Here is a 144179-nt window from a genome sequence, read left to right on the forward strand (position 1 = left end):
CTTACATAAAGATATGAATAGCTGATTATTTGACCCATGATCTCCCAGGAAATTTATTTCTTTTTTATTTTCTATCAAGCCGACCAAGACTTGTGATATTTCTTCTTTTTGTTTGTTAATTTCCGTTTCATGTTTTCGTCCGAGAGATAAAAATCTTGCAGTGAATGCACGTTCCAAATCGTCAATTTGTTTCAATAATCTTGATTTCACTGCTTGGATCTGCTTTTGTATTGCCAGTCCTGAATTATTTAGTAACTTTAAGTTTGACTGTCTGTTATCGTTTAAATCATTCAAAGTCGTAACAAGATGTGTTATGTCTTCCATAACATCGTTGTACAGTGCAGACTTTTTAACATCTTTCGAGGCCAGTTCCATTGGAAGTACGTTCTGACAAACCCTGTGTTCATTAGAAATACAGGCTCTACAACATACGATCTCATGATCTGTGCAGTAATAATCCAAAAGCATTTCTGAATGGACGTTGCAGTTTTTCTTCGCAGATATAAGTATATTTGATCCAATGGACGACAGATCGATAACATGGTGAAATTTGAATGCTTTGAATCGGCAATGCGATTCCCCACAGTCTGTAGCAAGCCTCTCTTTACAGTCGGAGCAATACGTCGTTGCTGTTAAAACTTCTGGAAAAAATAAGTTGACTAAATTATACTTCAAAATAAACGATTTTTTCTAGATTTTCTATATTTAAGCAAGTTTCTGTATAAGCAGTGTTAAGGTAAACCAAATCCTTCATGCACATTTTTGTAAATATAATTTTGTTCATTTAAGAAATGAAAACTTAATTGCCTTTTTAAAAGAAAAATAGCTAACTTTCTATTAATCCAATTAGTTTGATGAGTATGTAAATTTTTTTAGCGAAAGTGTTATAACTCCCTTGGCCTGGGTTGGCAAATTATAACCCCGGGCGGGAAAACCTGGGTGGCAAAACCCGGGTTTTCCCGGGCTTTGCAATACTCCAAGAAACAGGTAATACTGGGCAATACTGGGTTATATGATTTTTCAAGCTTATTATTACACAAAATAGTATAAACTTATTGTAGTTTAATAGTATTAATGCTAAATATATACATTTTATACAGATAACAATTGAGAATCATTCCTGAAGATTGAAAATTCAATTTCTTCATTTTCTCCACTAATTCTATATAGACAGAATTCAAGTTTTGCACATTTCAGGATACCTTGTTAACAACCAAGCTTTGTTTTAACAATACAATTTGAAACTTTGGAAAAATGCATTTTATTGCAGTGTTTAAGTATATTGTAAATTTTAAGTGTTATACAATAACATTGCTGAATAAACACCCTAAGGGGAAAGGCCATGAACACTTATAGAAATCAAAAGGCTGATTATTGTTATATAAACAAATCTGTGTTATAATCTGTATAATTACTTATTAATTAGTGATAACATATGCCAAAACTTAGTAAACATTTTTGGTGATGAACAAAAAATGTGAAAAAGTAATGACTTTATGTTCCTTACATATAATTTGGTTATATTTATTAAAAAAAACATTCTTCGACTTTAAGACAAGACTCTGACCAATTTAGACAAAATTCATTATGAAAAGCTTTTCACATATGTCTTATGTGTCTTCGTGTACTCTTGTTTCAGAGTTGCCGGACCATTAATATTTTCTCAGATTAATACACTTTATATTAAGGTAAAAAAAATAAAACATGTGTTTCCGCTAACGTGCTGAAAAAAATAGGGTAGGTAGGTAAGCAATGTTATTTTATTTTACAAACATTTTTTAGCTAGTTACTACTAGGGAATCAGTCTGACTTTGCAAAATGGCATAAAAAGTGTAAGGTTAGGCACTAACAATTAGGGTAGGTAGGGTTAGCGGAAACACATTTATTATTTTGTTTGGCCTAAGAGTCTAAAACAAGTGAACTTATAGATTAAAATACTTTATCTTGTTTTTATAAAAATCTTAATGTATTGTATTTGTGATTAATCCTCTTTAAAATTCAGGCCAGTATTTCATATTACCTAGTATTGCCCAGTATTACCAAGTAAAACCCAGTAAAACCCGGGTTTTCCCAGTATTTCCCAATGGGCTGGGCAATACTCATAAAACCCGGGTGTATGCCAACCCTGCCCTTGGCAAACCACTTTACTACCAATCACATCAAATGACAATCGCCTGTTGTTAAGTGGTTGTCGTTTGTTTGTGTGGTTCATAGGTGATGATAATGGAAGTGTTTGACGACCTTGACTGGCTATACAACCCTCGCACGGTGGGCTCGGTGCCCGAAGGCGTTTAGCGAGCATTTTAAATGTTTTTGTTCTTAAGTTGGAACAAGGCGGCCATTTTTGGTTTTGCTGGATTCATTTGGTTTTTTACTATTGTTGTTTGGTTGGTTTGCATTCTACTTCCTTCACAACGGCTGCTTTCAGGGCCAGGTTGGTCAGCTGTGCAGCCCGCTAACCACGATGATGAAGTACTGGTCGATGAGTCTCGGACATAGTATTTACGATGACAGGAAGCATTATCAGGACCAAAGTCGTGAGACAGTGAAATGGCGGTCCATTATCTAACACCTAGGATACAGACCCTCGGACGTCAGTCGGCATAACACTCCCCCATCCATAATGGGTTTTGGAGTGTATGCTGACGCGGGTGTTTACATAGACAACAATGTAGACTGTACAGCGTTGGATTGGTTTCTGTCATCGAAAGTAGTAAGTCGATGATCCATCTATCAGTAAACCAACATCGTAGATAACGGGTAAAGATGAGCTGACCCAGCACGTCCTTTCACTTGTAATGACTGAGACTTGACTGTGATGATATGAATAGATGTTTCTCGTTATCGTTTTTTATATAGATTAGACGGTTGGGTTTCCTGTTCGAATTATTTTACACTTACCTAGCCATTCTGGGGCCCTTTATAGCTTGCTGTTTGGTGTGAGCCAAGGCTCTGTGTTGAAGGCCGCACTTTTACCTATATTGTTTACTTTGTATACGTTGTGACTAGGATGGAGAGTTGTCTCATTGGCACTCATACCACATCTTTTTTTTTCATAATTATCCTGCTCGAAACCCAAATTCCATCTCTTCATTGATGAGCAAGGCATTTAGACTTAAGGAAAGGCTATGCATAACTTATAAGTAATTGCGTCATATCAAAATGATATAAAATAAATGCAAAATACCTTTAAAACGAATGCGCGCAAACGTAATATGAAATCAATCTCTTGTATGGACTGTAAATATAGCGGGTGTTCTATTCACAATCGTAACAACTTTGACTGAAATTGTGATTAAATCATGGAAAGGTTTGAATGCTTACAAGGTTTTTTTGCAAAAAATACTTTCACAATCATCACAAAATCTTTCACAATCAGATATATCAAATTCATATATATTTTTCAATTGTTACAAACGAGATTAAATGTTAGTTATGTAAGCGCGTCACTGTTTTTGATATCCTGTGGTGTCTATAGTTGATGGAATATGTTCGTTGTTGTTCTGCGGTTTGCATATTGTTTGTTTGTATTTTTTTCTGTGATGAATGTTCATGCGTGTGTTTGTGCTGTATTTCTGTCACGTTGTGTTGTCAATTTAGCGTTATTTTTCAACATTGTAATAAAGCGGGAGATTTGGCTAGCCATTAAACCAGGTTCAACCAACTATTTTTTCTTAAAATGTACCAAGTCAGGAATATGGCAGTTGTTATCAAATAGTTCGTTTCTATGTGTGTTAGCGTTTGTTTTTGTTGCACTTCAGTGTTCCTGTTGTTCCTTTGTTTTCCTCTTATGGTTGATGTGTTTCCTTCGGTTTTAGTTTGTAACCCCGATTTGTTTTTTCTCAAAAGAAGGGCGAAAGATACCAAAGGGACATTCAAACTCATAAATCGAGAATAAACTGACAACGCCATAGCTAAAAAAGAAAATGACAAACAGACAAACAATAGTACACAAAACACAACGTGATCTCCGGAAGGGTAAGCGGATCCTGCTCCACATTTGGCACCCGTCGTGTTGTTCATGTTAGTACAAACCCGATTTATGACTTTTACACCGGTATACTACTGTTGCCTTTATTAAATAATTTTGTCAATATAACAGAACTTAAATCAACAATCATACAAGTAGGGGATTTACCTAGCTATAAAATCAGGTTTAACCAACCATTTCTTTCGGAAAATGTCTGTACCAAGACAGGAATATGGCAGTTGTTTTTCACTTGTTCAGATTATGGAAAGCGTTTTATTTTGTAGTTTTTTATCGACTTCCCCTATTTGAAATTGCCTTGGAGTTCAGCGCTTTTTTGTTATGCTTTTTGTTCATAAAGCTAATGAAAATGATTCTAAAAGCATTTGAAGTAGAAATATAGAATGACCTTGCTCAGAGAATGATAATTTTGTCATATATGGAAATATTCATAATGGTTAATATTTACTGTATCGTTGAAATATTTATGAGCAATTTGCCATCCGTAGTTCTGTAAATACTGAGATTTTTTTAACTTTTTTTCTCAAATGCTAATCATTATTTGAGCCATTTTGACAGACATATTCCTTTATCTGCTTTTTCGCTTTATGAAAATATAACGGATTTTGGCGTAGATTTGGAAGTTGAATTGTATTCAAATCCCAGATCTTTCACTGTTCGATCGCAATACTTGACCACAAGTACTTATTCTTTCATGATAATTATTCTCGATATACAAAATGCCAGTTTGAATAAGATCTGGCCACTTTAGCGCAAAAATGTCATTTTACTTTCAGAACAAACATGTTTAAATCGACATTTTCTTGTCGACATTTTATTGCTGAAAAGAGTTTCCTTCATTTCTTTATTCTTTAATTTTTCATACCAATCTTATCTATTCTTTATTCCTTTTGCTCAATATTTTCTATTCTTCATGTTTAAGAACGCCATTGTTCTCTAGTCTTGTGTTTTTTTCTCTTTATTTTCTATTTTTTGTGCACTTTTTTGTGCACCTTTTTTCTCATTATCCTGATTATTCTCTATTCAGTAATCCCAATTCAGAACTTTTCAATAGGACTATTGTTTACATAAGTATGTGTAAAATTAAATATGAGCAATATTTGATAACATAGAATTACAAACTCAAATGAACATTTTCATATTGAAAACCTGTACCAACATATCTATTTAGTTACGGTTGTTGCTTGAAGTATCTTAATACTAATGTACAATATCAAAATGCTCCTAAAATAAGGGCTAAAGCAACTAAATCAACCGAAATATGACCAACATATACTTTTGGTGAGATTCCTGTTTGTCTTCATTAAAAGGTGTTAAATGTTTCAGAAGCTTTTGAAGTTAATACTTTTTAGAATTTTAGGTCTTTTAAATTACATTTTACCGCACAAAGTTGAAATAAAAATGAGGCGAAAGATACCAAAGGGATATTCAAACTTAGAAGTCGAAAATATGATGACAATGCCTTGGCAAAACGCAAAAAACGATCAAAAGACATATATCTTTTCTTTTATATGAATATGGTCTCCACCTACTTTCTACTTCATTCCAGAACGTTGCATCTGTCCTTTCAATTTATATGTTCCTGTACATAGGAGTTTTGTCGTCGTCTCGATTTTATGAATAATAAATTCGGTGAATTCATCGTTATCTTGCTTCATTTTACAAATTGCCTACTGTTAATCCATTGAAAACAAGAGAACACCCATTTCTTAGAAGTTAGTAATTACCTATTGTTCGAAGAAGGTAAAAGCATATACCCTACAACAAGCGATATAGACCATTTAAACAATTCGCACTTTCCATACACTGACTTAAGTTACATATATAAGTTAGATAAAGAAGAAGGAAAGTAAAACATATCCATTCCAATCCAAAATAAATTTATCATACAAAAACTGTTATATGTAATAGTTAAACAGTTTTGCAAATTGAACAATATTTTTTTTAAATAATTCACTTTCGATTTAAACAATGTGAACCTCAAGCACATCGTCAGCAATAAAAGAACAACAAAAATAACTTATAACCCGTAGCTTGTTGTTTAAGATCAAATCAGTCTATTTGCTATGAACGTTTATTGAAGAAAAACTATGTAAAACCTCCCTAAGGTGGGATAAAGGTTCAATGTATGACATTTTGATTTAGCATGTGATACAATGTGTCCTAGTTAGATTTCAAACGACAACACATAGATAAAAATTAAATCAATTAAACAAAAGATTTCAGGTTATAAAATATATCTGTTAAACATATTCGCATGTTATATTGAAAGTACGAGACTTTTAAATAACATGAATAAATCAAATTGCTTATTATTAATTAGAGTTTAATTTGATATATAAAACAAAGTTTGCACAGTATTATCGAGTTATTGAAATAGATAATCAATGCTGACTGCTGGTGTTTTTTCCCTTTAGATTTATTTAGATTTATGTACATAGAAAGGTGCCAAACCGAAATTAAATAAGTAGCGTTCCAAGTCGCACTTAGCCGTAAATTAAATACGAATTGTTTTTAAAACGATATATTACCTAGAAGGAAGATAGATCAGTAAACTCAAAATAATTTTATCCCACTATATATATTTATATTCAGTCAGTTGGTTTGTTGTCTGTCAGATCTATGTCGTTTTAGGGATAGAGGTTGAAAATTAGGTGTTGGTGTTGGTGGAAAATCTTTGATAAGTTCTGTTCAGTCTTTTTACATCTGTTTCAGATTCGAGACATTTAATACCTATCTAATGTTGAAGAATGTTTGTAATGCCTTTTTGATGTCATTGGATATTGTGTCTTTGGTGTACTGTTTTGAAGTTTACTCCTGATATCCTTATATTCTTGAATTCTTCACCTCTTGCTGCTGAAGTAAAACAAAAGACATTTTCATGTCAATATGAGGTCACTATGTCAACTATTCTATTGTCACTCATTATGATAGCATTAAAGCGTAATGATAGGGCTATTTAAGTTGGTGACCGAAAATAGTAATGCAAAGATAAAGCCTAAACAAACAACGACAACTAAGGTTCAACTCCCTTAGACATATTCAATCGTAAATTTGGCAATTCTTTTAAGGTCCTATTTGGTGATTTTGCTCCTCACGTATCAGAACATACTTGAATTTCAACTTTTTCATTTGAAAGTCCGTGTGTGGGTATGTCCAGAGACGCACTTAATTTAAAGCGTGCTTTTGAAATTGATATTTTGAAGATTTAGCAACACGAAATCAAACTGTAAATGTACTCCGATCTTCTATCAAAGAGTAAGCTTTTTTTATTTATTTGTTCACCAAATCGTGTTGCTCGTGTCGAGTACAAATTGCCATATGCTCGGTCGCACTTGGCGATACTGAGTACAAAACATTCATGGAAAAGAGGACATGGATATTGCAGCGACATTTTCTGTGAAACCTACGTACACAGCCAAAATATATTCACGTGAATTTCACCTGGAAATTTTCCCGTATAACTCACAAGATTTGAAATTTTGTGAACAGAATGTTGCTGTGTATACTCTATATATTTTTTTTCTAGATTATATAATCTTAAATGAGCTGAAATCTTAAAACATTTGAGAGTGAAACTGCGAAACAAGAACATTAAACAATAAAAAATGTAGTGTATGAATCAAATAAAGCAAACAATCGATTCAACACTTATAAAGAGATTTCTTCTATTCAGTCTTTAATTTACCTAAAATAATCATTCTATGATTTGTAAGTTAAGCGCTCGTCATAAAAAAAATCCACAGGTGTAAACTGCAGGTACAATACTTTATGTTTCCTATATTTGATATAAGTAATAAAATGATATTTTGAGCCATGTCAATTTTATGTTACCTTGGTTATATCACGTTTCCTCATAATCAGGGTTCACTTAGGGATTGAAAACAATATAAAAATCCGGGTCAAAAGAAAAGAAACTTTTTTGTGTTAATCATGAACTCTTGAAAAGCTAAAAAAAAAAAACCTTACCCTTCCCAAGTGTTTCAGCTTCATAGAAAAAGAAAGCTATATCTATTCTACGCTGACCTAATATTGTGTGTTTATAGTATGTTGTCTAATAAATACATTGATTACTTACTAATTATTTAAACAAAAAGGCTGTTTTCAAATTGTTTAATTATTGCATAATCATAACTCTATACTATCATTCCAGGCATATATAGTTCTTGTCATTTTTTAAATGTTTAATAAGCGATATATAATGAGCAATACCTCATCAAAATTTGGGTTAATTTGATATAGTATGCAATACCTGTTTGGGAAATTTTGTTCATTAAAATGAAGGAAAGTTTGATATCTGATTCAAAGGTTAACACACGCAGTGCCCGAGGACAACGTTCATATCATCACAAGGCAGAATAGTTATTCAATTATATAACGAAGTATAAAGGTGAATAAAGTATTATATTTTAGTGATGTACCTTGCCTTATTCATAGTGATTTTTTTTTAAACAATGTGAAATTAATTTATTCTAAACTGGGTTTACCGAGGGAAATCTTATGTTTAGTTGTACCGTTGGTAAGAGGACGTTAGGGCATGAAGGGGTACCTTCAGTTGTTTCCATCTAATAACTTATGAACAGTTCTTCCAATGATAATCAAATTTGAATATTGTGTTTCTAATCAAGTTTAACAATATTAAAATAAGAAGATGTGGTATGATTGCCAATGAAACTCTCCACAAGAGACCAAATGACACAGACATTAAGACCTAAAGTGGACCATACGGCCTCCAACATTGAGCAAAGCCCAAACCGCGTAGTCAGCTATAATAGTCCCCGAAATGACAGATGTACACTATTCAAACGAGAAAAACTAACGGCCTGATTTGTAGAAAATAATGAAAAAAAACAAATATGATATACAGCAACAATCTACAACCAATGAATTACAGGCTCCTCATTTGGGACAGGCACATACATAGTGTTGAGGGGTTTAACACGTCACCAGGCACCCAACCCTCTCTATAACCTTGGACAGTGGTTAAACAGTACAACATATATAAAAACTATAAAATTCAATTGAAACGGGCTTAACTCATCAGATAGATACAAAGCAAAAACAAGTAACAAAAACACAGACGTGGCAAGGTACTTATACATCCCCACAACAAAAAGACACTAAGTACAGATCTTAGAGTACTAGCAGTTACTGACAGCTAGTTCAAAGCTAATTAAAACTAATGAAAACAAATCATGCAACTTAGATCAATTATTACACATTCAACCTCCGATAGATTTACTGTGAAGACGTCATGAACAGTCAGAGAAAAGCAATGGTTGTTTTCCCAATAAAGAAAACTCAATTCGCAGTCGTTTTGCCAGTGTAATACTTGTTGTTTGTATGTTGTTATTTTTTTTTTTTTTTTAATTCTTTTTGTTGATTATTTTTTGTTTGATTGTGTGTGCTAATTGTGTTTTTTTTCCACTATTATTCTCAATCTTTATATTCGGTTTTGCATATTTCTTTTTTGTTTTTTTTTACTTACCCTTTTTTGCTCAGCATATCTTTCTACATTTTTTCTATCTTCTTTGTAATTTGTTATAGATATTCAGAGCTGGTAACCTAGTTTATATAAAGTCAAAAATCAAATTAAGATTTACATGAAAACTTCAAACATCGATTTGGATTTGCTAGATCATGACGATTTGAGTTTTTATATATATTTTCATTTCCCACCCCATCTTCAAACATAACATCATGCCAGACGACTTTACAATTTATCAATTTTAAACTATTTGGTATTATTTCTTCTTTAATTCAAATGAGAAGCTGCAATGTTACAGAAAAAAAACCCAGAAGCTATGCACTAATTATATATTTAAGTAACACAATAGTATACAAATCCAATTACAAGTGTTCATGTTGTTTCAAAAAACATTTACTTGCATTCGTATACATATACGGACTTGCAATCGTTATTGATAACAAACAGTTTTGTGAAGTCATTGTTAAAACATATTTCATACGGACGTGTAATGTCTTTGTCTTTGTTCAGCATCTCTATACAGTTTTTTTTCCAGCTGATGATAGTTTATGTATGTTGTCGGTTATGTAACCTGTGTACGCTGTGTATCAAGTGTTACTCCTGTACTAAAAACGTCCTTACTGTATACAGGTGTCCCATCTAATTTGACACAAAGGAGATTACCTAGACATCTAATAATCAATTGACCATGAATATCATCGTATGTCATAAAGTAAATATAATCATATCCGTTGAATTCGTTTTAAAATTTTCCCTCTCATGTCTAATGTTTTGATGTACCACCTTATCCACCAACGTTAGTTTTGTCACGTCTAGCAATGATACCGACATGTAAATCCGACGTTTACTTTGTCGCTCTTTGTCATCGTTAAGGTGTTTGTATACTGATTGGGAGGTACTGTAACCACAGCACTGTGTATACCAGGTATCAAAGCTATACCATAAAGTCGAGAGGAAAATGTAACCTCTGTCTCATTATCGTTACATTCGCTGTACACATACAGTTTTGGATCTAATAACCAATCATTAGTGGGGAGTATCAAAGTATCATTTGTGATTGATTCAGCTTGAAGATCGGATGTCACGCCAGTTTTACGTTTTAATTCTGTACCCATCTTACACCCAACAATGCGTTTGGTTGGTTCTGCCTTTATCTGAGCCTGTATAAATTTCCTTGGTTTGTATTGAACTTGACATGGTTGAATATACACTAACCGTGACCCGAGAAACTAAATGTTTACCACTTCCTTTTCATCAAAGGTAATATCGATTTCCTGTGTGTTGTAGTTGTGTGTGTTATTTTTTTACACAATTATTCTATATTTTTTTATTTATTTTTGTGTATTTAATTTTTCACTTTGCATATTTAGCTCTAAATATCTTTCTATATTTTTGCTTATTTCTATTTTCTTTGCAGATTGTTAAAATTAGTAAGAGCTGCTTACTAGGTTCTGATTTAACTAAATATAGTATTTTACATCTTTTAAAATCAACTTCAGATTTATATGTGCAATGTCAAACAACGAATTTCATTGGCCAGACCTAAACGATCCGTGGCGTGTATTTCTAGAAGTCTTTGAGCTCGTGAGTTTTGTGAGTTTTAATATTAATGTCAATATTGTAGAAGACATACAGAAATGAATACCATAACCTGTATAACAAATGAAAATTTCACTATCGGTATATGATTATTCAGATCACTTCAACATTATTATTATTATATTTTAGAGCTGATTAATAGAAGGCACGATTACAAACTATGTTACAATATATTAGTTTGTTTCATTTCATTATGGATTTCAAATATTTTCAATTTCGAACCTTCGGTCTTTAATTTCACACAACTTTTAAATGACAAATACTGAAAGGCATTGCTAATTGTCCTTCTTCACTTCATATAAAATAGAAAATTGCACTGCAAAAACTAAAACTATGCACTTTTGTATATATCAAAGTAAAATATTGATATACAAATCCCATTTCAAGTATTTATGTTAATTACAAGTATATTTACTTGCATTTGTATACAGATACGGACTTGCAACCGTTATTGATAACAAACAGTTTTGTGAAGTCATTGTTAAAACACATTCCAAACGGATGGTTAATGCCATTGTCTTCGTTCAGCATTTCTTCACAGTGTTTTCCATCTGATGCCAGTCTCTGTATGTTGCTTGTAAGGTTACCCCCGAAATAAATGTTCCCCTGTCGATCAAATGTTACACCTGCTGTTCCTGAAACATCCATTCTATGTATAAGTGTTCCATCTAATTTAATACAAAATAGTTTGCCAGAACATCTAACTATCAATTGTTCATGAATATCATTGTATGCCATAAAGAAGATATCATCAGAGGTTTGTTGAATTGTTTTTAAAATTGTCCCTTTTGTGTCTAATGTTTTGATAGTACCACCGAAACTACCAACGTAAATTCTCTCACGTCCAGCAGTGATACCATAACACAGAAATCCAACGTTAACTTTGTCGCCCTTTGTCATCGTTGTGGTGTTTATAAATTGTATAGAGTTATCGTAAGGTAGAGTAACAACAGCTCTGTCGGTACCGGGTATCACAGCAGCACCACAAGGTATAGTGGAAAATGTTATATCTGTCTCATAATCTTTACAGTCTCTGTAGACATACATTTTCGGTTCTGAGTACGAATCATTAATGAGGAGTAGTTTATTATCATTTGTGATTGATACAGCTCGAAGATCATATTTCACCCCAGGTTTTAGTTTTACTTCCGTATCCTTCTCAAATTCAGCAATGCGTTTCATTGGTTCTGCATTTATCTGGGCCTGTTGAAATTTCCTTGGTTTGTATTGAACTTGACATGGTTGAGTATACTCTAACAGTGACCCTAGAGACTCAAAATTTACCACTTTCTTTTCATCAAAGGTAATATTGATTTCTTGTGAATCGGATATCATCTGCTGAATCTTTGTCTCGGCGGAATGAATATTTGTTACTTGTTGAAGTAAGAATATAAAGACCTGATTATTTGATCCATGATCTCTCAAGAAATCCATTTCATTTTTATTTTCTTTTACATTGACCAAGACTTGTAATATGTCTTGTTTTTGTTTGTTGATTTCCATTTCATGTTTTATTTGGAGAGAAGAGAAACTGGTGGTAAGTTCACGCTCCAGCTCGTCAATTTGTTTCAACAATTTGGATTTTACTGCTCGCATCTGCTTAGTTATTACTGATTTAGATTTCTCTAATGATTGTAAGTTTGACTGTCTGTTATCGTTTAAAGCATTCAATGTTGTAATATAATGCGTTATGTCTTCCATAACATCGTTAAACAGTGCAGACTTTTTAACATTTTTCGAGGCAAGTTCCAATGGAATTACATTCTGACAAACCCTGTGTTCATTAGAAATACAGGCTTTACAGCATACGATCTCATGGTCTGTGCAGTAATAATCCAAAAGCATTTCTGAATGGACGTTGCAGCTTTTCTTTGCAGACGTAAGAATATTGGATCCGATGGACGACAGGTCGATAACATGGTGAGATTTGAATGCTTTGGATCGGCAATGTGATTCCCCACAGTCTGTACAAAGCCTTTCTTCACAATCGGAGCAATACTTTGTTGCTGTTAATGACTTATTAGCTTCAGAGCAAGGATCACAGAAACTAGCAGATGCCATAGGAAAACTTCTGAAACAAAATAAATTATGTGGTTTTTTTATACTTCAAGCAAAAGATTTTTCAAGATTTTCTGTATTTAAGCAAGTTTTTCAGAGCAGTTTTAGCAGTGATGTTTGAGTATATTCCAATGCGACAACAACTAAACTAGACAAAACCACAAAATACATTGAGAGTTTAATTTCTAGGGGAACTTTGTTTTTGTCTCGATATTATGAAAATTTAGAAACAAAACATCTTCCAAAAAGATAATAAATGTAAGTGTCGTCTGTTGATAAAAAAAGGTACATAGTAAAATACCAATGTATATGAGGTTATTGTTGTTTTCACAAGAACAAAAAAGGAAGAAAATCGATGAGAGACATTCTTTGACTAGTGAACTTGACCAGAGACATATTCTAATAACTTGATCGTTTTCCAATTAATGCTTATTGTAAGGAATACACAGATGATGCACCCGCTTGTATATAATGTAATAAAGGGACATATCTCAAGAACGGTAAAAGTGACGCTACCAAAATTCAAATTTGATCTGTGTGTTGTGGTAATAAGCATTGTGTATAACATTCCTAACAATTGGTTGAGGCAAACTAAAGTAGGAGAACGGAAACCAATTTTCTAACGCAAGGAGATACGGATGGGAATACACACGGAAAAGGGTAAAACTTAATCCCCCTGTTTGAAATAGTAACGGTGGTCAAGTTTCGCATCAGATCGTGCAAAATGTTATTTGTATATTTTGATATGAAACTGGATTAATGAGCTCATTGTTTTATGCAAAAATAAAACACATGAACCCATTGTTGTGTTATATTGTTTGCTTGGGTTTATTTCTGATATTTGGTTGTTTTTTTATATTTTTAAAGCATTATCTGACATACAAAAAAATGGAATTTCAATGCTATAATAAATCTCATCAAAGTCACCAGGCCTATAATTTCATACACCAGACACGTCTGTCGTCTACATAAAACTCATCAGTGACGCGGGAATCAAAACAGTTGGAAGACCAAATCAATGCAACACAACAAACATTTCATATAAATTACTACAATCACCCTTTGTTTGATAAAAGTAAAACATTTACTCTACAACAAGCGATATTGACGGTTGAAACGATTCGCACTTTCCTAACAGTGATTTTTTTCTTCCGTTTTAGTTACATAAAGAAGAAACAGAAAAAGATACAAGTTTTTTTTTTTAAACAGAGAATTTTAATGTTACAGAAACACAATGAAGAAAGGATTGTTAAATTATTTACTTACGGTTTTAACCGTATCAACCAAAGTTTGTATATCTCTTCGTAAGGAAAAACCTTTGCAAAACTAAGAAAACATACCTGATGGATTTAAGTAAGATCAACAATAAACTACGACTGTTCTACTGTTTAACTTGCAATGCTGGTTCTTGAAGACAAAACTACGCAAACACCTTCTTGATCATGTCAATATATGGAAGGTAATGTTTTGATGCATGACCATTGTAAACACTACGCGGCGCTGTTATCCGCCTTGTTACTCTTCCTGGTTAAAAATAAATCACACAAATTTAATATTTCATGCAGAACGAGTTTCCAATATCAAAACTAAGTGTTTATGGCTAGAGTTTTATATAAGAAAAATACCAAATAATTACAATAGATCATCATGCCGGCTGCAGGGGACATTTTCTTCGATTTTATGATTAAAGGATTAATTGACACAGAAAGGCGTCAAAGCAAACAATCACTTAAATATCTTTCTAATGCATAAAAAAAACAATAACATGATTTTATTGATCTATTAAAGAGGTATATTGTATATTCACTTTACGATATATGTTATTCATTTTTAATTAATACGCAATGATGAACAATTACAGCCGTAGGTCGGAGACAGAAAAACAACAAAATAGCCTATATTAAAAGAAGCCTACCAACCGTACACAAGATATCATCAGAGGTTTGTTGAATTGTTTTTAAAATTGTCCCTTTTGTGTCTAATGTTTTGATAGTACCACCGAAACTACCAACGTAAATACTCTCACGTCCAGCAGTGATACCATAACACAGAAATCCAACGTTAACTTTGTCGCCCTTTGTCATCGTTGTGGTGTTTATAAATTGTATAGAGTTATCGTAAGGTAGAGTAACAACAGCTCTGTCGGTACCGGGTATCACAGCAGCACCACAAGGTATAGTGGAAAATGTTATATCTGTCTCATAATCTTTACAGTCTCTGTAGACATACATTTTCGGTTCTGAGTACGAATCATTAATGAGGAGTAGTTTATTATCATTTGTGATTGATACAGCTCGAAGATCATATTTCACCCCAGGTTTTAGTTTTACTTCCGTATCCTTCTCAAATTCAGCAATGCGTTTCATTGGTTCTGCATTTATCTGGGCCTGTTGAAATTTCCTTGGTTTGTATTGAACTTGACATGGTTGAGTATACTCTAACAGTGACCCTAGAGACTCAAAATTTACCACTTTCTTTTCATCAAAGGTAATATTGATTTCTTGTGAATCGGATATCATCTGTTGAATCTTTGTCTCGGCGGAATGAATATTTGTTACTTGTTGAAGCAAGAATATAAAGACCTGATTATTTGATCCATGATCTCTCAAGAAATCCATTTCATTTTTATTTTCTTTTACATTGACCAAGACTTGTAATATGTCTTGTTTTTGTTTGTTGATTTCCATTTCATGTTTTATTTGGAGAGAAGAGAAACTGGTGGTAAGTTCACGTTCCAGCTCGTCAATTTGTTTCAACAATTTGGATTTTACTGCTCGAATCTGCTTAGTTATTACTGATTTAGATTTCTCTAATGATTGTAAGTTTGACTGTCTGTTATCGTTTAAAGCATTCAATGTTGTAATATAATGCGTTATGTCTTCCATAACATCGTTAAACAGTGCAGACTTTTTAACATTTTTCGAGGCAAGTTCCAATGGAATTACATTCTGACAAACCCTGTGTTCATTAGAAATACAGGCTTTACAGCATACGATCTCATGGTCTGTGCAGTAATAATCCAAAAGCATTTCGGAATGGACGTTGCAGCTTTTCTTTGCAGACGTAAGAATATTGGATCAGATGGACGACAGGTCGATAATATGGTGAGATTTGAATGCTTTGGATCGGCAATGTGATTCCCCACAGTCTGTACAAAGCCTTTCTTCACAATCGGAGCAATACTTTGTTGCTGTTAATGACTTATTAGCTTCAGAGCAAGGATCACAGAAACTAGCAGATGCCATAGGAAAACTTCTGAAATAAAATAAATTATGTGGTTTTTTTATACTTCAAGCAAAAGATTTTTCAAGATTTTCTGTATTTAAGCAAGTTTTTCTGAGCAGTTTTAGCAGTGATGTTTGAGTATATTCCAATGCGACAACAACTAAACTAGACAAAACCACAAAATACATTGAGAGTTTAATTTCTAGGGGAACTTTATTGTTGTCTCGATATTATGAAAATTTAGAAACAAAACATCTTCCAAAAAGATAATAAATGTAAGTGTCGTCTGTTGATAAAAAAAAAGGTACATAGTAAAATACCAATGTATATGAGGTTATTGTTGTTTTCACCAGGAACATAAAAGGAAGAAAATCGATGAGAGACATTCTTTGACTAGTGAACTTGACCAGAGACATATTCTAATAATTTGATCGTTTTCCAATTAATGCTTATTGTAAGGAATACACAGATGATGCACCCGCTTGTATATAATGTAATAAAGGGACATATCTCAAGAACGGTAAAAGTGACGCTACCAAAATTCAAATTTGATCTGTGTGTTGTGGTAATAAGCATTGTGTATAACATTCCTAACAATTGGTTGAGGCAAACTAAAGTAAGAGAACGGAAACCAATTTTCTAACGCAAGGAGATACGGATGGGAATACACACGGAAAAGGGTAAAACTTAATCCCCCCGTTTGAAATAGTAACGGTGGTCAAGTTTCGCATCAGATCGTGCAAAATGTTATTTGTATATTTTGATATGAAACTGGATTAATGAGCTCATTGTTTTATGCAAAAATAAAACACATGAACCCATTGTTGTGTTATATTGTTTGCTTGGGTTTTTTTTTGATATTTGGTTGTTTTTTATATTTTTAAAGCATTATCTGACATACAAAAAAATGGAATTTCAATGCTATAATAAATCTCATCAAAGTCACCAGGCCTATAATTTCATACACCAGACACGTGTGTCGTCTACATAAGACTCATCAGTGACGCGGGAATCAAAACAGTTGGAAGACCAAATCAATGCAACACAACAAACATTTCATATAAATTACTACAATCACCCTTTGTTTGATAAAAGTAAAACATTTACTCTATAACAAGCGATATTGACGGTTTAAACGATTCGCACTTTCCTAACAGTGATTTTTTACTTCCGTTTTAGTTACATAAAGAAGAAACAGAAAAAGATATATAAGTTTTTTTTTAAACAGAGAATTTTAATGTTACAGAAACACAATGAAGAAAGGATTGTTAAATTATTTACTTACGGTTTTAACCGTATCAACCAAAGTTTGTATATCTCTTCGTAAGGAAAAACCTTTGCAAAACTAAGAAAACATACCTGATGGATTTAAGTAAGATCAACAATAAACTACGACTGTTCTACTGTTTAACTTGCAATGCTGGTTCTTGAAGACAAAACTACGCAAACACCTTCTTGATCATGTCAATATATGGAAGGTAATGTTTTGATGCATGACCATTGTAAACACTACGCGGCGCTGTTATCCGCCTTGTTACTCTTCCTGGTTAAAAATAAATCACACAAATTTAATATTTCATGCAGAACGAGTTTCCAATATCAAAACTAAGTGTTTATGGCTAGAGTTTTATATAAGAAAAATACCAAATAATTACAATAGATCATCATGCCGGCTGCAGGGGACATTTTCTTCGATTTTATGATTAAAGGATTAATTGACACAGAAAGGCGTCAAAGCAAACAATCACTTAAATATCTTTCTAATGCATAAAAAAAACAATAACATGATTTTATTGATCTATTAAAGAGGTATATTGTATATTCACTTTACGATATATGTTATTCATTTTTAATTAATACGCAATGATGAACAATTACAGCCGTAGGTCGGAGACAGAAAAACAACAAAATAGCCTATATTAAAAGAAGCCTACCAACCGTACACTTAACATGCTTAAATAATTAAGAAAACTGAAAATTTAACGACACGAAATAATACCAAAAACCGCAGCTTTTGATATGTAAACAAAAAAAAGACCTTACTACACTTTCAGTCAAATGTTTTATTGAATTCAGATCTTCCTTTTTCTTTTTGTTCTTATCTTTTTTTACCATGTGTTGATTGGAGTTCTTTGATAATTTCTATTTATTTATTCACAGCCGTTGCAGACTCGGGACGGTATAAAGCTCAACATAGTGTACACAGATACCTGTATAATGAAGGAGACGTATAAAGGCAACAATGGTATACCGCTGTTAAAAAGTCATAAATCGATTGAGAGAAAACAAATCCGGGTTCCAAACTAAAACCAAGGGACACACGTCAACAATGAGAGGAAAACAACGGAACAACAGAAACACTGATGTGCAAAAAAAAAAACAAGCGCCAACATACATAGAAACGGACTATTTGATAACTGCCATATTCCTGACTTGGTACAGGACATTTTAAGAAAAAATAGTGGATTGAACCTGGTTTAATGGCTAGCCAAACCTCCCGTTTATATAATTCCCCTCTTGATGTCTTTTGGCTGTTTGTAACGTTTGGTAACTGAAGCTGATGTATTCTGAGTCCTGATTTCATTTTAATCTTATATAACTCGATTCTTGCGTCTTAATGAAGACTAAACGTTTGCATGCTCCTGTATGTTCTTTTGATTTCACCATGTACAAAAATTGTATATTTACATTTATCATTTCGGGGCCTCTTATAGCTGACTATGCGGTATGGGTTTTACTCATTGTTGAAGGCCATACGATGACCTATAGATGTTAAAGTCTTTGTCATCTGGTCTCTTGTGGAGAGTTGTCTCATTGGAAATCATACCACATCTTCATATCAGGTCGAAACCATACTGTTGTTGTTTGTCTATCTTCGACTGAATACACCAGTCATAGCCAATATAAAAAGAACAATAAAAATCCAATAAGCCGTCCACCTAGAATAATGATAAAAATGAAAATCTAACGATACGTTATTCCCTAAAAAACGCGAATGAACACAGGTACTCCAGAAGAGTAGGCAGTTTGATGATATTAGTGATAACCTGAGATAAAGATATTTTATTTTCTTATTCGTGACCTCAAAAGTATTTATGAACAAAAACTAAAACTCATATTTATGGGAAACAACTCGCATAGACGAGTGCAGCAAAGTTTTTTTCCAACAAATACAACTGTCCTCAATCCCTTTGCCAGCACATTAAGCCGCTGCACCATACATGTCTTTCAAACATATATACAAATAAAAATAATGAAATAGGATTCGTTTATATCATAAAACAATATTTACATAATGCTCTTTCAAGATCTGCAGTAAAAACGTAAAGCGTTTACAATAATTAGAAATTAATACAAAAAATTTTCACAGGGGGGGGGGGGGGGGGGAAACTCTACTGCACTAAGACTGAGCTTCGAATGGTCAAACTCTGAAGATGTATTTTCAAAGTAAACTTTTACCGCGAATTGACCAGTCCGTGCTATCATATAAAGAAACTTTAAACTCTTAACTTTGTTAAAGTCACTTAATGTTATGCTTAAATAATTTAGATATTATTGTAAACATGAACACATGTTCCCAATATAACAAAAACCCCATGTGCTATTGATAGTTAATAAATACATTTATTTTCTTATTTGTGACCTCAAACGCAAATAAAGTATATATAAACAAAGACTAAAACACAAATCTATGGGAAACAGCTCGTCTAGACCAGTGCAGCAACGTTTCGAACAAAACAAAGGATGGTCCAAAAAAGGACATATATTGGTTGATATTAAACACAAAGATTTTTTGTAACTGACAACCTTTCTTCTAAATTTTCTTTTACATAGCCATCTTTTGCACCATCATTTTTCCATCTACCGTGGTTTTTTTTGAAAATTCGATCTTCAATTTTTGATGCAGCAGCTGCTATAGCTCCATCAGATCTCAAACTATGAAGACTTAATCGATCTTGTCTAAACCTAACTTATGAAGATCGGACAATAAAATGTCTCTGGCGGAAGTATAAAAATGTTTTCCTGATTTACGAAGTACATAACTGCTGTAACTTTTGAAATAGCTTAAACCTCAGAATATATATTCTCTACTGGAAGAAATATTTGCCAAGCTTGAATACCTGTGTAACAAATTGACCGCACAAGTGATGTTATTAGTCTTAGAATGAGAACATCGTTACCCTCTCTGTACAGATCTGTTTTACTGTTTTCGAGAAAAAGTTTCACAGATGAGTCATAAAAAGTTATGTTATTCCTTTTCAAATTTGACAATTCTGAAAAACGTAAAAAGCCAGAAAAACACAATAAGCACATACATGCTATTCCCAAATCTTTTAAAGAAGGCTTTTCATTGCCATATAACAATACAATATGTTTCAAAATTTCCGGAGTAATGGGCCCTTTTTTGTTTACAGTATGACCTATTAGTCTTAAAGCACCTTCTTTGACAAATAAAACTAAATCTGATTTACACGGATCAGGTAACCCTGCAAGACGGTGAGCCCAACTTATAGCGTAAATATTTCATTAATCTTGCTATGTGACTTAGCAGATTCAGTTAAATCTATTAAATACAAGGAAACACGAGTGTCAGAACTCGGGAAAAAGGAAATTCCATTAAATACACACCATTTAGTCCAAGCTTCAAAAGCATATTTGTAGTTTTAGTTGAATTCTCTGATCTTGACGAAAGGCAAAACTGTGGCAACTTAGCTGACAACTGTGAAAGGTGGTTGTTGAAAGAATTCTTTGGTAATGCTTCCCATCTACCAGTATGAAAAATAGCTGAAAAACCTTAAAACTGTAAATACATATTAAAATGAGAACACTGATTTATGAAGATAATCAATAAGCCATGTTTACTATATTCTATATAGGACCATGCTTTTCTTAACCATGCCAGCAACTGGCTATGTCAGATTAATCAATAAGCTTATAAAATTAACTAACAATCTTCAAGCCATGTCAACCATACTTTTATAGGACCATGCTTTTCCCTGAACTTGACGACAACCAACCATGTCAGAATACACAATGAATACACAAATAATTGTAAACAATATAAAAGCAATGTCTTCTATAATACTATAGGACCATGCTCTTCTGAGACCATACCAATAACCTGATCATCATAACAAAAAACTATTTGTCATAAAATATAACAACATCAAGCTTCCATTCTAATTGTCAACAATGACGAATTAAAACATTCCGATCCGAAAATAAATTTTTCGTTCGAACTGTGCATAAAAAAGCCTTCGGTTTGTTGAAATTCTAAAACATCAACGACATAATCTTGATATATCATATTTTTAATGTAAGGCCAAAACACTGCAGATGTCCATTTAGGGACAAACAATGTACTGATTGCCTGGCAAGCTATCACATGTTTGAAAACTCTTAAAACAAAATAAATTGGAGGAACAAGCCAATTGTTCCCTTGAGACCAGTCTTGTGTAAAAGCGTCGATAGCTTCAGCAGCAGTATTCCAAAACAAGGAATTGTAACGAGGTAGCTTAGAATTTAGATGACTGACAAAGCGATCGATTGTATATGGACCCAAATTTCTTCTATAGAATTGAAAAATTCTAAGGTGACACCCCAATCTTCATGATGAACTATTTTGCTACCATAATCGGCCAAAGTGTTTTCAGAATGAGTAATCCCGTGCACATGGATTGATATACCTTGAGAACAAACGGAAAATATAGAATTTGCTAAATTTTGTAACTCTAATTTAATGCTTCCGGATTTAACAATTCCCACACAATTTTGGTTATCTGTAACCATTTCAATGTTCTCCCTTTGAAAACATTTTTAAAAGAAATCAGGGACTGCGCAATTGCTTTCATTTCTCTCCAAGTAGCGCTCAGTTGCATTTCTAAACGATTCCACATTTGATGAAAAATCTTACTATTAACCACTACAGTATAAGCACCGCAAGTAAAATTACTTGCATCTGAATGCACCATTACCGTAGATATGCTATAAAAATCGAGCTGTTTTACATTAACTCTCTCAATTTTATTAAGCAAAAACAGTAACTCCTCCTTAACTTGGACTGATATTTCCATATTCAATACTGTATATCCCATGATACCCTACTTTCATTACAAATGTAACTATATCTAGTTTAAGTCTAAAAGTATTGCCACTTACAGGAGACATAGATATGATTTTTCCCACTACCTGGGCTAATCGTCTGGCTGACAATGTGTTAAAATTAAACAAGGCATCCGACAAGGAACATACCAAATCATTAATATGCCTGTCAGGTATACCATAACACAAAATAAATGCAAGTGAAATCCAAATGATTCCGAGTCATTGTAGCTCCTGAACAGGAGTGAAAATAGATTTTTTCTCGTTTATTAGAAAACCGGCTGACAAAAGGCTTTTAATAACGAATATAGCATCTTTATTACATCTTCCAAAAGTAGGAGCCATGCCAAAACCATCGTCCAGATATAAAACTTTCTTTATAGAATTTCTTCTCCAGTACTTAACCATCTCACGTAGACATTTTAAAAAAAATAAAAGGAACTGTTGATAAACCAAAAGGTAAGACAGTGAAACAGAAATACTGTTGTTTCCAGGAGAACCATAAAAAGGTGTGCTGTTGGGGACAAATATCAACAATATTGACTTAAAATCAAATTTATACAGCGAGTAACCATTCGCAAAATATTGAATTGCAATTTTCCAGTCTTCAAATTTGAACTAGTCTTTCCTGACAATTTGATTCAAAATACTGAGATATAATATTAACCTCGGCTTTGAAGATGAATTTAGCGCTACGATCAAAGGATTCACGATGAAAGGCTTAAAAGGGACTAGCTTATATCCCCCAGTATCTAATAAATCAGAAATAGCTTCATCAACAAATTTCTCATTCATAAAGGCAGATTTGTTGTTCTTACAGTGCATCTGTTTAGGTGTTTCTAAAAACGGTATAATGTAACCTGCTTGAGAGTTGTGCTGAAATGTCTAGATTTTGTTAAGTGGACAGTTCTTGCGCCAATGTCCAAACTGTTTACACTGGTGACACATGTCATACTGGGCCGGCTCAAGCCACCCGTAGCCTGCACGAAAGGGTTGTGGAGATTGAGAATAACGACTGTAAGGCTGCGAATAACCAGAATTCAGCTTGTCTAGCAATTTGGGTAGCTTGTTGTTATTGTTGTACGGAGAAAGGCGAGGTTTGGTCCTCTCTTTAATTGACATAACTGCATGACTTTCGGCTTGTCTTATCTTCTTTTCATCGTCAGAGTTTTCAGCAATGGTATTTGTCTCATATTCACGTAGTCCAGCCCCCTGCAGAGCTATCGGCAATCCTTGTTGACTTATTCCTAGCTTTTAGTTTAGTTATAAGCTCAGACACAATACTGTTAGTGGGAGAATATAAAGAGGGGCCCTTCTTTTGAATGTTTAGAAGCCCATTCAGAATTTCATCGTTGAAATGATATTGAATATTGTTCCCTTCTTTCTTGAATACCGACTTCTTTAATTTTTCGATATAATTTTTTGCTCAGAAGCCAAATCAGATTTTAAGTCTTCAAGTTAATAGTCTAGATAGTCACGAAACAAATGAAATGCATCTGCGATATCAGTCTAGGAGCAGGGGGCTGTGACTCACCTCTATCATGTGCATTTGTTGCGGTGTGGTCAGTATCACTTATATCAGACAAAGCTTAACATTAAGCGAACTTTACTGCACTAAAACCGAGCTTCGAATGGTCAAACTTTGAAAATGTTTTCTCAATGTAAACTTTTACTGCGAATGACCAGTCCGTGCTATCATATAAAGAAACTTTGTTAAGGTGACTCATTTTTATGCTAAAATAATTTAAGTATTATTGTAAACATGAACACATGTTCCCAATATAACAACAAACTCATGCGCTATTAATAGTTAATAAATACATTAATCTGCACGGTCGGGATGGCTTTTAACCCGAACTTCTACGTCGTTCGTATCAAGTATTGTTACCCGAGCCGTGCAGATTAAAACATATATCAATATTAACTAAAACAATCACTGTTAATCTTTTTCGAAATTGATCATATTATCAACCCTTCTTTTAATTTAATAAAAGGACATAAGCTTTTAATTTACCAAAAGACATTTTCCAGAGCAAAATTTTGAAAATATTTATTTTCATTTTCCGTATTTACTGATACTGATAAAAATACTTAGTTGTTTTTATAGTTAACATTCAGATTCAGTCTTAGATTAAACGGTTTCTCAGTCATCAATAACTTTTCCAAACCTTTTTGGAATTTAACGTCAGTTGGGCAAACATTTTTCATGATCAAAAGACATTATCCAGAGCAAAAATAATTCAACATTTTGATTCATTTTTTGCATTTTACTGATTAAAAGACTAGCAGATAGTTATAGTATGTGGTTAAAATTTGTCACAAATGAATTACTTGTCGAACCTTCATAGTATCTAATGACATTTTTGCAGAAGCTTTTTAATGATTTAGAGATAACGTAAGAAGCAAAATTTAGAAATAATATTGTTTTCCTTTTTCAGTATTTGTCTGATAGATGGACTCAGTAAAAGTGCAGTAAACATTTACAATCAGTAGGGGGCTAATTCTATTCTACATGATAACCTTTATGGATTGTTATAAGACTTTGACAGAAGCTAATATTCAAACGTTGCCTAGTGTTGGGTCACCGGGCCATCTTTTTCAAAACTCTGGATCCGCATCGGTACATGAGAAACAAGACAGGTGCCACACGTGAAGAAGGACCTGCTCGCCCTTCCGAGGCACCTGACATAACCCCTGGTTTCTGGTGGGGTTTATTTTGCTCAGTCTTTAGTTTTAAATGTTGACCTTTGTATTCTCTTGTTTGTCTTTTGGTCGTTTTTGTTTTTTGACTTAGAATTGTAAGTTTGTTATTGTTTTCGACTAATGAGAGTGATAGACACTTTGGTATTTTTGTACTCTCTTTCTTCACCATACAAATGTCAACCTTTGATTAAATTACTGGGTTAGTTTGTATTGTTTACTTTCTTTTAATCGTCAATATCACAACATTTCACACAACGTTTAAGGTGGCTCACCCCAATAAGGACCCCCGGTAGATTTTTTTTATTTTCACATAGTTTGTAGATCTTTTTATGCCGAATCCAAAAATGCAAAGAAAAAATAGGTCACCAGGCTCGTTTTTCCCTCAAATGGAAGCGAAATGTGCGATTTTGACCCTATTTCGAAACATTTCAATCCTATCAACAATAACGGCTATATCAAATTCAAAGACTTTTAGAAAAAAGTCATTATGATTATTATGTGAAAAAACATTACAATTTCAAATTGACATATTTGTTTGTTTTTATAGTGATTTAAATGTTTATAGCGATTAAGATTATAGCACAACGTTGACTGCTGTACCCCTATTTTTTACATTTTAACCTATTATAAAATTGAGAATGGGGAATGTCTTTTTGTAATGTTCACACATTGTTGTCAATATAATGGATTTGTTTACGACTGTCATACAAGTGAGAGGTTTGGCTAGCTATATAACCATGTTTAATCTACCATTTTCTACATAAGAAAATGCCAGTGCCAAGTCAGGAATATAACAGTCGTTATCCATTCGTTTGATGTGTTTGAGCTTTTGATTTTGCCATTTGATTCGGGACTTTCCATTTAGAATTTTCCTCGGAGTTCGGTTTTTTAGTTATTTTACTTTTTAGTAGGTTCTGTGTTATTTTGTAACCCGGTTTTGTGTTCGCTTAATCGATTTATGACTATTGAACAGCGGTAAACTACTGTTGTCTTAATTTAACTAAACATAGTATCGTACTTCTTTAATCAACTTCAGATTTGTATTTTAATTTCGAGCAACGAATTTTAGCGACCAGATCAAGTCGATCCGTAAAATATATTTCTAGAAATCTTTGAATCGTGAGTGTTGTGAGTTTATATAATAATTTCAATATGTAGAAAACATACAAAATGAATACTATATTCTGTATAACTAGTACTGCAGTGAAAAGACTTTTGATTTTGGTTTATGATTATTCAGATTACTTCAAAATGATTATTCAATTTTAGAGCTGATTAATGAAGGGCACGATTACAAAATTTGTTACAATATGTTAGTTTCTTTCATTTGGCATTATAAATTTCAAATATTTTCAATTTATCACCTTCGGTCTTCAATATCACACCATTTCACACAACGTATAAATGACAAATAATGAACGGCAATGCTAATTGTCCTTCTTTACTTCAAATAAAAATAGAAAATTACACAGCAAAAACTAAAAACTATGCACTTTTGTATATATATAAGTAGCATATTGATATACAAATCCAAATTCAAGTATTTATGTCGTTTTACAAGTGTATTTATTTGCATTTGTATACATATACGGACGTGTAACAGTTATTAATAACAAATAGTTTTGTGAAGTCATTTTTAAAACACATTCCATTAGGGCCGCTAATGCCATTGTTTTTGTTCAGAATTTCTTCACAGTTTTTTCCATCTGATGAAATTCTCTGTATGTTGTTGGTTGTAAAACCACCGAAATAAATGTTCCCCTGACGATCGCGTGTTACACCTGCTACTCCTGCTGAAAAGTCTTTACTGTATACAAGTGTTCCATCTAATTTGATACAAATGAGTTTGTCAGGACATCTAACAATCAATTGATCATAAATATCATCGTATGCCATAAAGTAAATATCATCAGATCCTTGTTGAATTGTTTTTAGAATTGTCCCATTGGTGTCTAATGTTTTGATAGTACCACCTCCACCACCAACGTAAACCCTGTCTCGTCCAGCAGTGATACCATAACACATAAATCCAACGTTATATGTGTCGCCCTTTGTCATCGTTGTTGTGTTTGTAAATTGAATAATCTTTTCGTAAGGTAGTGTAACAACAGCTCTGTCGGTACCGGGTATCACAATAACATAAAAAGGTGGAAAGGAAAATGTTATCTCTGTCTCATAATCTTTACAGTCTCTATAAACATAGAGTTTCGGATCGGATGAAGAAAAATTACTGAGGAGTAGACTATTATCATTTGTGATTGATTCAGCCAAAATAGTATTTTTCACATCTGTAAGATTACATTCAATGCCAGTTTTAAGTTTTAAATTCTGTATACTTTTCAAACCCAATAATGTATTTCGTTGATTCAGCCTTTATCTGTGCCTGTTGAAATTTCTTTGGTCTGTATTGAACCTGACACGGTTTAGAATTCTCTAAGAGTGTCCCGAACAACCCAATCTTGACATCCTTCTTGTCGTCAAAGGTTATATCGATTTCTTGTGAATCGGATACCATCTGCTGAATTTTAGCCTCGGTACTATGAATATTTGACACTTGCTGACGTAAGGATATAAATAGCTGATTATTTGATCCATGATCTCTCAAGAAATCCATTTCGTTTTTATTTTCTATTACACTGACCAAGACTTGTGATATTTCTTGCTTTTGTTTCTTGATTTCCATTTCATGTTTACGATGGAGAGATGAGAAACTGGTAGTAAGTTGACGCTCCAACTCGTCAATTTGTTTCAACAATTTGAGTTTCACTGCTTGGATCTGCTTAGTTAATGTTGATTTAGATTTCTCTATTGATTGTAAGTTTAACTGTCTGTTATCGTTTAAAGCATTCAATGTTGTAATAAGATGAGTTATGTCTTCCATAACATCGTTAAACAGTACAGACTGTTTAACATCTTTCGAGGCAAGCTCCAATGGAAGTACGTTCTGACAAACCCTGTGTTTATTAGAAATACATGCTCTACAGCATACGATCTCATGATCTGTGCAGTAATACTCCAAAAGCATTTGTAAATGGATGTTGCAGTTTTTCTTCGCAGAAATCAGAATATTTGATCCGATGGACGACAGGTCGATAACATGGTGAGATTTGAATGCTTTGGATCGACAATGTGATTCCCCACAGTCGGAACAATACTTTGTTGCTGTCAATGACTTATTAGCCTCAGAGCAAGGATCACAGAAACTAGCTGATGCCATAGGAAAACTTCTGGAAAAAAATAAGTTGTGTGTTTTTATTATACTCCAAATCAAAAGATTTGTTTCTAGATTTTCTGTATTTAAGTAAGTTTCTCTGAGCAGTATAAGCAGTTAAGGTTTAAACAAATCTTGCATGCGATTTTCTACATTATATTTTGATCATTTTACAATTGAAAACAAATGTTAACTTTAAGGATTTGGCTATTGTAAGGTACGTTTTGGTAATATAGCTCTTCAACTGTTTCAGTTCTTGTACATCCTTGGCTCTCAAATATTCTGCTTTGGGCGTTCCTGGTGAAGGTAAGTTCAGAAAAGCGCTTCGGACGCATTAAATTTATAACGTGTTGTTTTCATATTTTACGAAACTGGGTCGATAACTCTGGTGGTGGACAATAAGTCCACGAGGGTATCATCAGCTCAGTAGCCAGTACTTCAGTACTGACATGATTTATAACAAACATTTCTAAAATTGTCCGTTTATACAATTTTAAATTATAAAGAAACTGAGGTTTCAACTCCCTCAGGCAAAGTTGAACTTTCGAGGGATTTGGCTATTTTTTGTGTACTTTTTGGTGATATAGCTCTTCAACTGTTTCGGTTCTTATACATCCGTGGCTTTCAAATATTCGGCTTTGAGCTTTCCTGATGAAGGTAAATCCAGAAAAGGGCTTCGGACGAATTAAATTTATATCGTGTTGTTTTCATTTTTCAATTAATCCATAGAACTTTTAAAAACTAAATATTTGCCAAAAAGATAATTCTTGTTAGTGTCGCCTGTTATAAAAAAAACATAGTAAAAATACCAATGTGCATGCGGTAATGGCTGTTTTCATCTGGAACAGAAAAGGGGGAAATCAATGAGAGCCATTATTTGAGTAGAGCAATTGACCATAAAAGTATTATAATAATTTGATCGGTTTTCAATTTTTGGTAGTTGTAATAAATACACAGCTGCTCTTCGGTATATAAAAAAAAACATTATCGTGAAAAATTAATTACAGTGGTCAAGTGTCGCAATCGGATCGTGAAAGAAATTGTATCGTATCGAGAAAACATAAATAAACAATTCAACGTGTAAAGGTTTAAAATAAATAAATGGGGAATGTGTCCATGGGACACAGATGATGCCCCCTCTTGCATATAACGTTATAAATGGACCTAACTTAAGAACGGTAAAAGTGACGCTACCTAAATTTGCACTTGGTCTGAGTTTTGTGGTAATAAGCGTTGCGTATTCGTTTAATAACATTTGGTTGAGGCAAACTTAAGTAAGAGACTGGAAACGAAACATTTAGCAATTCTTTCATTTGTAAAGGGGCATAACTCTAGAACGGTAAAAGTGACGCCACCAAGATTCACACTTGATCAGTTTTTTTAGGTGATAAGCATTGTGTATAAGATTCATAATATTTGGTTGAGGCTAACTTAAGTTAGAGAACGGAAACGAAAAATTCAGCATTTGTTTTCCATTTGTAAAGGGGCATGACTCTAGAAAGAAAAAAATGACGCTACCCAAATTCAAACTTGATCTGTGTTTTGTGGCAATAAGTTTCATAACATTTAATTGAGGCAAACTAAAGTTAGACAACGGAAACCAATTTCGGGAAGTACGGACGGACGTTCGGACGTAGAGACGGACAAGGGTAAATCTTAATACCCCTCCGCTACGCCAGATATTTGGATTCTACTGATTTTAAAACAAAACTGATACAATGATAACTATACATCAACAATAATACAAGCCACTTGTAGAAAAATAAGTATCGTTCTATCTATAAACCTAGATGTATTGACGAATGCTCAAAGCGAGATGGGTTCTAGGAATATTCATTTTTTTTTTTTTGGCGTAAGGGTTGTTACATCCGTTGCAAGCCACCTTACTACCAATCATTTTGAATGTCCATTGCATGTACTTGATATACCTTACAATGCCCAATCAAATTATGAAATTACCAATTTAAGCACCACGAGTGGCGTGGGAACGGGAGCGCGCATTTTGGGAAACAAATATGAATATATAGAGAGCAAATTCAAATATGTCGAAAAATTTTCAAGTATTCAGCACGTACGGACAAATCCAAAGATTTGTGTTTTACTCTTGAGATAGAATATTCATGATTTTGGCGTTTTATGTTTTATATCACTAGTATTTATGTTTGATTGCTTACTGCTTGTTTTGTTTGTGTATAATCAAACTGACTTATCCGGCTTGAAACCAATATTCCATCTCCTCATTGGTGAGTAAGGTCTATAGACTAACGGATTGGGTATGCATTAGAATACAGTGTGTCATATCAAAATATTATATATATAAGTAAATGAAATATACCGGTATTTACCTGTAAAATGAGTGTGCACAAAAACTTATAGTAATATAAAATCCATCCTGATATAAAAAAAAATTGCAATCTGTTCCCAAGCGTAACAAGTATGACTGGGATTGTGATTTAATTATTGAAAGTTTTGAATTCTTTCAACAAATTATTCAAAATTAGCAATAAGCGGTACCAAATCTTTCAAAACCAGAATTATCAAATTTACATAAATGTTCCAATTTTGCAGACTTTGTGATTAAGCTACTAAAATGTAATTTTAAAGGCCATTTGAAAAATTAAAAAAGAACGATTTTGTTCAGAAAATGGTAATTTTATGATGTATATTATGGAAAAGAAATCGAAAGATACCAGAGGGACATTCAAACTCATAAGTCGAAAATAACTGACAACTCCATGGCTAAAAAAGAAAAAGACAAACAGACAATCAATAGTACACAAAACACAACGTTACATAGAAAACTAAAGACTGAGCAACACGAACCTCACTTAAAACTGGGGGTGATCTCCGGAAGGGTAAGCAGATCCTGCTCCACATGTGGCACCCGTGTGTTGCTCATGTTAGTACAATTAGTCTAATTCGGTAGGTCGCATTCCTGAAAAAGGGGACGGGATTATAGTTACGACATTAGGAACATATCCGCTATCATCTGTGAAACGGATATTCCATAACGGTCAACCAAATCGTGATGGCGTCTGTCAAATTTACGAAGGAATGATTTCAACGTCACCATTTGGAACTCTTGGTTTAATAGCTTCCTTGTGAGCAGCAACCCTCTATCAAGGAAATCATGATAGGAAATAGAAGTCCGGGAATATCGCATTAATTGGGAGATATATACTTCGTATTCAGGCGCTGCTGGAATGTTGCTACATATATAGAAAAGGCAAGTTCACAATTGAGGAAATATCAATGTTGCTTTGCATTGACTTTGTCGTTTGCAATATGCTGATGAACAATCTGCAATTCATAATTTGTAATACTATCTAAACTTTTTTCAGATATATATTTATTGTTTTGCCTTTTTCCTCCTTTTGATATAGATTCTAAAGTTGAATACCAGATCTTTCACTATCCAATCGCAATGATTGACCACCGAAACTTATGCTTTCACGATCATTCCTCTCGATTTACCAAACGACAACCGTGGGAAAATGAATAAGATAATGTTGTATAATCGCTTTAGTGCAGAAATGTCGTTTCATTGTCAAAACAAACATGTTCAGATAGACGTTTTTCATCTTATATGGCTGCTGTTTACATACCATAGGTTAATTTGGTAAACTAAAATATTAAACACGCATCAAGATTTTCATAAATGACATCCTGTAACAAAATACTTATTTGGTTATGGTTATTGCTGAATTCTTAATATCAATGGCAATATACCAACATGTTGATTCAAAGATGCGTTTAGGAACTATATTAACCAAAATGGTATTGGTTTATTATGACATGATACTGGAATAATACGCTCATTGTCAATTGACTAATACACAATAAACAAGAATTCCATTGTTGTGTTATGTTGTTAGTTTTTTTTTTCATTACTTGCAATATCTGAGTTAGTTTAAGGCATATTAAAAACTCAACAAAGATACCAGGGATATAATTTGTACAACATGCAAATACGCGTTTCGTATACATAAGACTCACTAGTAACTTCATATTATGGAACGCCACAGCTGCCTTATGATGACGATAATCATATCATTAAGGGTTGAGATATAACAAAAAGCAAATTTTTTATGCTATTACGACATTTGACTATACTACTGTGTCAATTTGCTATATCACTAAGATAAATGTATATACAATAAAGACGTGTTGATATAACATGGAGCTACCTTTTTATACTATTCTGCCATTTTATTTTGTCATGAAGACATTCTTTTATACTATGAAGACATCTTGATATAACATGGAGCTACCTTTTCATACTATTCTGTCATTTTAATTGGGTCAATATCCCTAATGCGCCTCGAAATGAGGAACTCAAAAGTTGTGTGTAAACAAAAAATCTCTGTGTAGTGATATTGGACATGTTTCTATTTTTACAAATGACTGAGCTTAACCATTTGTGGTGATTAGGAAAGTAGAGGAACATAGAATAAATGTGTAAAAACTATGGAGCTATTAATGTGTTCAAAGTATTAAATTTTCAAAGAACTTATTGTGTTAAAAAAGGGATTTTTTACCACGAGGAGCCGCATCATGAAAGGATGTTCGGGGTATGCTAATTTACGGAAAAAGTAATCTCACTTCGTACCCCGAAAATTTAACCACAGATGTGAAAATGTCACAGCTTCGAAACGAGCTATCATACATATCCAAGTTTACGATATGAACTGAGCTACAGGAAAAAACGTTACCATTACCGCCTATGGAAAAACAATTAAAGATATTGACCCAATTATGCTATTAAGCGATATTGCTATATCATAAAGATACATTTTAAACTACATCTTAATATAACAATAAGCAACTTTTTCATACTATTTTGTCATCTAACTATACTATTTTAAAGTTACTATCGTATTACGATAAATTTGTTTACTATACAATCATCTCGATATAACAGGGAGCAACTTGTTCATACTATTCTGTACTATTACTATCGTATGAAGACATTTTTCGATATTATTAATTTGTATATTTTGACTAATTTGATTCGTTCAGGAATAGTCACAGGTTAAACTATATTTTCAAAGGTCGATTAAAAACGGAGATAGAAAGTGATATTGCATGGTTATTTTTAGAAGATCTAGAACCCGATATTCTTTGTGACGTCATTTAATGAATTTCATGATATTGTTAAAAGATTTTAAAAAGTGTATATTTATGATCGATTATTTAAATAAACATCTTCAAATACATAAGATGTACACAGAAAAACATAAAAAGTAATTCTTAATATGTTGTTATTGTCAAAGAGACAATATGATATCTATAGCGTTACAACAAAATTAGATGATAGAAAAAGAGAATATAATGCACTGACGATTTTGATACAAATATGGTCGGAAATTAATGATATAACAATTTAAGTCTTTGTATGAGGTCGTTACAGGATATATCGACCCAAAGAAGTATATCGACCTCGGACTCAGTCCATATACTTTTTTCAGGTCAATATATCCTTGTATCGACCTCATACAACGGCTATAATTGTATAATATCAAGACACCACAAGGTGTCATTTATATACCAGTAGACTATTTGATTACACTACAAGACCATTTCATCGTACTATCCTATCAGAAGACAATTGTATAGATAACGGCGAAAATATTATATTTCATATTTTTTAATTATTTTTTTTTATTCTGTGTTTTCTAAAATTCCAGTATGGCCACATCAAGCTAATTTGTAGATGATTATCCACCTGTTTTAAGCAAGTGGGGCGGGTGGGAAAATTCTTTTATTTTTTTTAATTCTTACCAATCTGTAGGAAATTTTCATATTTTTTAATACAAATTTAAAAAATCAAGAAAGTGTTCATGGGATACAGATTTCCCCGCTTCCACATAAGTTCTAAAGGGCATAACTCTTGAACGGTAACAGTAACAATACCCAAATTCAAACTTTGTCTGTATACTGTGTTAATAAGCATTGTGTATAAGTTTTAAATAATCGGCCACGGCAAACTAAAATTAGAGCACGGAAACCACAAACACATTGAAAATTTCAAAGTTTAAAGGGCATAACTCATAAGCTTCAAAGCTCATAAAGATACAAAACCCAAATTCGAAATTCATCTGTGTATATTGTGGTTAAAAGCATTGTGTATAATCATTCAGCCAAGCCAATCTAAAGTTAGAGCACGGAAACCAATTTCGTGACGTATGTACGGACGGACGGACGGACGTACGGACGGATGGACAGGGTTAACACTTAATTCCCTCTTCGCCTAGCGGCGGGGGCATACAAATAATATTTTCTCTAAACAAATTTGGACTGTTGCCGAATAACTTTAAGTTGTTCTCAGTTCTGTGTGGTGATGGTCTCAAGGTCTCTATACTTTTGGTGAAATTTTAACCTTTCATTTTAGTTGGATTGACATTATTCATTACAAAAGGGGGGGTTCACGCTGCGCTGTATCTTGATAATACCTTGCTTGATTAACTTAAAACTTCACACTGTTGTTTTTAATGATAGTCTAATGCTCTGTATAATTTTGTTAAATTTTGATTGTTCCTTCCAGAGTTTTTCTTATAAAAAAGGGGAGGCAATTTTTTACATGTCACACTTGTGTCTTGAGATTGTCTTGCTTTAAATCAAAATTTATATTAATTGACATTTATTAATTAATGGGGAAAATGTTATTTATCAAATTTAAGCAGTTGATAAGAATAATGAAAGTGTTTTATCAATATCTTATGTTCCTGTAAGCCTTTGAATAAAATTTGGTTCAAGATGTGTATTGATATCAGAGTTGATCCCCACACTTTTAGAACTGCTATTATTCTCATTTTTTCATAGGCAAATAAGGGTATTGATACAATACCAGTATGATAGACAACTGTCATTATTTTCAAACAATTACACCCAAAGGTGTAAGTATTAATTGATTTCAATTGCACTCAACTGCAGTTGTAATTGACTACAGTTAATATATCATAACAATTGATAATCATACTGGAATTGAGGTCAGGAATTTTTGTATTCAATTTTTTACAACTCTAATTGAATAAAATTATTCTGTTATTTTTTGTGTGAAAGCTGACTGATTAATAAGATGTGGGGTTTTATTTTCAAAGAAGAGACTAAAAATAGAATATGTATAAACATGCAATCAGATTTTATTTCACTTGTAAAATCAGTGTCATAATCAACTGACATAAGTTAATAATTAAGGTCTATTTAAGTTACAATTATCAGTAATTTGGTTGAAACAATAAACAAAATCGATATGAAACTTATACACAATACTTATAACCACAATATACAGATCAAGTTCGAATTTGGGTATTGTTACTGTTACCGTTCACAATTTATGCCCCTTTAGAACTTATGGGGAGCGGGGGCATCTGAATCCAATGAACACTTTCTTCAATTTTTTTAATATGTATTTTGGAGAAATAATGTAAATTTCCTAGAGAATTTTAAGAATTAATAAAATGCTTCGCAGAGCGCAGCCTGATTTGACCCCAGAGGTCGAACCATGAACAGTTGGGGCAAGTTTGGACACAATATTAAAGCTTGATACTGTCGGAACTTGGATTGTGATCAAATTTTGACATAATATAGGTTTCTGACACAAAATAAATGTGGTCGAAGATCTTAAAAATTTGAAATGTGACATTTAATTTACCTAGTATGGTCTGATATCCAAATTCTAACAACATGGTTAGATTCAGCATATAAAAAAACACCAAACATTTAATTTTAGTTGAAATCAAACAAAAGTTAAATTTTTTACCCTTCAAACCTTAATATGAACTAATTTGAAAACAGGGCCCAAAATCAAAAATCTAAATGCACAATAAGATTCAGCATATCATAGACCCGCAATGATTCAGTTTTTGATGAAATCAAACAAACTTTAATTTTGGACCCTTTGGACCTCAATCTAGACCAATTTAAAAATGGGGCCCAATATCCAAAATAGTATAACAAGGTTAGAACCCCCAAAAATTAAAGAAAATTAATCCCATTGAAATTGGTTAAAAGTTTTTTTTTATTTATTTTCAATTGAAGATTTCTTGCTATTGCGCAATACTGTGCTATTCCGCAATACTGTGCTATTGCGCAATACTGTGCTGTTGCATAATACTTAGTTAATCTGTTATATGTAATAATTTACACACCCTGTTTGGTGTGTATCTCCTGCCATACCAGTATTTGTTTCTTTTATATATAAATCAGAAATAATCAATGTAAAAATGGAAATTTTTGGAAAAAAAAAAAAAAAAAATATTTTTAAAAATCCCCAAATAAATGTCCCCCCCAAAAAAAATTTGAAACTTTGAGAAATCTTGAAGAAACAAAATATGAACCCCCAAAAAAATTGAAAAAAAAAATCCCCCAAACTTTTTGAACCCCCCCCCCCCCCCCCCCCCCCTCCCCCCCGCAAACTCAATCACAGCCTTCCCTTTGTGATATGGAACCTTGTGGTACAATTTCAGAGAGATCCATACACTTACACACAATTTATTGTCCGGTAACTACAAAGTGCTTCTTTTTGGCCCATAATTCCTTAACTGTTGGTACCATAACCCCCAAAATCAATCCCAACCTTCCTTTTGTGGTATTGAACCTTCTTTCATAGAGATCCATTCATTTTAACTAAAGTTTTTGTCCGGAAACCAAATGTTTCTTCGGACGACGACGACGAAAACGGCATGATAGTATTTTACGAACGCAAATTTTTTGCGGTCGCATAAAAATTAATAGAATTTTCCCACCCGCCCCACTTGCTTAAAACAGGCGGATGATCATCTTAAAATTAACTTGATGTGGGCATACTGGAAATAACTAAAAAAAACAGAATAAAAAAAATAATTGAAAAATATGAAATATAGTATCTTCGCCGCGATTTATAGAATTGTCTTCTGAAAGTACGATGAAATGGTCTTGTAGTGTAATCAAATAGTCTACTGGTAAATAAATGACACCTCGTGTTATAAGAAATTGGTAGCTAGATATTGATATGTCTTCATAAGATATTATATGACAGAATAGTATGGTAAAATGACAAAATAATATGAAAAGGTAGCTCCATGTTATATCAAGATGTCTTCGTAGAATAAAAGAATGTCTTCATGACAATGTAAAATGACAGAAGAGTATGAAAAGGTAGCTCCATGTTATATAAAAACGTCTTTATAGTATATAAATGTATCTTAGTGATATAGCAAATTGACAGAGTAGTATCGTCAAATGTCGTAGTAGTATAGGAAATTTGCTTTTTGTTATATCTCAACCCTTAATGATATGATTATCGTCACTATAAGGCAGCTGTGGCGTTCTATATTGAAACTCAAATCAAAACAGTTAAGAGGTCAAATCAAATTCGAAACATTAAAAACCGTGTATTTGCAAAAGTTTTGCCAATATGGATATGGCAATCTATAACTTAAACGCTTGAAACTAATAATTGAAAAATCATGCACAGAAAAATGCATATCAACCCCTTCCACATAAGAAACAGATTCTTATTATCGTTTTGTGACGATAGAATTCATATGAAGATTGGAAATATCAAATACCTAGCTTCCAGGCATCCACGTATAAAAAGGTTCGAGTTAATTCTTATTAAGGGTATACGATACAGTTACAGGGAAGGTAATGACGTTGCCAACGTAAAATGTTATTTTTCGCGACGTCAAACTGTGATCTATCAGGAAAAGATGCATTTTCGACAGATTTTTATCATTCAAACTGATTTAACTTGAAAACGAGTTCATGGACTCCTAGTTTTAAAATGACACTAGGTTTGAATACGTATGAAAATTATTTGTTCCAATTTTTATGAAAAAGTCAACGATGAATTTTTTTTAGATTAGATAAATATACAGCAAAAAAATGCCGTTTTTTCTAAAATCCTAAAACTTTGATAAAATTTCAATATTTCCAAAGAATTGTTATACTCATATAGAGCATACTCATGTAAAGAAGATTTTCCAAATGTTTTTACAAAAATTCGCTTGTGTTTATCTTTTGAAACAAAAAAGTTAGGTATGTCTATCCAAAGGATAAAAATGTCCAAAAAACCGAAATTTTGAGTAAATGTCTAAAATTTCGACCCCAATTATCTCTTAACGTGGCACATGAAGGTATATCTTTTATTACATATTTGAATGGCTTATGTGAAAAATAGCTTGCATGCAAATTTTCGTCAAAAATTCATCGTGGGATCGAAACTGTATCTTATGCCCTTAAGATGATGTTATGGAATAGTTCCCTCAATGACTATTTGATTATAGTATTGTGTGAACAAATTAGATGTAAGTAAGCATCAATGATAAAACAAGTCAACGACAAATACAACCAAATACATCTGGAGGGCAAAATACTGTCTTCTAAAGGAAACAGATGTCTATATAAAATGTCAAGATATAGTTTTTATTAGGTGTGAATAAATTTAACAGAAATAATCAAAGATATCCATTTAGACCCAAATTCTCAAAATTATGAAAAAACTACAGGCGAGGTTCTTGGCTTGTGTTCATTAAAAGGTTTTCTAATGTGTAATGAATATAGTAAAATAATGCAGATTTACTCTTTTTTATAAACATAATGACGGTGGTATAGTATGATTATGGCCCAACTGTTTATATCAAAGTGCCTTTTAAACTAAAATAACCAATTGATATCAATTTTCAGGACTTCATATCATTCATTCAAATATAATTTTACCACGCAAAATAAAGGTAGTTAATCTAAAAAAACTAATACAACACAACAAACATTTTTTATAAGTTACTACAATTACCCTTTGTATGATCAGTAAAACATTTACCCTACAACAAGCACTATTGACCGTTCAAACGATTCTCGCTTTCCTTACAGTAATTTTTATTTACATATTAGTTACATAAACATGATAAAGAAGAAACTGAGAAAGAAATGAATGAATCCATTTGAAACAAAATTTAACTTATTACAAAACAGTAGCTTAACAGTAACGCAATAGAGAAAATATTGTTGAAATTCTTTACTTTCGGTTTTAATAATATCAACCTAATCATAGTTCATCCTCCTTGGTCATGACAAATACACAACTGCAAAAGCAACAAATAAAACTTACCTGTTGGATTTAGTTAGATCAACAGATTAAGAATAAACTACTACTGGTCTGCTGTTTAACTCGCAATACTGGTTCTTGAAGACAAAACTACGTAAACACCTACTTAATATAAGGATGATAAAGTTTGATGTATAACGTTTTTAAACACTACACGGCGCTGTTATCCGCTAAGTGTAACTTCCTGGTAACACCCGTCGGTTAAAAATAAATCAAACAAATTTGATATTTCATTCGTTACAGCAAACATTCAAATTAATATCTTTGCAATGCTGAAAAAATCAACACCATGATTTTTTTGATCTATTAAAGAGGAATATTGTATATTCACTTTACGATGTTGTTTATTCACTTTTCATTTATACGCAATGATGGGCAATTCTTCGGGGGGGGGGGGGGGGGGGGGGGGGGCACTTACTATGTAATGAGTGGTAGGGATGACCCGCTGGAATAGGTCACTATTTCATGCACCATGATATAAGAAAAGGATGAGAAATTCAGATTGAATATATCATTAGGTTGATATTATCACTTGGTTGATTATATCTTAAGTATCTGAAACTAATCAGATGTCAGTATTTATTTTTGATGCGGTTAAACCACAGTCGTAATTGTCAAACCAATTAATCTCTATTTATCTTCCAATGTGGTATATCCACTGATGCTAGTTATAGATGCTATAAATCCGATTATTTCGACATTTGCACCTAATTAACATTCAAAGGTTTGTATGAAACATGAAAACAATTATTAAAAGAAATCCCATAGTGTCAGCGTCCTTAAAGAGGAAATGGCAATTTAACTTTTTATCAGTTTTTCATTTATATAAAACTTAAAGAATTACTCTCTGTGGTGCTACTATCTGGCTATAGAAAAATATATCTAAAGGTCTGGTTTTTTTTTTTGTTAATTGATATATGACAGGGTATATATTTTTGATAAACAGAATATATGAAAAGGGTGGAGTACTTGATGTTTCAGCTGCTCACCCCTACCAAAGAAAGATTGAAGTGCTCATCCTCCCCCCTTTCGAGGGGCAATTAAAGCCGTATAGGTTTAAAACAACAACATATAGCCTATATTTGAAAAAAAAACAAATAAAAAGCCTACAAACCATCCACTTAGAGAAGTAAGGAAACTGAAACTTAACGACACAAAATAATACCAAAAACCGAGAGTGAACGTAGCCGGTGTTGATATGTAAAAAACGAAATAGTTAAATCACACTACTCTTTCAGTCTGTGGGTTTTTTGTATGTCAGATCTTCCTTTTTTCTTTTTGTTATTGGGTTTTTTCAACATGTGCTGATTGGAGTTCTTTAGTAATTTCTAGTTATTTATTCACAACCTTTGCAGACTAGGAACGATGTAAAGCTGGTCATATTGTACAGATACCTGTCTAATGTTGGAGAATCATAAATTGCACTCTGGATGTCTCTTGTCTGTTTGTACTGTTTGGTAACTGAAGCTGATGTATGCTCCTGATTTCATTTTATTCTTACATAATTCAATTCTTACTGCTAAATGAAGACTACACGTGTGCATGCTACTGTATGTTCTTTTAATGTCACAATGTTGTATATTCATTTTTCATTGATACGTAATGATGGACTATTAGGTCGAAAAGGTACTGTTGTTGTTTATCTATCTTTGACCTTATACTCCAGTTATAGCCAAAACTAAAAAAAAACAATAAAATCCAACAATCATTGTTCCATAAAATTGCTGGTTTGATAAAAAGAATATTCTTTCAATCTTCATTAGCTTATTTGCGATAACATTTCTTGGATTGTAGCATAAAATAAAATTTCATGTTTACAAAGGGAAGTGCAGCGGTATAATACACGTAATTTGATTGGATGACTAATCAGATTCTACTATAGATATGATCTCAGCGGCTGTCTGTGAATAAAGTGTAGTAGTCAGCCGAGAACCAGCTTATAAAACATCTTGATTCGAAAGATGTCCGTAAGCGGGAATTTTCCAGAAATTACGTCAGGAGACGCCACATCTAAATTATCGTATCAAATTGGAGACGCGGGAAATTCTAGTGTACGTTGATCACCAAGAATAGTTTGTGACACATGAAAAAACTCAGTCTATGTCATCCATGCACTAGTTAATACCAATTTCAGACATCAATTTATTATGAATTTTTTAAGAAGGTTGGTTATATCGTTGGTGTTTACTCTATATTTTACCTTTAGAGTTTTGCAGAATCCTTACTTGCATGAAATTATATAAATTCAAATTCAAATTTATTGCCATGTAAACTTTAAACAATAAGTTTGCGACAAAGTACAAATCAAGTATTTATTAGCTGAAAATTCACATATATATACGTGTACACAATCATTTAATCACAGTAAATAGTACAGAGTCTCCTGTTTCCTCAGTTCTAATAACTTTTTGATGTAGGACCCCAATTTATTTACTTGTGATGGTGTTGATGGATTTTACATATATAACTCATTGTAGAAAAAAAAATTACAATATCCTGCCAATATCTTCTATTTAAAAACCCGTAAAAATTGTAAGAAATAGAATGTCAATAAACTAGTTGAATACAGTGACTCTTTATTTCCTAAAAATAGTGACAAAGAGATATTTTGTACAGTGTCAATTTCATATTGCGCCACTCTTTCTTACAAGACAGTAGGGTTTCATTTAGGGATGGAAAATAAGTAACCATTTTAATGGCTATGAATATAGTCACTATAGCTGCAGTATAAAACAATATCTGATTAATGTAATAAGGATATGAACTCTTTTTTTGGTTTTCAACACGAAACTGTAAAAATGCTCAGAAAACCTCGCCTTTCCACGGTTTCTCAGATTCACACAATTTTAGAATTTTGCATTTTCTGACGTTGATCAAACATTGTATATTTATGATACAATGTCTTGTAAATAAGTTGAATTTTGATTAGTAATTTAAACAAACCGGTATTTTCAAATTGATGAATTATAGAATAATAATAATTTACTATCGTACATAACTTTGAACGTTCAAATTCTGTTTGAAAATTTTAAAAAACTTGACAACAGAGGGGAAAAAACAACAGTCGTTCATCAAATTATAAGGAAGAATATAACGAAAAATTATATCCTCATATTTAAGTAATATCTGCATTTGTAAATAGTCAAAAATGTTTAAGAAATCATGTAACATTTGCTATATTTTGCTTTTATTTCTCTTTTATTGGATATTTGAGATTTCTACAAAAACGCTAAATAAGATTTATTTCAATTTAGGTTCATCATAGGTTTGTACATCATAGATTTGAAATAGCCATGCATACATCTACAATTATTTATAGTTACTTCCCAAAAATCTGTCACAAAAGATACAACCAAACAAATTGAGTGTCTTTATTGAAATAAAAAAGCAATAAATACCAAAATATTCAGTATAAATTATGACCTTATTCATGTTATTGTTCAAAATTAACAAAAGTCAGGATGAAAAAGTCCGATTTTACAATAATCCACCGAGAAATGAAAATCAAACGTTTGTAGTATAATTGTATTCAATAAATATAATCCAGCTTCAAAATGTTCATTTGTATTCAATTAAATACTGACAAATCCAAGCATTTCATTTTAAAAGCAGACTAACTGGAATTTCCAGGTGTCAATATGCAACTTACGTGATTATCATTCTCGTATATACATTAACATGAGCACAAAGAATGACGTTCAAGATTATTTATATCTTAATCTTAACAGTTCTTTCAACAAATGTGAATACGATTTTATCTTTTCAATTTACTGTAGTAAAATTGTTAACTATTCAACCAACTAACAAACTGGCAATGTTCCAAAATCATTCAATGTATATACCACAACGGTATGTATATAACAGTAAATATAACTTGTCATTAATTTGGTTTAGTAAGAAATTTATAAATATTTTACAAATCATATGTAATGTGCAAACTGATCTTGTTGGCATTCATACTACATCTCACAATTTTTAAATGTAAATAAAACCAAATCACATTTATCGTATATAACCCTGTGATTTTGAGTGTATTAGTCCAACTTATCTAATATCAATTGATGTAACATTAATTATGTCGTTGAATACAATATGAAGACAAGTACAAGAAATATTAAAATACAAAAAGCGGCACACTTTGAACAAAAATTGTCTTCAACTCTACCGTTCTCAATATATCCATTTGATGTTGATTCTGTTTTTCAATCGATATTTGTGTTGAATACTTTGGCAATCCGGGATAATATTCATCGGAGTGTTCGGTATCAGAATAGTCTGATAAGGTTGAAGAAGATCGAACTGGTTGCACAGCATACATGATATTATAGTCTGATGATCCAGAATTATGCAAATGCGTGCGACTATAGTTTTCATATTGATCTATAGATCTTTCTGTACTGAGCTGACGCCAGACAAATCCGCCAGCATAACCTCGTATATGCACGATTGATCCCCCATTACATGTGGTAAACTTATTTGAATTTATACCGGAAGTTTCGTTCACTGGAATTGAATTCAATATCCGTACTTCTTCCGCTTTTCGGAATACCCAGAGCCTTCGATTATCTTGTGTGAACCACTTGTCATTCCACCAAAACACGCTGATTGTAGGAATACTTGTAACTGTGGCTGATCCATTTATAAGTTCGTCTAATGTGTCTCCAATATACACATTTCTATGTCTTGTTGATTGTCCAAATGTACTTGCAATTGAATCCTGAGAATAAAATATTTCTGTTGGCCTTAGATACATATTCACTACTATGCAAAGTTAGTTTCACTATAGAAATACGATTTTCAGAAAATACACATTATGTTATTCTATTCTTAATCACCAAGAAAGTATCCCAAAGTGCAAATTACGTAATGAACATTAACACGTTTGATATTAGAACAATCGAATTAGTACGGATAACAAAACTGAAAATCAGTTCAAATCCTTGTATTAAATATAAACAAAGATTTCTTAAAAGTATAAATCACAGATACTTGTTAATTATAACGAATTGATTTAGATTGGTTCGATCGGCATTTCTTGATTCATCTTTAATTATAACGCTCAGAGTTAAAACGTTCCGAAGGACATTGTTGTATTTTGGAAAATTTGAAGAAAATAATCCGAGAGTAATTTAACACTGAATTGCCTAACTATAACTTTCAGATTATGAAAGTGCTGTACCTTTGCTTTTGGTTTTTGTTATCTACGTGTAGTGATGTTACGTCATGAACTAATTATAATACCGCATATTCCTTTGTTGCTTTAATCACAATCAGTAAGTATCTGATGTTCAAAACACCCGAAACTTTTCAGCTTAATTATTCAAAAGTTATTAAAGATATATATATATAAAGTTTCGAGATTTTTGAAACAGCTGACAAGTCTCTATACGTTCCCTTCCAGTTTCGATTTTTCGCATATTTTATTAAATTTGGAAGTTTTAGCTAACAATTTCATAACAGATTTTCTCAACAACACGATTAAAAAATATTAAAGTTGTGCATATTCAGATATTCCACACTGTGATTAACTTCTTTTTATTGATGAGTTTTTACAAACACTGTGTCGATGCCAATGTTGGTGGACGTTTTGTCTCTAGAGTTTTCAGCAACCCAGTAGTCAGGCAGGAAATATCATTGATAAGTTCATTTTCTGTAAATTTACTGTTCATAAAATGTTGAATATTCGAAAAAAAAAATGAGTTTTTTTTTAACCCTAAGTCGTAGATTTCCTGGCACGTAGTTAGCACAAAATTTTTAATTTTCGGTTTTAAATGCTCTTTAACTTCGTATTTGATTCGGACGTCAAAATATTTTCATTCGAGCGACACTGACGAGTATTCTGTAAACAGACCGTGTGTCTAGCGTACGAAGTTTTAAGCCAAGTATCTTTTATAAGCTTTTAAATCACATCCTGTTTTTTACAGTGGTGTTGTTTATAGAGCACGAAAACTTAGTTACAATCTGTTTAAATTTAGTGGTCTTTTGAATATACGTATTCTTTAAGTTTATCACCGTAGTACAATCTATAGATGTCTGTTTATTGGTTCTAGCATCAAATGTGATTTTTGATAAATTGAAACCTAGTTAATTATGTATTGCTTTACAGTTATGAATATTTATGATCCTACATACTGTTTACTTATATTTGATCGTTGCACAAGATCAGACTGTTTATGACGTCTTCATACTAAAACTGTAATTGTGTACTGATTGATACTTTAGTATAGGAGAACATTATTTAGTAGATGTACTAAGTAGTTTTTGGTACTTCGTGTCTATTTTAGTTTTGTGTTTCGTATCAGTCTATTGAGTTAATCCATTTGTTACTGTTTTTTAAAGTAAGTTCTTATTTTGTGGTGTTACACCACTGATCCATGTAAAGGAGGTTGAACGCTCATAAATATGTTTCACCTAGCTACATTCTTTTTTTACCCGGCCCAAATCAGGGGCCTGTAATTCAGTGGTTGTCGTTTGTATATGTCTGTCATATTTGTTTTTCGTTATTTGTTTTGACATAAATCAGAAAATTAGTTTTCCTCGTTTGAATTGCTTCTTGTTTTTATATGTCGATTCTTTTTAAAGCTAACTATACGGTATGGTCATTGTTCAAGGACTTAAGCTGAACTATAATTGTTTACATCAATGTCCTTCGGAGACCTCTGGTGGATAGTTGTCTCATTGGCAATCATATAACATCACCTTATTTTCATATAGTTCTATTATAGTATCCTCGATCGATCCAGCCACCATTCACCAACCAACCATACACGCTAAATAAACATTAACTACGTCTCTTTATTTTTATATTACTCTAGTTGACCTTAGATGGATTTGGCTATTTTTTAGGTACTGTTTGGTCATACAGCTCTTCAACTATTTCGGTTCTTATACATCCTTGGCTTTCAAATATTCGGCTTTTAGCGTTCCTGATGAAGGTAATCCGAAAGCGGTTCAGACGCATGAAATTTATAACGTGTTGTTTTCATTTTTACAGCACTGGGACGATACCCCTGCTCGTGGACTATCAGTCCCCGAGGGTATCATGATTTATAACAAACCTTTCTAAAATTGTCCGTAAATAAATTAAGAAATTATAAAGAAACTTAGGCTTCAACTCCCTCAGGCAAAGTTGAATTTAGATGGATTTTGGCTTTTTTATGTCGTTTTTTGGTCGTACAGTTCTTGAACTGTTTCGGTTCTTATACGTCCTTGGCTTTCAAATATTTGGCTTTGAGCGTTTCTGATGAAGGTAAATCCAGAAAAGTGCTTCGGACGCATGCAATTTATTACGTGTTGTTTTTATTTTTTACAGTACTTGGTCGATACCTCTGCTGGTGGACTATCAGTCCCCGAGGGTATCATCAGGTCAGTACGGTATTGACATGATTTATAACAAACTTTTCTAAAATTGTCCGTAAATAAATTTAGAAAGTATAAAGAAAATAAGGTTTAATCTCGCTTAGGCAAAGTTGACCTTAGGTGGATTTGGGCTTTTTTATTTAATTTTTGGTCAGACAGCTCTTCAATTGTTTCGGTTCTTATATATTCTAGGCTTTCAAATATTTGGCTTTGAGCGTTCCTGATGAAAGTTAAGTCAGAAAACCGCTTCGGACGATGAGATTTATAACGTGTTGTTTTTATTTACAATAAAATCCACGAATGATGCTTTTATGTTATCTTCATGTATCGAAACAACTATGTAATCACGAACTCAATGTTAAGATTCACAGGTTTCTTTTTTTCTGTTAGATAAAATATTTCTGTGGTCTTTAACTTAAATACAAACATAAATCTACTATTTGTAACACATAACATTGATGAATAGATTGAATGCTTGCTATTATACTTAGCACATTTTTCACTTTGATTGATTGTTGCATATACATATTTCATTTATTTTTGGCAAAGGTTTAATTTTTGCCCTATAACATTTTTTTTCAAACAAAGTAAGGGATACTTTATTGGGTTAAGTTAAAATTGAGAATGGAAATGGAAATGGGGAATGTGTCAAAGGGACAACAACAGCCGAAGGTCACCAATGGGTCTTCAACACAGGGAGAAAATCTTGCATCCGGAGACGGGCTTCAGCTGGTCCCTAAATAAAATGTTGATATTTAGAACAAGAAATTTATTAAAGAAAATGTCAAAACACTTCAAAACTAATTTTGAATGAACACCACCGTCATGGGTATAACCGTTTAAATTTGACTGTTTGTTACACAGACATTTCTCTTGAATAACATGGTGATCCAGAATAAGATTGATCGGAACAAGAAGATTCTGATAATGAAAACGACGAACAACTTGTTTGCGCCGAAAACATATAATGTGGTGATCCTGAATAATGTTTTGTTTCGGGGAAGTTGGACAAATTTGAGCAAATTAAGGATTGACTATTATAGTTTTTGTATTGATTTCCAGATCTCCCTTTACTGAGCCGATGCCAATTTAATCCACCGGGATCATTACGTCGTACACGTACACTTGATCCACAATTCATCGTTGTAAATTTGATTGGATTCACTTCAGGATTTTTATCCACTAAAATTTCATCTACTATTCCAAGTTCTGTCGCTTTTCGGAAAACTCAGAGACGGCGTTTCTCCTTTGTGAAACACTTGCCATTTCGCATAAACGCCTATTCTAGCACTTCTACTGACAGTTGATTATCCATTGATAAGATTATCTCATGTTTCTCCAATATACATGTTACTATGGCTTGTTGACCATCCAAATCAATTTGGAATCGAATATTGAGTTTAAATCTTTTTTGATGGCCTTAAATTCATGTTTGCGACTATGCAAAGTTAGTTTCCTTTTTTTGAAATATGATTTATGAAGATATCTTATTGTATATATAGTCTATAGCCGTAATACCTTTCTAAAGTACATATTACATTACAAAAGGTCGATATTTCAAAAAGCTAACTAGTGCAGTTAAAACATTGTTGTGACGTCATTCTATTGTTGTACCCGTTCTTTATTTCAGTGATTGGACTATCATTTACCTGTAAGAAACCATTATGTTACCTTCAACTGTCCAATATGTGTAAGAATAACCCTTCTCTTCCTTAAAATATTGGACACCTGAAGGTAGCATAATTGATCCTTACAGGTAAATTATATTTCAAGAACTGAAAAAAATCAATCAATTCCCACAATTTTTTTCTTCATGTGAAAAAAAAAAAAAAAATACAACGAAAGAACAAATGATAATTACATAATTTTTTTTTTATTAAAGTCACCTTCCAATACATTAATTTTGTCACTCATCAAGACGGTTTCTTGAGAGATAAAAATCACTTTCAAATTGATTTTAACACTGCCAACACTTATTTCACAGCCATTTTTCCATGTTTTGGGTTGTATCCTTTAGCACCAATTTGGTTGATAATGCTAGTGGTAAGTTTTGTCTTTGTTGCTTTTAGGTATTTCTTTTTCCAAAAGATGTATCCTCGTCCGTCTTTGAGTATCAAAATCGACCTCTGGTGTTGCTCTTTTTCTTCCTAACATCATTTTCAGCTACAATTAAAATGAAAAAAAAAATGAAATAATGCTTCTAAAGCTTGATAGATCATCGTTCATCTGAAGTAAATGGACAAAATAGCTAATCAAGAATTTGATTAACAACCCAAACCTCACCCTGTGTACAAAGTGCAAATCGAGAACTTGCTTCCTGAACTAGGGGACTACAATAGTTTTTATAATTTGCAGGTGTCGGCGTTGATTTACAAGTTGTTTTTTTTTTTTAATCTGATATTATTGCTTGAATAGGAATATAATGCAACACTTCGCTTATCAACGACGATGAATATGGGAAGCAGAATAAAGGAACACGTTACCGCAGGTTATCTGTTAAACAAATCAATAATGTGTCCGATTCGCACTTTGTTCGTAGTGATCGTTTTTGTTTTGTTTTTTTTTATTGAACCGATGTGCTCTCTTGAAATTAAATTAACGTAGGTGCTAGATTTAATCAAATGTTTGTTAAATAAGTTTTAGACAGCTTGTGATTGTTTTATATAAATTTGAACATAAAACCCTTTTCTGCATTGAATTGATTGAAAAAGGGGGTTTATTAAAAGTGTTTTACCATATATAACATCAAAATACGAATTCAATTGTTTCTTTCCAATGTACTTTCCAAACAGTTTCAGACACTTCACTTTAGTTGAGATCTCAGAGGTAAAATTGATTGAGGGCAACTATTATACATTAAGCACAGAACAAAGATATGTACACCTGCAATGCTTTGTTTCGAAAGAAAATAAGAAAGCGTTTTTTGCAAAGGGAAAACGAGAGACAAAATTATGTTTCGGTAACATGTAAAAAAACAACAAGGGACATCAATACGCAAATAAACGAAAAGAGTGACACGACCTTGAAAAAAAAACAACGAGGAAGATAAGAGTAGGCCTGCGTCATACTGTCATACGGCAAATTGTGAATATACATATTTTTTCAGTATAGTAGGTGAATAGGTCTGATCGATTTATTGATCTCCGGACATTTCATGGCGATGAATTTAGATATTATAACTATATTAATTGATTTTTACAAATAAAAGATATACTATCTGGATCATAATTCTCTTGAAATTCATTGAAATAATATAAGATGGTTAAAACAATTCCGATGAACAAACAAAGAATTTGAATTGATTGCATGTTGTTATCTCTTCATTTGTGCTCATTAATTATATGTTATAGTGTTATATTTGAAATAAAATCGACTGCGGTGCACTCGATATGGTTGAACCTTTTTCTTCAACGTGAACCTGATTATCTTCGCATGTTTTTTTTCTTTTTTTCTCATTCACCTAATAAGAAATAAAACCCCAGAAGAAATAAGGAAATAATAGGAGAGGATTACATTTTAAAATATATATATATAACTTGCCATTATTAGCTGCTATAACTATATTATCTTTGTAATCCACACTGAAATCGAATATATTTGAATACACATTTGATTTTAATCCAAATTTTGAAACAACACAATCACTAATTACGACATCATTTTCTTCGTTGTTTGCATTAAGATTATACTTTCATCGTCTTTGTCCATTTTGAGACACCAAACGCATGTAAAGGTATTCTCGGAAAATATATAAAGTCGTCCTAGCGCATGCAAAAATCATGATACGCATACGATGTGTCTTCGTGTACATGGAGCAATACATGTTGTTTACCTTCAACTGTACTATTGTTTAACTTGAGCTACTGTTTAAAGAGGCCAATATGTAGGATAATGTAAATGAAGTTTATTCACAAAAAAATTAACACACTTGATGAAAATAAATCTTAACAAAAGTTTGTATTTGTTTGCTTTTTTCACCTTTTTTTGACGTGTTAAACAATGTTTTAAGTAAGTTATAAGCCTTTAACAGTCCATTCTGTAAAATATTGGACAGAATGGACTGTTATCGGCTTATATCCTTTACTTATTAAATTAAAAAGGAACAAATATGTAATTCAAATCATTGTATTTTAGGAATATGACAGGTTTTTTTTCCATTCGTTTGATGTATTTGAGCTTCTTATTTTACCATTTAATAAAGGACTTTCCGTTTTGAATTTTTCTCTGAGTTCGGTATTTTTGTTATTTTACTTCATTTTAGTATACAAACATGGTATGACATAATATAAAACATATTTCCGCGAGAATGAATCGAAATAAAATATAGCGAATTTGCTGCACTCAATGGGCATTAACTTTCCAATTGTGTTTTCATTAGGAAACATAAAAAAAGAAAAATAAAAAAAAATTCATTTGGAGAAATGTTTTCGAAAGGATTCTAACACTAAAGAGGGAGGAAAAACCAAACTCTTTAATCAACCAAACACATTTTATAAACAGACTTTTCGACAACTAAAGTTTGATACCTATTTTTATATTGTTAGATATATTTCTAGACCTGATGTATATGTAATCCTCAAATCCGTGTACGGCCTCAAATCTATGTCCTATTCTCAAATATGTGTCCAATCGTAACGTCATTCGCAAATCTATGTCTGTTGAAAAGTACGGCCTTAAATGTATGTTTAGTAGTTACAACATACGAAAATCTATGTCCTTGTAAAAAGTTTGGACTCAAATCTATGTCCTCTAACTAAAATAGCCGCATTTTAATCATCTGTCAAAATGTGTCCTCAATCCTTGTGCTTTAAAGCTTATTAACGAGTATCTAGTAATGTCATAAACCTGCAGGCAAAGACGGTCAGGAGATTAAAAGGATAGTTTCCCAACAAGGATTTTACACACCTTATCCCCTTTGCAGACGATTTCCTTTTGGGTGTTTCCAAAAACGGGACTTTACTACACTTTCTGGGCACCTAAATTCTCCCAATTTTGTAAACAATGTCAGTAATTGTTATTCGTTTCTAGTTTAAATGTAACACTGTCCTTCTTTTTCAACGTTGCTTTTTTTATTTCCGTGTTTTTAACAAATCTATTTCCTCGCAGATGTTTTGATAATTATGACGTCGGCACATATGACAGCGCATACCTTGGTGAAAAGGACACAGATTTCAGAAAAGAAAGGACATAGCTACTGTATAGGGCGTCTATGACGCAATATAAAATAGGACACAAATTTCAGAAAAGAAAGCACATAGATTTGGGACGTCTATGGCGCAATATAAAATAGGACACAGATTAGAGGAAAGGACATAGATTTGAAGCGGCACATAGCTTTGAGGCCAGACATAGATTTGAGACTAACATATATTAGAGGTATCTGGGAGGTCCGATTGAAAGATCGAAATCGAAGCAAAGTGCTAAAATTTAAATCAAAATTGTCAAAGACTGAAAAGATGGTCTTCATATAAGTAAAATGAAATGTAAGCTAAACGTCAATGGAACAACAACGACACAAATTAACCAGATATACAGGAAAAGATATCAAACTGCCGCCAGCAATGAGTTGACATACGGACAAAAAAGGGATCAACGAACAGTAGACAAAGGAATTAATAGCTTAGTCAAAATCATGCCCTGGAAGAGTAAGTGCATCCTGTCGACACCAAACATGAACTAGCAGTGTTGAATGTCTATCTAAGACTAAAAATACTTTAAAAAAGAAACTGATAACATTTAATAATATGATTCAGAGTTAATAAAAGTGAAAATCTTACTGTCAAGGTGTTTACCTTCGTTATTTACATTTAGTTCTGAATATGTTTTATTAAACAAGATATCCTCAAAATTAAAGTTGTAAAAATAAAGGGACGAACAGCAAACGAATTATAGTTTCAATAGCAAAACGGTAAGAGCGCCTACAGCTGCAACACCAAGCAAGACACGCCATGTCCTCGATTCGTCTTTTTTCCTATCGTCTCTGTTGAGGTCATAATCTGGGCTACTTTTCCTTTCTTGATTTGAGGGATCCTTGATATAAGTTGATAATCTAGAATAAGACTGTTGGGGTTTATCGGAATTGGTTACCAATCCTGAATAAGGACGATTTACTTTCGTATAAGAACTTGGTGAACTTTTTGTAGATGTATTTGTGAGCCTTGGAACATTTTTTTCACTCATATTCATTCGGCTTAAAGTATGAGTATTGTTTTGAAATTGGTTTCTAACCCGTTCCATACTAAGACGACGCCATGTCTGTCCACCCGGGTTATTTCTCCTTACGCGTACACTTAATCCACCATTTGTTGTAGTTAGTTTAGATGAAACTATACACAAGTTTTGATAAACTGGAATAGAACGTAATATTCCAAGTTCTTCCGCCTTTCGGAACACCCACAACCTGCGATTGTCTGTAGTGAACAATTTATTATTGTGCATAAACACACTAATGTTTGGTATATTGTTTACCTTTATTGTTCCTTCTATAAGATCATCTAATGTTTCACCGATGTATTTATCCGAATGAACTGTTGACTTTCCAAATGTATTTGAAATGGAATCCTGACTATAATGAATATTGGAAGGCTGCAGGTACAAGCACATTTCTGTTCAACTTATGGTAATAAAAACTTGTACTTTCACTTTCGATAAACGATTTCCAAAAATTGCAATAACATATATCTAAAAATATATACACGATAGATCAATATTCTGATTGTTTCACTTTTATTTATAGAAAATTTCTGTAAATAATAAACGTAACAATATTTTTCTAAACATACCAGACTTATAATCTATTCATTTTTGTTTGTTTCGGTTAACAATGGTTTTTAAAAAAAGCTATTACATATCCTTCCTTGTCAACCGGATTCACGATGATAAAGGACCGACAAGTTGATAATTTTATATTCTTGGCGGAAAAAGGGGGGTTTTCCGCATGTTTTGCTAAATATTTATCTTTATCAATTGTAATTATTTTTGCTATTTAAAATATATAAAAAGATTCAAGTCCTTCCATTTTGTGGACTCAATCCACTCAGAATATTCCATTTTTGCAAAATTTCACTGAAATATCAAGAAATTAAAAAAAAAGACATACTAGGTCAAAGGTGCATGTTTCCCTAAATAATGAACAGAATGATTTTAAAATTTGACAAAATGTATTTTATGTCACACTTTTTAATAAAAAAAAAACATAACGGAAATCAATGTCTTCAGGCTTCTATCTGAACAAATCATTTATTTAATAAGGACTATATAGGAGTAACACACATTTATGTAAGATAAAGGAGTATAGGCTATAATGGCCTAAAATGGTCCCAGATTTACAAAATAATGAAAAGTTTAACCAAGCAGATTTTTCTCCATAAATTATTAGAATATGAGACAATGATTTAAAAAAATCTGTTTTTATCTAACAAAAATATGTTTAATGACGTCACAATGGTAAGTGCAAATGACGTCATAATCGGGAAAATAAGCAAAAATACAGAAATCGGGATGGTTTTCCTACATTATTACCACCGCACCAGGCTTGCACCAATTTGATTTTTTACAGTTTTACAGGCTCATACATTTCAAATTTCAGATAAAAAATTCTGTTTGGTGCAAGGTTGGTGCGATTGTTTATTTTATATTTTTTCATAGCCAAGCAGAGCAATAAAAAGCTGAAATTTGCCTTATAAATTAGACCTGTTCTTCTGACAAAGTTTAATTTATACATTCTTATGCCTATATGAATTTTACTTTTTCGCTTATGAATCAGTACCATGTATTTCCATTATAATTTTCGTAAGTATACCTAGTTTAACATTTAAAAATTCCAAAAGCAATGAACTACATATTTTTAGGGAGTCAACGATAACTTTGAAATTTTTCAAATACGAAATTTGAGATAGATATACAATTTAACAAAATCTGCCATTTCATTTCTTATGTTTCTGGTAATCTCAATTCAAAATTTGGTGTTCGAAATTGGACAATCTTCTCTGGTATTCTGGTATAAGGGTCGGATCCATGATTTATGAAAAGGGGGGGGGGGTTGTATTTCATTCCAGAAAACAAAATACACCGAAAAAAGATTTAAAAGATTTTTTTTTTATAATTGGTGAGAAACATGATAATTATTTTGAAAATGATGCCGCCATTATTCGAATTTGATATGTCTTTGAGTAATGGTGGTAATAATTATTGAGTACAAGTTTCCTAACATTTGATTAGGGCAAAGTAAAGAGAATGGAAACCGCAAAATTGCTGTTTTTCCACTTATAAAGGGACATTACTCCAGAACAGTGTGAGTGACGCCACCCAAATTCTAACTTGATCTGTGTTTGGTCGTAAAACGGATTGTGTATAAGTTTCAGAACAATTTGGTTGACGTACCAATGGACAAGGGTAAACTGTAATAAATCTGCGACACTTTTCACCAAAAAAACTTGAGTAAAAAGAATCGTAAGTCATACCTTGCAGTATAACTTACGATCAATTTTAATCGTAAGATTTTTTGTGAAAAGAGCCTCTGGGTCCGATCGCCCAATATCATGTTTGCTCTCATTCACTTTCGCTCCCTTTCATGTTCCCAACACACACGTTCGCACCCTGGGTCTGTTCACACCCTACACGTCTGCACCCTTTTTAAAGGTTATGTTTTGAATATTTTTTAAGCATGCTTTAGTAAGTGTATTCCTACAAAATAAAGATAATAAGTGTTTTTATTGTCTAAAAATAAATAAAGTGACATTCTAAAAATGTAAACAGGTATTGTTTTGTGAATTATTTTGACATAATGAATAATGAATATTGTCATGATGATCAAAGGCCGAATCATAAGTCTCTAAGACTTGTAAAAGAAAGGCGGAAGATACCAAACGAATATCAAACTAGTCACAATGACAACAACGAATAAAAACAAATAATATATATAAAGAATAGAGAAAAATTTAAGGAAAACAGATATAAAGGACCCAACATCCAGACCCTCTACCATGTTTGGCGTTGTTGTATATCATACTTGTCCAAATACACACGAGAATAAGGAGTCAAGCTGTTAAAAACAATAAACTTTCATGTTTTCTATTAAGAATCTTCATTGTTTATACACTAACCAAGCTAACTACTTGTATTTCACTTTACACCACTAGTTATAACAGCTATCATGATTTTAAAACACATATCAATAATACCAAATAAGATTCATAGATACAATTAAGAGTAATCATAAATGATTAACTTTTAATACTTAACCATCATATCACCCAAAAAATTATTTCATCAAAAGAAATTCATGAATTTTTATTCATGAAAATATAAAATTTTGATATATATATATATCTGAAAATACAAATATACATTTAATAATTCAACCTGTATTTGAATAAAAATAGGATGCTAACGAACCTAGGGGGCGAACGTGTGGGCTGCGAACGTATAAGGTACAAATGTGTTTTGGGACCGAACGGACGGGAAACCAACCGCAATGGCCCCTCCACCACGGCGGTCGGTCTCACTAATTGGCGACAAGAAAATGAAGAATAGCGACAAGAAGAAAACTAAGCGACTAGAAGACAAATTTAGCAACAAGACAGTTTATATACTATCAAAACAATAAATTAATAGAAAAAGTCAATTAGTTACAGCTGATTATTTGTTGTTTAATAAAGTTTCAATTCTTGTTTTATTAAGTAGCACTACAGTTTTGTAATTAGTGAAAAAAAAATTACATTATTTTTAATTTAAAATAAGTACTCACAGAATAATTTGTGTCGCAGAATAAAATTATGGTCCTTTTGAGTCTGAAATAAATAAAGATAAGATTATCTTATAATTTGGTTTGAATTTTTATATGTCAAACTTGCTGACTCTACATAAGTACTGTAATGCAAATACACTTATATTAAAAAAACATCCTTTAATGCATGTTTATATATTTATTTATTTTGAATAATTAATATTACGATTTCTTAGCGATAAATTAGTCTTCTTGTCGCTAAATTATTCTTCGCTAATTAGTAAGACCCCACAGCGGGGGGAACACTTAAAGGGACTCCACTAGCACTAGAGACAATCTGTTTATATCATCAATACCCGGTATAATTAAAAGACTATACAAGGTGAAAAATTGTAATAACAAGCAATTTCACCGAAAGGGCAATGGTAAATTTTTTTACTCCACAGATGATCTCTAGAAGTGCATTTCGTTACCATATTCTCTTGGAGAATTACTATTGTTTGTCTGTAGTTTTGTTTGTTGATATTTCAGCATTGATATAATTATATCCTTGACATTTTCCTTGGAGTTTGTTACTTTTTACAATGTACATCTTGAATTATCTTTTTGTTGCAACATACTAAAAGTTAAACATGTAAAATAGAAAACAAATTGCTGTTGCTATGGGCAAAGTTTGAAGGATGAAATTACAATGATTTTGCCAAGAAATGTGCATTACATTGTGTTAAATTTAAACAGTGTATAAATGTAAAATATACTATAAAATTGAGAATCGAAATGGGGAATATGTCAAAGAGACAACAACCCGACCAAAGAGCAGACAACAGCCGAAGGCCACCAATGGGTCTTCAATGCAGCGAGAAATTCCCGCACCCCCTAAATAAAATTGTCTACTAGTTCAGTGAAAATAGACGTCACACTGAACTCCAAAACATATAAAATAACTAAAATTAAAAAACATACAAGACTAACAAAGGCCAGAGGCTCCTGACTTGTGACAGGCGCAAAAATGCGGCGGGGTTAAACATGTTTTGTGAGATCTCAACCCTCCTCCTATACCTCTAGCCAATGTAGAATAAAGAAACACATAGCAATACGCACAGTAAAAATTCAATTTAAAAGAAGTCCGAGTCCGATGTCAGACTAGGTAACAAAAGAAACTAAGCAAAATGACAATGATACATAAATGAACAAAGGACTACTAGCAGTTACAGACATGCCAGCTCCAGACCTCAATTTAACTGATTGAAAGATTATGTCTTCATCATATGAAAATCAAGTACAATCCCTCCCGTTAGGGGTTTAGTAGATTACCATCATAAAATATATGAGAAGAACATAACCCGTATCATGCCAACAACTGGTTTTAGAATAAATGTGTTTATTTCCGATGCAAAGACCCTATGAGTGAATCAATATTAATACATAAATATGCAATCCTTAATGACTTGACAACAGTATCGTAACTATATCCTTTCCGAATAGGTCTGTTTAAAGGTTTGGTTAGATTTTGAGGTGAATGCCGACATTTTTGTGTGACTGCATGTTAAACAGGTTTGATTTCAAATATAAATAGATTTAAGCTGTATATTTAGCATATTTAATGAGTTTATCTCCACCATTTTACTAGTTCCTAGTCAACAGAATATACGAGATGGACCCAAAATGCCACCATTTTCAGAGTGTCTGTGGTATAGAGTTACAACATGACAAATTTAATGAAATTTGGAGGTGGTGCCAAAAATGGCCCTCATCGCGCCTTGTCCTATGAGTAGACAGTTTCCATTCAATTATTCCAAACAATGAAAAAAGAAACTTATATAATATATGTGCGTGTGGCGGAGGTGTTCTTGTGCATGAAAAAACATGCAAATAAATTGCATTTCTATATTAATGTTTATAAAATTTAGTTAAAATTCAAAAAATCGTTGATATACATCCGGAATTGGAGCCATGATTCTTAGCCATCCAAAAAAGTTGTATTTCCTTTCAATACCCCTACTCCATCGGATTTGTAATATCGACATATTTACGTATAACATTCATACAGCCATAATTGTAAGCCATTTTAAATGGTGTTATAAGCCTGGTATCGTTGATGAGTTTTTACCTGGGGAAAAAAATTGTTCTTTTCTGCCATGTCCTTTGTCAAATCACATTTAACCTTTTAATTTCGAAATCATCAATAAAAAGAAAACTATGTACCATTGTGTATACAAAAGTTCGACAAGTACAAGAAATATAATGATAAAAAAATCCGACCGAGGCATACTTCCAACCCACATTTTCTCGAACACTTCGGTCCTCGGCATATTCATTTAATCTTTGTCTTGAATAATTTTGCGATCCAGAATAAGATTGATAGGATCGTTTAACATTGGAATAGTCCGGTAGTGTAGAAGAAGGTTGTCTAATTTGAGTAGAATATGATTACTCTTCTGGTCTAGAATTATAAATTGTTGTTCCAGGGTCGTTATAGTTCAAACTCGTGAGGTTCAAGGATTGACTCAGTTGACGCCAAACTGATCCACCAGTAATACTTTGTACACGCACACTTGATCCCCCGTTGTATGTTGTGAACTTACTTGAATCAACCCCAGAAGTTTCATATACTGGAATTGAATTTAATATTCCAAGTTCTTCTGCTGTTCGGAATACCCAGAGTCTAAGATTGTCATGTGTAAACCACTTGCCGTTCAACCAAAACACGCTGATTCTAGGAATACTTGTAACTTTGGCTGATTGATTTATAAGTCCATCTAATGTGTCTCCAACATACATGTTACTGTGTCTTGTGGCTCTTCCAAATGTATAAGAAATTGATTCCTGGGTGTAATATATTTCCGATGGCCTCAAATACTTATAAAGGACTATTTAAAGTTCAAACGAAAAATACATTATGCAATCCGATACCCGGAATCTCTTACCAATGTACATATTACATTACAAACTGTCTTTATTTGAAAATCTAATCAGTGCGGTTAATTCAAAATCTAATTTGCAGTTCAAATCCTTGTACTTGTATTTAAACATAAACATGGTATGACATATATAGGAGAGAATAAACAAAATTGAACATATCGAATTTGCTGCACCCGATTGACAGTTCTAGATTTGCTTTCATGAAAAAAGCTTACATCCCAATTAATTTTTTGATTTGAGTGTCACTTTTGTAGACGAAACACGCGTCTGGCTTAGAAATATAAAGCCTGGTATCTTTGATGAGTGATTTTTCTCACTCGATCTCGTTATGAAACCTTTAATTAGCATAAGAGATATTCCCAAAACTTCAATAAGAACCTAGTGTCTGACAATAAAAAAAAAACTATTATGATTCAAACAACAAAAGGGCAAGAGTAACAACAACTGCAACACCAAGCAACACAAGCCATGTACTCGATTCTTCCTCGCTGTTATGATTACTTTTGTATCCATAATCTGAACTTGTTTTCCTTTTTTCAAATAAAGGATCGTTAAAATAATTTGATGGACTAGAATACGATTGTTTGGAATTCTCGAAATTGTTTGCAAATTCTGAATAAGGACGAATATCATTCAAAGACATAAAATAATTGTATGAACCATCGTCATATTTATGTCTAAAAATATTGTGTTCCCGCATATCACATGTGTCAGTCGACCTGTTTGAAAAATGAGATTCAGTATAGTTTTGATACGGGTTTGTATACCCTTCCCCACTTAGACGACGCCATGTCTGTCCACCTGGGTTATTTCTCCTTACGCGGACAGTTAATCCATCATCTGTTGTAGTTAATTTAGTTAAATCTATACATAGATTTAGAGAAACTGGAATAGAACGTAATATTCCAAGTTCTTCTGCTTTTCGGAACACCCACAATCTGCGATTGTCTGTAGTGAACCATTTGTTATTGTGTATAAATACACTAATGTTTGGTATATTGTTAACCTTTACTGTTCCATTTATAAGATCATCTAATGTTTCACCGATATATTTATCCGAATGAACTGTTGACTTTCCAAATGTATTCGAAATGGAATCCTGACTATAATGAATATCGGAAGGCTTCAGACACAGTAGTTTGCCCATTGCTGTTCAATATCTGGTAAAAACAACTTGTACTGCTCGTGTTGATCTTTCATACACTTTCGAAATACGATTTCTAATAATCCAATCTCAGAGATGTCGTGACCTTGAATAAAAAGTTTTTGGATATTTACTTGGCTAATTATTAAGTAAAAAATAATGATGCACCTTTTTGATATTCATATTGTCCAACAGATGGACCAATAAAAATTCGAATAAGCAATTAGTTATCGTCCATTTGATCCCCAGGATCTGAAGAGCGTTTGCTGAAGACCGCGTTTGATTCTGGAATTTAAACTTTAGGGATTTTAACTGATCCTCCTAAGGGCTAAGGTTTTGTGTCTCAAGTAAAGCAAGAAAAAACGATTGCCATTAACATTGCAACTACAAATTAATTTGAAAAACGGAAGAAAAAATAAAAAAAAAAACTCATTGATAAACACTCAGGGTCTACTTCAAAAATAATACAAGATGGTCTTGGGTTATAGTTCTAGCTGCAGAAGAAAATGCATTAAAAATTTTGTATTTATTGTACAGTTTTCCCCTTTATTTGTCTTTGTGCTATGATGCTATTCGCACGCAAACGGTTTTTACAGTTTTGTTTCCACTTTGTGTACCGTTATATTTATATTTTACTTTATTTGTAATTTATCGCGAAAGATTATAGTACCGTATGTATATAGTAACTATATATAGTATATACTATCAACTACAAAAACTTTTTTTTTATGCCTCTTTGTCAAATTCACTATCAAATGCAACAAATACAACAACTCTTTTGTTGTCGTCTTTGTTAGATTTATTTATATGTTTGTTTGAATGATTTGGTCTGTTGTGTTGTATGTCTGTGATGTATGTTGACACAGTTGTAGCTGCCAGGCCCCAATTATTGTCACATTAACCTATTTTGCCTGTTTGGGTTGTTTACATAATTTTGTCAACATAACGGAACTATAAACAACTGTCATACAAGAGGAAATTTTAGTTTGCTAAAAAAGTATTTAGGAATATAACAGTTGTTTTTGACTCATTCCGATGTTGGATAACGTTTGATTTTGTCAGTTTTTATGGACTTCCCCTTTTTTAATTTACCTTGAAGTTCAGTATTTTTGCTACCATTTTTTAAGAAAGAAGTAAAATAACAAAATTACCGAACTTCATCGGAAATTCAAAACGGAAAGTCCTTAATTAAAGTGCAAAACAAAAAACACATCAAACAAATGGAAAACAACTGTCATAAACCTGACTTGGTACAGGCATTTCCTTATGTAGAAAATGGTGAATTAAACCTGGTTTTATAGCTATCTAAACCTCTCACATGTATGACAGTCGCATATAATTCCATTATATTGACATCAACTCGTGAGCAAAACAAACAGACATAATAGGGGAAAATGTCAAAAATTGGGGTACAGCAGTCAACATTGTAATATAATCTTAATCACTATAAAAACAAATAACTATTTCAACAAAGAAAACCATATTGGAATATAGGCACTCTATAGACAAAGTACATATTAAGCAAAAATGAAAGACAAGAATACAAAATTGACCATAGCACAATAACACAATGGGAGGTCGTATAAGTTCAAAGCCACACCAAAAGTATATTATCAAATATGGACTAAACAGTAAAGGTTAAAAATGTACAAGGACAAATAAAAGGACCACTATAACACGTTATTAAGATGATAAACAATGTCAGTTCCTAGAATCTATACTTCAAGACCATCATGTATTATTTGTGAAGTTGATACGGAATATACATCAACAAGGACTTGGTATCTTCCAATGAACTTTTTTTTAAAAAGGACGAGACGTTCTTTGACATAACCTTGCATGGCTCATCAACTTTCTGTTAAGACACTGGTGACGTTTTATAAAGTCTGAGTAGCAGTTGCAAGATCTTCAATACCGAATGAGTTGGGAAATGTATATCCCATATGCAGGTGAAGTTGGTATATTGCTGCTAAGGTGGGGGAAATTTATAATTTCGAAATTTAAATCGTCTCGTTTGTCATAGATTCTGGTCCTGAGATGACCTCTTATGTCAAATTGGAGGCATAAGTCTAAAAATGAGGCAGAGGAAGCCGTGTCTGTTGTTTCTTTAATTTCTAGTTCTGGATGATATATTAATGGAACCCAATCAGAACATTTTGGATTGTTAATGGAAAGAACATCATCAATGTATCTGAATGGGAAATTGAATGATCTAGCTTCTTTAATTTTCTTGTTTTTGACAAGTGTCTGAAGGAACTCCAACTCATATGAAAATAAGAAGAGGTCGCCAAGGTGAGGCCAACAGTTCGTTCCCATTGGAAAAAGTTCAACAAGTATGTTGTCAATAAGAAACTACAGCATACTGATCAATTGGTCTTCTGTGTAGCATGTTTTACCTTTTTGTTCACTATTAACAAAATATGCCGTATGGTATCCCAAATCAATAAATTTATAGCGTATGCTACCATTTTTATATTGAAAAGCATTATGGATTATTTGTTCTAAACGATTTTTCAATTCCTCATGGGGAATTGTGGTATACAGGGTTGAAAAATCAAAAGCTTTGAAAGAATTAATTTCAGAGAAAGATCGAGATTTAAAATTATCAAGAAGTTCTCTAGAGTTTTTGGAATCCACATATGGTTAATACCACTACGCGAGTAAACAGTTCATGGTATTTCTGAAGACCCTCTTTTACTGCTGACATAATTTTTGTCAATCTAAAGGACAAATCCTTCGTAGAACATGCAGATGAGCCGGCAATGTTTGTACGGAATTTTGTGAAGCTTAGGTATCAAATACAAACTAGGTAAGTTCTCAGATTTGCTGTTCAATGTTAACACGAGGTTCATTTTAGATTTTTGTAGCACGGAATGTTGTAGACTGTGGATTCTAGGTTTTTTTCGCGGGAACTAGTTGTCGTGAATTGCGGAAATCTTGCATTTTCGTGGATATTTGTTTCGTGGTTCTAAATGCATGCATTGATATAAAAAATTTGTAGTTCTTTGAACATTTAAATTCGTGGTTCCCCTGTACCTACGAAATCCACGAAAATTGATATCCAACGAATAATAATGAACAGTATTCATTCATTTATCTATTTTATGAGAAGGGTTACTTACTCTAAATGAAAGTAAATATCATTTTGAGGCGATGTGTATTCTATGTGCAAGTAAATATCCCTGAAGGTGTGTTTATATATAAAGGTGCATAAAAGAAAGGAACGGGTATATATTTAATTGTGCACGTGTATCACTGAAAAATAAACACACCGTATTTATTGTTTTATGTGTATGTCATATAGTTCATTAACGTTTATCCGTTATAGCTCGTGAAAAATAATGCATTGCATTATATTAAATTGTTGTTGGTTGGCAATGAGTTACCACACTATTTGATTACAATATTAGTTATCATTTGAGTAATTTGAAATTGTGTTTCAGTGTGTTGATGATAGATACGAACGTAAATGAATATAATGTTTAAGGTTTTTTTATATATTTTTTTAATATATAGTTGACAACTATGTCTTTTCCTACAGAACTTATACATCATGCCAAAATGGCTTCATGCAAAATTGTATTTAAATCTATATTTATAGGGGTCTGGATGGAGTTTACAGAATAGAGAATGGCATATATCGATAATAAATAGCAAACAAATTAAAGAGTAGAGAATAATGTGGTGCAAAAGTATAAAGAATGATTGTGTGAAATAAAAGAATTAGGTAATACAGTACTGATTACAGAAATGAATGACGTACAGAATAGATAAATCATATGTAACAAAAAACGTCAATGGTAAAATCATTTTCACGGGAAATTGAGCGTTATTTTAAAAAACGATAAAGAAAATGCATTAAAAATCAAAGGATACAGAAATTAAGGATCCCATCTGGACCCTTATATAAAGATTCAATAAGAATACAGGTACAAAATACAAACAAAAAAATTTGAAAAAGACTCGAAACTGCCTTTTTTTTGTAACAATAAATTAATGAAACACATTAAACTAGGAAAAAAGTCCGACCAGCGTTTTCCCAATTGGATTTTTACAGTGAAGTCAAATACTTTTTGAAAAATTATATTGAAAGTATTTGAAAGTATTTAAAAATCTACCATCTCTAACACAAAATATGGCCAATTTTATATTTTATGGTGTTCTTTGATTCAGTTTGACAGTTATTTACTATTTACCTTCTTACTATGTCATACATGAAGCATGAAGAAAGAAATTCTGAGGTGAATTGGAAATATTTTGAGATTGTACACTGTCTACACTAGGTACTTAAGCAACGAAAATCAAATGTTTGTAATTGTAGTCTAGGAACGTATAATATTATTACCTTCATGGTTGATATATGTTGTCCGGGTTTTACCTGCCAGAGACAATGATACATTAAACACCCAAGACAAGAAGGCCCCAGCAGCGTACTTTTCGAAAAATTGGTGTCCAAATATTTTAATATATCTTTATTTGAGAATGCACGAAACGAGAGGATGGGTCTTTAATTGGCATTACGATTCCCTCAAGTTTATCTCGATCAATTGTTTTACACTTATTCTACAGCACTTAGGAATCTGAAACTGACTTCTTTACTCTGAGTCAGAATAATAAGTCTGGGAACAGAAATATGTCTCCCGTTAAGTTTGATTACCTCATGAGAAAGAGTTCCATATCATGGCATTCCCCCAGAATAAACTGTAATATGTTCATTTAGAATGGTGGGAGTGTCATATGGATCTATTGCCCAAAGTTTTATAAAGACAGAAAAATATCTGTCGAATTTAGGATTGTGTTTGTTTGGCATGTTTTTGATGTCTTTTCTACTCATTTTGCAGATGTCAAAATGTCCATGAAACACTGGTCTTGTCTGAACCTCAAAGTCAACACAAAAATTCAATCATGTGAAATTAAATTTGTTAGAAAAAAGTTCTTGAAAATGTAATTTTGTAAAGTGATAGCAAAAGAGACAGCAGATCTCTGATATAGCTTCTATTTATAATTTATTAAATATTGATTATATTTTGAGCAAAATATTCATATAATATAGCAAACAACTTACCTGATTGTTGTTTGGTTTTATCGAATATGCCGAATCAAAATAGAAACATACAGCTTTGCACTTAAGATAAGAATTTCAAGGACGCAAAACGTATAAATATCTCAAAATAGTCATAATCTAAGCGTACAAATGCAACGCATCAAACTGTGCAAATTAAAACATGATACAATGGACGCTTAGTTATTTCAAAATATAATCAATCTAAAAGATAACATCAAAAAGTCTGATATACAAACTGTTCTAAAAACAGATGAAAATTTACCTCTCGTTGCCAAACATCTTTTGTAATAACAACATGAGCAAATTATGTAATGTTTATCAGTAACGATAACAAAAAAATTACGACCATTTTCATTGACTATCTCAAAGATATGACTTTTTTCAATTCTTTTTCTTTGTTTGAGTGTGATTTGGTAGTTATTATTTTATTTTCGTCTTAAATGGTCAGAAAAAATGGCTAACATCTCGAAAATAAATCGAGTACAGATAAACCTGTGCAGCATATCCTGATGATTTCAGCCATGAAGACATTTTAATTGTCTTGTTCTGCTGTTCATTTCTGCTAATGACAGTTTCTCATTATTTAATTTATTTTCTTCCAAAAGAAAAAACACAAATATATGCGTCAAAAATCACCATGCAATGGCATTGACTGCTAAAACTTATAACTATTTTGGTAATGTTGACTTATTTGAAGATTTTGTTCTGTTGATAGTTTTTGGTATTTTCAGTTTCTGCAACGACAAAAAAAAACCCACACACACAAATGGATAAAAATACTCATTCAAGGGCAATTACTACTATCTGCATGCGAATCAATATTACTTTATCTTAACAGTTTATTTCTATGTTATATAGTTTAAACAAAAACACACTGATGACGAGTGAAAATCGTCATTCAAGATCAACTCTTAGAAGGAGCAGCCAGACTATTTCACAAAAAACCAACACAGATATTGGTTAAAACCGATATTCAAGTGCAATAACTCCTATAATGAGTAGACTGACAATTTCGGCCATATTTATGCTTTGTAGACCTATACTTATCATATTTACTATGGTTTCCACAAATAATATAAATATGGGTACTTGAAATTCGTCATTCAAGGGCAATATAAGAAGACTGACAATTTCGGCGATGTTGACCTATTGATAGATCTTAAATTGTCTTTCAGTTTTGTCATTTACACTTAAAATTGCAGAAAATTGGTTAAAGAGTCATTTAATGGAATAACATCTATAAGAAGTCGTCTGACAGTTTTACTTACACAGGACAGTAGGTAGATCTTGACGTTCATAAATTGCAGCCATGTCAGATTTTCTCTGTCTTTAACGATTTACAGTCAAACACAAAACTTGAGTTTTATTCTAATGTTCTATTTATACCATTGGTGGCCATGTTAATTGGCAGGCGGGATCATCTGCCACATTTTATAAAACATGATACCCCAAGATAATTGTCGTCAAGTTTGGTTCCAATTGGGCCAGTTGTTTCAGAGGAGAAGATTTTTGTAAAAGTTAACGGATGACGACTAGGGACGACAAATAACGTATGTCAAGTGATGAGAAAAGATTATTTGATTCTTTGGGCCTGGTGAGCTAAAAAGGGAGATATCAAAGCACGAGGATTTTTTAAAGAATCCTAGCAGATAGTTGTTTGAAGGAAAATTGTTCCAATCTGAAGAATTGGAGTTGTTCCTCTATGTAAAGCACAAAACGTTTGACTTGAAGAGTATTGAGATTGTAGAAATTAACTTTTGGTCTATAGTATACGTCATGAAATGATCGAAGTCATCTTTTCGCAAAAACAAATCTTTTTTCACACAAGCATGAAATGAAGGACATAAAACACTTGTATGTTGCTGAATGGCATAATATAAACAATGAAATAAAATAAACCTCTGTTGCCTCTCTTTATCTATAGGTCCATTATAAGATATTATACAGATTAATATATCTAGTTGCAATTTTTATTGTTTGGTACAACAGTATGTTTGAAGAGTTTCTATAATTTGACAAGATTGATTTAGCAGATAATCTTGTTAATCACATACAAAAAACTTAACCTCATCTATAAATGAGAAGATATTTACAGAAAATTTGGTCTTTCACAAAAAACATTAATTGATTGATGGTCGAAAGGAGTCAAACACACCTCAGTGTTGACCGGCTGATGATATAGCAGATGAAATTCTCAGACAAATCGGCCATCAAGGTCCCTTTAACAACTAATAGTGTAGTTTATACTAGACAGGTGAATAAATTTATATGTATTTTTGTTATATTTTCATAATGTATTTTTTTCTCATTGACATTTTCAACATATTTCCCATCATCTCCTTATTCTCTGACATATAAAACTAACATGTGGTATGTTTGGACATTTAACCCTCAAACTTTTAATAATACTCATCAGAAAAATACATGTCTTTCTATGTTGTTATGTTACACTATTGTTTCAGAAAAAGGGTGAAGGTTTGGTACCATTAAAACGTTTAAACCCGCTGCATTTGTTTGCACCTGTCCTAAGTCAGGAATCTGATGTTCAGTAGTTGTCGTTTGTTGATGTGGATCATAAGTGTTTCTCATTTCTTGTTTTTTATATAGATTAGACCGTTGGTTTTCCCATTTGAATGGTTTTACACTTGTAATTTTTGGGGCCCTTTATAGCTTGCTGTTTGGTGTGAGCCAAGGCTCCCTGTTGAAGACCGTACTTTGACCTATAATGGTTTACATTTATAAATTTTGATTTGGATGGAGAGTTGTCTCATTGGCACTCATACCACATCTTCTTATATCTATATATGGTATGATGTTCACCATCTTTGCCAACCATGTTGACCTTGATGGCTATATATAGTAACCATAACGTTAACTCACAAATTTATTATATTTTGTCAAAGTATAATAACAGAAAAAGCTTGTTCATACTTTATTGAAAACAATAAAATCACACAATATTTTGATCAAACATATCATTATAAGGGAGATAATCATAATTTTCTCTGTGGCGAGAGCAAATTCATCATATTAATTCAGTGTCATTTTACTTTTGACTCAAGGCTCAATTTTGACTTGTCTGTTTTGTGACTGTTCTTTAGATTGTGACTGATACAGATACAAAGTCATCTATATTAATTTGTAAACATGTTGAACAAAATATCATTGCCTCTGAAAATGACATTGCCACTGTATGTATAAAGTTATATTTTTACACAAAATTAAAAAGGATGAACACTTTTTTCTGACCTCATTATCTTAAATGTTTATAAACATAAACTGGTCATCTTTACACTGTTTACAATATAAAATTGACATTTTTTTTTCAGTAAAACATATGAATACAGACAATATTTTACAACAAATCCATACTGTTCCATTTTTTTTTTTTAGAATTATCCAATTAACATAATATAATTTGTTAATCTATCCTGAAATTTATACAATACAATATGCAATTAATCCTGAATTTAATACAAAATCCTATCTCCAATTAATCAATATCATGATCTGTTAATAACTTGAATAAAATAGTCATAGAATAATAAATTATAACTGATAAACAATGCTATGTATCACTCAAACCTATCAACAACTATCAAAGAAATATATAAAAACAAACATGGGTTTGGCAGAAGTAATAAACTTTATCAACCAACATGCAAAAAATCTAAATGGATCAAATCCTTAGCACCTGAATGTTGATGTTAAAATAAATACCCCATTTCCCACAAAATTATATTCAAAGTGTCCTATTCCTATTATAAATTTTCTATGGAAAAGCTTATTAAGAATCTAGCATTGATGGAACCTCATTCACAACCAATTAAGTTGATGTACATAATATATATATAATGTACACAAAATCTAATGTGGATAAAGATTTTTCCCACCCATCTACACTAGGCAGTGCATCCATGTCCACTCCATAGCATTGGCAGTCTGGACAAGCTAAAAATTCCTTCCACCCAATGTCCCCTACTACTATATATGGAAGAAATAATTACTACTAAAGTTGTAGTGTTACCTTAAGGTATTCAATTCACTGACTTATTTGATTCTGAGAATTAATTCTAGGTTCAGGAACATTTTCATTTTTATTAAATTTTTATTGACTTCAATTTTACAACCTTAACATTAATGTGCAATAGTAAATACCCCCACCCCAACCCCCAAAGATCCCCTTTATTTCTTGTTAAAACAACATCAAAATAAATCTGTTAATGAAGTATAAAAAGCAAACTTTCTGAAAATTGGAAATGTCAACTGCCATTGTCAAATACATTAAAGCAAAATCATGAAATAATTTTAACAAATTGTCCTGAAAAAAGGGCAATTCTATTTCAATTTAATTTTTTTAAATTACTTCAGTAAATAAAAGGGTGAATTGAAAGTAAGTTTAAAATCCACAATATTGGTTTGAATACATACTATATCTTAAAGGTTTTTAATTAAAATTCAAACTAAACTGATCATGTGTTAAAAAACACTTAAAACTGGTATGAATTTAGGGTGCAAAAATCTGAGGAAATTTAATCGAATAAAACATAAGTCCTTTCATTGCTAGACTCTTAATATTCAGCAACATCAATGATTGGAATATGTACTTATTATCAATGAGATTAGTAATCACAAATAAATGTTTTGCAATCCAAAGGTTTATTGGTAAATTCATTGTTCGTAAGTCATTGGTAAGATACCATTTTTTCAATAGGACATTTAACCATTCAAAATGTTTTGAAATTTAAGCCTAAATGCAATAAATTCTGAAATACCAAATTTTCCTATGTTTATAAGTTATAATTATAAGTTATGTAATTCATATGTATATATTTCCCTAATCTTACTGCTAGCTGTTGATTAAATTGCTGTAAATTCAGAAAATATTGCTATTATTTATAATTGTGATTTTTTTTAAGAATAGACATAAGTGTGAGCTGAATCATTGCAGTGTCCGAAGAATCTTCATATACTTATCTGTATCAGATATGAAAATATGAGTCCTTATTGCGATACTCATCCAGTCGCATTATTCGCATTAATAAAAACATCGCAATTATTTCTGAATTTACAGCCCTAACTGGTATAACAACTTCTTGATTAATTGATTCCATATTAAAAATATCTAAATTCCTTGACTACGTAAAAGCTTTCCTTTGATCTTTGAATAATAGCAAGAATAGGGATAATTCAAATAATGTCCTTTACTTAATGTATTTAACCTTCTTTTACCTAAAAATAGTAACATACTCCATTTTTTCCCCTTTAAAAATGAAACTACAATAACTTTAATTTCTCCATCATAATCTCAAATTCACATTACTCTAGCAAATTCTAATTATGCAAGCATATAAATAAGGAGAAAAAATAACAGTATTTGAATAAAAATTACATTAATCAATAAAAAAAACAATAGAGGAAAATAATCCATTAATTGAGGAGATGCCATAATAATGCTGCAACTAAAACATAATAAAACAATACATAAGTCAGGATTCACACAAACAACATACATGAAATTCAACCACACGAATAACTGAGAAATATTTCTGATGAGAGAAACTGATGAATATTTATCTAATGAAAGTAACTGATGAATATTTATCTGATGAAAGTAACTGATGAATATTTATGTATTTAGTGTGAATAATTGATGAAAATTCAAATGGTGATACAATTTTTAAATTATGTAAATAGAAATGATACTTCAATGTTAATTATTGGGTAATTAACTCTGTAATTTTCCCTTTACATCTATATATAAACATGATGAAAGTAATGATTAATGACTTATAATGATAAAAATTCAGCTTCATTGTCAATTATCTAAAATAATCAACTCAGTGACAAATTTTAAGTACATTTTAATACAAATTTATAAAAAAAATCATTAAAAGATTATGATAAAATTGAGAATGATAAAATGTTTTAAAAATCTATGGTAAATAGGTGATTTTTGTTTTGTTTTCACGCATACACACACATATATATATAGATATATATATATAGGAGAGACATGCTGCTATTTATAGCACTATATCAACAAAATAATTAGGGATATTTCATCTTAAATGAATGTGGGAGGGTAAGAAGGGATTTTCAAAATACCCAATAACTGACATGCTTTCTTTGATTAATCTAAAATATCAATATAATCATACATCATATGAAAATTCGACTACAAATGACCCATGACCCCATGTCCAAAAATAGAACTTATATATTCCTACCCTCTCATATTCATTTTAATAAAATAGCCCTCACATGCCTTTGTATGAATCCTGCACATAAACATATTTATAACATTTTGCATATAAATGCAACAACACAAATGAACAAGTTAACCACAAAATTGCATTGTTTTAACATGAGGTTTTATTTCATCCTGTTCTTATTTCGTCATTGATCATTTACCGACCATCAGAAAAAAGACAGGTTGATCAGATCTGAGAGCTGTCGTCATATCAGGGAGTGACCTCATTATTAAATCCGTGATCAGACAGGTGAGTGATCCCTAGCTCAGAAAGTCATAAAATCCAATCAAATTCACAGAAAAATTCATAATATCCAATAAAGAAAGTAATAAAAATTTCAAGTCAAGTTCACAAGTATCATATTGTCACAATCATGCTGAAAAATGCAGGTTTTTAGACCATGCTATTATACTAAATGAAACATGAGAGCAGTTATAACACAAACACATTTTCTAACTTTTGTAAGCAATGCTTTGTGAATATTCTCTAAATAAGCTTTAACAGGAAAATAATAAGCAACTCTTTTAAAAAATAAAATATAGCCAAATATCCTCCAAAGATTTACGTAAGCCCATAATTTGTCTAATAAACAGTTACTCCAAGATGCAACAAGGAACCAGCATCAGAGAAAAACTCACTAAACGATACCACTATTCTTTGCAAAGTTCATAATTTGCTACTGGATATCTCAAAAACAATTTGGACAAAAAATCAAAATAAGGGGTGCATTATGGCATTGTATGGTAAAGATGCTGAAAAATTTGAACAAGGAGTTTAGGAGAAGCGGTTGTAATATAGTGTAAAGATAGGATTACACCATGTTCATGTAATCCAAAAGTAAGTGCCAAAATTAATCAGATTAAAAATAAATTAGGAATTGTATAAGTACATCATCTCACTAGGATTCTTTGAAAGTTTCACAAAATTCTGTCAAGCTGTTCAGGAGCAGTTGCAGAAACAAAAGTAGGCAGAAGGATGATTGAAGGAATGAACAGACAGAGGTCCCATCACTATATACTTCCCGCTTTTACAACAGAAGGTATAATAATATTATGCATCTAATGCACTTTGACACTTGATAATGAACTTGACTTGACACCATACAATAATCCAATACAAATATCTTCCATAACATATCCTTAACAGACTATAACATATATATCCCTTTAAATATATTCTATTGTAAAACTTCTATTGGCAAGAAAACAAATGTAAATTGAGAAAGTTGCATCTTAATTTAACTCATGGCTTTCTAGAGTTTTGTGCAACTTTCTACAATCTCACGGCAAAATTAAATACCTCTGAAAACTTCTCAATTTACATAAAACTATTGCGTTCATCTTTTTCAGAATAATGGCACTGAATTGTAAAAATTGTAAATCATTTCTTTCTTTGCGTAGTATTTGCTACTGCTTTTTACAGTTATTAAATTAAACTAGATAAAAAATATACAACAGAACACATCAAAAGGTAAAATGGTCATGGTGTTATTTAGAGAAAAACACAGATAAACAAGTGACCTTCATGATAAAAATATTTTTGTACCCTTTTTTATTTGCAGAAAGTAGCTAAAAAGATGAGCATTTTACCCTGTAAAATGTTTTTACTGAATAAAATTTGCATTGTTAAAAAAGTTACATAATCTGATCAAATTGTAAACTTTGAAAATTTGTATTAGGTCTGTTCCAGATTTATACACAGAGGGAGTGGATGGGAGGCACTCAAATTTATAAACTGTGTGTGATTGGCTGCATTTTTTTTTTTTTAACTTTGCTAGATTATAAGAATATAAGTAAAATGAAAAATTTATATTATGGGTGGTTGAAGTCTTAATCTGGAACAGCACTTAATGTATTAAAATAGGAAACAATGCATGAATACAATTATTGTCTATTAAATTGTTTAAATGTTGACAAGATAGAATGTATTATACAAATAAAACCGGTTGATTTTTGACTAGAGTGCAATAAATTTCTGGCAGTAAGGCCTAAAAAAATTTATGTATGTTTACTGTCACATGCTGAAAAAAATAGGGTCAGTAGGTCAGCAAAATGTTTTTGTTATTTGATCAGCAAACTCAAAAACAGCCTTATCTGGTTCCTGAATCTGGAACCCATATGAAATCTGTTGAATTTACCTATATTTCCAATTAGCATCCATTTGTAAAAAGTTGTCTTTGTCTGTCAGATATGTTTTTACTTGTTTACACAATACTTGTTGACAATTTCAGCATAAATTTGAACACAAAAAAACTTTGCTGTCAAGAATACAGGTGAAAATATTATTTGCCCAATTTTCAGTGAAGAAAAAAGTTACTTTAAGTTCTAAAAAGTTAGGGTCAGTTGGTGAACTGTAAACACACACATATTTTTTTTATTTAATTCAATTTTACAAAAATGATCTACAATTTATAAATCTGACAGATAATCTACTATAAAAAATTCAATGACGGAAATAATTTGGCAGTAAAAGAAGTACAAAAAAAATTTACGCTGTGACAACATAGAGCACCTTGTATACTAGCTAGCACACAATACTGTTAAACCAAAACCAACAACGTGTTAAGCTGTACCAAACTAATTTCCCATTCTTAGAATTTCGGCACGAATAAATGAAAACATTATTTCCCATTTAATATAATTGTACATCATATGAAATTTATGTTTGTGCCTTTTCCTTATTCGAGGAGGTAGTTTAATTCAACCAAATATTTTCTTCTTTTAAAAAGTTTCAATAAAAAACTGGCAGCTTACTCTTATAATTTGTTTGTAATAAAACAAGGAAGATCATATTTTAAATTTGCTATATAGATTTTAAAATATGCTTTCCAGAAAAAATTAAAAGTAAAAAGTCATCTTAACTCTTACGAACTGTTTATTTGCCAAAAAAAAGAAAGAACTTGTTATCAATTTGGTACATCATAAACAAACACACACTATAGCAATATTCATCTTCATGAATCTTAAGGAATTTAAAGTAATTCACTTGTCAATAGGCTACTTCAAACATGCATCACTAATTATGTAGAGGAGCAATTCCTTGCTCTACAATTCATCATATTATTTCATGTTCTCGATCACTGTCACCTCGGTGATCATGCTACACTGAAGTACCCAATTATATCAAGCGCACAACTGACTCGAGCGTAGGACTGAATGCACTAAATGTAAAAAAGACGATTTCTAGCACTATGATATGTTCCTTTTCTTTAGTGCTGATTTGATGACCTCATGAATGAACTTTGATGACAGGATGACCCCCATAGGACATGTGATGACCCGACTATAATGGTAAATAGGGTTATACTTCCTCGATCTTTCCTCCCCAGTTCAGTTTATATTTTTTATGTCGCCACTTGACAATAGTGTTTCTATGAGATTGTAATGTCAGAAATAGAGCTAATGTCTCTCTCATCAGCCAAGCTACCACAAATTCAAATTTTGAAAACGGTAAAGGTCCATTCTGAAAAAGTAGAAAAGAATCTATTAAATCTATTTGTATATTTTCCTTATCTATACAGTCATACATGTTGAAATTCTTTGAGACGTCTATGTTTATAATACAATCTTATGTTGTAAACATATACTTCATTAATTCAGAATAGCCTTACAAAATGTTTGTAATCTTTGTTATTTTGTTTTTCTTTTGTGCCTTGTTGCCCACCTTTACTAGTAGGTGGTCCTTGTGTTTTTGAGTATGTACGTCTGTCTGTCTGTCTCTCTGTCCATCATCCATCATAAAGGTAGTATACCATTTAGTGGTGGTTAAATCATCTTCAAACTTGGTATACACATATTCATAATGATGTGGACTTTTGAAATTGTATGGCAATTTAGAGTTTTGACCACAATTTCAATGTTAATTTAACAGAAATATTGTGCAAGCAGGACGACACAAGTTCTTGCTAATAATGTTTGTTTTATTTGTTATGTTGTTGATTATTTTTGTTTGCTTGTGTTAATGAGCATGGAGGAAATATTTTTTCTGTCAAATATTTAATGAAGCTTTGTTGGTTCTTTTTTTTTTTTAATTTATAAATATTGAAACTTAATATATCACTATGCAGATAATTGAATACAGAATAATTGACCATTTGTAATGTAAGATTCTTAATAGCATATTTATATATGATATGTAGATCTTACCCCAAATCAATATACAGTTATCAAATGTAAATGCATTTTAATATAGGATGTCATTAAAAAGGAGGGTAATTTTTATATAAAATCTCACAAAATTATGACCCATCACCATATACCCAATAAAAGGAAGTTATCTCCCCCCCTCCCCAAGCCCCAACCCCCGTGGTTATAATACATACCTCTACTATTCTCAACAGTGTATAATCTAACAAGAACCATAATAAAATATGCATTAAAAACACGCCCATCGAACTAATTCCAAATAAGTACTCAATAGCCCACGAGGCACAAGCACCCATCAGCATACATTCTGATAACGGCTCTAAAATAATCAGATGTGGCAAGAGAGCAATCCTTAATTGAGACCACCTGGAATAAACAAAACAGAAAAATTTAAATCTTTCTTACTGACTGTGTGAACATATAATTAAGGAGTGGTTTAAGCTTGTATATAACATTAGAGTAAACTATATATTAGTTACAGGAAATCTAAAGAAATTGTAAAGCCTACTCCTTTACATTCATAATACTTTTAGGTATGTTTCTTCAACAGCATGCTCTTCACAAATGCATATTCATTAAGTTTAAACTGTTTCCCTGCAGTATTCAAGATAATGGTGTACCAGTTTTATTATGCATCTGACCAGTTTTTAATAAATCAAGTTTCTTCAATTTCTAACCAAAATCAGTTAATCACTGAATAGTTTGGGCTCTATAATTGTTATTTAACTGGTCAAAATATGTGTTGCTAAACTTTTTTTAACTCAGTATATATATAATGAGACGTAAACAAACCTGATTATCCTTTTATGGAAGGTGCCAACTGATGAATAGCCACTATTTTGTTGAGCTGTTGATGTACACAGTACTGATTTGTAACCACTACAAAATATAATCGTAGGTTGTTTATTAACTAAGGAATTCTACACATATATATGCAGAGAAAAGACAGGTAACATAAATAAGTCATAAATATAACAAATAACATTTCTTAACAAGGTTACCCAACCCCACCCAAAAAAATAATAATAAACAAGATTGCTACGCCATAGCAGTAAAACCTGTTCGACATTTAATATCTGATTTGAGTGTTTTTTCTACATACTGTAAATTCAGAATAAATAATGGACAAATACATCAGTTTCAGGAACTGCTGCAAGCAAAAAATAAAGCTGTCAAATGTAAAATGTTAGTTTATATTTTTGTGAGAACCTTACCACTGCATTTTTCATAATAATAAAAAATCTTGCAAAAGTTTCTGAATTTACAGTAAATATGTATATTTATAAAGTGTGTTGGTTATAAAAACTTTTCTTTTCTCTTTTTCCTACGCATTTTATCTTATAAATAAAGTTATGTCATCAAATTTACTCCACAGGTAGAAAAGCTGAAAAAGCCTTGAATTACAACCTGTTTCTCAGCCACCTACAGATATAATCTATCTGTATTGACATGATAGAGGGTCTGGAATTGGGATTACAGAATAGAGAATAATGGGCAACAAGTGCAGAATAACCAGCAAAAAAAAAATACAATATAGAGGATGGGGTGTTAAATCATAAAGAATAGAAAATAATGGACAAAATAAAAAAAAAGAGGAAAAAATAGTCTAAAAAATTAATGAATAAAGGAATGAAGGACCTCCCATCCAGACCTTCATGATAGATGGTAATATATTACCTATTTATTAATGATACATTAAAGGAACAAGCTGTTTCCTCTACATTAATTATATTAATTTTTTTTTTCAATTGCATATTTTTTATAACAAATTGAGCTTCACAAAAAACACCTATTATTTCATTGATCAATTGTCAGTTGTCAATAAATGTCACAGATGTAAATGTCAACAACAACAACAACATAAACTTACACTTGTTATGAATATGAACAACTTGTTATGACCATGAACAACTTGTTATGACCATGAACAACTCATGATCATGCATTAATAATTGTTAACACAAAGAATTGATAAGAGCTTTCCAATTAAGGTGGTACATAACACTACAGTGAGATAACTCTGTAAAAATCAGCTGAACGTTTTAATCACATTCTATTGTTAAGGAAAAATTAAGCTTCTCAATGATCAAAATTAGTGTTTGTCAAACTGCTATATATCCAATGAAATTTTTCCAATGAAGTGTGTGGTTCAAGTTTTTTTTAATTTTTATATATTTGTCAAAGGGTCAAAGTAAATATTTTGTCAACATTTTATAAAAATTAAACGAGCCAAATTAATTTTAGTCAAGGTGTTTGGTACCACCTTAAATTTGATAGAAGAAGCTTCTCAATTCACCCCACAAACAATTTACTTTCTTTAAGCAATTTGCATAAATTGAACAAACATATAACCATTAATGGCACATAACCCATGACCCATTTACCTTTGTTCTCTTACCATTTCATTTTATGCCACTACTTATAATCGAAATATGCTACAGTTTTACAACTATTGTGAATTCATTATCATTCAGTGGATACCAGTTTTTGTGGGTATAGGTGAACCACAAGTTTATATGCTTGTATGCAGACTTTGGTAAAACCACGAAATCAAATATCCGTGAAAATGAAAGTTTTTCTCAATCCACGTCAACTGGCATCCACAAATATAAATGAATCCACAGTAATAAAGCTATCTGTGACTCTTTTAACTACTTACGCTTGTGTAATAGTGCGATTAAGAACATAATCTTCAGAGAGATATTGTCCCAAGGGAGCTAACCCACCAGCTTTGTCAACAGGTTCTCTACGAAATAAACATGACATTCCAGTGCAGGCGTTTATCCCTGTAGCAAAACCACCCAGTGTACTTCTGGCATTGAAAGTCGCAAAGTAAACCTGAAAATATAAACCTGATGGTTAATAACAATGGATAACAAGAATGTGTCCATAGTACAGGATGCCCCACTCGCACTATCATTTTCTATGTTCAGTGGACCATGAAATTAGGCTAAAAACTCAAATTTGGCATTAAAATTGGAAAGATCATATCATAGGAAACATGTGTACTAAAGTTCAAGTTGATTGGACTTCAACTTCATCAAAAACTACCTTGACCAAAAACTTTAACCTGAAGCAGGCACTATCATTTTCTATGTTCAGTGGACCGTGAAATTGGGGTCAAAACTCTAATTTGGCATTAAAATTAGAAATATCATATCATAGGGAACATGTGTACTAAGTTTCAAGTTGATTGGACTTCAACTTCAAAAACTACCATGACCAAAAACTTTAACCAAAACTTTAACCTGAAGCGGGACAGACGGACGAAAGAACGAACGGACGCACAGACCAAAAAACATAATGCCCCAAAGTTGGGCATAAAAAATCAATAATCTGAATTAGATTCACTTTTAAATATTGTATTGTAAGACAGTTTAAAAAATCTGCATCAAAAACCTCATATCCAGCATCATTTAGCATATCAGAGAACAGGTTTCTGCAAATGTTGTCACCCTGCAGAATATCAAATTGATGAACTTTAATCTATCTAAGACTGGTTTGCAAAGGTCAATTGCATGTATTTCAAAACCATTCAAGTGATCTGGTACCCTAGCTACTTAAGGTGATACTGTTTACCACAATGTAAAGTTCTATTAGAATGACTTAATATGAACTATTCTTCCTTTCAGAAGGGTAAAAGTACCAGTTTTGAAAAAGTTATTTCATATATATGTATAAATATACTAATAGTCTTCTGGTTTGAATTGTTTTACAATTGTCATTTCTGGACCTTTTATATCTTACTATGCAGTATGGGTTTTGCTCTTGTTGAAGGCTTGATGGTGACCTATAAATGCTTTCTTCTACGTCAGTTGGTCTCTAGTGGAGTGTTGCTCATTGGCAGTCATACCACAGCTCTTATTTTCATATAAATATAAAAACTTGAAAACAAAACTACAAACTTATTTTTATAATAGTCTAACTCTGATGCAGTTACAGGATTTAAAGTTATATATGCTTCTCAATCTGAATTTTTGCATGTGTTGAGAACATACAGAGAATTGTCAAGTAAATCTAAACTAAGTCTCGCATACATGTATTGATTTTTTTAATGACATAAGGATTTCCATAAATCAAAAAAAAACATGATTTACAATTTTAAACAAGCTGATGATTAAGAATTTGAAAATATATATTTCTACATGTTCTATTGTATTTACTATTAACATTACAAACCTTTTCATAAACACTGGCAAATCCAAGTTTTGGACGATTTTCAAAGAACGGCATCTGCACCACCATTCCAACATCTGGTTTCATACAGGAAACCATTTCCATTAAAGTATTTTCGTTCACTGAAAAAACAAATAATTCATGATACTGATGGTTCCTACATACTTAACATGCAATATTGGTTTTTATAATTATAGCAACGAAATATTTCATACAGATCGTAACCTGGTAACCAAAAGATAGTGTGCACTAATATATTATATTGCACTAGTGTCAAGAAAGCTTCAATTTGGTGCACAAAAATGTGTTTTAATTAGTTGTTCAAGCTTTGCATTATACAATAAAAGGGTTATTGCATGGATATTGGAGAATATGCATTGCACTAAAGGTTGCACTTCTGTAAAATATAGACAATGCAATTTCCCATAGGAACTCCTTTTATGGCTAAAACTGTGCCACTTTTACTATGAAGTTTTGTAAAAAATTATATCCTAGAATGGAAGTTCATATGCACTACTATTTTTTTCAAAGGTCAAAATATAGGGCTGTGCAGCATATTTTCAACATTTATATGCCTCAAACTTCTAAGAGTTTAAACTTATACTAAAATTTTGAACTACCCTTCCCCATGCTCCCTTCACTTTGGGTCTTCCTCAGAATTCAATTTACCCGCTATTACTGTGTATTTATACTGGTAACATTCCCAAGTTATGTCTCTACGAGATGAAACATAGAGATCATATCCGGGAACCAGTAGGTAAACGAAACAAAATTTCTTTGAGTATTATATATCTCCCCAAAAGAGGCTTGGTTAGTGAAACAGCTGTATTTACAAAGTGCAACCTAAAAGCTTGTGCAATTAAAGAACCTTAGTGAGCACGCTCACATACCCCACGTCCCCACATTGTCATTGGAGAAATTAAATAAGTGTAACAAAAAAATATTGTATAAGAAAAAATATTGAATAATAATTTCCTGTCAATATGCACATCTACATAGTATGTCCTTCTTATCTACAAAATTTCATGAAATTCTGTTGTGTGGTTTCAGAAGAGTGGAGATGACAAACTGTTGCAGAAGTACATTGAAGCAAATAAGTTCAAAGGGGCGTAACTCCTAGAAAAAAAATGAATCGTAATTTCCTGTCGATATGCACATCTACGTAGTATGTTCTTATTATCTACAAAGTTTCATGAAATTCTGCTGTGTGGTTTCAGAGGAGTTGAGATGACAAACTGTTGAAGTTGTACCTTAAAGCAAATAAGTTCAAAGGGGTGTAACTCCTAGAAAAAAAATTGAATCGTAATTTCCTGTCGACATGCACATCTACATAGTATGTCCTTATTATCTTAAAAGGTTTCATGAAATTCTGTTGTGTAGTTTCAGAGGAGTTGCGATGACAAACTGTTGCAGTAGTACATTAAAGTAAATAAGTTCAAAGGGGCGCAACTCCTAGAAATAAAAATTGAATCGTAATTTCCTGTCTACATGCACATCTACATAGTATGTCCTTATTATCTAAAAAGGTTTCATGAAATTCTGTTGTGTGGTTTCAGAGGAGTTGCGATGACAAACTGTTGCAGTAGTACATTGAAGCAAATAAGTTCAAAGGGGCGTAACTCCTAGAAATAAAAATTGAATCGTAATTTCCTGTCGATATGCACAACTACATAATATGTCCTTTTTATCTAAAAAGGTTTCGTGAAATTCTGTTGCGTGGTTTGAGAGGAGTTGCGATGACAAGAAACAGGAATGACGGACTGAGGGTCAAAAACATTATACCCTCCGCAACTCGTTGCGTGGGGTATAATAATAAAATCGACTACAAAATGTATGGGCAATATTCACAAATATTCAAACAATAACCCTATATCATATCATTTTGGCATGTAAGAAGAAAAGTTACATGTAGAGTGTTTAGATCAGAGGAGGTATTGTATGAGCCATTATTTGGCCCTGGAATTACAAAAAGAGTAAAATTCTTTTATCATTTTAAACCTACGTTAGTTTATCAATAAAACCACCGGCAAAAGTGATTTATTTACAGCATACTGTGGATTCATTATTATTCGTAAGATATCATTTTTTGTGGATTTTATGGACATAGGTCAACCGTGAATTTAAATGTTCAACGAGGTACAAATTATCCTTATACATGTTATACTTGTATGAAGATTTTGTCAAAACCACGATATCAAGTATCCACGAAAAATACAATTTTTCCTCAATCCACAAAAATCAATGAATCCACAGCATTGTAAGAACTGTAAATGAGGACATTTTTACCTTGGCTTTATTTTCATTTATTTCACAAAATTATCCCCTGCTAAATACTTTAATACAAATTAAACAATACCAATGTGAAGTTGCACGAATTAAAGCATAAATTTAAACACTGCAAGAATGGAAAAAATATTGAAGTTAATTGTATGCAGCTTTAACTTACAGATTGAGTATAATTAACAATATCTGATTTGACATAAATTCAAGTATAATTTTAATGTATCTTAAGTGTATGTTCCAACTCAGTACCAGACCTGCTAAGTTTCCTACTTTGTGGGGGATATCTCCCATGAGAGGTGTTGACCTGACCCTTATAAAACTCAATTATTTAGACTAAATACTTTTAAAAAGGAATTTTGAGGAGTTAAAAATACATTACAGAACATGTATACTCATTCAAAACCACAGATGTTCTAATTAAATATATTAATGACATGTATAGGTATGCACTACGTCCTCTTGTGCTTAAAATCCCCCATGGGATTTTGAAAAGTTAGGCAGGTATGCAGTATACCAATCATCAGATAAACTTACTTTTAATACAACTGTCTGAGATCAATAGATTTTCATTCTTGGCTGCTTCATATGCTTTGATCATGTTATTTATTTTTCCATTTGGACAAATATACTTTATTCCTGAAATAAACAAAAATGTTTAGAATGAGTATAAGAGACTAATGAAGACCAATTGATAAAGCTTCCGTCGCCATATGATAAAAGCACTAACATGCTATGTGTAGTACAACACAAATATCTTTCTAAATTAGGCCTTGAAAAAAAATATGTGTTTACTGTACTCTGAAATACCCTAATTTTTATAGAGAGCTCACTCTAACATTTTTCCCTAAAAATTGGGAAAATTATATTTTTACCAGTATTGTTCTTGATAGAAATGTTCTTTTTGTACAACCACTAGCTAAATGCTGCTAAAACAACTTTGACAAATGGCAACTAACCTGATATATATCATGTATATAGGCAAATGGAAACACTATACTGGATCTGATTTCAGAAACAGATTATTTATTTTCATATGATGTGTTTCTGAACATAAAACAAGTTCAGTGTCAACTGTATAATTAGACAACACATATTGGCAGCATGGATTAATAGGCAAGTATTATATCTATGTATGCACACACAGAAATAGAAAAAACAAATATATATGTCAAGTATTTGTATTAGTAAAAACACAGTCACAAATCTACTTAGTTATATATACAATTTCCATACTATGATTATAAGTAAAATGTACATGTATTTTTGTAAGAATAATATCGAACAGAACTTCAGAAGAGAGGTAACAATGATCATTATATCTTATATTGTCAATTATTCCATTCCGGGGGCCGAGTGGTCTAAGTAGTCAGAACCCCTGTTTCACCAGCCTGTCAATTCTGAGGTTGTGAGTTCCAATCCCATCAAGGTTGGTGCTTTCGACTCCAATCTTAATTGACTAGTACTAGTATTGTCAGTTTTCTTACTGAAGGGTGGTTGTTCTCTGGGGGCACTACAATTTTCTCAACCAATAAAAACTGACCACCACGAAATAGATCAATAGTGCTAAAGTGACTTTATAAACATCAATCAATCAATCAATCAATCAATCTATTCGATTCTTACCTCACAAGGACTAAATGTACCAAATTATACTACAGGGCAAAAATTAAATGCTGTCAGCCCAAAACTCACTGAAATTTTTTTTCACTAAAATTTTCGCATACCTGATTGCGGACAATAATGGTAAAATTCTCCAAGTTTTAAATTTATTCCTTTCAATATCAATAATTTTTTAACATAATTCTTTATTCTCCAGATTTGGTTTTCAAGGCTACCGGTATCTTGAAAACCAATGATATCAGCACATACACTAATGAATATTTACAACACAAGATACATGTTACAACACAATAACTGAATAAAGCATTTAAGATTTTAATTACAATTCTATGATATAAAGAATAGAATCTGAGTGATGTTAAGTTTATCTAAAAGTGCAACAATTTTCTTCACTGCAAAATGTTCTATATTTATTCCACTGCTCAAAGAGGTTCTACATTTATTCCACTGCTCAAAGAGGGGTGGTAGGAGTGGGTGTCATCCAAAATTTCCGAAAATATATAACGTTTTTTTCAGGACCCAGAAAAATTGATCATTAATTCCTGAGTTTCGAAAAGTGTAAATCCCGAATTCCCATGAAAATAAAGGCCCTATCCCAACTTCCCGCAAAATGAAAGGGCAAATCCCAAAGGACCTAAAAATGTCCTTCTACCCCTCCTAAAACTCCTAATGAAAAGTGAAAAATGTTATATTGTGCAAAGAAAAAAACTACAAACAGAATGTGTAAGTTTTCACCAGAAAAAGCACCTGAAAAGAAGAACACAATCTGTGTTAACATCAGAAGCTTACCATGTTTACTGGAATAATATTATCCTGTCAAAAATTTCAACAAATACCATTTTTAATGTGACATTCTACATGTTTTTCTGTACAGTCATGACAGTGCCCACTAGATTATAAATTCTTTTTAAATGGATGCATAATTTTTCTTTCAGCGTTTACATGTTTATTATAATTGCATTTACAATGTATGCCAAATTTTTTTCTTAAGATCAAATTTATTTATAGGTATTCCAATTTAAACCTGTGTCCCTAAGTGTAAATATCAATAGGATTGACATCTTGAAGAATTTCTGTGAAAAGTTAGTCACCCAGAACAAAACTCAACCTATAGCTCATCATTTCACACATACACATGTATATACATGTACATGATATACATGTATATATACATTTCTTATGTAACATGTACAAAAAAAAACCAAAGATATGTGCATGTATACATACAGCAAACAACATTTTTGTATTATAATCAAAAAAAGTTCCAACAACTTGACAACACTAAATGACTTAGCCAAGCATTGGCGGGAACATAAAAAAACTAATGATAATTGTGACAAACCATCTTATTAGAACAAGATACATGTAAGCTAACTGAAAACTAGTGATACAAGCTAATTATAAAAAGATATATTTCAAAACATAAAATAAAAATACAAAGCAATCTTGTAAACCTAAACTTAAAAGATCTATTAAAAAAGGATCCAATCCCGTTGAAATTTAAGGCCAAAAATAAAATTTAAATTGTTTGATGTTGCCTAGCTACCACCCCACCTTAAAAAGCAGCCTACCCTAAAAATTTTATGATGCAAATCTTTTCAAAAAAAAATCCCTACTTATCTACATGTATCCAACCCTACAAGGCATGGGAAGGCCACATCAAATAAAGAATTTCTTAAGGGTGGCCTAAGAAGCAGAAATACTGACTTCTCTGGGATAAATATATCTATTCAAATAGTTGCAGTTATAACCCAATGGGGGGTTGATAAATAAAACAGTAAGCATATAATATATCACAAGAATAATAAGAGTACAAGACATAATTTACCTATGTACATATCATGCAGTTGTTGATTCCATTCTCCTCAGTGATCATGTATCTATATACATGCTAGCAGAGATGCCCTCCTTATGGGGCTTCATAACATGATAAATGCATTGACTTTTTACAAGTATCACTCTAAACATTGGGGGATAAATGCATAGACTTTTTACAAGTATCACTCTAAACACTGGCTTGTCAGGGGGTCCCCCTTTTCCAAAAACCTGGATCTGCACCTGGCTAGATAATTTTAGAGACACAACATTGCACCATTGTCACAGAGCACTATACAAGCAAAGATTTTTAAGTATATAATTTTTGTGTAAATAAGTATAACTGTTCTATGTGATTTTTTGTATACATGTACATCATTTGTACATTGTACTGGCATTACAAACAACTTTAACTGATTGAGTTAAATATATTTCTCTGACTTCTAGAAAGTGATTGTTATTTAATTCATATTTCATATACATTTCGTCGTGTGAATCTTATAGTGCTACATGTCCACTTTTGATAAAAATGGAGATAGCTATATATTTGAGATCCAAGATCAATAGTCTAGCTCCTTATACAACTATAATACAAGATATCTACACTCTACCAGTTTTTGTCAGAGCTACATTGTTTTATCTCCACACTCCCATTGGATTATAATGGCTGATTTATCAAGTTTGTTCCGAGAAAAATATTTTCATAGTGTTGTATCTCCACTATTTCTCATGTGTTTTTGCTGTTAAATAATTGTTTTCAAAGTTATCTTAGTAGTACTGTGAATAAATGGTTTGCATTGTTTGAATTCTATCTATGAGCAATTCTTACTCTAAGCAAATCCAGCAGTACAGAATTGGGAATATTGCAAAGTTAAAAAAGTTTGATAAAGAAATTGATGTGTAACAAACTTTAACCCCAGACTGTATCTATTTGTTAAAGGTAAACTAAGTCCATTTATCATTTATTTTCAAAATTTTGCTCTGGACACTGTCTTTTGGTCATAAAAAAGCTTTTGTCAAAAATTTCATAAAGGTTTGACAAAGTTATTGATGACTGAAAAACTTTAACCTCAGATTAAATCTGAATGTTAACTGTAAAAAAAGTTAAGTCCATTTAGCAGCAAAATACAGTAAAAATGAAAATAAATATTTCCAAGTTTTGCTCTGGATACTGTATTTTGGTCATAAACAAGCTTCTGTCCAAATTTCCTAAAATTCCATGAAGGTTTGACAAAGTTATTGATGTCGAAAAAAACTATAACCACAGACTAAACCTAAATGTTGACGCCACCGCCTATGACAGTATCTAGGATGGCTATGTCTCACTTTCGCGACAAAAATGTCGCAGGTTCACCAAAAGCAATCGAACAAAGAGTTACTCTTCATGTATGTAATTCAATTCCTATATAACTGTTTTATGTCTCAGTCAAATATTCATGATATTGAGCTTTTAAACTTTAATTAAAATGTTTACCACTATTACCAAATGGGAAATACATCATAATAAGATTCACACGACTATTTCTCATTCAACTTGTGTAAAAAACAACAAGAATCTGGGTTCATAGGACACCATGCCCTATTCATATTAAATTTGTATGTTCTATAAAATGTGAAATTAGGGTCAAGAGTTTTCAAAACCCTTATTCGGAATGTAAATAAATAATAAGTTCACATCATAATAGAATAAATGGAGAATGTGTCCATGGTACACAGATGATGCCCCGGCTTGCATATAATGTTATAAACAAACCATAGATACCAAATTCAAACATTTACCATTCTTAACAACCATGATTGCTGAAGCCTAAAAGCAACTAACAAGTTCGATTTCAGCTTTATAAAAACTATGTATAATTACCTATAAATAATTTAGCGTCTACTTTAGGATAAAGTTCCATCAATTTCTGAACAATCATTATGGCAGGGTCACTTTCATCTTGAACACAAAATAAAATTTCAAACTGAAAAGAAAAAATATAAAAACTAAACTTTTTATAACATTTATTTTCTTCTGCAGATACATTGTAACTACCCTGTAGTCATGGTAGTGTACCTTGTCAAATGATTAAGGGGAGTCAACTCTTAGTTGATACCTTTCCCAATAGGAATGTCCCTCTTACGTTAATTATAAGTGAATGACTGTGAAGTAAAAATGATTGGTGGTGATTAGAGGCCACATTTCTCATGATAATGATGGATGTTTAACATCCAGTGGCAAATTAAATGCATATTCAGGATGAGAACATATTATTGGTATGTTAATATGAACCCTGCTTTGTTGTGTACTAGACCTACACCCTAAGTGGGATTTTTAATGTACTAGTTCACAAGGTAACAGTCCACAAGAAGACATGTCACCCTACTCAGACACATTATTCTGACCCCGAGCCGACCAGTCTTTGCCCTTAATACTAAATGCTGCGTGCTTAGAGGTAAGCAGCAAATACAAATTTTACAGTCTTTGGTTTGGCCTGGCTGGGGTATGAACCAACAACTTTGATTTGACCTGGCTAGGGGTATGAACCAATGACTTTGGTTTGACCTGGCTGGGGTATGAACAAACGACTTTTGTTTGACCTGTGGTTTGACCTGGCTGGGGAAGGAACCGACGACTTTGGTTTGACCTGGCTGGGATATGAACCAACGACTTTGGTTTGACCTGGCTCAGGCTGGGGTATGAACCAACGACTTGGTTTGATCTGGCTGGCGTATGAACTGACGACTTGATAATGAACATGTGTATTTTGTTTCAAGGTGATGTGACCAAAGCTTCATAGAAAAATACCTTAAAGCAAAATTCAAACATGAAACAAGATAGACTAAAGGAGGTAAAGACTCAACAACATAATGGGCCCTACTATCTTTCCATATACAAAACTGTAAACAAATTAATTTAAAATACCAGTACATGTACATGTATATTATATTTATTCATGTATAATGAATGCATTTGTATATAAATACATGTACACAAACAGTGACCTAAATATAGATTGATAGCTGTTTTTCATGATGATGGATTTGAAAAATATGTTATCTTCATGTAAACATTGGGAAAATACGATAAACAATCGTCAGACAGTACTACATAAAGTTAAACTGTCATGCAATAAGTTGATAGATAGTACATGTGTCAGACCACGGCCATTATTACGATTATTTACCTTTTATGTGATAAAATTATTTACTTAAAAGGACATTTCATAAATTCGGTTAAATATTGCTTTAGATAGGACATAAATATAATATGCAATACATGTATATAAATATGTACATATAAGACATGTAAGATTTGAAGTTCAGCATTTTTTCAAGTTTCTCAACATGTCAATATCATGTCAATATCAATTTTGTGCTTCGAGGGATATAAAAAACAAAGTAAATTTTCTCAATGTCTCACTAACAATCAGTCAATACCTTTCATCAAAATTTATGAAATAACAATATAATACATGTACACAGTACAAAACAATTTTCAAAATGTATTTTTTATTAAATCTATAATTTTTTCATACTTTGAGTGACCCAGTGTTCTCCACAGGGCCTTTTAAGCATTATGCAAATGTGATATTATTATTATATTGTGTTATGCATTTTATGGATGTAAAGCTATATTATTTCTAGAAACAAGATGGCATTACAAAATTCCCTGTTTACCAGGATTGTATTTCAAATGTGCAAGGAGAACACTGAAGTACTCCTGTACCACCTCAACAGTAAACACCACATGATCAGTACATGCATGTATCACCAGAACCTAATTATATATATATAAACAGTAAACACCACATCTGTATATACATGATATACTTACATTAGGATATTGTAATTTGAAGAAAGATTCTAAGTTTGCATACAGATGGGGGTCAACACCAACAAGAGGCTTTATGATAGATACTCCCGGGAGGTCTTCCGGGGAAGGTGTAGGGAGTTGTCGATGTAAACGTCGTATTCTGAAAATAAAAATATTTAATGAAATAAACATTAATTAGCATAATGAAACACAATACTTTTTGAATAATTTATAACAAATTTGAATTTTTGATCATTTACATCCTACATGTATTTCCATGGTTTCATCAACACAAATCTATGTTTACAACATGTACAACTGACAGATATATATAATCAGTAAAACTCTGACAGAAATATTTGGTTTGCCAAGTGAAATGATTGATAAATCCCATATATTCATAATTAATAGTACTAGTACCACTTAAAGTTTAGTTTCTGATGAAAAAATAAAAAATTCTCTGTAATTTTTTTATCTTTACCATGTTTATTTTGTGCCTTTAGCATGTTTAGTAACATGTAATTAGTTTTGAAACAATGTTCTAAGATCTATTCTGCGAAGATACATGTATATCAAAATATGTTTGGAGGCAAGGAATCAATGAATATTTCTAATCAAAACAGCACTCTAAACTTATAATAACAAAGAAAAACATGATAAAAGAATCCAAATAAGATGACCAGGGGTCAGCACTGTAATTAGGATATATATGTACATGTCAGTACATGTGAGTACCATAGGGAAACCTTAGACAGATATTTCATACATATGTACAATGTCAATATTTTCTTAGCTCCTTCGACTTGTTCAATTCAAATGTATACATGTACATGTCAATATTTGAATTAAATCATGATAAATTTACCATAAATTATGTTATAAACTGATTTCTATGGATCTACATGTATATATTTCCAATACTATAAACACCTTCTTCTTTCTTATATATGTGACAACAATGATTAATTCATCGTTTAAAAGCAATAATGATCATTTTAAAGTGATGATTCTTCTCAATGTTCTCAGGCATGAAGTTAAATGGATGAAAAATATAAAATATCTTCTGTCCCTCCTCATGCATGAAGTTAAATGGATGAAAAAAAATAAAATATCTTCTGTCCCTGCTTCTCAAGCATTAAGTCAAATTGATGATAAATACAGAATTAAAATATCGTTTGTTCCGCCATAACAAAACAAGTCTCATCCCATATGCAAGAAGATGTATCCTCGTGTTTAAATAATTTTAAAGGATCAAAATTTGCTTCATCAATAAGATAAAAACAACACTAAGCAGGATGGGACTCAGCACTGGCCAAGAGAAGATTTCTGTGGGCCTGTAACTTTTTCTAAAAATGTCAGTACAAAAGTAGTGACACTATAGTAATATTTTGATTCTGTGCAAGTAACTTATAAATATATAATTTTTGACTGGGTTTGACCATGAGTTTTTTAACAGTGAACATTTAAACTACATGTGGGTCTTTTTGTATTTGGTATCAATTGCCAATGATTGCAGACAGGAAGAAAAGAACAAATTGCAAGCAAAATGATGAAAAAAATATAAAAATAATAACGTGAAGTTATGATATATAAGTGAACGGTCTTACACACAATGATATAGCATTATATTTTGTAAATCATTCAATTATTTGATTTTCCTATTAAAATTAAACTGAGAAGTGAGTGCAAGGTTGTGTGTATTTTTTGGTCGGGTAAAGATGCAGCATAGGCTTACTCCCCCCCTATTTTCGGTAGTTGGTACAAGACAACTACCCCTCCCCTATTATGTTGCTTTTGTATGTGGCAGTGTTCTCTAAAAGTGGAGGTAATGTTGGTCCTTACCACCAAAATTCAGGCAGGTCCTTCAATAAAAATTGTATATCTGCTTCATTTATTATAAATATCATAGCTTGAAAAAAATAGATTTCATTTTAGTCCATTTTTCCAGAAATTTGTCATCTTTTTCGACCTTATTTCAGGATTATATATGTGGAACCAACCCTTGCCCATTGAAAATTTGATTCAAAAGTAAAGAGTATGGTATATTCAAAATATTTTAGCAAAATCATTTGTGGCAAGGGGTGGCACCACTGTTAATTTTTCAGAAAACTGTCATAAAATTTGCCAAATTGTGCAAAATATCAGGTACTTACAAATTCAACCTATATTTTTGACATCACAAGTACATCAGTTATGACGCAATTGGTTAAATTTACTTTTTAACTGAAACAATTGAGTATCTTTACGTATGTTTTCAGAAAATTTTCACATCATCATCGCAGTTAAAAAATTTCAGATTTAGGGCCAAAATTAAGAGTTAGTGAACCATCTCCTTTAGTATGGAACCATATAATGTCAACCTAATCTTAACTTTTACCTACGGAAATAATTGATAGCAAAAATTTTAACTGCAAACATGTACAGAGGACCACCAGATTTGTAGTCGTGGTGGTCCTAAAAACCACCAAGCTTAAAAAAAAGATTTGGAGAATTCCGATAAGGCATGTACACTGTCATTTTGAATTTATTCCCGATTTACAGGACTCACACACTCAAAGATTAATGATGATAAATACCAGTTATCCAGTAATTGATTTAACGAATTTTGATATACATGTTTTACTAAAATCATGACTTAAGTGTCTAGTCCTTGTATAAAGTACATATCTATAAAGGCCACTCATGTTTATCAAAACACATATCTATGTTCCTAGAGACGTAAGTAAAACCAAAACAAGAATCATTTAATGTATTGGAAATTTTAAATACCATGGAAAGATAAATCTATTATTATTTATGATTATTTCATTCTTCCATACACAACGTGAAAAAAATCATGCTGGGTCACCCAGTTTAAAGTTAAATAGATGCATATTGAGAGCAATAACCTTCTTAAAAAATTGTAATAAATATCTATGACAAAATATCATTCATATTTACTGTACCATACCATCTTACATAAAAGACGATTTACGCAAATGTTATCTACTGTGTGAAAATTCTTTAAATTCACTAAGTCATCGTTTTCTTTAAGTTTTTGATAAATTGTTTAAACCAACATTTATTTATTTGTTGAAATAGATTTCCACTTGCTTGTTTTGAAATTTGCAAAGTTAATTTACTTTTAAAGTTATTTAAAATTACTGCATACACATGTATCTTTTTTCAATTTCCGATAGCCGATGCAACATTATTATGTTTCTAGGAGAGTCAATTACTCATATAATAATAATAAAAATTCTCAAATATCATCACCCCCCATCCCCTCCTTCTTTCTCCCCACTGATTTTTTAATACTAAAAAAGATATTTTGATTTCAGTATACAACTGTTTTAGAAAAATTTGGATGTGACTGTAGGATTATTTTTTTTAAGATGACCTTCTGCATTAATGTGGCTTAAATATAATTTGAGGAAAAGTTTTATTTATTATATGGACTTCTACATTGTACTTTTGTCTTTTATTTGCAATTGGTATTATCATTGTTAAACTTCCTACATCTAACATGTACAAATGTATGTCAAAAGCTATGAGGATCTTGATGGGGGTCCTTCATTTCTTTATTCTTTAATTTTAAGATCATTTTTCTCTATTCTTTATATTTTGTGCCCATTATTCTCTATTCTTTATAAGCACCCACTTATTCTCTATTCTGCATTTTTTGGGTCTACTTTTTCTATTATATATTTTTTGGCGCCTTTATCATGTTTATTCTGCACTTTTTGCCCATTTTGCTCTATTATGTAAACCCCATCCAGACCCTTAGCTATCCCTTCCTTCTTCCCTGACCATTATATGTATTTCACAAAGGATCAAAGTTCAAGTCAACACTTTAAAGACAATGACACAGTACATTCATCATTTGCAATTCAATTTCATAAAATAGAACTGTAAAATTTTCTAAAATATTTTTTTAAACTTCCTTCATGTCCTTCATGTATTGAATTAAAATTACAAAACATTTAGAAATAACCCATGTCATTGCATGTACTCATGTTGAATTTGTCCTTGAATGCTCAATGATCACGTGCACCCTGGTACTGTATAATGTATGGAATATGATTTAATGTCAGCCTTTATCATGTGTCTGAGTTTGTGGTTTAACACATCTGTCAGTATATTAAAATTGCTTTCCTTTTTCTTAATAAGCTCAAGAAAATGGATTTTAATGAGATTCTACCAATTTTTTTAATTGATTGTTGGTGTTTATCACAACTTTCAGCACAATTGACTATTTCATGACCGCTATTTTCTATAGGTGAAGGAATAAAGATCCATGTACGACCTACGACAGGAAAACTGGACAATCCTAGTCCATTGAATTCAAGATTGAGGCTAAACACACCTCCCATGCCATGTGTGGGGTTCAAACTCGCAACTCAATCTAAATTTATATGGCTTAATTGGCCACTTGTAAGTGGAAAATTTTATTGGACTGACAAGAGAGAGGCCAAGGATATCAAAGGGACATTCAAACTCACAAATAAACTGACAACGCCATGGCTAAAAAGAAAAAGACAAACAAACAAACAACAGTACACAAAACAAGATAGAAAACCAAAGACTGAGCAACAGGAAACCCACCAATAAGTGAATAACTGGGGTGATCTCAGGTCTCCAGAAGGATAAGCAGATCCTGCTCCACATGTGGCACCCGTCGTGTTGCTCATGTAAGTACAAACCCAGTGATATGTCTATCAGTAGGTCACATTCGGGGGAAAGGGGACGAGATTGTAGTTATGACAATTGGAACATATTCGTCATCATCTGTGAAACAGATTACTGGCTTGGTTATGAGCTGTTTTAGAACCCATATTTCCTTTCCCGTCTATATATATATATACATATTTCAAATTCCGTGTTATAGTCATGCATTTGTAAAAATATTGAAATTTAACAAAACTTCATTATATGAAATAAAAATTTTATTACAACATCTTTTAGCAGATATACATGTATGATGAACACATTCAATTCATAAGCATGATATATATATATATACAATGTATATAAGATTTTAAAAAATCCTACATCAGCTGATGTAGTCTATCATTGATTAAAAATTCAATTACACTTAACTAATTTTATTTACATGTTAATTAAATTGACATATATATATATGTGTTATAAAGTGAATAGTAAAGCTATTGAACTATGCAGTTGAGATAAAACACCTACGAGTAAAATATACGTATGTATTATTCAGGTACATTTCTATGATAGTATTGTTACCTGCCTACAGTCAATATAGTGATAAAAAGGTTGATAAGTTATACTCAAATCAATTACATTTTTAAGACTGATTCAAATTTTATTTAATGTTTGTGATGGTTACGAACTATTGACATTGACCACGTTCATGATGTTACTAAACCATGCATATCAAATAACACGATAAAGATGTTTAACTGTTGCTATTTATGAGTGCAATTGACCAACCTTGTCATGACGGTATACATTTTTGTGCCATTCACGTCACAGAACTAAATTCTTACGTATTACATGTATTATAAATACATACGATAATACATTACTAAAATCATGAAAAACTTATTTTTTTAAAGGACATTAATGACTCCCCCAAACTCCCAATTTATTAAGCAAAATTTTTCAATACATTAACATACATGTACATAGACTTCTTCTGGTTCTTTTTCAACTTTGGCTGAAAAACTGTCATTTCTTGCTTTTGTAAAGAAAACAAAAATTGTGATGTTTCTAAACAATAACAGGCATGAAGCCCCTTAAAAATTTATTAGTTGCAACATTCATTCTGAAACCAAAATTTAGGAATCAGTGAAAATTTATTCTTTAAAATGTTTAAGAAAATTTAGATCTGGTATATTTTTACTGAATCATCCACAGTTTTATCTTATTTTCAAAAGTTAAGTTATTAATATGTATTTACTACAAACATGTATGATGTAGGTCGGAATCTATTTATATTTGTGACCATAGTAACTATCACAGACCAAAAAACTTATTGTAACAGCTTATTATGTAATTTACCCTATAGAAATCAGAAACTGGTGTATCAAAAACTGAGTAACAGCAGCTGATCATGAAGTTATTCTTAATTTAGTATACATGTACACAAATGTAGATATGTTGATCTAGAAAATTTCACTCAGGGGTAGGTAAACCAGGCAGACAAATTCATTTTAAAAGAACAGAGACATATTTTGGCATAACCTGTTAACATGGTTAACCATGTAAACAGTGACAACTTATTTTGTGATATTTTGCAAGTAAAATTCAAAACAGTCATTTAGAATGGAAGTATCAGTTAATTTTTTATTACACTTTTACTTATTGTTATATGATAAGATACTGTACATGTACAGGCATCTCTTTTTAACTGGTTTAACAGGACTTTTACAGCAGACATTACAGAATGGGTTTTACTCATCGTTGAAGGCCGTACTGTTGCCTATAATCTGTTTATCGCTATTTTGCCTGTGACGTCATTGATGTTTACATTGACAATGTCACATGTGCCCTCAATTTCTAGCATCAATTTTCTATCTCGAGCCAGAAAAATATGAAAAATTATCACACAAAAAAAAAAAAAAAAATCAATTTGAAAGGAAAAATGCACAAAATAGCGATAACATGTATATATATGATTGCTTACATCCACTTCATTACAACTGGTGGATAGTTGTCTCATTGGTAATCTTTCCACATGTTCTTATTTTTATACATATAGTTATAGATCTCCAAGTGATCAAATTTAGGAACAACTTCCATTTGAATCTGTCTCCTTTCAAGGGAATAAGCTTAGAGTTAAGAGTTAGACATAAATGAAGTTGGGATGAAAAGGTTGTCTTGTCCTTGTGGAAAACATTTGTTTATGAATGTATGAATTAATTTGAAATTTACAATTTGCTAAAGTGAAAGGTAACCTGGGTCAATTTATAAATATTTGTGGCCAAAAAATGAACTTTGAACTTTGTGATTTGTTCCCTTTGGCAATTGTTACAAGCTGAAAAGATACTATCAGCCAGTCTGAAGTTTCCTTTCTAGTCTGATAAATACATTTGTAAATGAAATGTCTGTTACATTACTGTCATAAAAGGTGTTAAACGTGTAATTGTAGGGTTAGGTGTATGATGAAGACATACACAAGGTGAAAAATTTACATGTACATCACCAACATCATGAACATGCATAGTACTGTAGGTATAAAAAAAAACATAATTCTATATTTACACATTTAATATAATCTGACACCAACAATGAACACTGCACATGTTAAACATATAATAATATGTTTATAGTTTCCCACACCTTGTTAAATTAACAAGGTGTTGAAACTATAAAATAATGATGATACATGTACATTTTTTTTGTAGTTAATTAATTAAGGAGAAAGGCCCTCTGGAGAAAACTGGTTTTTACAGGTAAATTTGACCAATAGATTTTGTTATCACTTTGTTAAATCTTGTGTGGGAAAATATCTATATAGACATAACAGATGGATCTACGTCATTGTATCTTATCATTATCTATATGATTGATCTGTATCAATACAGTCATCATGGTCATGACAGTTAAAATAAAATTATACATTTCTTTTGTCAATTGACTAAATATACAACAATCTGTGACTGTCTTGTTCTAAAATTTACTTTTTCCTCTTTTTGTTAAATATGTTAAAGGGATAAGACTTTTCTCTTTTGATTTTTTTTTGTCCTTAGTTCTATCACTATCTCAAAAAGTTAGTAAAATACATGTATGTTTTAAGTTCTGACAAAATGTAATAGTTATCATGTTCATATCATTCAATCAAACAGGTCAGGGTAATTTACAAGTCCTGTTTATAAACTTCAAATATTGAAGTATCAAATCAAGTTGATAATGGAGAGTAGTGAAAAGTACTTCCTCAATATTACAATACCCTTGGAATATTCATTTAATTTGTTTCCTCATTTTTGATGAACTTGATCACGTTGATTCATAGGGACCAGTATGTGTCATGTGTAAAGAAAAGACCCCATTGAAATTACCAATTCTTTTATGGAAGTTCATTAAAGTTTGAGAGAGAGCAATCCTTACATTTTCAAAGAGATATCAAAATTTTAAAGGTTTCTATAAAAAAAAACACATTTAGTGACTTTTTTTATCTTTTATAACTATAACTGATTAAATATGTTCGATAATTGATCAATTTTAAATATAATCAAAACATCAATTCTTTTTACATGTACATGTCTAATCAATGTGAAAAAAAAAATCATTATTTTAGGTGGTACATGATGTATCTATAATTCTATTACCTAACCCAAACTTAATGACTTAGTGTTTTAGACACCTTTAATCAAGAAAGCCTTCATATGTACACCATGCCTGTCAGTATGCATTATGTGCATGGTACATGTATGTGAATAAAGGTACTAAATTTGAAATGATAGTTAACTGACATGTCAATCATTAATTATAAATATAAAATTTAGACGGGATGACAAATCAATTTTTTCTTCTTCAATAAAATAGAATGTAAGATGTCGTCTAATAATTAGTTTCAACTGGCAAGTCTATACACTTTGTTGATGCCTATGTATGTAAATTGTAACATCAAATCAACTGATTTTTTGGCAAGAATTGAATTACAATACTTGTCAGCCAGCGTGTGGCAATATATATGTCTCAAATATTTCAGCATCTCCAAAATTAACATTTTTCCAGAGTGTTTACAAAATGAGTAAATGTGCAGCTTATGTTGATGCTTTAAGAAATAAATCAGATCGATCCTCATTGTGTAAATTAAGAGTGTGTTCATAACCTTGCCATTAAAAGAGGTTGATATTTAAAAGTGCCCAGGAGTAAAAGAAATCTGCAAAAGTGGTGAAATTGAAAATGAACAGCACATGCTACTACATTGTAGATGGTACTCCAATATCAGATCTAGAGAGTAGAGAGACTTTTGAATTCAAAATTTCCAAAATAAGTAACACTCCTTTGTGCGATAATTATAAAATAAAGTGTATACTCAATAATAAATCTTACACAGCACTAAAACTATCTTCCTCTTTCGTAACAAATTGTTTTAATGCGAGAAGTACATTTGTAATCTATCATGTCTATTGCAATAGATTTTCATTATACATGTTTTTTATATTCACATAATTGTTTGCATTTTACTACCATGTTTATCCATTTGGTCATTACCATTTATGGCAATGCGTTTGTGCCAATAAAATATTGTCTATCTAAATTCTTTACTTGTCCTTGACAAGCATGACAAGTACTAGTATTATACAAAATCTACTTGGCATAGAATTTTTTTTACTTGTGCCTACTGGTTGTGCTATTACAGAAAATAGTTATTAAGTAGTTGGAACATATACATGATATATATTTACTTGTCTGGGGTGGGAGTGTGTGCTGGAATAAAAAATTACGACAGTCAGAATTTTTGACAACTTCTGACTAAGAATCTCAAAAGTGATAAGTCAGCATTCTTTGATGAAAAGAATTGCTACTCCACGAAATCTACAATCTGTACTCGTTTACTTTCCACGTTATCATGTAATAAAGTCTTACATGTATGTGGGTTTTTGTTTGGTTGGAGGGGGGGGGGTATTTTTTAAAGATCCATTCTGACAGAATATCCTCCTTTCAATGAATATGCTGTATCCATTACGTTTCAATATTAAACTTATTTAGCTTGAGTTGACAATCATGATCACTGAAAACTTGTCTAAAGTACTGGTTTACATGTATTTGTATAAACATGACATTTAAAAAGCGGATAAGAGGGCGGAGTCGCACCCGGCATGATATATCCCCGTCTGAAATGTAAGGTCTTACCCGTATATTATAGCTACTGTGTGCATAAGCCAATCGAAAAGCCATCCTCCTACAATAACAATGGCTAATCCTACTGCAAAATAATGCTCTACACTCATATTAAGTTCATCTTGACGATTGATGTTAACCTCGTCTGTTTAAAGAGGAAATGCACAACGAAATGACGTCAGCGCATGCGTAATAAAAGGCTCTAAAAGGGAATTTTATATCTATAAATAGATTATGAATGAGTTATTGAACGTTGAATCATCTGGGACCAACAGATAACATGGATAAAGGGACATGTCAGTGGCGTAGCTTGCCTTCTGTTATAACCGAGGCAGGGGGTCTGGTTGGGCGCAGCCACCCAGAAGCTGTTGAAGTTTTGCAATTTGAAAAAAAGAATCTATCAAAAATAAAAGCAGTAACTGTTGTTTTATTTTACTTCATGATAATAATGTTAATATGCCTTACACTAAGTTATACTACAGATTTTTGAGTTGATTACTGGTACCTACAACATGTTCAATGTTCGGATGAATAGGGTTTATTGTAATGACACAGCAAGTCAACAATACAGCTGAGAATCCTAAAAGAAACCATATCAACTGACTTACAGAATAGTGAACTTAACAACAAGATTTAAAATGTGCGCTTTGCAATGCAGATATATGCTCTTGATTGGATTTGCTGTAAGCGGGTTTTAATGCCAGAAACATTACCAGACATCACGCTTGCAGCATTTCTTGATTAACTAGGAAATAAACACATGCTACATGTGATATGCACCACGGCACTTTTATTGGTTGTGTTTTGTGCTGATATTTTTTAGATGGTCTTCAAAATTCTTATACGGTTTTGAACTGTTTCCCATTGTGAAAATCACAATCGGTGAAGTACTAACGGAAAAATTTACGTTTTTTCTGAAGACTTTGGTTGAAAATTTTATATAAAACTGATATATATTATTTATGTCGCTGGAATTAATGACTCCTTCAATCATTTAAAATTCCCTGCTAGTGAAAAAACTATAAATTTTTAAATAGTGATAACAAGGATTTGTATAGTAAGACACTATACTATAAAAATCCTTGGTGAGAATAACACTTTAGAACAACATAGCAAATTATTTTCTGTGCATGTTGATTAATATTAGTAATTTTTATTTCAATTGGTATCAAAGTTTAATGAAACTCAATGTACTAGCTGAGGTATTACACGTCGGGGGAAATGTCAACACACAACGAAATTTCAATTTTAGACGTTACCAATTATATATGAGGGTTGGTATGGGCGTCCTCAAATATTTATTTTTAATTCTTTTTGTCCATAATGTGATTTTCCTTTCTTTCATATTTATCACCATTCAAATATCTGTTCTTTTAAGTTTAAATCAATCATCAGGATATTTTTCTGTATTCTGTAAACCTCACCTAGACCCTCATATACTAAAAATTTATTCTTGCAAAAAATTAATAATTTACCTGAATGGTCAAGTGATTCGATCGGAGAAGGCTTGTGAGTTGGGTAATCATCTATTCTACTGATTTTGCTTGGGGTAGGATTATATGGATGCGCCAGCTTCAATTGTGTCGATGTCTTTGACTTCGACATATTGAGATTACTGAAAACTATCGCAAAGGGATAGGTATTTCCAATTAGAGGAGGAAAGTGTTTCCATAAGTCTTGAACTCGCAAAGGGTATGAAACAATAACGGTAACAAGACGATACAAGTCGGTACTTTAACGTTTAGTAGCGAGTCTGCTGCTGTGAAAATTGTTTAAAAGAAAAGTTTTTTTTATTTTATTTTTTTTTTTACCGAGGCAACTGCCTCGGTTGCCTCAACGTAAGCTACGCCAATGCATGTAGCAATATTTTTCAGTTGCATTGTCCCGCAAATCTAACATGCCAATGACTGTATTTAGAGGGCATTTATCTCTTCATATTTTAAAAATGAGACCTATTTAGGTCCCAGATAAAAATTATGATATTCAAAGATCAAGGATTTGTAAATCCTTGCGAAGATCATTGAAGATGACTGATTCTAGGCCGTGGAATACAATTATTTTCATTTCCTTAATTTCATTGTTAAGTTGTTAGTCTGTGGTCCAAATTTGAATATTTTTATATCAATATATTTATCAAGTTTAAACTGAAGACATATTTTTTATGCATTCAAACAAGGCAGCCTTTAAACAAAAACTTTTCACAATCTCTCAGTAGAATCTCGATTTTTCATAAAAATTATCGCACAAGATTAAAAGGGGGGGGGGGTGTCCTGATCCCGAAATCCCGGGCTGAAAAACATGGAATCCCGAGGTCCCGAATTTAAAAAAATTTAAATCCCGACATCCCGAAATTCGAAAAAAGAATTCCCGGATCCCGAATGGATCAATCCCGAAATCCCGAGCTTAAAAATACCCGACCCCGGAGTCCCGATAAAGGTCCTACCCCCCCTATTAAAATGCTTTGAGTAGCTGTAGGCAATCCCAACCAAAATTAATTATGGCACTTTAATTGTATCTTATATAAATCTCTATCAGTTTTCCATCGGGGTCAACTGACTACTGATAGTGATACATGTTCTCATCACGATTCACGAGTTGATTTTTTTATCAATCACGATTCACAGAAAATGAATTTCCATGATCACGGATCACGAAAATATAAAAAAAAAGTAAATCTGTAGAAAAACGGATCACGATAGCGAAAATGCGCCGATCACGAAGAACGAAAATAACCCATCAGGCCCCTCATACATGTACGCAGAGACATATATATGTCTCTGATGTACGTAATGGATCGGGTAGGGATCTTCAATTTCCCTTTAAAACAACAAGTGCAAAAACCTTTTTTCTTCTAAGAGATGTAAAATTAGAGACATTAAATAAAAAAATTTATGAAAAATAAACATAACCAAATTAAGATAAATGGTCGGTATCAGTCAAGTACCGATAAGCTATCGACCTATACACATATACTGACTATACTAGTACGATCTGCAGGATTGAATCACAACACCGATTATATAATCATGTTAACAGTGTACAGTATCATGCGTTCGTGTGTTGACCCACGTCTTTAATCGGAATCAGGACAATTCGGACCAAAGGCATCGGACCAAGACAACTCGGACCAATTTTAAAGATAGCTCGGACCAGTTTGAAAGACAACTCGGACCATTTTGAAACACGTGTCAGACCAGTGGCTCTTCGTGGTTTGTACGTTTAATATGAATTTTGTTTGTTTTTGTCTAGATTATTTTCTTCTCAGTTTCCCCTAACTGACCATCTTAACTTGCTGTGACAACTTGTCAGCTTGATGCATTTTAATGAGCCTGTTAGTTTTTGGTGGAAGAAGACTTTGAAGTCTTCTGAAATCCTATACTGCCGGCTGTAAAATCATTGAACCGTCACCAGGAGTGTTGCCGTATCCCGTTCTGTGCTTTACAATTTCATAACTTCCGTGCTATATCTTGACACCGATGTTTACACATGATTGGTTTCAAGTTTGTAAAAGAGCATCAGCATCATTTTATAAAACAAATGTACAGCTAGGCCTGAAAAAATAATCACTATCGTTAGTATCATAATTTCTCATGTTTAAATGATTTAATATCTACCTTTTTATTTATGTTAATTATTAGATTTCATCTCATCTTGCATATACGTTATTTATTTACTTGTACCCGAATGTTTTTAAAGTAGATTTGGTGTTACGCATGCGTTACTTTGATTATAATCCGAAACTAACTCGAATGTTCTGTACAGGCATTTTCCTCCGTTATATACCGGAGCACTCCCACTTGGGATATAAGTTTAACACTTAGGAGATAATTACAAAAGAGGGACGAAAGATACCAGAGGGACAGTCAAACTCATAGATCGAAAACAAACTGACGCCATGTCCAAAAATAAAAAGACAAATAGACAAATAATAGTACAGGTGACACAACATAGAAAACTAAAGACTAAGCAACACGAACCCCGCCAAAAACTGGGGGTGATCTCAGTTGCTCCGGAAGGTAAGCAGATCCTGCTCCACACGTGGCACCCGTCGATTTGCTTATGTTATTACAAATCCGGAAAATAGTCTAATTCGGTAGGTCACATTCGTGAAAAGTGAAGGGTTTTGTAGTTACGACATAAGGAACATATCCGATATCATCTATGAAACGGTTATTCCTTAAACATATCGTGGTGGGGTACTAAAGTTTCAAAAGATTCAGCGCCTTCCATCCATGCACTGCAGTTTCTCGTTGGAGTAATCGGAATAAAACAACTGGATTAGTTGGGTTAATCCAAACCACGTTGGTTACGTATCTTCGCATGTGCACTGTGCATCCGAAAGTTTCAAAATAATGATAAACAGATTTTTCATTAATTTAAAAATGCATTTTATGTTAATTTTGAGTATCTTCGATGAGAGTACGACTTCAACTCAATGATGCTTGACAAAAATACACGGATTTAGTTGTTCCATCTGTGTTCAGATCTTTAAGGCAATCAAGTCATATTCCTGTTTTAGAAAACATGCGTTTTTAAAACGAAAGTTAGATTATTTCAGTATGTTATTTCGATATTAAAGAGTCAAGCACACACGTAAATCTGCTGGTGCTTTACACTTCAAACGATGCACCGTCAGTTCACAGAAATATCAATGTACGAACTAATGTCAGTTGACAGAATCCATATCGAATGTACGTAGTTTTCATGGGCAGTCATTGTAGGAATGTCCCAATGATTACCTTTATTGCCTTACGTTTCAAAGTTTGAAGTGATCAAAAACGGGATTTAACAAATAAATAGTCCAGCTTTTTACCGTTATTCGTCATGAAGGTAATTCCATTACGACCCCGAGTACGGAACCAGTAATTCTTTGCTGTCAATTGTATTATTTTTCATGAAACATTTCAGAAAATGACCGTTTGACGCCTGACGGAAAAGGGCATTCTTACCCTCTTACTTTAGTGTACATTTTTTAGATGAAAAACAAACATGATTAACAGCAGCAAATTAGTGGTTCCCGATTTGGGTCAAGCACATACAGAAAATGAACGGGTTTAAAATTTTAAAAAGTGCTCAAAAGACCTGAGACAAATCTACATTGGATATATTTAGCATTTTTCAATATATGTTTATAATGAAAAAAAAAACAAGTACTGTGAACAACTATAACAATTCATGATTAACTGATTGATGTTGGTGTTAAACCCTACTTTAAGCACACTTGACTAAAGTCATGGTGGCCAGTTTTTTTATTCAGCCATGCTGGATCTATGCGATCACTCTGGTTTTGGAGATGGTACAGAATACTAAGTTGAAGACATATCATGAAACTAATTATGTGTTTTTATGACTTGCAGAAACTTTCTACACCATTTTAATCATCAACTGCAAACTTTTGACATGTTATTTGCCCTTAAATTAAGAAAAGATTGATCGAATAGTGACTTTATTTTAGATATACACTTGCATATAGTTCCTTTCTAAATAAAAATTTATGATGATTTACTATTTATGAATTAATTTGAAAAAGTATTCGTATATCAGTTGAATCAGTTGATAAGAATTCTAAAAGTATTATATTAGTATATTGTGCTTGTTAAAATTATTGTTCAATGAAATGTAGGTCAACATGTGTATTAATATATCTAAGTTGATTCCCACACTTTTTGAAATGGTATTACTCCAATTCTTTCCATAGGCAAGTAAGAGTCAGAATGATTATTAACTGTCATGATTTTCAAATAAGTATTAATTAGAAACAACCTGTCAGGCTTAATTCAAAACAGTTAATATCTCATGACCTGTTACATAATTAAATAGACACAATTTATTACACACCTAACTGAATACACACATTCTTGACCTCAATAGTAAACCTACAAATGTACTATTTATTTTGATCTACACTACATTAAAATATTTTGTTAATTTTGCTAGCTAGCTGAATGATTAATCTGATGTGGTGTTTTTTCAAAGAAAATACTTAAAATGAAAAAAAATATGTATAAAAAAATGCAAGCAAATTTTATTCTACTTGTAAAATCAGTGCCATTATTATCTGACATAAGTCAATAATCAAGTTCTAATTAATTAGTTACAATTATCAGAAATTAGATTGAAATATTAAACAAAATTGCATAACTCTTATCTGAGCATTTTCTGCAATAAAATTTATTTGTCTGTTTTACATTTATATCCCATTATATTGCTATTTAACAGTAATTGGAAATATCTCAGCATTAGGTATTTGTACATTCAGATTTGAATACAGGAAATGTATTTTTTCTTAATGAAGAATGAACACCAATTTAGATAAAAAATATATAGTTAATTTTTGTTGTTGAGAAAGTGCATTTATAAGGCCTCTTTCTGGAAATAATTAAACCTGTCATTTTTAATGGCATATGAAAAATATATTACTTGTTTGACGATTTTCTTTACCATTCTTGTCAAAAATAAAATCTGACAGAGTCTGAAATTGAAAGATCAGTATATATATCTATATTTGCATCAATATTGCGAAATTCCCTACCTTTGGACAATAACATAGAAATTTTGCAGTAAGATTGGAAATGAAAAGAGAACAAAATTTAGAAAAAAGTATGGTCAGAAAGAATATGAGACTAGCTATGAATATGGCTGGATCACAACATCAACGATGCTTTGATTTTATAGGAAGGATATGCCTTTTATAGCTGTCTATCCGTATGGACTTTGCTCATTGTTGAAGGCCGTACGGTGACCTATAGTTGTTTATTTCTGTGTCATTTGGTCTCTTGTGAAGGGTTGACTCAATGGCAATCATACCACATCTTCTTTTTTATATCTACCTATGACAGAAAAACTTTCAAGTGAAACGTAATCAATTACTGCTATACTGCTTGCATCAAGTTGACCATGCTGAGATGAATGTAAGGAATTATAGAAAAATTTAATCTGAATCAACAGTATTTTTAGATTTTTATGTTTAGAATAGTCAGTTTTGGTTGAGACATGAGTATTATTTAAGAATGTTATTTTTGGAAGAAAAAAATACGTCTTCTTCTTATGGTATCCAGTTATCCATCAGATTTTTTATGATCACTAACTGCTGCGCATGCGTAGGATAATTATAAATGAATATTTACAAAAGAATAGTGCCAAAAATAAATACTAACATGACATGTGGTTAAAACTCTTTACATAACTATTAAGGTTTACTGTTCTATATTGTAGAGAACAGTAGATGTCAACTGTTCTCTAAAATATTTAGTGATGGGGAAAGTACTTCATTTGGAGGTAGTAAATTCCATTGTCTAATTGTGAAAGGAAATATTGAATATTTGTAACAGTCTTTAAATGTAAGTAGGTGTCTGTAAGTTTGTGGATGAATTTGTCGGGTTCTATTGTCTGTTCGTACAAGTAATTCTGATGGTACTGCGACAATATGGTGAAAAATTTTATAGAACATTATGAGTCTAGTTTTAAGTCTGCATTGTTGTAAGGTAGGCAAGTTTAGAGTATTGATCATGTCTGTAACGCTACTGGTGTTATGATAACGATTACAGGCATACCTAGCAGCCCGACGCTGAACCATTTCAAGTTTATTGCATTATTCAGCAGTATGAAGATTCCAAACCGAGCAAGCACACTCTAGTTAAAGCAATAATGGGACAGAGCAGACTGGGTTGGTGTGGGCTGCTTTCATGGTAATTCAAGTTACCTTTTATGCATCTTCTTCCACCTCAGAGCTATCAGCTCTTTGATTACCATATTTCTGTTCTGTTACTCATTATTTGTTTTATGACGGTCTAACAAGATCAATTTAGAAAAATAAAACAACTTGTGACAAACATCTTTCAATGAAACGAAAATATAAAGCAGACATATTCGTCTGTACATATGCCGGGCCTGTGTTGTAATAAGTGATCCTAGTAGCCTTTCAAGATGGTTGGAATGCCTTTTGCCGTCAGGCGTCAAATGGTAATTTTCGACTATATAGCGTCAACTTGATTCAATTTATATTGTAGTTTGTCAAATTATCCTTATTCGTCAGAGGTCTAATTTTTTTGAAACGTTACCGTTATAATTGGAAAACATATACCATGATTCATCAAAATTTTAGACCAAATGACATAGAAGAACACAACTTTAAGTCACCATACAGCCGTCAACAACGAGTAAAACCCATACAGCACTGTCATTTCAAAACATTTTAAATTAGAAAACTAATGATCTGATTTATGTAGAAAACAAGATACGAAAAACAAATATGATACACAGCAACAAGTGACAAACAATAGATATAAGAAGATGTGGTATGAGTGCCAATGAGACAACTCTCCATCCAAGTCAAAATTTTAAAAAGTAAACCATTATAGGTCAAAGTACGGTCTTCAACACGGAGCCTTGGCTCACACCGAACAGTAAGCTATAAAGGGCCCCAAAAGTTACTAGTGTAAAACCATTATTCTTTTCTGATATCATTATCTAAATGTTCAAGATTAAGACAAGGCTAATACCGGGTTTAGACAATCACAGTCGCAGCATGCAATAGGTTGAGGTAACATATATACTAAGTCAGAACTTATCATTACCTTTCATTGAACCAATAAAACTTTGACGAAAATTTTCCTCGTACAATGAGTGGTAAAACAGGAAATTGCTGCACTGCAGATGTCAATATTACTAACATGCTTCAACTCATCATTGTCAAGCTGGATATCAAATATAAAATAATTCTCTTCCATACAATCCAATATAAGTTTGATGACAGCTTCCTATACAAGGTCTTTCAGCCAGACAGACGTTTTGAGTCGAGTGTTTACTAGACCTGCTTTCGCCATTGGTGAGGTACGTAACAGGTGATGCTTGAGAGAAATAAAATATAGACTCAAGCAACCTCATGAACCCGTCCCAAGTCAGTGTTTGTCTTAAAAAAATCTCTCTGATGGATTCAATGTATGTGATCAGTCTGATAAAATATTCACAATATTTTTTTATACTTGGCTCTTGTGTCTAGTTATGGTTGAAATAGGTGTGTTGACCACTAGATATCCTCTTTTTTTAACTGTTTTGTTTTACTGGATTGCTGTCTCATTGACATATATAATGAATCTTCTTTATTCCTACCGAAAAGATTATTGTTTGTGAAATTCAAATTGAGCCATACTGACAAACATGAATATTAATGTCCCACCAGTTTTGTAGTCCATGCATTAGATCATGTCATGTACGTTTAAGATTGCTTAAAACAAAAAAATCAAATACTAGGTACATTGTATATACAATATATGAATTTATTATACTTCATGTAAAAATGCCAGAATTTGATTGGTTGAAACGAGGGAGACAATTTACTCTATCCTATGGTAAATAATCTATTACCCTTCACGGAGACGCTTGATCAAGTGTGCGCTTTATTAAATACGGATGGTTGTTATGTACAAGACGTCATAGTTTATTACTTTGAATTTGAAATTTAATAGACAGTAATAACAGAACATTCAGTATAATAAATTAAATAACACATATCTGAGAGGGTGATAGAGCAGATTGTAACCCCTCTAAAAGACATTGTCAACCTTGGCTTCGCCTCAGTTGACAATGTTTTCTCGGGGTAACAATCTGCTCTATCACCCTCTCAACTATGTGTTATTTATATAATATTTAGAAGACCATGAAGATAGAAAATATAGGACTCAAATATAATGGTAGTGTTCCTTGCAATATTCTAAAGTATTTTATTTGTTCCATTTTTCTTTTCACATATATTTTCCATCATATTTTTCAACGTTTTTACATACAAATATAACAGGAAGATGTGGTATGATTGCCAATGATGTAGAAGGTTATTAACTACAGGTCACGGCCATCAACTATAATCAAAACTCATAACGCACAGCAAGCTACAAAAGGCTCCGAAATGACAAATGACAAATGTAAAACAATTCAAACGAGAAAACCAACGACATGATTTGTGTAAAAGTAATAAAAGAAAAACAAATATGAATGTACAACAACAAACGACAATTACTAATTTGCATGCTCCTGACTTGGTATAGGCACATTCAGAATGTGACGGGGTTAAACATGTTTGCGCGCACGCCATCTCTCCCCTTAAGCTTGGACAGTACAACACAAGATCAAACTATAAAAGTCAGTTGAAAAGGATTTAACTCATCAGAAAGATACAAAGCACAAAAACAACTAACAAAAAACACAAAGAAAAGATTTGAGAGTATTCGCAGCTATACTGAAAGCTAGTTCAAAGCCAATAACAACTAATTAAAAAAATAATGTATCTAAGACTAAAATATTAATCAGTACACTTCCTACTTCCAATGGGTCATAAAGACGTCATTGACAGTCAGAGAAAAACATGACCTTGTGCAATGCATGCCAAAATATAGGTTTCGACATATTGTAGGACTATGAATGTACATATGCGTATAACAAAAATATTTAGTTGGGTTTACACTTATTGATTACAAAATCAATATTTATACCGATAAAACAATACTAAAAGATCTAATTACAATGTTTAATTGGTAACCTTTTAGAATAAGTTTATTTAAAGGATCGATATCATTCTTTACCCTGATCGTATCTAAATTTACGGGCGGCTTGGTAAACAACATCACCGTAAAAATTACGATGTGCTATCCCGATTGCAATAAGTTTTCTACAGGTACAGCAAAACTTCCAAACTAAATCTATGTATCTATGAAAGAATTTAGTATACACGTAATACTAGATTACGTTCATTGAAATCCAAAACGTCACTTCAGACACAGGCATAGCGAACGAGTTGGGATATGTAAACACCGTAAGATGGTGCCAAAGGAAAAGGGAAAAATTAACAACAAGGAACGAAAAATCATCCCTTTTGTTGTAAATTTTTGTGTAGAGTTTCCCGTGTAAAAACTGAAATATCTAAATCTAGGAAAGGGCAATTATTGCTGTTTTTTATTTGATTTATTTAAAGTAAGTTCCTTTGGGTTAATTTCGGCAGTATGATTATTTAGAGAATTCTTGATTATAATATTTAATGAAAAAATATCATCAAGAAAACGATTAGTGTTTTGAATTTATCATTTAAATGGAATTCAGACGGGTCATTACTGAGTTTGGCCATCAACTGTGATTCATCACAATACAGAAACAAGTCTGCTATTAAAGGGGCGCAATGGTGATTATACCTGTCGAAAACTTTAATGCGGAAACGTACATAATTATTGTCAAGGATGTTATTGGAAGATTTATAATACTTTTTGATTTTCGAAATCAATAGCTAACAGAGTGACCTTATCAATACCTTCTCCTTTGTAAAAAAACAATCTAAAATTTACTGATTTCATTGTTTTTTCCCTCGGTTTTATATTTTCTTGATATTAGTCACTTTTAGACAGATGCGATAGGTAAACAAATTCATTATAATTTCAGATCTAACAGGTAAACATCAACAACCACGTGATATTTATACCTAGGGATCATAATAAGCTCTTATCATACCCAGCACTTTGTTTTGTCTGTCCTCAAATCGGTATTATAGGTTACATGGGTTATGACCTGTAGTTGCATGCCTATAGATATAAGAGTAATGATAACACATATGGCATGTGAACAATGATACGATTTCTAGTAAATTAGAATGGAAAAGAAATTTTTAACAGTTTTGTTAAAGAGAGGCCAAATATAACAAATGAATATTCAAACTCATAAGTCGAAAATAAACTGACAATGTCATGACAAAAAAAACGAAAAACGACTAAAAGACAAACAACAGTACATAAAACACAACATAGAAAACTAAAGACTAAGAAACACGAACCTCACCAAAAACGGGGATGATCTCAGGTGCTCCGGAAGGGTAGCAGATCCTGCTACCCACATATGACACCCGTCGTGTTACCTGACTCCTATAAAATATGTTAATACGCTATTTGAAATGTTAAATTATGTGTATTAGGTACTACTCCTAACGGGAGGGATTGTGCTTGATTTTCATATGATGAAGACATAATATTTCTATCAGTTTAATTGAGGTCTGGAGCTGGCATGTCAGTAACTGCTAGTTGTACTTTGTTAATTTATGTTGATCATTGCCATTTTGCTTAGTTTCTTCTGTTACCTATTCTAACATCGGACTCGGACTTCTTTTAAACTGAGTTTTACTGTGCGTATTGCTGTGTGTTTGATTATTCCTCATTGGCTAGGGGTATAGAGGGAGGGTTGAGATCTCACAAAGCATGTTTAACCCCGCCGTATTTATGCGCCTGTACCAAGTCAGGAACCTCTAGCCTTTGTTAGTCTTGTGTGTGTTTTTAATTTTGGTTCATTTATATGTTTCAGAGTTTAGTGTGGCGTCCATTTCGCTGAACTAGTATACACTATTGTTTCAGGGCCAGATGAAACCCGTTTCCGCTGATTTATTGGTGGCCTTCGGCTGTTTTCTGCTCTTTTGTCGGGTTGTTGTCTCTTTGACAAATTCCCCGTTTCCATTCTCAATTCTATTACTTTTTCGAATGTCCTTTATGGAGGGGGGTCCATGGAAATTGAAAGGGGCCGTAATCCTGGGAAATGGAATAAGCGAGGCAAAACATTTTTAGGACGATTTTTATGCTAAGAATCATATAAATAGTGATAAACATGATATTTTTGTAATTTTTTGGCGATCAAAAAGGAGGGCGTGCGCCGTCTATTTCCAATTTTGGATCCGCCACTGGGGTTATTGATGAAAATTTTTATTCAATGACATTTACACACGAAGATGCAACTCACATGCATTTTTTACAAGTATATAAACCAAACACATGTCGGCTGTAAACGTCTGTTTCGATAGTATTATATACAATTAAGTAGATATTTATACATAAAATAATAATTATGTCTTGAAATAAAATGGGTTCAAAAGAACAAGAAAAATAAACACAGAACAAAGAAGGCATATATGTAACCTACAATTTCTGGAATTCTATCGATATCTGTATTTCTAGACGATCTTGTTTGTTCAAACAATGATTGTCCTGAATAATTTGGCAATCCGGAATCCGAAAAGCGTGATCTTTCGGAACGAGAATAAACTGAATTTGAAGGAGACGAACGTCTAGTTGGTGCAGAATAAATATATGTTGGCGCAGGATCTGTTGATCTAGAATAACTTGTTGTTTTAGGATGTAAGGATTGACTATAATGGGTTCGGTATTGATTTTTATGTCTTTCCTGGTTTAGCCGACGCCATGCTTTTCCGCTGGCATTCCCCCGTACACGCACACATGATCCCTCGTTACATGTTGTAAACTTCATTGAATTAAATGCAAAAGTTTGATACACTGGAATTGAATTTATTATTCCAAGTTCTTCCGCTTTTTTGGTAAACCCAGAGTCTGCGATTGTCCTGGGTTAACCACTTTCCCTCACACCTAAACACGCCGATTCTAGGAATACTTGTAACTGTGGCTGATCCATTTATAAGTTCATCTAATGTTTCACCTATAAACACGTAACAATGGCTTGTGGATAAACCAAAAGTATTTGATATTGAATCCTGACTGTAAAAAATTTCCGATGGCCTCAGATCCATATTCAGTACTATGCAAAGTTAGTTTCACTTTTGAATTTATTTATTTTCTAAAAACTTAGTACAGTACTGTTATTGATTGTACCCGCAATCACAGAGACAGCATATCAAAGTGCATATTAGAGGGTCTGGTGGGGTTTACAGAATAGAGAATAATGGGCCAAATCTACAGAAAAATTTACCACAAAATAAAGGTTAGAGAAAATTAGGGAAAAAATAAAGAATATAGAAATCGGAAATTTTAAGAATAGAGAAAAATTGTATAAAAAGCCAATGAATAAATAAATGAAGAAACCCATAGTACATTAGAAATAATCGACATTTAAGATTTAAAAAAAATCTCTATACATACTTCTAAATAACCAGACTTCAATATCTTTTTTGTAACAATATAATTTATATAACAAGAAAAAATAGCTGAGTCACCTATTATGAATAATAGATCTTTTTTTAAAATTGGCTTCTCTGCAGTCACCTCGTTAAAAAAAAGTTCCGTATATATATAAATACGGAGAACGTCTGTCTTAAAGTTTTCACAAATTTAAACGTGTGTGTGTGTTTTTTTTTAATTCCTGACTGGCTGGTAGGCTTTTAAAATATGACTCGACACAATTTTTATTTAAATTATTCAAAAACAAACACGACCCAAGCAAGAATCATGTGTATTATGGAGAAAACATTTACAAATCAACTAGTGATATTCGCATGAATAATGAAAACATATAAAACTATCGTTTAGTAGACCGTAAATTTAGAAATAATCCATTTTAACTTATTGATCGTTTCACTTTAAATAAAGTTATTCTGAAAGATTATCCATTTAACGATACATGTAGTATGATATTTTGATTTTTTTTGTATCACAAACCTTAATCTTGTGTTTAATCAATTAAAACATGACTTAGTATGTCTTGTTATACAGTTATGAAGACTTTCGGTCATTTGCTTTATTGGAGATTCAGATTTGACTATCTTATATTAAATTGTTAGCCTACCATCATAGAACAGTGATCAGATGATTAACTTATAACCAAAGCATTGACAGTAAACCTAATAAAAACCGAGAGTCATATCGGGGATATCGGAAAAGCATGTCCTGCTTTGCATACCACACCCGTCATATTATCCAGTGTATAAATCCGATTATGAGACAAATGGACCAAATCAAAAATGGTGTTACCCTATCATGCCTATGACAACTTCACTACTTGGTCGGCATATATATTTTAAATTTTGTACACAATGGTTCCGGCAATATTTTGAGTAAGAATTTTCTTTTTCATCCTGTCTTAGGTAAGATCATTTAATTATTTCTGAATCAGTTCTTACCAGGAGAGTATATTATCTACAACTCCATCGCCCCAACTGAAAATCAGAAGGTCGCCATTTAACCAATGAACAGCCTGTTATTTTTTATTGAGTTATAAATCTATACTTCCAGTAGCCTATTTTCATGGTTAAATATCATGCATCTTGAATATCAACTTGCATGACTGCAAAGAAAATCATTTTACATATAAATCATCAGTTGCTTGCTTTTCTATAACAACTTAATATACTATTTCATGTAAATATACTTATTTCCTATGAGTCTACATTATCACAGGTGTGCTTAAATTCGTTTAGATGATTCAAAATTATTTCAGGGGAGTCTTCATTATCTGAATGAGTCTACGAATATAAATACGACACATTGTCTTGAGTCTACAAAAGCAGGAATACTCGGGTTTGTACAAAGTACAAAAGTGAAAAATTGCCTGTCTGCTAAGTGGACTACAACGTTTGTGTACGAACTATCGATACAGTTACCAATAGTTGCAATAGCTATAATAACTATTCAGTCAAATCAAGAAAAGGACGGCTTCAATAATTGTTTCTAACATCTTTGCCTTACGGTTGGCTGTCGCATTGGCAATCAAACCCATTTCCTTATTGTTATGCTGTTTAACCTCTTTGTGTGTGCTTTTTTTTTTAAATATTACAATATAGAAATAATGGTTCAACTAGCAAACAAGCAAACTTACTTTTTATTCATTAGTCACACACTTAAGTAGTTCAGCTGTAAATACTAGTTTTGTCAAATGATATTATGAAACCAATTAAATATCATATACACATGTTTATTGTTTTCTTATTAAACTATCTTCTGATTTTTTTTTCTCATACAGGAAATTTTGGGAGAAAAAAAATAATAAAAATTCTGAATTGTAAGTTTAAACTAAAACATGCTTTGAACCGGTACCCCCGTATAAGACACACAAAAATGGCATTTGACAGACTTGTTTAATTGTTCTAAAACTTTTGAGTAGCAACGGCAAGTAATCTTTGTGTGGAAAAATATGTTTGAAAAATAGAGTTACAATAATAATCGAACTTGTTAAAAAAGATGAGAAAGATTTCGAATAATGTGACAAAAAGATCTACTATTAAAAACATCATTTGTGTCTACTCAGTTGATATCCTTGACAATTTAATGTCATCAGTTATTAAGCATTATTTCTAGCTTTTCTTATTGGATAACAAGGGGCCACATGACATTCTTTATTCTTCAGTAATAATTTCCATCGGTCATTAACAGAAAAAAACGGACCAGAAAACCGGTCGTTAACGGACATTTACATGTTTATGACCGGTGGGGGTGTGGTTTCTCTGTTTTTACATGTTAATGACCGGTGGGGCGTGGTTTCTCTGTTAAGAGAGATGTCTCTTTAATAAAACATTACCTTGTTTTCAATTTTGTATTGAAGTTGTTGAATTGTTTACCATATGTTTTCGTTGATAATAAAATTATAGAAAACTTAATTTTGTATTCATATATTGAAAAATTGCACTTAAATGAATGGCAGTGACTTATACATGTTATAGTTATCACTATGACTGGTCTTCATTCTTTCCTGTAGAACTCGTACAATAACTCGAGTTTTCTTTGAACAATTTGAATTTATGAGAATTTTTAAAAACATGGTTCCTCAATGAAATAAACATACTAGTTATTGAATAACTGGTCATTAATTATCGTGATACATAGACTGCCCGTAGGACAGTCCGTATATCACGATAATGACCAGTTTTTCAATAACTATTATATAATTTCTGACTATCTAGTGTCATGATCACGTCTGCTTTTTTACTTAATGATGAACCTGATAAATGAGCGAATAAAGCTATGATCAAATGGTGTTGGTATCATGATAACCACTGACACCAAGTAAGTTCACCAGCCGAAATTAATCAAATATATAGTCTGACCAACTTGTAGAACAATATATATGTTTATAATGATAATAATAATAAACATAAGTTCAATACTCCTTCCCATCAGTTCCTCGGCCTTTGTATATATTATAAACATGATTGAAAGGTAGCCTAGAAGGTAAGGGAGCATCTTCATCTTTTAGAATGGAAGAACAATTGTGCCGTTGTCCAAGAAAACAAGTATGTTCCACACGTTACAATCACACTTCAGCGTGTTAGACCATTGTATTCAGTAAGTATACAGATCTGAGTACTCTCAGATCTGTACTTTTTGTTACTTGTTACTTTTTTATGCTTTGTATCGATCTAATGAGTTATTGTGCTTTATATTGATCTGATGAGTTATTGTGCTTTGTATTGATCTGATGAGTTATTGTGCTTTGTATTGATCTGGTGAGTTATTGTGCTGTGTATCGATCTTGTGAGTTATTGTGCTTTGTATCGATCTGATGAGTTTTTGCGCTTTGTATCGATCTGATGGGTTGTTGTGTTTTGTATCGATCTGGTGAGTTATTGTGCGTTGTGTCGACATGGTGAATTATTGTGCGTTGTATCGATATGATGAGTTTTTGTGCAGTGTATCGATCCTGTGAGTTATTGTGCTATGTATCGATCTGATGAGTTATTGCGCTTTGTATCGATTTGATGGGTTATTGTGCTTTGTTTCGATCTGGTGAGTTATTGTGCGCTGTGTCGATCTGGTGAGTTATTGTGCAGTGTATCGATCTGGTGAGTTATTGTGCTGTATATCGATCTTGTGAGTTATTGTGCTTTGTATCGATCTGATGAGTTATTGCGCTTTGTATAGATCTGATGGGTTGTTGTGCTTTGTATAGATCTGATGGTTTATTGTGCTTTGTATAGATCTGCTGAGTTATTTAGCGTTGTGTCGATTTGGTGAATTATTGTGCTTTGTATCGATCTGGTGAGTTATAGTGCTTTGTATCGATCTGGTGAGTTATTGTGCTTTGTATCTATCTGGTGAGTTATTTTGCTTTGCATGTATTGATCTGGTGAGTTATTGTGCTTTGCATGTATCGATCTGGTGAGCTATTGTGCTTTGCAAGTATCAGTCTGATGAGTTGAACTTTTTCGACTGGTTGTATAGTTTGTTTTTTTGTACTCATGTTGTGTTGTTAAACCACTGTGCTTGGTTAGGGGGAGGGTTTGACGCCAGCAAACATGTTTAACTACGCCAAATTCTGCATGTGCCTATCCTTAGTCAAGAGCCTGCTATTTAGTGGTTGTCGTTTTTTGCTGTATATCATATTTTTTTTATTAATGTTTTTGCATGTGCATAATTCAGGGCGTCAGTTTTGTAACTAATGGAAAGAAAACAATATTTTTACTGCAAAGTTTTATTTTGACAATCAAAATTTTACAGACATTTGAATAAATAAGTAAACAAACAAATGTAAAAATTGTAAGAACTATAAATAAGAAGATGTGGTATGAGTGCCAATGAGACAACTCTCCATCCAAGTCACAATGTATAAAAAGTTAACAATTATAAGTCAAAGTATGGCCTTCAACACGGAGCATTGGCTCACAACGAACAGTCCCAAAGGTCCCAAAAAGGACTAGTGTAAAACGATTCAAACAGGAAAACCAACGGTCTAATCTATATAAAAAAAACGTGAAAGAGAAACACCTGTTAACCACACCAACAAACGACAACCACTGTACACGCTGATGCATAAAAATGCAGCGGGTTTAAACTAGTTGGTTTGACTGGATTTTAAAAGTCAGTTCTTTGAGAACGGGTAAATGAATTAGCTTCCGCATCTTTGACAATAGGAGTATCGTCGGCAGTGGTATAATTTTAAACGTTTTATCACAATACTTCAATTTTATATTTAATGGAGTATACATGTGGTTGATAAAGTGAGATGTTTTTTATTACGTTTATGTGCATGAATGTTTATACGATATTTCTAAAAGATTTACGTTAAACAACTTCTTGAGAAGGCACGATTTGTCTAACATGTATTTAATTTAATCCTTTTCTAAATTTATATAGATATAGATAGTTTATAGGTGTCGATTTAAATCACACAATTGTTTGTTGCTGAAATTAACACACTGACGGTAAACCTAGATGAGGAAAGAGATTGATTGCCAATGAGACAACTCTCAACAAGAGACCAAATGACACAGAAATTAACAAGTCTAGTATTACTAGCATCTTTTTTATCATTATATTGTACTATAATTAACTACAATTAAATACTATGTATTTGGAGTCTTCCGAATAATATTTTTTCATTCTGGATTAAGATGGATGTTGGAATGCGTGGATGTTAGGAGGGTCCCCCCCCCCCTCCCCCTTTTTATCATATTATTGTAAGAAAAGTTCGAAAAAGTCAAACATGACTTATCGTTTTTACTTCATTCAATACGATTGCCAGTATAAGCATGATTCAAAATGCATCCGGTCAAAAGTTGAGCTTTGTTGATCTTTTTTTTTTTTATTAACGGCGTCACTTTAATATGTACTTCAGTTTTGGCAGCACTCTTTAAGCTTTAACTATTTTTTTTTATAAATAAGCTTCGATGTATACACTGGAATTGAAATGATTATTCCAAGTTCTTTCGCTTATTGGTAAACCCGGAGTCTGCGATTGTCCTGTGTAAACCACTTTCCCTCCCACCTTAACACACAGATTCTAGGAATATTTGTAACTGTGGCTTACATTTATAAGTTCATCTAATGTATCTCCTATATACATGTTACCATGGCTTGTTGAAAATCCAAAAGAATTTGAAACTGAATCCTGACTGTAAAAAATTTCCGATGGACTCCTGACTTTGGACATGCACATACAGAATGTGGCGGAATTAACATGTTTGCGGGCGCCCATCCCTCCCCTAACCTGAGACAGTGGTGTAACAGCACAACATATGAACGAACTATAAAAATCCGTTGAAAAGGGCTTAACCCATCAGATCGATACAAAGCAGAAAAACAAGTAAAAAACCACAGACCGGACTTAGCAGGGTATTTATACATCCCCAAAACAAAAAAGACACTAAGTACATATCTGAGAGTACTCGCAGTTACTGATAGATCATCCAAAGCCAATAACAACTAATAAAAAAAAGCATGTATCTAAGTTTGAAATATCTATCAGTATACACATTTTGTGTAAAGACGTCATAGACAGTCAGAGAAAAAAAACATGACCTTGTGCAATGTTTAAATACAGCTATCGACAGATTATAGAACCTTGAATGTGCATATGTGAGGGGGCGGACAGGGTAAAGGGAGACAGGGAGAGAAGGGGTGGGAGAAAGGAGAGAGGGGGCGGGAGAAAGGAGAGAAGGGGCGGGAGAAAGGAGAAAAGGGGGTAGATAAGGGAGACAAAAATGTTTATAAAAAATAATAAAAGTGAGTCGGAAATTGATTATTTTATTAAATTAGATAATACAAAGCTTGAAGAAAGTGCTAATAAATGTCATAGTAGGCTTAATGAAAACGACCTCATAATAAATACGCCAAGCGTCGTCAATTATTCAATCATTACGATCTCTTGTATACGGAGAAAGACTAAAAACTAACAGAATATCAATGATTGTATTCTGAATCCGTGCAATTATAGAAACAAACATGTTACCATCCCTGTTTTTTAGATAAATTGCGTCAAAGTTGACCGATATGCAAAGAATTTGACAGAAAAGGGATGAAGCTTCTGCATATCAAATAACGTTATTTTTACGGAGAGGTATGAAAATATGTAACGGGATCTGAATGGTGTTTGTTATTTTGTTTTCATTTCCCCTGTCCGGTTACTTACATTTCGTCCTAACCGGGTGCATAATTAGCTTATAAAGAAATTCAAATCTTCAACTTAACCCTACTAGCCAAATTAGACAAGGGTGATGCCACCGCAACTTCCGTGTGTCAAATATTTCATGCATGTTTAGGACGATTCAATACAATTAGAAATAGTTGTGTTTAAAAGACATATTTAATGCAACCATCAAAAAAGGTTAAACATTCTGTTAGTTGTAAAAATGATAGATACAAACAATATCTTGATGAAATACATATTCTTAATCAAGTATACTGTATGGTGTAAACGTGTGATTTTTTTTAATGAGTTTGCTCATTTTAACATTTTGATAATATATAAAGACACCTTACAAATTGTATTCAAAATTTCACTTGAAAAGACAAAGTTCACTATTCTGTCATTCGTGAAAAATTATATAATATAAAATCCTGAGAATATATATGCACACTCTATTTAAGTAAAACACTCGGCGCAATATAAAAGTTCAAGCTTGAAATTGTACATCTAGTCGTAGAAGGAGTAAGCAGGGCTATGTATTCTGCGTGCATTTATATATTATCAAAATGCCAAATTAAGCAACCTGACATTTAAAACAAAAAAAAACAAACAAAAATCCTGACAATATGCGTACTTTTGGTATATATACTTACACCTGGTACATAATTTAAAGTTGAATCTTAAAAACTTAGCAATAAGAAATAAACTGAATAAACCCTCAGTTATATATGCCAAGTCAGGGACGGGCGGTCATACGGACACGGGTAAAACAGTATGCTTCCGGGACTAAAATATATATTAAGCGTATCTGGTGATGGTCTATTTTATAAGGCATTTTGTGACAAAACATAATATTGTCTTTGATAGAAAGATGTCTCATAGGCACTACATCTCCTTATTTCATAATGGTTTGAGTTTTCTTCTGAAATACGAGTTGTTTAAAGACTAACAAATTTGTACCTTACGAGATTGACATATGTGTGTATTATGATTAATATGACTAATGTTGTGAAGTTATCATATGATAGATTTTATACTTACTATAGTAAATATACTTATTAACTTTCAAATTCAAGGGACCAAATTATCTTTTCTAAATCTACAAATTAGCAGTATAAAAATTCTCGTCCATCCTGCATTTGTCCTGTGTTATCTAGATGTCTTTGGTTTTTGTGTGATATCTCCATTTACAACACTTTTATTTAACATACATATTTGTATATGTACTTGTGATAAAATCTCTTTTAAAGATCGTAAATACCCTCTGACTTTTTCCGACGCTCATGGAGTCATGTCAGCAATGTGTCCCTCCCCAAAAAGACACCTTTGTTAATCATTTATGAATCGTTTTGACTCACCTGTTTATGAAATGGTGCATTTTAGTATAATTATTGTGTGTGTGCATTTTTAGAATAGAAATCCAGATCTGGTCTGTGTTTCTTATACTAAACTAGGTGGTTTGGTTATGGTCATGTATACGTAGGCCTATCCTCATGAGGTATACTTCAGAAATCATATCGAATTTCTTCTAAACAGTTCAATAACAGATATTTTTTTCTTCTTATTTAGCAGCATTTGGATTTCTACTTTTAAAAAAAATCATCGGGAAACGGCGTGCATCAAACTCAGTTACAAATTCAATGCAAACAGACAGCTTAACAGTCAGTGAAAATAATATTGAGGTTCTTGAAGCAGAAGAAACAACACTTCTATTTTGTGAAAGGACAAGACAGGGACTAGCTATAAAAAAAGCAACATATTTGATCGATTTTTATTAAAACGAGATTTCTATACATTAGTTTTTCATGTTTGAGGTCAGGAGACAAGAGAAAGGGGGTGGGAGAAAGGAGAAAATGGGCGGGAGAAAGGAGAAAGGGGCGGGAGAAAGGAGAGAAGGGGCGGGAGAAAGGATAAAGGTAACCCCCTGTCCGCCCCCTCATATGTATATGTATATAACTATAATATTAGTTTGGTTTTAATTTACTGACAACAAAATCAATATTTATACCAATATAAAGAAAATTCGAATTTCTAATTACACTGTTGAATAGGTAACCTTTTAGAATAAGTTTATTTAAAGAATCGACAAGTTTACCCGGATTGTGTCTAAACTTCCTGGCTCGGTAAACAGCATCTCCGTTAAAATTAGGATGTGCTATCCCGTTTGAAATAAGTTTTCAACAGGTAAAGCCAAACTTCCAAACCAAATTTGTTTCTCTATTGAAGAATTTAGTAAAGGTTTCAAGTAATTTGTGGTAATAAAATAATAATAATTAACCAGTAATACATAAATTACGTTCATTGAAATTCTAAACGTCACTACAGACAGGAGCATATCGAACGAGTTGTGATATATAAAGACCGTAAGATGGTGCCAAAGGAATATCATCGTCCAAAAAAGGAAAATTAACAATAGGGAAAGAAAAGGCGTCCCTTTTGTCGCAATTTAAGTTGGGTAAATTTCGGCATTATAATTAGAAAAATTCATGATTATTTAACGAAAATATCATCAAGATAACGATAAGTGTTGATGAATGTATAAATTAAATGCAATTTATACGGGTCTTTGCTGAGTTTGGCCATAAACTGTGATTTATATAACAGTACATGCAAAGTTTCCTATTCAAAGTGGTCCAATTCAAGGGTGAAATAACATAAAAGCACTCTTCGTGGTTTTTATGTCTAGATTTTTTCTCCTGAGTTTCTCCTAACTGGTCATCTTAGCTTGCTGTGACAACTTGTTAGTTTGATGCATTTTAATAAGCTTGTTTGTTTTTACCATATTTCTGTTCTGTTCTGTTACTATGAATTGTTTTATGACGGTTTAAGTTAACGAGATCAATTAGAAAAATAAAACAACAAATATCCAGTTGGAATGCCTTTTACAGTCAGGCGTCATATGGTAATTTTCGACTATCATTAGCGTCAACTTGATTCAATTTATAATGTGTGGTTTGTCAAATTATCTTTATTCATCAGAGGAAGGACGTATATTAGATGTTAGTTATACGACCTTGGTCAGTGGTCTAAATTATTTAAACGTTACCGTTATAATTGGAAAACATATAACATGATTCGTCAAAATCAGTTGATTTTGTTATCGTCGTGGAGAAATGAACTCATTGTTTCTTTACTGAGTTTTTATGGACTTTTCTTTGTATTTTCGCCGTTTTTGTTTTACCATGGTGGAATCTTTTTTCTTTGACTTATGGTTTCTAAATGCCCCCTTTGCATCGCTTCCTTGTTTAAAAAAATAAAAGCAAATTAAGTTGCATAATACATATACATGCATTACATTTTAAATTAAATCAAGCATTTCAAAGTATAGAACCCCAAGAATTTCGTTTGATGTCTGTTAATCCAATTTTAGATTAGATGCAAGTCAGACAATTTTTTTAAACGTTGATTTTTTTTTATATTTCTTTAGAAATAAAGTAGTTTTATGTTATCAAATAAAATTATATGACACAGTTTTTGACTTAAAAAATCCGCATCCGGAGGCGGGCTTCAGCTGGCCCCTAAACAAAAATGTGTACTAGTTCAATGAAAATGGACGTCACACTCAACTCCAAATCATATAAATGAACTAAATTAAAAAAAACACACAAGACTAACAAAGGCCAGAGGCTCCTGACTTGGGACAGGCGCAAAAAGGCGGCGGAGTTAAACATGTTTTGTGAGATTAACACATCTCTCTGCTGTTTCTATTTTACTAGAAGAAGATGTAACATTGTTCTCTGCGATTACCTTTGTTTGTGCCAAACGTTATTTGGCAAGATTTTAACGTTATTCGTCGTAAAGGTACCTCCATTACGACCCTCTTTCAAAATTTTTTGTGTTCCTTTCATAAGTGGTCCTAATTGTCTTTTAAACTGGCCCGAGTTGTCTTCAAGAATGGTCCGAGTTGTCTTAAGATTGGTTCGAGTTGTCTTGGTCCGACCTGTCTTTGGTCCGAGTTGTCAGGTTAACAGTGTACCGTATAACGTCCGTACATGTTTGGCCCCATGTCTTTAATCAGGTTAACAGTGTACAGTATAACGTCCGTGTGTGGCCCATGTCTTTAATTATGTTAACAGTGTACAGTATAACGTCCGTGTGTGGTCCCATGTCCTTAATCATGTTAACAGTGTACAGTATAACGTCCGTGTGTGGTCCTATGTCCTTAATCATGTTTACATTATTTTCATTTACCTGTGTTTAAATTAATTGCAAATGGCTGATATTTTTGTTCGAGCATATTGTTTTTCTTAAATTGTTTAACATTTCATACCGGTATAACATGTTACTTTTATTATTCTTCCCTTAGTTTATTTATTTTGTATTTACATTGTATCATAGGTCAAATTTATTTGTTCAGTGTATGTTCACTGGTGTTAATATGTCCTTTGATTGAGTTAAGCTATTTCAGTTGATTTTTTATAGTGTGTCTTTCTATGTCGTGATGTTACACTATTGTTTCAGAAAAAGGGTGAAGGTTTGGTACCATTAAAACGTTTAAACCCGCTGCATTTGTTTGCACCTGTCCTAAGTCAGGAATCTGATGTTCAGTAGTTGTCGTTTGTTGATGTGGTTCATAAGTGTTTCTCGTTTCTCGTTTTTTATATAGATTAGACCGTTGTTTTTCCCGTTTGAATGGTTTTACACTAGTAATTTTTGGGGCCCTTTATAGCTTACTGTTTGGTGTGAGCCAAGGCTTCGTGTTGAAGACCGTACTTTGACCTATAAAGGTTTACTTTTATAAATTTTGACTTGGATGGAGAGTTGTCTCATTGGCACTCATACCACATCTTCTTATATCTATTTACAGTGTACAGTATAACGTCTGTGTGTGGCCCATGCTTTAAGCATGTTAACAGTTTACAGTATAACGTCCGTATGTGGCCCCATGCTTTAATCAAGTTAACGGTGTACAGTATAACGTACTTGTGTGGCCCCATGTCTTTAATCAAGTTAACGGTGTACAGTATAACGTCCGTGTGTGACCCAATGTCTTTAATCATGTTAACGGTGTACAGTATAACGTCCGTGTGTGACCCCATGCTTTAATCATCTTAACAGTGTTCAGTATAACGTCCGTTAGTGGCCCCATGTCTTTAATCATGTCAACAGTGTACAGTATAACGTCCGTGTGTGGCCCCATGCTTTAATCATGTTAACAGTGTACAGTATAACGTCCGTGTGCGACCCCATGCTTTAATCATGTCAACTGTGTACAGTATAACGTCCGTGTGTGGCCCCATGTCTTTAATCAAGTTAATGGTGTACAGTATAACGTCCGTGTGTGACCACATGCCTTTAATCAAGTTAACAGTGTACAGTATAACGTTCGTGTGTGGCCTCCTGTCTTTATTCAGGTTAACAGTGTACAGTATAACGTCCGTGTGTGGCCCCATGCTATAATCAAGTTAACAGTGTACAGTATAACGTATGTGTGTGACCCCATGCTTTAATCATGTCAACAGTGTACAGTATAACGTCCGTGTGTGACCCAATGTCTTTAATCATGTTAACAGTGTACAGTATAACGTCCGTGTGTGACCCCATGCTTTAATCATCTTAACAGTGTACAGTATAACGTCCGTTAGTGGCCCCATGTCTTTAATCATGTCAACAGTGTACAGTATAACGTCCGTGTGTGGCCCCATGCTTTAATCATGTTAACAGTGTACAATATAACGTATGTGTGCGACCCCATGCTTTAATCATGTCAACTGTGTACAGTATAACGTCCGTGTGTGGCCCCATGTCTTTAATCAAGTTAATGGTGTACAGTATAACGTCCGTGTGTGACCCAATGTCTTTAATCATGTCAACTGTGTACAGTATAACGTCCGTGTGTGACCCAATGTTTTTAATCAAGTTAACAGTGTACAGTATAACGTCCGTGTGTGGCCTCCTGTCTTTAATCAGGTTTATAGTGTACAGTATAACGTCCGTGTGTGGCCCCAAGCTTTAATCAAGTTAACAGTGTACAGTATAACGTCTGTGTGTGACCCCATGCTTTAATCATGTCAACAGTGTACAGTATAACGTCCGTGTGTGGCCCCAAGCTTTAATCAAGTTAACAGTGTACAGTATAACGTCTGTGTGTGACCCCATGCTTTAATCATGTCAACAGTGTACAGTATAACGTGCGTGTGTGACCCAATGTCTTTAATCATGTTAACAGTGTACAGTAAAACGTCCGTACATGTTTGACCCCATGTCTCTAATCATGTTAACGGTGTACAGTATAACATCCTTGTGTGACCCCATGTCTTTAATCATGTTAACAGTGTACAGTATAACGTCCGTGTGTGACCTCGTGTCTTTGATCAGGTTAACAGTGTACAGTATAACTTCCGTGTGTGACCCATGTCTTTAATCATGTTAACGGTGTACAGTATAACGTCCGTGTATGGCCCCATGCTTTAATCAAGTTAACGGTGACAGTATAACGTCCGTGTGTGGTCCCATGTCTTTAATCAAGTTAACAGGGTGCAGTATAACGTCCGTGTGTGGCCCCATGTCTTTAATCATGTTAACGGTGTACAGTATAACATCCGTGTGTAGCCCCATGTCTTTAATAAAGTTAACAGTGTACAGTATAACGTCCGTGTGTGGCCCCGTGTCTTTTATCAAGTTAACAGTGTACAGTATAATGTCCATGTGACCCCATGTCTTTAATCAAGTTAATGGTGTACAGTATAATGTCTGTGTGTGACCCCATGTCTTTAATCATGTTAACAGTGTACAGTATACCGTCCGTGTGTGGCCCTTTGTCATTAATCAAGTTAACAGTGTACAGTATAACGTCCGTGTGTGGCCCCGTGCTTTACTAATGTTAACAGTGTACAATATAACGTCCGTGTGTGACCCCATGTCTTTAATCAAGTTAACGGTGTACTGTTTAACGTCCGTGTGTGGCCCCATGCTTTAATCAAGTTAACGGTGTACAGTATAACGTCCGTGTTTGGCCCCATGATTTAATCAAGTTGACGGTGTAAAGTATAACGTCCGTGTGTGACCCCATGCTTTTATCATTTTAACAGTGTACAGTATAACGTCCGTTAGTGGCCCCATGTCTTTAATCATGTCAACAGTGTACAGTATAACGTCTGTGTGTGGCCCCATGCTTTAATCATGTTAACAGTGTACAGTATAACGTCCGTGTGCGACCCCATGCTTTAATCATGTCATCTGTGTACAGTATAACGTCCGTGTGTGGCCCCATGTCTTTAATCAAGTTAATGGTGTACAGTATAACGTCCGTGTGTGACCCCATGTCTTTAATCAAGTTAACAGTGTACAGTATAACGTTCGTGTGTGGCCTCCTGTTTTTATTTAGGTTAACAGTGTACAGTATAACGTCCGTGTGTGGCATCATGCTATAATCAAGTTAACAGTGTACAGTATAAAGTATGTGTGTGACCCAATGCTTTAATCAAGTCAACAGTGTACAGTATAACGTCCGTGTGTGACCGAATGTCTTTAATCATGTTAACAGTGTACAGTATAACGTCCGTGTGTGGCATCATGCTATAATCAAGTTAACAGTGTACAGTATAAAGTATGTGTGTGACCCCATGCTTTAATCATGTCAACAGTGTACAGTATAACGTCCGTGTGTGACCCAATGTCTTTAATCATGTTAACAGTGTACAGTATAACGTCCGTGTGTGACCCCATGCTTTAATCATCTTAACAGTGTACAGTATAACGTCCGTTAGTGGCCTCATGTCTTTAATCATGTCAACAGTGTACAGTATAACGTCCGTGTGTGGCCCCATGCTTTAATCATGTTAACAGTGTACAATATAACGTATGTGTGCGACCCCATGCTTTAATCATGTCAACTGTGTACAGTATAACGTCCGTGTGTGGCCCCATGTCTTTAATCAAGTTAATGGTGTACAGTATAACGTCCGTGTGTGACCCAATGTCTTTAATCATGTCAACTGTGTACAGTATAACGTCCGTGTGTGACCCAATGTTTTTAATCAAGTTAACAGTGTACAGTATAACGTCCGTGTGTGGCCTCCTGTCTTTAATAAGGTTTATAGTGTACAGTATAACGTCCGTGTGTGGCCCCAAGCTTTAATCAAGTTAACAGTGTACAGTATAACGTCTGTGTGTGACCCCATGCTTTAATCATGTCAACAGTGTACAGTATAACGTCCGTGTGTGGCCCCAAGCTTTAATCAAGTTAACAGTGTACAGTATAACGTCTGTGTGTGACCCCATGCTTTAATCATGTCAACAGTGTACAGTATAACGTGCGTGTGTGACCCAATGTCTTTAATCATGTTAACAGTGTACAGTAAAACGTCCGTACATGTTTGACCCCATGTCTCTAATCATGTTAACGGTGTACAGTATAACATCCTTGTGTGACCCCATGTCTTTAATCATGTTAACAGTGTACAGTATAACGTCCGTGTGTGACCTCGTGTCTTTGATCAGGTTAACAGTGTACAGTATAACTTCCGTGTGTGACCCATGTCTTTAATCATGTTAACGGTGTACAGTATAACGTCCGTGTATGGCCCCATGCTTTAATCAAGTTAACGGTGACAGTATAACGTCCGTGTGTGGTCCCATGTCTTTAATCAAGTTAACAGGGTGCAGTATAACGTCCGTGTGTGGCCCCATGTCTTTAATCATGTTAACGGTGTACAGTATAACATCCGTGTGTGGCCCCATGTCTTTAATAAAGTTAACAGTGTACAGTATAACGTCCGTGTGTGGCCCCGTGTCTTTTATCAAGTTAACAGTGTACAGTATAATGTCCATGTGACCCCATGTCTTTAATCAAGTTAATGGTGTACAGTATAATGTCTGTGTGTGACCCCATGTCTTTAATCATGTCAACAGTGTACAGTATACCGTCCGTGTGTGGCCCTTTGTCTTTAATCAAGTTAACAGTGTACAGTATAACGTCCGTGTGTGGCCCCGTGCTTTAGTAATGTTAACAGTGTACAATATAACGTCCGTGTGTGACCCCATGTCTTTAATCAAGCTAACGGTGTACAGTATATTGTCCGTGTGTGATCCCTTTTCTTTAATCATGTTAACGGTGTACAGTATAACGTCCGTGTGTGTCCTCGTGCTTTAATCAAGTTAACGGTGTACTGTTTAACGTCCGTGTGTGGCCCCATGCTTTAATCAAGTTAACGGTGTACAGTATAACGTCCGTGTTTGGCCCCATGATTTAATCAAGTTGACGGTGTACAGTATAACGTCCGTGTGTGACCCCATGCTTTTATCATTTTAACAGTGTACAGTATAACGTCCGTTAGTGGCCCCATGTCTTTAATCATGTCAACAGTGTACAGTATAACGTCCGTGTGTGGCCCCATGCTTTAATCATGTGAACAGTGTACAGTATAACGTCCGTGTGCGACCCCATGCTTTAATCATGTCATTTGTGTACAGTATAACGTCCGTGTGTGGCCCCATGTCTTTAATCAAGTTAATGGTGTACAGTATAACGTCCGTGTGTGACCCCATGTCTTTAATCAAGTTAACAGTATACAGTATAACGTTCGTGTGTGGCCTCCTGTTTTTATTTAGGTTAACAGTGTACAGTATAACGTCCGTGTGTGGCATCATGCTATAATCAAGTTAACAGTGTACAGTATAAAGTATGTGTGTGACCCCATGCTTTAATCATGTCAACAGTGTACAGTATAACGTCCGTGTGTGACCGAATGTCTTTAATCATGTTAACAGTGTACAGTATAACGTCCGTGTGTGACCCCATGCTTTAAACATCTTAACAGTGTACAGTATAACGTCCGTTAGTGGCCCCATGTCTTTAATCATGTCAACTGTGTACAGTATAACGTCCGTGTGTGACCTAATGTTTTTAATCAAGTTAACAGTGTACAGTATAACGTCCGTGTGTGGCCTCCTGTCTTTAATCAGGTTAACAGTGTACAGTATAACGTCCGTGTGTGGCCCCATGCTTTAATCAAGTTAACAGTGTACAGTATAACGTCTGTGTGTAACCCCATGCTTTAATCATGTTAACAGTGTACAGTATAACGTCCGTGTGTGAGACCCAATGTCTTTAATCATGTTAACAGTGTACAGTATAACGTCCGTACATGTTTGACCCCTTGTCTCTAATCATGTTAACGGAGTACAGTATTACATCCTTGTGTGACCCCATGTCTTTAATCATGTTAACAGTGTACAGTATAACGTCCGTGTGTGACCTCGTGTCTTTAATTAGGTTAACAGTGTACAGTATAACTTCCGTGTGTGACCCATGTCTTTAATCATGTTAATGGTGTACAGTATAACGTCCGTGTATAGCCCCATGCTTTCATCAAGTTAACGGTGACAGTATAACGTCCGTGTGTGGTCCCTTGTCTTTAATCAAGTTAACAGGGTGCAGTATAACGTCCGTGTGTGGACCCATGTCTTTAATCATGTTAAGGGTGTACAGTATAACGTCCGTGTGTGGCCCCATGTTTTTAATCAAGTTAACAGTATACAATATAACGTCCGTGTGTGGCCCCATGTCTTTAATCAAGTTAACAGTGTACAGTATAATGTCCATGTGACCCCATGTCTTTAATCAAGTTAATGGTGTACAGTATACTGTCCGAGTGTGACCCCATGTCTTTAATCGTGTTAACAGTGTAAAATATAACGTCCGTGTGTGGCCCCATGTCTTTAATCATGTTAATAGTGTACAGTATAACGTCCTTGTGTGGAACCGTGCTTTAATCATGTCAACAGTGTACAGTATACCGTCCGTGTGTAGCCCCATGTCTTTAATCAAGTTAATAGTGTACAGTATAACGTCCGTGTGTGGCCCGTGCTTTAATAATGTTAACAGTGTACAATATAACGTCTGTGTGTGACCCCATGTCTTTAATCAAGTTAACGGTGTACAGTATAATGTCCGTGTGTGATCCCTTTTCTTTATTCATGCTAACGGTGTACAGTATTACGTCCGTGTGTGTCCTCGTGCTTTAATCAAGTTAACGGTGTACTGTTTAACGTCCGTGTGTGGCCCCATGCTTTAATCAAGTTAACGGTGTACAGTATAACGTCCGTGTTTGGCCCCATGATTTAATCAAGTTGACGGTGTACAGTATACCCTCCGTGTGTGGTCCCATGTCTTTAATTAAGTCAACGGTGTACAGTATAACGTCCTTGTGTGGAACCGTGCTTTAATCATGTCAACAGTGTACAGTATACCGTCCGTGTGTGGCCCCATGTCTTTAATCATGTTAACGGTGTACTGTATAACGTCCGTGTGTGGCCCCATGTCTTTAATCATGCTAACGGTGTACAGTATAATGTCCGTGTGTGACCCCATGTCTTTAATCAGGTTAACAGTGTACAGTATAACGTCCGTCTGTGGCCCCATGTCTTTAATCAAGTTAACAGTGTACAGTATAACGTCCGTTAGTGGTCTCATTTCTTCATACTCCTCATACATATGACTTGTACTTGGTCAATTTATCCTGGGACAAATATTACATTAACATTAAATTATATTATTTCCAGATTTATTAACTTTTCCGTCAGTTTGACTTGGTATTTTAGTATAGTAAAAAAAAGGTCCCAAATTAGAAAAATACAAGAAAATCTTAGAACAATCCGTTGTACGTGTCTCCGATAATTGTAATAGTGCACTTGGTCAAAGACCATCAGATATTTGCATATACAATATGTATAAAAAAAATATCATTTTAAGTATCTTCTACCTCTCTTCTAACCTTGCTACAGAAATGATCATTGAATACGATAACAAAGACCATGTAATATCTTGGATACACTGTGGAATAGTTTTTAAAATAATTTAAGGTATGTAAATATTTTTTTTAACCTTTTTATTTACAAAAATAAGAAGATGTGGTATGATTGACAATGATGTAGTAGGTTACTAACTATAGGTCACCGTACGGCCTTCAACAATGATCAAAACTCATAACGCACAGCAAGCTGTAAAAGGCTCCGAAATGACAAATGTAAAACAATTCAAACGAGAAAACTAACGACATTATTTATATACAAAGCAATAAACAAAAACAATTATGAATGTACAACAACAAACGACAATTACTGGTTGATCGGCTCCTGACTTGGGACAGGCGCATTCAGAATGTGGCGGGGTTAAACATGTTTGCGCGCACGTCAACTCTCCCCTAAGCTAGGACAGTACAACACAAGAACAAACTATAAAAGTCTGTTGAAAAGGATTTAACTCATCATATAGATACAAAGTACAAAAACAACTAACAAAAACACAACTTGTGAGAAAAGATTTGATAGTATTCGCAGCTATACTGAAAGCTAGTTCAAAGCCAATAACAACTAATAAAAAAAATGATGTATCTAAGACTGAAATATTTATCAGTACACTTCAACTTCCGATGGATCATATAGACGTCATTAACAGTCAGAGAAAAACATGACATTTTGCAATGTCAAAAACTAGGTTTCGACAGATTGTAGGACTGTGAATGTACATATGCGTATAACAATAATATTTAGTTGGGTTTAAACTTATTGATAACAAGATCAATATTTATACCGATAAAACAATATTAAAAGACCTAATTACAATGTTTAATTGATAACCCTTTAGACTAAGTTTATTTAAAGGATCGATAACTTTAAACAACACCACCGTAAAAATTACGATGTGCTATCCCGGTTGCAATATATATATATATGTTATTGTGAAACTAACCCTTTACAACGGGGGCAAGCGCCAGCGGGGTACTGACACCTGCGTCATCAAAAAAGACATCGTAGTATTTACAAACAACATTATATAATTGTAATAAAAATGATACAAGATGCTTGCAAATATTTAAAAGTCTAATAAATACATTAACGCTAAAATAACATGATACATTGGTTATTTCGTAAAAGTACATTGCAGTAACAATTTCATATGCATATATAATTGGGACTCTTTCGTCCATAAAAGATTAAAAATTTCAATCTTGAAACTAAAAACGTTCGCACAAAGTTCAAGATATTATACATCGGAAATTTTACCAAGTAGAAAAGAACGTTCATTCATAACGTCTACAAGGTATTTTTTCACGATCTTATCTAAACTATTACATAAGTCTGGAGAATACAAGTAACCCAGATCACCTATCATGAACTGTATGCGTGTTAAGGGCGGCAACTCTGAAAAACAGATATCCATTTTTAAACTCTCGAAACATGCTTGTGTGATAATAAGTTTTCTACAGGTACAGCCAAACTTCCAAACTAAATCTTTGTATCTATGAAAGAATTTAGTAAAGGGTTTAAGTAATTTGTGGAAACACCGGAAATCCTTGACTTAATAATTTACCCGTAATACTCAGATTACGTTCATTGAAACGTCACTACAGACACGGGCATAGCGAACGAGTTGGGATATAGAAACACCGTAAGATGGTGCCAAAGGAAAAAGGGAAATAAACAATAGGGAAGAAAAAATCGTCTCTTTTGTTGTAAATTTTTATGTAGAGTTCCCCGTGTAAAACCGAAATATGTTAATCTAGGAAATATATTTAAAGTAAGTTCCTTTTGGGTTAATTTCGGCAGTATAATTATTTAGAGAATTCTTGATTATAATATTTAATGAAAGAAACTCAATAATATAACGGTTAGTGTTGTTGAATTTATCAATTAAATGGAATTCAGAAGGGTCTTTACTGAGTTTGGCCATAAACTGTGATTCATAACAATACAGAAACAAGTCTGCAATTAAAGGGGCGCAATGGTGCCTTTAGGAATACCTACACCCTGTCGATATTTGGTAGATTTATAATACTTTTTGATTTTTGAAATCAATGGCTAACAGAGTGACCTTTTCCTTTGTTATAAACAATCTAGAATTTGCTGATTTCATTTTTTAGTCACTTTTAGACAGATGCGATGGGCAAAAAACTTCATTATAATTTCAGATCTAAACGGTAAACATCAACAATTTTGAACCACGTGATTTTTATACCTAGAGATCTTATTAAGGTCCTATCCTATCCAGCACTATGTTTTGTCTGCCCTCAAACCGGTATTATAGGTTACATGGGTTAGGACCTGTAGTAACATGCCTGTAGATATAGGAGTGATGATAACATAATGCCAATATAACTATAGATGAAGATACTACAACAGTGAATATATGTGAACAATGATACGATTTCTAATAAATTAGAATGGAAAGGGAATTTGAACATGCAGTTTTGTTAAAGATAGGCGAAATATAACAAAGGGATATTCAAACTCATAAGTCGAAAACAAACTGACAATGTCATGTCTAAAAACGAAAACGACCAAAAGACAAACGACAGTACATAAAACACAACATAGAAAACTAAAGACTAAGAAACACGAACCCCAACAAAAACGGGGATGATCTCAGGTGCTCCGGAAGGGTAGCAGATCCTGCTCCACATGTGACACCCGTCGTGTTACCTGACTCCTATAAAATATGTTGATACGTTATATATATATATATATATATATATATATATACAAATGTTTAATTATGTGTATTACCCCTAACGGGAGGGATTGTGCTTGCATTTTATATGATGAAGACATAATCTTTCTATCAGTTTAATTGAGGTCTGGAGCTGGCATGTCAGTAACTGCTAGTAGTTCTTTGTTAATTTATGTTGATCATTGCCATTTTGCTTAGTTTCTTCGGTTACCTATTCTAACATCGGACTCGGATTCTTTTTAAACTGAGTTTTACTGTGCGTTTTGCTGTGTGTTTGTTTATCCCTCATTTGCTAGGGGTATAGTTGATATATCACAAAGCATGTTTAACCCCGCCGCATTTATGCGCCTGTCCCAAGTCAGGAACCTCTAGCCTTTGTTTGTCTTGTGTGTTTTTTTATTTTGATTCATTTATATGTTTCGCAGTTTAGTGTGGCGTTCATTTCGCTTAACTAGTACACATTATTGTTTAGGAGCCAGATGAATCCCGCCTCCGGTGCGGGATTTTCTCGCTGCGTTGAAACCCCACTGGTGACCTTGGGCTGTTTTCTACTCTTTGGTCGGGTTGTTGTCTCTTTGACACATCCCCCGTTTCCATTCTCATTTCTATTACTTTTTCGAATGTCCTATTTGGAGGGAGACCCATGAAAATTGAAAGGGGGCCGCAATCGCGGGAAATGGAATAAGCGAGGCGAAGTATTTTTTGGACGATTTTGTGCAAAAAAATCATATAAATAGTGAGAAACAACATGATATTTTGTAATTTTTTTGCGATAAAAAAAGGGGGTATGCGCCGTCTACTCCATATTCTGGATCCGCCACTGGGGTTAATGGTGAAAAGTGGTATTCAATGGCATTTACACATTAAGATACAACTCACATGCATTTATTACAAGTATATAAACCAAACACATGTCGATCGGCTGTAAACGTCTGATTTTGATAGTATTAATACAATTAAGTAGACATTTATACATAAAATAACTGATAATAATGTCTTGAAACAAAATGGTTTCAAAAGAACAAGAAATATAAACACACAAATAAGAACAAGGCACATATGTAACCTGGAATTCTATCTGTATTTCTAGGCGGTTTTGTTTGTTCAAACATAGATTGTCCTGAAAAATTTGTCAATCCGGAATCCGAAAAGCGAGATCTTTTTGAACGAGAATTATCTGGAAAAGAAGAAGACAAACGACGTGTTGGCACAGAATGAGTATATGTTGGCGCAGGATGTGTATTATCTGTGGATCTAGAATAAATTGTTGTTTCGGGATAATTATCCAAATTCGTGAGATTTAAGGATTGACTATTATGGTCTAGGTATTGATTTCTAGATCTCCCTGTACTGCGCCGACGCCAAGCTGATCCACCAGCATTACCTCGTACATTCACACTTGATCCCTCATTACATGTTGTAAATTTGTTTGAATCCACCTTGGAAATCGAAGTTGTATACACTGGAATGGAATTTATTATTCCGAGTTTTTCCGCTTTTCGGAATACCCAGAGTCTTCGATTGTCATGTGTGAACCACTTTCCTTCCCACCAACACACGCTGATTCTAGGAATATTTGCAACTGTAGCTGATCCATTTATAAGATCATCTAACGTTTCTCCAATACGCGTGCCACTATGGTTTGTTGAGATTCCAAATTTATTCGAAATTGAATTCTGTGTAAAAAAAATGTCCGATGGCATCAGCTGCATATTTGGTACTATGCAAATTTAATTTAATTCATCTAATGTTTCTCCACTATTCATAACACTATGTCCTGTAAACAATCCAAAAAAAAAAAAATGAAATTGAAATCTGAGTGTAAAAAATAATCCGATGGCCTCAGACCCATATTCAGTACTATGCAAAGTTAGTTTCACTTTTATTATTTTTTTCTGAAAAATTAATTACGACTGTAATCGATACCGTAACCACAGAGACAGCATATCAAAGTGCATATTAGAGGGTCTGGTGGGTTTATAGAATAGAGAATAATGGGTCAAATCTACAGAAAATTGACAAAAAAATAAAAAAAATAGAGAAAAATAGGACAAAAAATTAAAGAAAAGAGAATAAGGATCACAATAAATTAAGAATAGAGAAAACTGGTCTAGAAGTTTAAGAATAACTAAACGAAGGACCCCATATAACTTTACAAACAATCGATATTTAAAATGTTAAAAACTGTCTACTTCTAAAAATACAGACTTCAATATCTGTTTTTGTAACAATAGAATTTATATAGCACGAAGAAATAGCTGCGTCACCTATTATGACTATAGCTTTTGTGAAAATAAGCTTCTTTGCTTTCACTTCGTTTTGTTCCGCAAGTCCCTCATGTAATGAATGTACACTGTGTCTTTGGACTTGGTTCATAGCTGAAGACTTTTTTACAACTTGTAAGACGCATGCAGACTAGCAATAATAGACTTATTTCTTTGATACATCGATTTTCTCAGCGGATTTTTTTTTTTCTGATACTTTAGTCTGATGTACATAAACAAAATATCCCTTATTTGTCAATGGAATTTATTGTTGACACCTGAATACTAGTACGTTGTTGACTTGCACAAGTTAAGTCGAAATAGGGGATTAAGTTAAAGTCTAAGTAAGGGAACTATATATAACTTGTTTTAATTATTAAGCTTAACATCTTATAAATTACACGTTATGTTTCTGTTGAAGTTAGGTATACTTAACATGCAGCAGTAAATATGTAATGTGTTATAACGATTGTACGTGTTATACTGACTCGTACCCTTTCACTGTAACTAATACTAATCACCATTGTAGTTTTTCAAGAGTTTGGTGTACACCAACATGTTAACCCCCAGTAACCCTCTTTTTGTGCCCCACCTAGGGGCATTATGTTTTTCGGTCTGTGCGTCCGTTCGTCCGTCGAACCGTCCGTCTGTCCCGCTTCAGGTCAAAGTTTTTGGTCAAGGTAGTTTTTGATGAAATTGAAGTCCATTCAACTTAGTACACATGTCCCCTTTGATATGAACTTTCAAATTTTAATGCCACATTAGAGTTTTGACCCCAATTCACAGTCCACTGAACATAGAAAATGATAGCGCGAGTGGGGCATCCGTGTACTATAGACACATTCTTGTTTCATTATGATTAAGTACGGTGAAATGAAATTGTACAACTTGAAAACAAATTTTTCATCATATGCACATTGTTTGCTGGTTCAAAACAAAATAATTCAACTTTGCATTCACTCGAACTAAGGATTTTCTACCCCAGGAATAGATAACATTAACAGTATATGGTAAAACCTTTTGGAATTTGGATCTTTAATTCGTTTCAACCTCGTATTTTATTTGGTCTTTTCAACTTTTTTCATTCGAGTGTCACTGATGAGTCTTTCTGGTACAAAATAAAAACATTTAATGCTAAAATGAGATAAAATTATTGAACAAGGATGATATTTATGTTGGCGTCATGCAATATGATATTAGTTTATTATGGGTTTTCTAATAAGTATATTTATATATATTTGTTGAAAAGTTAAAAAACGTGTTCACGCTTTTGCATGATATATGAAAAAATAAGGCTGAAAATGCACTACATATTTATATTCAATATGAATAATCACATTTTGTCTAGTAAGACATCAAATTATTCTAAAATGTTCTCCATAATTTCCTACCGGTTTCACTGTTTCACAGATATTCATGCATGGATATGGCTGCTTGCGACGTCGTAAGGGGTAACGTCTATTAGCGACATCATTATTAAATCCTGAACGTCATAATATAGTACAACGTAGGTACTTAAAACGAAAATGAAAGTAACAATATAGAAACTGCCATCCGGATTCACATTTTATCGATTTAATTTTGGACGGGATTTCTTAATTTTCTTTATTATTTCTCATTGGTGCCGTTGCTTTATCCGAACACTGATAAAATGGGGAAAAAAGCGCATAGATCAATTTGTTCGCTAAGTGGGATTTTTCTTGTACTTGGGACTCGAATTTGCTGTCTTTTTACTGTCATACGTTTTCTAATGGTGTTGCCGGTTTGTCCAATATAATTTTCTTGGCAACCACTGTACAAGAAAAATTCCACTTGGCTAACATATTGATTTATGCGCTGGATCAAATCAACCAAATTTCTGGTTCCGTTGCTTTATCTGAACACTGATAAAATGGAAAAATAAAGTGCATAGATCAATATGTTCGCTAAGTGGGATTTTTCTTGTACTTCGGACTCAATGTATTTTACTTGTACTTAATGTACTTTTTCCATTCTATCAGTGTTTTCATATATATATATATATTTGTTTTGCATGCACATGTATAAAAATTGCGGTTTTTATCAAACGCAATCATAGGTTTGAACGTTGTTTTCAATTTAGACTTGTTTATATTTTATCGTTTGGACTTGTATTATATTTGCCTTAGGGTTTATATGATCCGTTCATCCTATTTTGACTCCTCAAAATTCAAGAGTCTATCCTAAATTGAGGTAAATTGTTGGGCTTTCCAAATACCGTTTCGATTCCTAACATCACTGAAGAGACATTATTTGTCGAAATCCGGATATGGTGTACAAAAACCTTTGCACCTTTTGTTTGCGGTATATCATCTTTTCCGCAAGTTCATTGTTTTCTGTTTAGTATTAAATTTAAAATTAAGATCCATTTATTACATCGGTGATCCGTTTATTTGGCAATCGCCAATGGCAGTCAGCAGGGTTTAAGAACATTTGTTGTTCGACCTGTTAGTCAAATACGTTTTGTTAAAATATACTTTTTCACTTTTTTGGTCTTTTGGAAAATGTTGTTTGTGTCGTATTTAGACCCCTCTAACAAGAAATTTGTTTTGCATGCACACGTATAAAAATTGCGGTTTTTATCCAACGCAATTATAGGTTTGAACATTGTTTTCAATTTAGACTTGTATATATATATATATATATATATATATATATATATATATATATATATATATAAGTCTAAAGATTTGCACAACGGTACTAATATAAGATAGTAATATACGAAGATGATGTTATAAAATCGTGTTAACAAATATTTTGGCTTAACAAATAGCCTTCGTCAGTGTCAATAATGTTTACATTGTACCAATTGTGTTAAATGATATTATGAAACCAATTAAAAATCATATACACGTGTTTATTGTTTTCTAATAAAACGATCATCTGATTTATTTTTGTCATACAGGAAATTTTTGGGGACAAAAAATAATAAAAAAGCTGAATTGTAAATTTAAACTAAAACATGTTTTGTACTGGAACCCCCGTATAAGACATAAAATATGGTATTTGACAGACTTTGACAGAAACAGGCAATGTATGCCCTCAGTTTTGGAATTCATTCATACATTTTTGTAGTATTCTAAGTTATCGGTCAAAATGTGTTGTACAAGGATCACCAGTCCTTCATCTTTCATTTGACACCTAAATTAACAAAATGTATTCTACATAGTTTGATATGTAAACCACCTATGCGTAGGAACTATAATTCAGTGTTTTAAATATGTGCTATTTTCTAGTATGTTCTTTTTATCCGGACCCGAATAGGTGGTGTTACATTTTACAAAGTCTATCCGAATTATATAGCAAATTATTCCGCACAAACCGGTGCTAGGGGCCGTCTTAAACTTTCAGTGAGGAGGGAGCTTTTTTATCCGTGTTGAAGGCCTCACTGTGACTTTGAGATGAAGAACAGCCATAAAAGCGCTGTTCCTTTGCTTTTTGTGTTTTTTTTTTTTTGCCGTGCATGTACTGACTTCGAATCATGGATGGATACCCCACTGGCCAAATCCTTTGTTTTTCTATTGTTTATTTTAAGAAATTTTGTGTAGCAACGGAAAGTAATCCTCACGTAGAAACCAAATTACAATGAGAACCATCCTTGTAAAAAAATTGAGAAAGATTTCGAATAATGTGAGAAAAAGATCTTCTCTAAAAAAACATTATTTTTGTCTACTCAGTAAACGTCCTTGATTGTCTAATGTCATCGATTATTAAGCATTTCTCTGTCTGACTATCTAGTGTGACGTCTGTGTATTTACTAAATGATGAACCTGATAAATGAGCGAATAAACTTATGGTCAAATGGTGTTGGTATCATGATAACCACTGACACTAAGTAAGTTCACCAGCCGATATTTAATCGAATACTCTGACCAACTTGTAGAAAAAACATATGTGTTTATAATAATGATAATTATATACATGTTAATGCAATACACAGCAACGGTAAACCTAAATCAGAAAAGAGATTAACTGAATCACTTTACACACACGAACCCACACACACTCACTTAAGGATGTATTCTTCAGATGTTTCAGTCTCGTTGAAATCTCGTTCGGGAATTATTTCCAAAACATGTGATACAAGTGGAAAATATCAATGAATTTTAAAAATTATAATCAAACTAAACTCTGTGAAAAAAATGTGAACTTAAAATAAGTAGGTGCTGAGTAATAAAATTTTCAAATTTTATAACCAATCCCGTCAGTGTCAGCCAAAATGTTGAGTAAATGGGTGAGGGGTACAAAGAAATGATTTTACCGAAAATATGTACATCCCATATCAATTTTATCTTTTCAAAATTCTTAGATATGTATTTTTCAATCATTTATAACAAAGAAGTTGAAATAATATGATTTTTGTTCTAAAAAAAAAGAACAAAATCCAAAATTTACAAAATTGACAGCATGGTCAATTTTACACGAAAAAGCAACAAGATTTTATAAAATTTTCTAATATTAACATCAACCTATAGTTTTTTTAAGTTGAATTTATTCAGATTGGTCCACTTCATTTTCAGTGAAAGTATTGGAAAAAGTTTAATTGTGAAACTGTCATTTTTTTATGATAATAGCTAGCCCCCCCCCCTTCCCCCCCCCCCTCCAACCTTCACCAATTTACGAATAAAAGGAGAAGTGGAGTATACAGTATCATGTCCATATTCGTTTACTGAAAAAATCTTACAATATAAATTAATTGTATCAAGTAACCGAACTCCTGTTATCTATATATACTTAGATCTATATCTTATTGATGTACGTATTTTTACGACTAGGGTGTAAACAATTTATGTCACCTTCAACTCACAAAAGCTGTGAGTTAGTTCAAATCGTATTGGTTTTATTTATATCCATGCATTGTCAATTAATATGTTGAACACTTCTGAACAATAAAACAGGGTTAAAGATTAATCTTTTGCGCCAGTTTTCGGTCAATTTTTATCGTTTCTCACACATTGTTTACCTATTAGTAACCTTTGGGCTGTTGTGCTAAAATTGATCTGCACAAGCAGCATTCGAATCCAAATTATTGTCAGCAAGCAGAATTGATCTAAATTATTGTCAGCAATAACTGTACCAAATGAATAGATAATCACAGAGGCGGATTTAGGGGGGCAGGGGTCTGTCCTATTTATCGAGCTACATATATGGTTAATTTTTTACATGTTCCACTCCTAACATTGTCTTGCCGCCATCCAGACCCCCCCCCCCCCCCCCCCTTTTCAAAATCCTGAATCTGCACCTGGTCCATTGCTTATACTGTAAACCAACTTATTTTCGTGGATATTTTTTACGCGTTAAGCCCTTTCTAGTCGATTTGGCGGCGATATATTTTTGCGATTTTCGTACCGTCTTTGTTGGTGTATTCATCATATAAAAGAATATTCCTTTTATTCCCAATGGGCATACTTAACATTGACATGACAATAACATCAGTAATTCAATATTAAAGACAATGAAATAATATTCAATTCAACAATTAGAAATACACTTATAAGAGAAAATCTTGTGGTATGACATATTTTTTTCCTCGAAAAAGTCGCAAATAAATTATCTATTGGTTTGAATAGGTCAGTATACCTTTTAAATTCCATGACGTTTTCTGCATGGGCACTCTTGTTGTTGGTTTTTTTTTTATCTAGGTCTTCAATTGTATTTTTAGCCTGGCATCCTGACCCAATCTAATACTTCGTCGAGCAGTAAGCCAGGATCCCAGGCTATTGTATTTTTGTTTATGTTGATATTCCCTTTGAGACACAGACGCTTCGATATTTGTAAAATCTCTATTAACAGGTGGCAAAATAAGGGTTGATAGGGAAAATGATCTCGATGGCATCATTTGATAAAGTGAATTATGGATGTACACCTCTGATGAGCCAAACATTTCTAGGATTAAACTTTTTTTCCTAACCCCAAAATATGTTCGCTAAGTGGGATTTTTCTTGTACTTGGGACTCGAATTTGCTGTCTTTTTACTGTCATACGTTTTCTAATGGTGTTGCCGGTTTGTCCAATATAATTTTCTTGGCAACCACTGTACAAGAAAAATTCCACTTGGCTAACATATTGATTTATGCGCTGGATCAAATCAACCAAATTTCTGGTTCCGTTGCTTTATCTGAACACTGATAAAATGGAAAAATAAAGTGCATAGATCAATATGTTCGCTAAGTGGGATTTTTCTTGTACTTCGGACTCAATGTATTTTACTTGTACTTAATGTACTTTTTCCATTCTATCAGTGTTTTCATATATAAATATATATATATTTGTTTTGCATGCACACGTATAAAAATTGCAACGCAATCATAGGTTTGAACGTTTTTTTCAATTTAGACTTGTTTATATTTTATCGTTTGGACTTGTATTATATTTGCCTTAGGGTTTATATGATCCGTTCATCCTATTTTGACTCCTCAAAATTCAAGAGTCTATCCTAAATTGAGGTAAATTGAGGTAAATTGTTGGGCTTTCCAAATACCGTTTCGATTCCTAACATCACTGAAGAGACATTATTTGTCGAAATCCGGATATGGTGTACAAAAACCTTTGCACCTTTTGTTTGCGGTATATCATCTTTTCCGCAAGTTCATTGTTTTCTGTTTAGTATTAAATTTAAAATTAAGATCCATTTATTACATCGGTGATCCGTTTATTTGGCAATCGCCAATGGCAGTCAGCAGGGTTTAAGAACATTTGTTGTTCGACCTGTTAGTCAAATGCGTTTTGTTAAAATATACTTTTTCACTTTTTTGGTCTTTTGGAAAATGTTGTTTGTGTCGTATTTAGACCCCTCTAACAAGAAATTTGTTTTGCATGCACACGTATAAAAATTGCGGTTTTTATCCAACGCAATTATAGGTTTGAACGTTGTTTTCAATTTAGACTTGTATATATATATATATAAGTCTAAAGATTTGCACAACGGTACTTATATAAGATAGTAATATACGAAGATGATGTTATAAAATCGTGTTGACAAATATTTCGGCTTAACAAATAGCCTTCGTCAGTGTCAATAATTTGTACATTGTACCAATTGTATTAAATGATATTATGAAACCAATTAAAAATCATATACACGTGTTTATTGTTTTCTGATAAAACGATCTTCTGATTTATTTTTTGTCATACAGGAAATTTTTGGGGACAAAAAATAATAAAAATGCTGAATTGTAAATTTAAACTAAAACATGTTTTGTACTGGTACCCCCGTATAAGACACAACATATGGTATTTGACAGGCTTTGACCGAAAACAGGCAA

The 144179-nt window shown here is 32.7% G+C and overlaps 2 protein-coding genes and 2 long non-coding RNA genes across 5 annotated transcripts; all 4 read right to left on the minus strand.

The window, feature by feature from the left end:
• Positions 1-11057: 11057 nt before the first annotated feature.
• LOC127711612 (tripartite motif-containing protein 45-like) lies at positions 11058-39620 on the minus strand. 2 transcript variants are annotated; one of them, XM_052217709.1, is made up of 3 exons: positions 39467-39620; positions 14474-14657; positions 11058-13146 (listed from the first exon to the last, which is right to left on the minus strand). In XM_052217709.1, exon 3 carries the CDS (start codon positions 13134-13136, stop codon positions 11487-11489), a length of 1650 nt encoding a protein of 549 aa, XP_052073669.1. In that variant the 5' UTR covers positions 13137-13146; positions 14474-14657; positions 39467-39620; the 3' UTR covers positions 11058-11486. The 2 variants fall into 2 exon arrangements, with proteins under 2 accessions (XP_052073669.1, XP_052073668.1); XM_052217708.1 differs by lacking the exon at positions 14474-14657 and adding an exon at positions 17718-17901.
• A 12924-nt stretch (positions 39621-52544) lies between these two features.
• Positions 52545-65834, minus strand: LOC127711622 (uncharacterized). The gene is made up of 3 exons (XR_007986812.1): positions 65681-65834; positions 56571-56613; positions 52545-53503 (listed from the first exon to the last, which is right to left on the minus strand). It is a non-coding gene; the product is annotated as an uncharacterized LOC127711622 (long non-coding RNA).
• A 2763-nt stretch (positions 65835-68597) lies between these two features.
• LOC127712674 (ceramide glucosyltransferase-like) lies at positions 68598-99747 on the minus strand. The gene is made up of 9 exons (XM_052219264.1): positions 99583-99747; positions 89791-89929; positions 87835-87937; positions 83073-83174; positions 80259-80377; positions 78739-78917; positions 76872-76958; positions 76256-76445; positions 68598-75396 (listed from the first exon to the last, which is right to left on the minus strand). The coding sequence occupies exons 1-9, from the start codon at positions 99678-99680 to the stop codon at positions 75235-75237; spliced, it is 1179 nt and encodes a 392-aa protein (XP_052075224.1). The 5' UTR covers positions 99681-99747; the 3' UTR covers positions 68598-75234.
• A 35751-nt stretch (positions 99748-135498) lies between these two features.
• Positions 135499-138375, minus strand: LOC127711100 (uncharacterized). The gene is made up of 2 exons (XR_007986492.1): positions 138285-138375; positions 135499-136406 (listed from the first exon to the last, which is right to left on the minus strand). It is a non-coding gene; the product is annotated as an uncharacterized LOC127711100 (long non-coding RNA).
• Positions 138376-144179: the final 5804 nt, after the last annotated feature.

The sequence above is a fragment of the Mytilus californianus genome, unplaced genomic scaffold (assembly GCF_021869535.1).
Source record: "Mytilus californianus isolate M0D057914Y unplaced genomic scaffold, xbMytCali1.0.p SCAF_8, whole genome shotgun sequence".
NCBI lineage: Eukaryota > Metazoa > Mollusca > Bivalvia > Mytilida > Mytilidae > Mytilus > Mytilus californianus.

Bases quoted from the DNA above. Each gene is read 5' to 3' on its own strand.
- LOC127711612 (XM_052217709.1), bottom strand. From the start codon at position 13,136: ATGGCATCTGCTAGTTTCTGTGATCCTTGCTCTGAAGCTAATAAGTCA.
- LOC127712674 (XM_052219264.1), bottom strand. From the start codon at position 99,680: ATGAGTGTAGAGCATTATTTTGCAGTAGGATTAGCCATTGTTATTGTA. The intron at 76,959-78,738 runs GTAAGTAGTTAA...TATATTTTGTAG, and splicing joins AATCGCACTATTACACAAGC to TGGTTACAAATCAGTACTGT. The intron at 75,397-76,255 runs GTATGTATTATA...CTACTTTTTCAG, and splicing joins CACTGTTGAGAATAGTAGAG to AATGGACCTTTACCGTTTTC.